The sequence below is a fragment of the Manihot esculenta genome, chromosome 3 (assembly GCF_001659605.2).
Source record: "Manihot esculenta cultivar AM560-2 chromosome 3, M.esculenta_v8, whole genome shotgun sequence".
Lineage (NCBI taxonomy): Eukaryota > Viridiplantae > Streptophyta > Magnoliopsida > Malpighiales > Euphorbiaceae > Manihot > Manihot esculenta.
The window spans coordinates 21,070,305-21,189,426 of NC_035163.2; the positions used below are offsets into that span (position 1 = coordinate 21,070,305).

Here is a 119,122-nt window from a genome sequence, read left to right on the forward strand (position 1 = left end):
TTCCAATGACCCAACTAAACAGTTTTTATTTACCGAGAAACTAAAAAAAAAAAAAAAAAACTCTTTAAACCCAAAACTCTAATACTATGTAATAAGACAAGAAACAATTGGGCAATTTTTATAAACTTCTAAGAATCCTCTATTAATCAATTAGTATTAATTACCTATAATTATGTAATCTCATTTAATTATCTACGGCTTATGTTCACACTTTAACCCTATTTTAAATATTAGAAAATAAAAAATCATATATTATTATTTATTATTATTATTAAAAATATATCTTAATAAAAGGAATATAAGGTGTTATTATATTTTAACTAGTGGTAACAATAAAACCAACTAATTTTATACATTAATCGTTAATAATGCCAAGAATTATTAAAATATATGTAAAAAAATAAGATGCATTAAGTTTAAGCTTGTCATTTGCATAGTTATTGTCTCATAAAATATTACCCAAAAAAAGAAATTCTATAGACTAATTATCTTTCATAAAACAAAGTAAGCCTAACATTGTTCCTACTGAGTACCAAATAATTTGATGCAATAAAGAAATTGCACATATACATGATAAAGAAGCACCTAATGGCTGGAAACCAAGGGAAACGCAAAGGAAAGCAAGGAGGAGATTGTCATGGGAAACCCAAAGATATGCAGCCACATCTTAGCAAGGCTGTTTACTTCTTATAGTCCTGCATTTTCAAGGTATGAAATTAATGATTAAGGAGAGAATAGTGACTTCGAATCAGGAAATTACAAGCATTATATTTATGCCTTCAAACAACAGGATTAAATATCTTGCCTTCCCAATCGAGAGAGCTCAGGCTCCGCCAGTAGCATTTCTTGTAGCGGTTTCATATTCGTCTGGGTCTGGCCTTCCTGACAACTAAGTTAGCAGAAGAAGCAACCATTGACTTGGCATATAATAAGCAACTGACATGCAAGTTATATTACCATCTCAAAAATGCTAACAGCATCTAAAACAATGCTTATCCAAAAGACACTTTTTTGGCCTACAAATCACAAATACCAAACAGAACCATGCATTTCAAAATGCTAGCAAATATCTAAATGAATATGAAAATTCCATTATATGCAATTTTTGGAGTTCTAAAGCCTTTCAAATTGTTAATCTACATGAGATCTAATCATGCAGCACCACCTTTACAATTCATTTCTCTGATATCATCTTCCATCTGCATTTCATCTGAAGGTTTAGTAGTTCATTTTCCATCTAAAACCATTGGGCAAAAGGTTAAACTTACCATTAAATTATATCGTGGGAGCCAAAAATGTCAAATTTCATCTTTTGGTCTAAATTTATCCACAAACTATTATTAAAAGGCCAAATAACTGAGGAGAGCCTAGCTCACACTCTGAAACATAATAAGTATGACTTTATTGGCCTTTTAATGCTAGTTAAGAGGCAAATTTATACTAAAAGATGAAATTTGGTATATTTAGCCCCGTTATATAGTTCAGGATAAATTTAACATTTTAGCCAAAATCACTGTGTCATTCAAAATTTACACTATTAAGGATGTTTCAATTCATTGCATGTCTAACTCTTTTGTAGAGTATTTCCTTCTTGTCAACACTCATTTCTCACTCTCAGATGTTCAACTCTAAACATTTTTACTAATTCAGTAATCATTCTATTATTGCATTCAAACGCTTAGTTGAATTTAACTTTTATTTTCAAGCAGCTGTTTTATGAAATTGACTAGCTATTAGAAAGAAAAGTGCCTTCAAAAAAGCCAAATTATTTTATTGGCATGTGATTTGTCAATTTTGTTAGGAGTGGAATTGGTTCAAATTTGTCGCCGAGAATTCTTCTCCCTTCTTTCTTTTCTCGAATTGGAGATGCTTAATTCTGGTAACTGTAGAGCATTGACATCAGTATGAAATCACATACCAGCCACGGTTTTTCAAATTCTATAGAATTATTTAGTTAGGTTTAATAAAAATAATAGTTGGATTCTTGGTTTGGCTTTTGGGATTTGGAATAAGGATATGAGAACCAAAAGTAGAGAATTTTTCCTCCAGAAAAATGGAGATCCACTAAAAGAACAAACCCAAATGGATTGTCAATAGCGCTTAGCTTTAAAAGGAAGGCGACAAGCAATGAAGTCTATATGCATACATACATTAGAAGATGTGTATGTATTTGTGAATCATTGGTTGCCCTGCTCAAGGTTCCCACACAAGTTCTTGCTAGACCTTTAGAACAAATTAAGAAACATGTTTTGCTGCATTTATTAAAAATCTTCATTCAGCAAACCAAAACTCTTGTCAAAAGGCAATCAGGATCCACGTTTTACAGTTAAGAACCACCCAGAAGTTAAAAAATGAGATCACGATAGAGCATATTATCCTTTTATCTTATTTTTCTTTACTTCATTTCCACAGCCCTTAGAAAATTACCATCACATGGATTTTCATGTTGCTTTTATATAATCAGAAGCAGATTGTTTGCACCCAACCACCATTGAATAATTTTACACCTAAAAGAACAAAAAAGAGAGGAAAAGAAAGGAAGCACGCACCTGTAGATATGATCAAGGCGAAGCAGCCTGTGATGAACAGTGTAATCACTGCCAACATAAGTCACAATTAAGCTACCTGCATCAGGGTGGGGCCAGCTCCTTGAAGTTGGAAACCGCAGTATAAAAGTTCCAGGCTCTTGAAGGCCTCTAGGGCCTTGAAGTGATAATTCTGCTTCTTCCTTTGTAATAAATCCTTCTATCCACTTAGGAGATTTGGAATTCCACATTGTATTTATCCATTCTCTTGACAGCGTAAAAGCAACAGGGTATAACCAACACCACATCTTTTCAAAGTTTTCTTGAGCAATATACTCATGACATCCAGCAATTCTTCTCAAAAGCTCGAAGTCCTGAAACAATTATTGACACAGAAAATAGGCCAAGGCGCCAAGCCTTCCAAAGTTATTTCAATATTCTCAATTAAAGATGATTAATGATATGCTTCACACATCAAAGCTATCCTTGAAGACCATCCATTGAAACTATCAGAAAAAAGCAGAAAGAAGCAACAAGTTTGAGTGTGTTCACATGAATGGTTGAAGAAGATAATGAAAGAAACCTGTTCCATGAGGGATCTGCTACTGCAGCAAGCAATCTTCATGAATTGCTCTTCGATCTCAAAAACCACAGTTTCCCAATGAACAGCATGGTTGTTTTGTGCAATTGAATTCCAGACTTTGGTTCCTTCCATTATCAATCTCTTTGCAATCATTATTTGATGCCTGGAAGAAAAAAAGAAAATCTATATTTATTCACATAAATCATGACAAAGGCACATTGACAGGCACGGGGATTTTGACCACCTGGTGGTCCAATTACAAGCCCTGAGCTTCGAATGGAAAAGTAGAATGTTGGTTTCTTTTCTAACTGTTAGAAAGCAGAGACAAGGAAGAAAGAACACTAAGAATAGCATTAACTTCCCTCTGTTAATTTAGCATAACTCTAACTAAGAAGATTATGGCAGCATATCAAACAGCCAACACTACCATTCTTGCTTGCATTATAGTGAATGTATGATAATATGGTAAAAACCTGCATAATCTTGAAATTGTATTTCGCAAACAACAGAATAAAAGAAAGCACACGCATGCTCAAATCAGCAATAACTGACAGACACCAAAATATGTAGCTATCGTACCAGTACAGGCACTCTCATCATAAACACAACAATGAATCATCATTGTAAATGGCCTTCAACACGCATATACAATCATTAAATATTCAACACAAGTTAAGCAATTGTGCTTTACCTATGGTGGTAGCACCCTGAGTATAGAGAAACCTCATGTGCCAATCTCAAAAGATCTTCTTCAGAGGCAGAGGTTGCAACCTCCTTCAGTAAAAGAGCTCTATCAGTCAAGCCTCCCAAGCAGTACTTAAAGATAGCCAAGTCCGAAATTGAATGGCCGCTGCTTGACACAACCTTGACATCTGAATCTCTTTCCTCAGTACTCTCTGAATCAGATGTTGAGTTGCCTACTTCTTCCAGGTTATCTGAACTCCCCTCCAATTTCGACCTTAGTTCATTCTCAACCTATATTGAAAGCCATGTTGCTGTAAGGTTCACATGAAAGCAACAACAACTGTAATCAAAGTAGGGAAAGAAAAATCTATGGCAACCAGCAAAAGTAAAATGGATGATTTAGGGTTGAAGATTCCAAACAGAAGTTAATTATTTTCAACTTTTCATTGTCCTGGAAGATGTAAAAGTCCAGTTCCCTCTATGACCTAATGGAGGCAACATGTTGTTTTAAGCAGTATCAGCCATATAGATAGCAATTGCAAGCCCTAATATAAAATTAGATATCAAACAAAAATCCCAAAGCAGCCAGCATCTAGTGTGAAGGAAAGAAATAAGTTCTCATAATATGCATTTATGTATAACAGAAAGTGAGAACCATACAAGTGGAACCATTAGATGTTCTTAAATAAATAGTAAAACCAGATGGCATGATTCAAAGAGTATTTGAGAAGATTACAAAATATATCTTCTTGCACAAACTTCATCTCAATACACAGCTATTTTGCTTTCATAAGGAGGCAGTGAAGCACACATGTGATAGCTCACTACATGCTATAAATACTTATCAATAGTTAAGCCTTTGATAAGGAGTTTATATAAAAAGTGGGGAGACATTATGAAATTTGTGGCAGCTTTACAGGAGCATACAACTTCTGCGATGAGCACATGCATCTAATATATAATGTTCAAATCAAATAACAAAGACGCTTGGTTAACTGTTTTTATCTTATAAATGCACATGCCCTGATGAAAGGGATACTTTGCGCAAGGCATAAAGCATCTATTTGCATACTTGAAAAGAGATGGTCATTGATGAAAACATAAAGGCGGATTCATATACTTAAAAAGAGTCACATATGCCCTTGAGGAAGAAAAGTCATGGAATAATGCCGAATGTCTTAACTGATCATAATTCTGTTTCATTTGTGATTAATGTAATATCAATAATCATTTAATAATAGGAATAAAGGGAGGAAAAGTTAATTGAGTATTTTGGGCCAAATAACAATCATAGACTTCAAAAGCCTTACTGCTAGTCCCTAGGTCTCCCTGTCGCATAATTTTTTCTAGGACAAGCAAAAAATAGTAAGATAAGACATGATTACTTGTATCAGAGAGATTTTGCACTTAAATGCTGATCTGGTGCAGGTTACACAAGTACTTATAAGCAACCCCCATTGCACACAATTAATTGCACCAAAGAGACTTAAATTCTTATGTCTTATTGCTACATTATAATAACCCACTTAATTCTCTTGCACCGCAACAACGCCAAGATGATATCATTTCACCACAACATTTCCAGGCTCAAAGTGCAGCAATAACTCTATTACATACGTTAGTTAATGCAACTTAAATAAGTGATAACCTCATATCTCACAAAGTTTATCATTTTGACAGGATTTCCAAAGTTTTTAATATGAGATCTGAATACTTGCACAAGACCCAAGGAAAAGGATCCATTCAGTCAACAAAACGAAAAACACCATTCATCTCCCAAAAATGAATTTGAAAATGTATCTCACTCAAAGTTATAATTTATAAAATTCATGCAACAAACATTTTGCATTGTCTATATTTGGAGAAGGAATAATTGAATTTCCTAAAAATGAAACGTACTTAAAAATATTTTCAAAGTTGTTGTATTCTAAAGATTCTCAAATACAACTACACACCATACTAACACTATTGCCAATGAGCAACATTTGTCATGCATGCAGGTATTGTCTAATTAGCAAAGCTTAGATCACAGTACTGAAGTATGTACTACAAGGGTATTTATCTATATTAGAATAGCAAAAGTAATATGTTTACAATGTGTTAAGAAAAGTCAACTACTGTGTAGTTAGCATAGATTTAGAGATTTCCTATTCCTGATTAGTGCAGGATAACTTGTTTATATTTGTACATTTATCCTTCAAATAATACAAAGAAAATTATTCTTCACACAGACATCTTCACAAAAGCTTCTTACTATATACGTAACATGTTGGGCATAGTTAACATACATGCTACAACTAGAGGGAGAGTTTCAAGGAAAGTCAATTAGTGTATATTTCTCATTATGAAATCATGTATAGTTAGTTAGATTTAGGGATTTTATAATTGGTAAGAGATAACTAGCATGGTTTTGAAAAACGGCCATTACATATGTAATGGGTTTTGAAGGGGCCGTTATCTATTACCCCATTACACAACGGCCATTACCAATAATTGAAATTCTTTTATATCATTCCTCTTCTGCCCCTATTCTCATTTTTAATAGTTTCCACACTTTCCATCAGCTTCAAAGGTAATATTTTTCAAGTTTTCTCTTTCAAATTCCAATATTCCCAACATATTTCTCACACAAACTTAAATCAATCATAAACCATTGCATTTCCAAGCTAATTTCTTCTAAAATATTAGTTAAATTTTATGTATTTTAGTTTTTAATTATTGTTTTTTCCCTTTTTTAAAAATTTTTTTTGTGAATATAAAGTGTTAGTTTTGAATTAAAATTGTACTTTAAACTATTAGTTAATTCGATCTATAAATATTGTGTTGGTTTTTCTTATTTTAATCTATATGATGCTTAATTTAAGTTAAATACTCTATATTTGATGTATTTATATTTATTATGCATTTATATACATTGTTCTGAATTAAATCTAATCAATATCATTTCATTTTATGAACTTTGCAAATTGATTTGAAAAATTTGCATAACGCTAGGCCGTTACCATTACAGGCCTGTTTCCATTACCTGCAACCGCGATTTAAAACTATGATAACTAGTATATCTTTGTACCATTTATTCTTGAAATAATACACATAAAATTATTCTTCACATTGAAATTACAATACCAGGAAAAACAAAAGATAAAAGAGGTCCATGAAGGTAACATGAGTATGCCCACCAAGTTGCAGTGCTAAAGTTTCACACTAAAATTATAATGGCAGGAAAAATAAATAAAAAAGAAAATGTCCATTGCAATGCATGAGTATGCCTAGCAAGTTGTGGTGCTTATGTAGTGTAAGGTACCTTGGCAAGGTAATGACCTTCGCTATGCATTATAAAAAGATACCAACCTCACCGATATTTGGGCTTACTAATTGTTTTGTTTTGAGATTTCTACAATCACAAAGATGAGAATCATGTTGAAAAATAATAAATGTAAGAAACTAAACTCAAAAGACACCTGATTAGCAGTCCAAGCATGCGAATTGCATTCCTCATCTGGTTGTTCCACTGTAGTTTTATTTTCCTGACCCATTTTGACCCGCTTTGATGATGTATTAGGTTTTACTGCATGGACAGAATTGTGCTTAAGTTCGCTTGATCCATTGAGAGAACAACTGGCAGAAGTTGGTCTTTTCCATGTATGGAAGGGTGTTCGAGGGTTACGGCTCCTAGAGATGCAGCGAATTGGATGAGAAAATGCCTGAAGGAATTGAAAGCCCCCAAATTCAGGCATTTCAAATTTAATGCGGAAGAGCCTATTATCGCACTTGGATGAGAGCTGAAAATGAGAATGAAAAGAATCCACTGGCAAATGTTAGAAGTATTGGCAATACAATGTCAAAAGCCTCAATAGACACAAAATTTTTATCTTCATATAATAAGTAAAATCAAATGTCATTCGAATCATTCCTAAGTACAATCTTTCTCTTGCACAGGCAGGCATTCATGGGCACACAAGAAACAGAAGGGTCCCCCATTTTGGCATCTAAATTTCTAGCCTTCAAGACACAAACATGAAGCCAAAAATTAACCTAGACTGATATTCTTTTGGGTCAAATGGTCTTTAAAAGAATAACATAAAAACACAACAAAAATACTAACAGCCTACACAAGAAAATAGCAAAATTTTCAGCAAATATGTCTCTCCAAGACAAAAAAAAAATAAGAAAAAAAAAAGAAATGAGTAAATCCAAAACCAGGAACCAACTATATTATTATTCAAGCATTATGGTAATAAGCATATCAGTCACCAACCATGCCTCAATAGGTTGCTTATCAAAAATAACAAAAAAAAGTTTTCACAAATAGGCCATCATGTGAACATATGTGTAGGTGGTCTAGGGCATAGCATAACCAACTGTATGCACATTATGTATCAAATCTGGGAAATGCTGCAAGGAAAAGAACCACCTGCCAACCACAATTTAGCTTGCATTTATACCATCATCTTGATAGGATATCGTTAACATTTCTAAGTTAGATTTAGAAAATAAAATTTGGGGTTCCCATTATTAACTAAGAACATCCTTTCTGGAAAACAAAAAATAAGGAGGGATGAAGGGTGAGGTTGGGTTTGGGGAATAAGCCAATATGAAATAACTTAACATATGTTTAACTCCTAAGTTCTAACACTATCTATGTAAGTAACCAGAAGCCACTTTTCAAGTGTATCACCACCTGAGATATTTTGAGCTTAAAGGAGGCGCGGCCATGCAATAGTTTACTTGGTCTATCAGAAGCAGCAAATTCAATCCCATCATAGCTTATCAAAAGGGGAGCTTCATCATCAGAAGTCTTCTCAACTGGAAAGCCACTGTCAGCGTATAAAAGTGAAGCAACAACCTATTAAAGCCACAGCAATGTGTGAGTGTAGCTGTAGAAAAGCTGCCAAAGCTGATAAGTAAAAACATGAGCATTTTCCATGGAAAATCCAGGGACCATACCTCCACTTCCTTGTCCATAGCCTGGCTAACTGCATTTGATAAGACAACATCTACAGAAAAAATCCTGCGGCAAGAAGCCTGAAAAACAACAAATGTCTATGAGACCTATAGTAAGAAATGCAATTCATCTACAATTATGTAAGAAGACATTTTAAAACTGAAGCACAAATATTTGAGGATAAGGGCGTCGGGAGGAACAAAAGAAAACCTAATGGCGTGTTTACTTTCACAAACAGGTTTCTGTCTTATGTTTCCAGATTCTATTTTTCATTGGAAAACTAGCAATAAGCTGTGACAATTATGTAATAGCCCATGACAACCACATTTCTGTTATGCACAACTGCAACTCAAGGTCAAGTCAAATAGCATAACAACACAGTTAGCAGTGAAATCAGATGACAAGCGTACTCACATTGCCATGTATGATCTATGTTATAGGAAAAACCGCACAGACCTCTCCTAGGATGATAAATCAATCAAGCCAAAACAAAAAATTTCACATGTTAACCAGATTCTATTCTTGAGAAATCTTATATTAGCACTTACATTGTTTTCTCTAAACAAATATACACAAAAAGAAAATGGAAAAATGAATAGAAAAATGATTAAGAATGCAAGAAAAATAAGCCTGATTGGTGATTATAAAGCAGCAAGTCACATAAATAGCAATGCTAGAGTATATCTGACTTCTGATTGAAGAGCAAACTTATTTACTCTTCTAGCAGTTACTACAGCAATTTATTAATGAGAGAGAAAATGCCAAATTAACATTATCATGCAAACACCATTTATTAACTTTCAACTGTTCTTTTCCCTTCAGCAGCTATTCCAAAGATGCTCAGTTGCTATGCTGTAATTCTATTCAAGTTAAGCAAAGACTGAAAGATAAGCCAATTCAACATTAGGTCCATCCCTATCAGATTAAAGGAACATAATCCAAAAGTATAAAAGTTACAAAGTGTAGAAAATCAACAGTTGCAACAGAAGTCTTTTAATAGCAAAACTGTAGAACTCTTGAATGTCTGACCTTGCCACCAACGATACTCCAAATCCCATCAATTCCTTCTTCGATATCAGATGTAGATGAGTCATCAATGCATAGTTGTAAAGGCGGGTCCTGGCATTGGATGTATACAATTATACATCTAGGTAACTTTACTCTCAAATAAACACATATAGAAATTCAATAAGTAAAATTTCTACGGACCTTAGAATAGTGATCCTTAATAGACGAACTTAAAGTCAAGACTTCTGCATCATATACATAACCCTGCAAACCATCATCTCCACTAGCACCAACTAAGGTTATCTTCCCAAACCCATTTGACATGGAGTCTTTGTTGAATGACGAGAGAGACCATTCTCCCACAATCTCCCCATTAATGTGCAGTCGAAATACATCAGTGAAAACCTGAGTAACAAAAAAAAAAAAAAAAGAAATCATCAGCATTTCATAATCTTAAAGAGCAAGAAAGACACACTAGCAAAATTAAAACAATGACAAATCGAGTAATGGAGGCACAGGGAAACAACTTCTATGCCAGTGAATTTCCTAAAAGACTAATTGCAAGAGTTACATAATTCAAAATCTTACCCCACATCCAACATGAACCCAATTTTCCAGAGGAAACTCATTCTCTATCGATGCATGTGAAGCTTCTGTCAACAAAGTAGAATTACTAGGATCAGGAGCTTCCTTTTGTAGGAGGGACATTGGTGAAAGCGTCATTAACTTATTTTCATTTAGAGCAATAAAAGGAGAACTGCTGGTGGTATTTGAATAAACCTGCAAACCAAAGACAGTTGAAGGCAGCCATTCATCTTGAGGAAAGAAAATAGAGCAAGGGAAGAGAAAAAATGCATACTGCAATATGAAATAAGTATAACTGGTGAATAGTATTGAATAGAGAAGAATGACTAAGCAAAAAATTAATTGAACACACATACAAAATGCCCACTAAACATGCCAATAGACTTATAGAGAGATGCTACCTGCCAGAACAATATCAAAATCCTTTGGAAGACCTAGTGAACACTAAAGGTTGACATATTCTTGACTTAAAAGCATAAAAATCGCATTGATGAACCATCAAAAGCACAAAAAATTCACATAGGGATAACGCTCCAAATTCTAAATTCAGTTCAATTCCCAAACACAGAACAACAAGTATATACGTAGTTAACGAAAGAAGAACAAGAGGGCAGGGCAGTTTTTCAACCTGATTAATGATTGTCGCAGGAAATGCAGTTGTGGAATCAATGAGGTAAACCCAGAAAGAGAAAGAGAAATTCCATGCGTTTAATTCAATCTCCATTCTAAAATCCTCAAGCAAAGTGTAATCTTTAGTGTTTATCACATTAGTACCCATCATTCCTCTTTGGGATTCTTGATCACAGAAGAAAATTTCAAAACCCCAAATATATATATATATCTCTCCTTAAAAAGACAAACCCATTAGTGAAGAAACAAATTTTCTTTATAATCTCTCCCTAGTTTCTCTATTCTTTCCCTCTTCTCCAGTTTACTCTTTCTGAAAGCAGACTCCGGAGTCCGGACACAGTTTTATTTAGCGACTGACGCGACGGCCGTTGTAAATTAACGGTTTGGTCGGTCGTATGTTCTTCAGTTTCAAGTGTTACACTAATGAAAAGAGAAAGACAAAATAAGGCACAAATCAGGTGCTTTGCAGGACAGGTGATGAAAATTACAAACCCAATCATTAGGGTCCATATCAGCCATCTGGAAATTAGAGTATGCTCATTGCATCAATATATATTTTTTAAACTTTAATTTTATTTTAAAAAATTTATTATTTAATACTTAGGAAAATTTTATTAATTAATTTTTTTAATTTTAAAAATATTTTAAAATATTTTGAAATTTTAAAAATTCTATTAATTAATTATTTTATTAATTTTATTCATTAAATATTTTATTCATTTTTATAGTAAAGAAAAATTTATTAATTGATTTTTTAATTTTATTAAATATATTTTAAATATTTTTATAATATTTATTTAACTAAAAAAAACAACGCAAAAGCCCGTTAAAACCAAAAAGCCCTAGACTGGGAAGAAAGAAGCCAATGAAGAATGACATAATTAGGAAAAAAACCACAATCTTAACTCTCATGGTAAGGAAAAGAGGCAGCAGACAGAACTTCAATCAGAGAACCATAAGCAAAAATCTTACTCTCATGTATTCAAAAATAATATATTTTTTCAATTTTTTAAAATTAAAAATAGGAATTAAAACATTTATTTTTAAAAAAATTCAAGCTAAGTATTAAGTATTAATTTTAAGAGTATTTTAATAATTTTTCAAACAATTAACAGAAAAATTAGATATATAAATCTTTAATTTAATAGAGTCAAAATATAAGACTAAATTGTTGAGTTATAAAAATAAATAGACATATATATATATATATTAATTTTGATATAACTCGTAGAAAAAAATTAATTTTCTCTAAATTATTAATTTATAAATACAAAATCATATTTTAAATTTTTTTTATATGAATCTTAACTTCTAATAAAATTTAACAATATAAGGATGTCTCTAACTCAGTGCACTTAGGAGAAAGTATTGGATGTCCTGCATAATAAAGTAAAAGAAGAATTATTATCATCTTCCTAAATTTTCTGAAAGTTTACTGGTCTATTTTATTTTGAAATTATTTATTGGTTATTTGGGATTATTAATTTTGAGAAAATTTGAATTAATTGAATTTTTTATTTTATTTTTTAAAAAATTAATAATAAAATTTTTTTATATAAGAATTAATTTTAAATTAAAAGTAAATCTTATTAAAATTAAAAAGATTTTACAAGAATTCACACAAGACTATGCATATCAAAAAATTAGTTAATTAGTGGTTAAATTTTTTTTTCTTTATCCTTTAGTTTTTTATTTATTTTAACTTTAACTTTAAATTTATTCATACTTGTTAGTTAATAATAGCCTTCCTTTTTAAAAAATTAATTTAATTTAATAATTAATATTGTATTTAACGTATTTATGATTTGATATTAAGAAATTTATTATGCTTTTTTTTTAAATCCATCTTAATTTATATTTTTAATGGTAAAAAATTGTGAATTTTAGGTTTCAAATAATGTTTAGAATATAAATAATAGTTTTTTTAAAAAAAAAATTAATGTGATAAAAATAAGCATTATATATAAAATAAATATTTATATTTAGTTTAGAAATAATAAGTGATTTCTATAACATTTATCTAAAATAGATTATAAGTTATCCCACAAAATAAGAATGAGGTGACAAAAATTTGATAAGTGGGAGATGTGGTCCTGCTGTGAAAAGAAAGATCGGACACTTTAATACTTGGATTATTGTCAAGACTCGCCTTCCTTTGGAGGGCGAGTCTTGACACAGAATTACCATTACTAGATACTTTCCCGCTTCGCTTACGATCGCAGGATCATCAACCCATAAGCTGGCGATATCTATTACTGAACAACAGGTCACATCATCGCTGGATTTCTAGGAAACACTATATTTATTTACATCTTCTTACAGTATAGAAGAAGAACGAATCCAAAGGTAAAGATACGCTATTTTCTAACACTAAAGTTCTAAACAATCCATTACATTCTCTCTACTCGTCACGATACTGACTGGAGCGTTGGATGTCACGTTTTCTCTTTTGCAGGTTCTAGCCAATCACAACATAGTCTTATTCCAGCCATGTTATCAATCTAATCCCAGTAACATCATTTGATTCCGTTACTGAAAAAATCCATTGGATTTTCTTTGTTCATTTAGGTTACGCTAAACTCTTGTTCCCTTTTTATCTCTAAAAAAAAAAATTTTCTTCTCCGCTCTTAGAAATAGCTGAAAGTGTACATGTCATCACTGTAGGACCTGACAAAGGGAAGGGAAAAAATAAGCGAGTAGCAGAGAATGTCCTATCTGTCTATCAAGAGGTAAGGTTTGGTCTCGCGGACAAAGCGATCAGATTCTTTTAAAATGACCCGTTGGTCATTAAAATCCTCTTAAACCGCTATGAGATAAGGAGGGTACTGGTGGATATAGGTAGTTCTGTTAATCTTCCTCTCTTAAATGTTTTCAACAAGTTAGACTTGGATAAGAGTAGCCTTATCAGAGTCTCCTACCCCTTGGTAGGGTTAGGAGATAAGACCGTGACAGTTCTGGGTACCATCAACCTTTCCTTGGTACTTGAGGATGAAAAGTATAGGCGGGAATTGTATACAGACCTCGCGGTAGTAGACACCCCATTTTCATACAATGTTATACTTGATCGTTCGATTCTGAACTGCTATAGTATTGTTGTTAACATAAGTGTTATGTGTCTTAAGCTTTCAGCCTCCGAGGGAATAGTAATAGTTCGAGACAGTTTAAGATCAGTCAAAGAAAATTATGAACACCTTATAAAAAGTCTCGGAAAGGCAGCCATACCCACCGATTTGCTAGAGAAGCTGGAATCTCACATAAAGTCGGAATCCTTTCACTTGGTCACCAAAAGATATAACAGGTGTAGACCCGGCTCTCATTACTCATAAGTTATCTATTAATAAGACCGTCAAACTAATCTAATAAAAGAAAAAGGAAGTTCGCACCAGAGAGGCAGCAAATGATCAAAGAAAAGGTTGATAAGTTTCTAAGTGCATGATTAATAAAGGAAGTCCAGAATTATAATATCCTTAAATAAAAAAGAAAAAAGAGAGAGAAATTAAAAATTAAACCAAGGACATGTGGTTCAATACTAGTCACTTAAACCCAATGACTTTTCTAAGAAAAAAAAAACTCATCTTCTTTATTTTCTTCTTCTTTTTGCCGTGAACAAAGAGAAAGCCTCCCATCTTCTCCATCTTTTTTTTTCTACACTAAAATTTTTTAAATTTCCACCTCCAATCAATTACTCATTTTCTCCCAATACCTTTCCAAGATAGAACTTGAAGAAAAAAAGAGAAATCAAAGAGAAAATTCAAGGTTGAGGGAGAGTGAATAGTAACCAAATATTGGATTTAAAGGTATATTAGGGGTTTTGATGTAGGAATGTTTCTTATCATTTTTATGTGAATATTTATGAGGGATATTGCATTAATATGATTTATTTATTTATTTATATTTCATGAAGAAGAAGTGGAAGGGAATAGTGGAAACTCCAAAGGGAAAGAAAAGAAAAGGAAGAATAGAAAATCTAAGTTTGTGGAAGATTTTGAAAGGTTTAAGATTTGTGCTCAACTTTATTTCAATAAAGTTAAGAATTTGTCAATTATGTTCTATTTGAAAATTTTACTACTTTAGTAGAATTAAATCAAATGAATAATATTTTAGTTATATTGCATTATTAAAATTTGAAGAAATGATAGACTTGATAGATATAAAATTTTAAAATTAATATATAATTTGACCAAAACTCAAGTTATGGACTAAGTGTTAATGTCTCTACTTTCTTTGATAGGAATATAATTTGACTAAGATATAGTAACAAGAAAATTTATTAGACTAAAAATAAAGAGAAAATTTGAAAGAGGAAGATTTATTAGGTAAAAAAAAAGTGTTAAGATTGGACTAAATAAGGAATATTACTTTTTATACATTAAACGTTGTAAATTTGTTAAATTAGGGTTAAAAAAAGTTGTTGAATAAAAATAAAAATGAAAATGAAAGTGTGTGGTGGGTTAGATATTTGGTTGAAAGTATACTAAAGAGTAAATTAGAAATAAGCCCATGTAATTTTAAAAGTTATGAAATTAAAAGTAATTTTTCAAGGACTTGAATGAACATAATTAAATGTTGTAGGAGCTATTGGTTTAATTGTAAAATTAAGATAAAAATAGAAATTAAAAGAAAAAGAAAATTGAGATATGGTGCAATGTGATAAATAGAAAAAGATATTAGATTAGATTGTAAAAATAATAATAATAATAATAATAATAGTTAATTAATTAAGGATTAAATTATAAATTTACAATTTATGTAGTTGAGTTAAATTAATAGATTTACATGATATGACAATATTTAAAAGCAGAATTGTAATATGATAAAATATTATGAATTGAATAATTTAAAATTACACTATATTGAAATTTTTATCATCATGTTTAAATGTATAAATTATTTAAAATTTGCTCTAGTAAATTTGGTGGAAATTGTGAGTTAGTTTAAGAGTGTGGCATGCCATATACAGATCCTGCAATACTACACTACAGTTACACTAATTTTTGGGATACAATGAGGTACCCTACAGGTATGACTGATATACTCTACCGCTACAGTTATAGACTCAGGTTTAGAGCTGTAACGACCCGGAAACCGGACCGCTACCGGCACTAGGATCCAGATCGGCTTAAGGCCGCCGGGACCCGTAGCAAGCCTACTATGCATCCTGTACAGCTGGTATAATCCCATACATGATCAAACATTTCCATAAAATATTTAAAACTTTACCTTTACCAAGCTTGACCTGTGTATGCACTATGACTGAACTCATAAAACCCCTAGGGTTAGCATACCCTATGTCAAACTCGGTCCAACACATATATCAACATAATATAAAACTCATGTACAAAGGGATTATTCAACTCGGGCCAAGCACAATACTATAACTCTGAACACATTACATAATATCATTTTACAATATAACTCTTTTACATCATTACATAACCTTACATTACATCATGTCCACAACTATTCTATTACATATCATAACCATAGCCATATCCTGTTGACTTCCTAAACTATCTTTGACCCTGCAATCCTGGGGTTAGGGGAGAGGGGTGAGCTATAAAGCCCAGTGAGCAGAACGATAATAAAAATCATTTGAACATATGCTTTCATGAAATGCATCACATCACAAACATATCACATCAAGGATGAACTTGTCACTCATAGCCCTCCACAAATCGTAACATGTCCAACTGTGCCAGGGGCGATAAGGCCACGCCTGGTCTTTTCTTACATAACTCATATCATAACATGTCCAACTATGCCAGGGGCGATTAGGCCACACCTGGTCTTTTCTTACATATAATGTATTGCCAGGGGCAGTTAGGCCACACCTGGTCTTTCTATCTCATGTCATACCATGTCATATCATATCATTTCATATCGTACTGAGGGCTAGAGGATCATTCAATATTCATCCACATCATCATCATCGTATTATGCAATGCATCATATTCGTGAATTCTAATGCAAACAACCTATTACATAACATGGTATTCGTGATGCATGAACATGCTTAAATCATTTGGTTTAAATTTAATAAAAATATAAGATTCAGTTCTACTCACCTCTGGCTAGCTTTGGGCTAACTCTGAAGCAGCTAACTCACTGCTGAACACCTCGGTTCCTCGGGTTCGATCCTACACAGGTGGACTCAAATGAGGGACCAAACACACTCTAAACAACTCATAAACAACTCCCCAAAAATCCCCTAAAACATCATCAAAGCATGCATAAAAAACACCCAAGAAAAGGCTGGACAGGGCACTTTCGGCGGCAGGTTCGGCGGCCGAAAGTCCCTCCAGAGCCGAAACTCAGCCACTTTCGGCGGCACCTTCGGCAACCGAAAGTCCTTCCCAGAGACGAAAGTCATGCATGTTCGGCGGCACCTTCGGCGGCCGAATCTCCCCTCCAGAGCCGAAAGTCCAACTTTCGGGGGCAAGGTTCGGCAGCCAAAAGCTGCCTCCACAGGCAGGTTCAGCGGCTGAAAGTCCCTTCGGCTGCTGAACCTGAGTTCATCCAGAACTCAGCCTCATGCACAAACAAGCCTCCAAACATCCTAAACATGCATAACTCCTTAACCATTCATAGAAGAGCTTAACAACTAGATTAAACTCCAAAAACAACATCAAAAAGCATACATAAATAGCTTATGACCCACATAAGCCAAAACCATTAAAACAACCCATAATCTCACTTGCCCTCTCCCAATCATGCATACACTCTCCCACATGCATATAGGGCATAAGCACTAGTCCAAGCCCCCAACAATCAGCACATAAACACACATTAGGCACAAAACCCACATAAGCCTAAACATGCATATCTACCCATACTCAAACATCAAAACCTCTTTAAACTTACTTAAAACTTCATTAAAACACAAGGAAAGCAAGGATCTACACTTACCTCTTGAAGATCGAGGGGTGGTGCGATCCCTAACTCGGAGGTGTGGAGGATCCAAGCTCCAAAACTTCTATTTAAGCTTCAAAACTTCAAAACAATGGTAGAACTCATGAAAACTTGAGGGATGGGTAGAGGAAGCATGAAAACGACCAAAGGAGGACCAAAACTCACCTGAGCTCGAGAATGGAGAGAAAACTCGCCCATTTCCGATCTGAGGGCTCTTTATAGGTGGCCTGGTCAACCACCTTCGGCAGCCTAACGTGCCCCCTAAACTCATGCATGTTCGGCGGCCGAACTTGGTTCGTTCAAACAAAGCTTTCGGAGGCCAAAAGCGCTCCCGAAAACTTCCCATGTTCGGCGGCCGAGCTTCACTTTCGGCGGCCGAACCTGGCAAATGCCTCCTTGGTCTAATCTTTTAAAAACTGATTTCTTTTCTATTAAAAACTATAAAATTATGTGAAAACATTTTAAAAACACACTTTACCCTTCTAGAAGACTCTGGCATCTTCAGAATTCCAGATTCCAACGGAGATTCCGCCGGAAAGTAGGGATTCCGCGGAATCTTGCCGGGTATTACAAGAGCCTTACAGTTATTTGGCACTTTGTGCCCTACAGATATAGCTCTCTTATCTAACTTAATAATCCCATTTAAATTTATAGGGGCCAAAAAAAATAAAATTAATAAATAAATAAAAGTATTAAGAGAAAATAAAACTTTTTACATGATAAAAAAAAGACAATAAAATTAAAATCTGTATATATATATGAAATAATAATATGATTTAAAATTATTTCAAGTTATTTGTTATATAGTTTATTGTCATTTGTTTGATTTATTGTTGATAAATAAATTTTGATTTAAATGTTTTATTTAAAAAAAGTTGAGCACTACTAAGCAATTTGCTTAGCGCGTAGGAATTTATTGTTTCTCGCGCAGGTTGTAGTTCCAAAGAGCAGTTGATCAAAATCTGCATCAATCCAACCAGAATTACATCATTAACTATCTTGAAGTATATTTTGCAAATTTTATATAAAGTTGATTTTGAAAATATGGCATGCATATAAAGTTTTAGATATGAAGTTGTATATGGTTATGAATTAGATGTATTTGAAGATTTTAATTTTGGTGTAAATATTGGTTATTAGTATAAGTTTTTGTGTTGAGATTAATGAGATGGTTTATGAAGTATTTGATTTGAGTTGAAATTGTGTTGATGTTGAAAGAAGTTTGGGGTTAAGGATGAAGTTTATAGAAGTGTGATTTTACTATTCACAGGTAGAATTAAGCCCATATTCCATGGGAAACTCTGTCGGATTTTCAGTAAAAAAAAAGAGGTCATGAATTACATGATATAAATTAAAAGAAAAATAAGAGAACGGTCACAAAATATAATATCTCCGGCTCGACTAATTAAATAACCAGGTAGGGGGTGTTACAAGTATCCTACATGGCTAGCCACTACAGTCCTAATAAAGAAGGCTAACGGAAATTGGAGAATGTGCGTGGACTTCATTGACTTAAATAAAACATATTCGAAAGATCACTACCTGTTACCATCCATTGACAGATTAGTAAACTCGACCTCAGGACATGTAGTAGTCTCCTTAATGCCATTTCAGTATACCACCAAATCATGATGGATTTTGAGGATGTAGAAAAGACTGCATTCATAATAAATGAAGGAGTTTACTGTTACAAAGTAATGTCTTTTGAATTGAAAAATACAAGGGCGACGTACCAAAGGTAGTGTTAGGAATCTTTAAAAAAATAGTAGGATCAACAGTAGAGGTATATGTGGATGACATGGTGGTGAAGAGTCGATCCTTGAAAGACCATCCAGAAGATATCTGAAAAGTTTTTGACATCCTGGAGAAGGTGGATATGAAGTTGAACCCTGAAAAATGTACTTTCGAAGTAAAAGCTGTAAAGTTCCTCAGATATATAATCTCGGAAAGAGGTATAGAGGCAAACCCTGAGAAGATCAGCACCATCCAAAATATGGAAGCACCCAAAACCATTAAAGAGGTACAAAGGATGAATGGGCGAGTCACTGCCTTGAGTCGATTCATATTATGCTCGGCCAGAAGGTGCCTCCCGTTCTTCAAGACTTTGAAAGGCAAAGGCAAGTTTGAATGGGGATAAAAGTGTGCAGAGGCATTTGAAAGTCTAAAAGCCTTCTTATCATCCCCTCCATTGCTAAGCCCGCATGTTGAAGAGGAAGTTTTGTTTCTATATTTGTCTGTGACAAAAGAAACAGTTTGTTCGGTATTTGTTCGTGAAAACAATGGAGAGCAAAGTCTGGTATACTATGCCAGCCAGGTATTGAAGGGGGCAGAGTTGAACGATCCTCCTCTCAAAAAGTTGGCGTTCGCAGTTCTAATGTTAGCCACAAAGCTACGACCTTACTTTGAGTCGCATACCATAGAAGTCAGAATAGATTATCCTTTGTAGAAGGTTCTACACATGCTAAAATTATCAGGACGATTATCCACCTGGACAGTAATATTGTCAGCCTACGATATCAGATATATCCCAAGAAAGGCCATAAAAGCTTAGGTGCTAGCCGACTTTATTGCAGAGATGACTCCACCGTTAAAACCTTCAAGGTCTTCGGAGGAAAGCACAAAGGAATGGAAGGTCTGGGTAGACAAAGCTTGTGGAGCATGGGGTTCAGGAATCGGGATCCTATTACAATTTCAGACAGGGATAAAGCTTCAATATGCGACCAAACTCGCCTTTAATGTCACTAATAATGTAGCCGAATACGAAACTGTAATAATGGCCTTAAGAATCATCAAGGAATTAGGTATAGAAAAATTCATTATTTTTAGTGACTCACAATTGGTTGTTAATCAATACCAAGGACAATTCAGAGTCTAAGAATCGAACCTTATCAAATACGAAGGAAAAGTTCCGTCCCTAATGAATAGAATCAAAGATGGGAGGGGCATCTGTGAACTTTGCCAGGTAGCCAGAGGCAACAACGAAGAGGCAGATCTTCTAGCCAAGATGACAATGGCGGGGAACAGCACTTGACCCAACTATTTCAATTCGAGTAATTGCACACTCTAGTGATGGCAGTGGAAGAGTCCTTCCCCATCGAAGAAGGGGAATCATGGATGACGCTAGTATACAAATTCTTAACATAAGATGACCTCCTAGCCGATGAATTATCAGCTAAATAGGTAATAAGGAAGTCTTCTAAACATGCACAAATTGATGGTTGGTTGTACATGAGGTCCTCGACACATCCATGGCTACGGTGTGTAACCGAAGAAGAAGGCCAAGAAATCTTAAGGGACATCTATGAAGGTTATTGCGGAAGTCATGAAAGAGCCCGAACAATCATTCAGAAAGCATTTAGACAAGGATATTACTGGCCGATGATAATGAAAGACGCGAAGCAGCTTGTCTAAAGGTATCAAAGATGACAAATACATGCAACCATCCAAAGGACTCTAGGAGAAATGCAAGCGGCCATTGGAAGTCCCTAACCTTTTTTTTAGTGGGGGATAGACATCTTTGGCCCATTCCCTAAGGCAACCGGGTCAAGAAAGTTCGTAATTGTGATGGTAGATTATTTTAGCAGGTGAGCAGAGGCTGAGGTGGTACAGTCCATCACCTCCTAAAAAGCGATTTCCTTCATTAGCAAAAACATATCCACTCGATTCGGAATATCAAAGAAAATTACTGATAATAGAACTCGATTTGCAAGTTCCTGGTTTAAAGAGTTCTGCAAGAAATGGGAGATTGGCTTAAGATTCAGCTCAGCCTATCACTCCCAAACCAATGGCATGACTAAGGTGACTAACATGACCATCCTACAAGGTCTAAAGAAAAGACTTGACCAAGCTAAGGGCAACTGACCCGAAGAGTAACCCCATATACTATGGGCATACAGAACCACCCCCAGGACAGCTATAGGAGAAACACCATTTTCTCTTGTATATGGAGCCGAGATAGTCATTCCCAAGGAAATCCAAGTAGGCAGCTTCAGGACACAATACCATGAGATATCAGGGAATCCTAAAGAGATGCATTTCAATTTGGACCAAGCAGAATTCCTGTGGGGAAAGGCTACAATCAGAATGACAATTTACACAAATAAGATGTCTCGAATATTCAACAGTAAAGTTATGTCGCGTGCCTTCAATGTAGGGTATATAGTCCTTAAAAGAACAGATATGACAGGCGGTAATGCAATTGGAAAGGACTGTCAGGGTCTCAATAATTATTCGCTCAAGATTATATAAGCTGGCCAAGTTAAATGGTCAAGTCATTCCCCATTCCTGGAATATCTATAATCTTAAAAGGTTTTATTAATAACAAATTAACAAGATATTTTCACATGTGGTGTTCTTTAGCAATAAGGAACAATGGGATTGCCTTCCTCGAAGAGAGACTAAACAAGGCCATAAGGTAGTTTTCACCAGGCCATTCGGGCGTTGGTCCCACTAAGCAAGGCCACAAGGCAGTTTTTGCTAAGCCATTTGGGCGTTGGTCCCACTAAGTAAGACCATAATGCAGTTTTCGCCAAGCCATTTGGGCATTGGTCCCACTAAGTAAGGCCATAACACATTTTTTGCCAGGCTATCCAGGCAGATTCCACTAAGAAAGACCACAAGGTAGTTTTTGCCAACGCCTAAAAATCAAGACCATAAGACAGTTTTCGCCAGGCTATTTGGGCATTGGTTCCACTAAACAAGGCCATAAGACGTTTTTTGCTAGGCCATCTAGGCAGGTTCCACTGAGAAAGACCATAAGGTAGTTTTTGTCAAACCAGGCCGCACAGGCGTTGATCCTACTAATTAAGGCCATAAAGTAAATATTCACGAGACCAGGGCACAAGATAGTTCCTGTCAGACCACTCGAGCGTTGATCTTATGAATAAAGGTCACACTACAAAAATTTATCGAATTAGTAATGGAAATTTCTGTTACTAATTATTAAAAATCCGTTACTAAAACTATTTTGTAACGGATTTGTAACGGAATTTTTCCGTTACAGTGAACCTCGTTGCTAATGCATTAATAACGGTTTTCTAATCCGTTACTAAATTAGTAACGGATTTGTAACGAAAAATCCGTTACTAAATTTTGTTTCCTATTCGTTGGTTTTAGTAACGGATTTTTTTAGTAACGGATTTTTTTATTACAGAAATCTGTTACTAATTGTGAAAAGGTAATAACAGATTTTTCCGTTACTAATCCGTTACTATTTTTAACAGATCAGTAACAACTTAATCCGTTACTATTTATAAAATTACAATAAAATATTATAAATTATATAATCTAATCAGACAATTTAACTTGTAAATACACTCACATATTACAACTCATCTCAATAACAAAATGTAAAAACCAAATGTCATACATATCATCAATGAACTCAAATCCAATATCATATATTATGTAAATCAAATCAAACATATATCCAAGTATCAAGTTGTGCAATTTTAAACTAAAAAAAGTAACAAATTATTTATTATCCTAGTACATATGTGTAATGAAAAAAGAAACTATAAATGTGTATTGTTCTCGTCATCGTCCTCGTCCTCATCATTAGTTTCATCTGCTTGATCAGGAGGCTATGCAGAAGTTCCCTCACTGAAAGCTGAAGGCTGGCTGCCTTGCCTTTGACTCACAAGCTGCATAAGTAAATCCTTCACCTGTGAGAGCTCAGAGGTAATCCGCACATTTTCCTCACGCAATACTTGTTCATTATCCTCACGCTCCTGTAGGTTGTGTCTGAGATCAGCCATTTCATCTTAAAGATCCTGATTTTGCTGAGCTGATGTGAAGGATGTACTAGCAGAAGTCTTGTTTGGAAAGAAAACTGAAGCCTGTGATCCAAGACCGTACACCCTTCTTTTTTTCTCTCTACCTACTGCCTCAAAGTATAACTGAGCCTCATCAATACGGGATGCCTGACTACTGTCATTATCTATCTGTGATTGATAGCGGTTGTCGAAGCCGTAAAAAATAAACCTATTAGACAATCAACAATTAACTTGCAGATAGTGGCAATAGGGTCGAACCACAGGGATTTGACACCAAGGATCTTCCTAATAATGACTAAGGTAAATAAATAACAAATAAGTAAAAGAGGGGGGGTTTGTTTTGATGATTTAAATCTAAAAAAAAAAAAGCAAGAGAGAGCAATAATTTAAATAAATGAGAATTTCAATGGTAAAGAGATTCTAGTTGAAGTATGAGTCTATTTCAGCTTGTTTAGAATTGATCATTGATTATTTAAGACTCCTATTTTATTTCAATAAATTAGTTTTGGTTGTGGAAGACGCTTCTCATAACCAAATTCCTCCTTAGTTCTAGTTTGATTAGGAAACGTTCGCCAATCAAACACTAATCAACAAGTTGCCAAGGAACGTCCTTAGGGCATTTAGCATCGAACAACTGTTGACTGCATTAAGACTTAGAGAAACCCAATTCTATCATTGCCAACCGCGTGGTCAAGTCTAGAATATGCAACTGATTATATTTGTGTTCAAATAATCTAAGCAATTACGGACCTAAATCATTCAAACAATTTATTACTCAAGCAATTTAAAAGAAATGGGCCCTTATTGATTCTAAAAGCAAAGTAACAATTATAGAAAAGATCAAGTTGCATAAATATTGAAAGCAAATAAGAGTTTAACAATGGAGTTTTAAATCTCCCAATTCATCACAAATCTGAATTTCCTCAACTTCAACTAGAAAAGAATGAATTTAGCCACTCATAGTGGACAAAATACACAAAAGAAAGAAGAAAGGAAGAGAAGAAGAGTCTGCTGTAATTCTGCAGAATTTCCGAGGAGGAGAGGATGATCCTTGCTGGTTTGATTGCTGTCCATTTTATAGGTGGAGAGTCCAAGTTCAATTAGGGTTTGGAATCCCTATTTTGCCTTAGTCTTTGTAGTCTTTAATTCCTCTTTTGTCTTTGAATTTTGTTGTAGATGGAATTCTTTTGGTTGAAAGATCTCCTCGTGGCTCTTGGATTTGAGCTAGCAGTTTTTGAAGTGGTTTTGGGCTTCTCCACTTTCGAATTTGATTTTCTGCACATTTTTCTCGCTTCTGCTGTCTTTCTGTGTCAAAGTGATTTGGGCGGATCGCTTGCCCAAATCACTTCTGAAAATTCACTTCCAGGTTTTTCTGCCTCAGCTCGATTTCTCTGCTTCCTCTGTCTGATTTGGCCAAATTGTTCTGATCCAATCACTTTCCTGTGAGATAGTTCTAGGTCTCTGCTTCAGCTCGATTTGGGCAGTGATTTAGCCAAATCACTTTGACCCAATAACTTTTCCAGCTTTTTCTGCATTTTTTCTCCAATTTTCCATTTTCTTCCTTTTCTGTAAAAACATAACAAAAACATAAATTAAGCTAGAAAAATGTGTAATTAAACAGTAATAAATATAATAAAAATGTGGCTAAGTTATGCTTGATCAAATACCCCCACACCTAGCTTTTTGCTTGTCCTCAAGCAACAAACAACCACTACAACATATTAGATCTCTAGTTACGATACGTAGCTACAAAAAAAATTATTGTGGCTAATATATTTATTTTATTACGGCTAAAAACCTATTGTGGCTAATTTAAACTATTTAGTAACAAAAATGCAACAATTATAACTAATATGTATTTTTTGTTTTATTTTATATATAATGTAACTATTTGTTGACTATTTGCCATAATTAATTTTAGCTACAAAGTAATATCATAGCTAATAGATATAATAGCTATAAATTTAATTTTTTTGTAACAATTACTACCATTGTAGTCACAATACATTAATATTATAGGTAATAATTTTAATAGCCACAAAGCTAATATGATTGTAGTAATAATTATTTTATTAGCTACAGTTTATTAGTCATTACAAAAAATTTGTGGCAGAAACATAAAAATATTAGTCATGTAATTATGTTTGTCATAACTATTACTAAATCATTAGCCACAACATCATAGCTAAATGAATTGTATGAGTACTGTGATATTTTAGTTATAATTATCAAATTAGTCATGGAATTAGCTAAATGAATTGTATGAGTACTATAATATTTTAGTGGAGGGAGAGCAGTTCTGCGTTTTGGGTGACGAAGAGTAGCTAAATAGGAAGACTAAGATTAATAAAAAACCCAGAATTTTGTGTTTTAGACTTAGGTTTAGTAATTGAAAAGAACGGCGACAAAAGTTGTGCTAACTTGGGCACACTTATTGGTACAATGGAAAAAATATTTGGGAACACTTGAAATTTTTTTTTGTTCTTTGCTTAATTGGTCCCACTTTAATTAGAGTCCGCTAATCTAACCTTATTACTATTAGTAATATATTTTACTTAAGATATTCAATATATATAATAGAATAATTAAACTTCATTTTGTAGAAAATATGTTTCATTTTTTATGAAATATAACATTTTGACTATATAATAATAATAATAATAATAATAATAATAATAATAATAAAGCTAACTTTATTAAATACTAATTAAAAATTAAAAGCTTTCATTGAATTTCATTAGGTGGCTGGAAAATTAGCCTCCGTTGAAGCCAATATTGTAGCCATATTCTGGGTAGTGACTTTGTTCAACGACTAGTAGTCGACACAAAGTCCTAGGGATCCATCCTTCATCCTCATAACAACACAGGAACACCCCAAGGTGAAGTGCTCAGTCAGATGGGAACCCTTAACTACCGACTCTTACAACTGATCCTTACAACTCTTTTAACTCTGTTGATACCATCCTGTGGGGAGGGATAGAGATTGGTCCAATTCCATGCATTACTTCTATTTTTAAACTCTATCTCCCTGACAGGTGGTAGTCCTGGGAACTCGTCTGGGGGAAACATCTAAACTCTCTAACCATGGGCACTGAGGCGGGCTCCCTGACCCGACTGCTATACTCTCTCTGAAGAGCTAGAATCCCTGACAACTTTTTCCTGAACAGCCTACGAGCCTATAGGGTTGATACTGAACCTCTAGGTATCCCTATTCTGTCCCCGCTAAGGACTACCTCTGATCCATCCTGACCTCTGAACCTGACTACCTTGTCTCTGCAGACTAGGTAGTACCACTAGTAGAAGAACCAATCCAACCCTAGAATGACGTCAAACAGTCAAATCTAGAACCGCTAGGCCAGCTGGAAGGCATCCACTCACAACACATACTCTGACTATACCGGCAGACTGACTCTGCCACAGGTGGATCACACTTGGGTGCACTGACCCCAAGGGGATACTCTAACCTATAAGCTATCAACCCAACCTCACAAGGGCTCACAAGCAAACAAAGGAAAGAGAAACATCAGGGTTCATGAAACAGACACACCAGAACATACCAGAGTGAGATTACCTGATCCCATCGGGTTTGATGTGTTAGCCTCCTGCTGAGTCATAGCGAAGATCCGCGCTGGAGCTGATGGACCTTCTCCACGGGAACCTGCTGAAGAAGGGGCTGTCCCCCTGTCTCCGCCTCTACCACTGCCCTGAAACATGGATGGAGCTACTGGGTGAGCTACACTGCCCGAAACTGTCTGCTGGGACCGTGCCACCAAGGTCGCGGTGGGACACTCACGTGCCATGTGCCCCTCCTGTCCGCACCTGAAGCATGTTGTTGTCCCAATCAAACAGACTCCCTTGTGCTGCCTACCGCACCGTGTACATCTGGAGTTACCTGAACCAGAGCTCGAACCATCACCTAAACCCAGACCAGACTTTATCTGATCCCAGAACTTGCTCTTCTTCGATCTTCTGAGGCCTCTGCCTCCCTTCTTACTCTTTGTGACAGCCTCGCTTAGAGGGGAGAGATCAACATCACTTGTCCCCGGGATTTTGGAACTCGAAGACTGTGCCACGTACTGTTTAACTGTCCCCTGGACAATGGCACTAGCCTCCATTCTCCGCGCCATATCCACTATAGCATGGAAGCTCTCCCTTTCTGCTGATTGAACCAACGAGGAATACCTGGAGTGAAGCTTCATAACATATCTCCTAGACTTCTTCTGGTCTGTGTCAAGACCTTGTCCTGCAAACGGCAACAGCTCCAGGAACCTGTCCGTAAACTCCTCTACGCTCATCTCTTCCGTCTGCCTTAGCTGCTCAAACTCAATCATCTTCAGTTCTCTGGAACTATCCGGAAAAGCCCATCCTGCAAACTCATTGGCAAACTGCTCCCAGGATAAGCTCTCAGACTTTGGGTCCATATAGTTTTTGAACCACTCCCTTACCTTCTTGCATTTCAATGTGAACCCTGCCATCTGAATGGCTCTACTGTCACTTGCTCCTAGCTCATCTGTTATCATCTTCACCGTTCTGAGGTACTCAAAAGGGTCATCGCCTGCTTCGAACTTGGGGCATCCAACTTGAGGTAATCTGTCATCTTTACTTTACCCCCAACTGATGAACTAGGTTTGGGTATCTGGACATCAGGGACTATTGGTTCTGCTGGTGGTGGAGGAGGTGCAGCATTCCCTGGGTTAGGGTTTGCTGGACCTGGGAAAAAGGGTGAGGATGGAAACATGGGGTACTGTGGGTACGGTGGGTAAAAGGGAGGATAGGGCATAAAGGTGGGATATGGGTTATGGCTACAGAAATCCGATGTACCTCCCATCGGATACCCTGGCCCTTGCGGGTAGGGTGCATACTGTGGTGGAACAAAACCCGAGGCCTGGGTGCCTCCTTGGGACTCTCCCATATCCTCTACTGACATACTCATGCCCAAACTACTATCTCTTCTCTGGTTATCCTCCTCTATTTCCATCACATCCGCTGACATACCTTCATGAACTGATCTCCTCCGACCTGCATCAAAAGACCTTCTAGGGTCCCTTGATGTACTTTCCCTGATCGCCCTACAAGATCTTGCCCTCTGCAGAGCAGGGGAATGGGCATCCATGCCCTCATTCTCTGGCGGAGCTCCAGTCAATCTCGCAGATCGACGAGTTCCTCTCATCTTAACTTCTGAAAGCATAACACAACACATAAACATTAGCATAATATGGTTCATGTGGAAACACATGAACCTACCTCACATACATCACATACATATCATAGCATTAATGCACATGCTCATCATCATGGCATTTCATATCATCATACAAGACAGGACTCCATATCCTATCCTAGTGGACATGATCTTCCTATTGTGCTTGCCCTACTATAACCTCTATGAGCCCGACACACTATAGGTCCGACCATGTGAACCTAGGGCTCTGATACCATTCTGTAACGACCCGGAAATCCGGACCGCTACCGGCGCTAGGATCCAGATCGGCATAAGGCCGCCGAGACCCGTAGCAAGCCTACTATGCATCCTGTACAGCTGGTATAATCCCAAACATGATCAAACATATCCATAAAACAATTAAAAACTTTGCCTTTAACCAGTTTGACCTATGTATGCACTATGACTGAACTCATAGAACCCCTAGGGTCAGCATACCTTATGTCAAACTCGGTTCAATACAAGAAACAACATAAAATAAAACTCATGTACAAAGGGATTATCCAACTCGGGCCAAGCACAATACTATAACTCTGAACATATAACATAAGGTCATATTACAATACAACTCTTTTTACAACAATACATAATCTTATATTACATCATGTCCACTACTATTCTATTACAAAAACACGACCATGGACGTAACCTGCTGATCTCCTGACTATCTCTGACCCTGCAAACCTGGGATTAGGGGAGAGGGGTGAGCTATAAAGCCCAGTGAGCAGAAACCATAAAGAAAACAGTTCATTTTAACATATGCTATCATGGAATGCATCACTTCACAAACATATCACATCAAGGATGAATTTGTCACCCATAGCCCTCTACGTGTCGTAATACGTCCAACTATACCAGGGGCGATGAGGCCACACCTAGTATTCGCTTACTTAACTCATATCATCACATGTCCAACTACACCAGGGGCGATTAGGCCTCACCTAGTGTTCGCTTACATAACATAGTGCCAGGGGCGACCTGGTCTTTCTATCTCATATCATACCATGGCATATCATATCATATCATATCGTATTGAGGGCTAAAGGATCATTCAAGATTCATCCACATCAACAACATATTATGCAATGCATCATATTCGTGAATACTAATGCAACACAACCTATTATATATTTCATGGCATTTTATGATGCATGGATCATGCTAAAACATTCGTTTAATTTTTAAAACATAAGGGTTAGTTCCACTCACCTCTGGCTAGCTCTGGACTAACTCTGAAGCAGCTAACACTGCTAAACACTTCGGTTCCTCAGGTCCGATCCTACACAGGTGGACTCTAGTGAGGTACCAAACATACTCTAAACAACTCATAAACAACTCCCCAAAAACCCCCTAAAACATCATGAAATAATCATAGAAGAACATGCATGAAATGGCTGAACAGGGCACTTTCGGCGGCCGAAAGTCCCTCCAGAGCCGAAAGTCAGGCACTTTCGGCGGCACCTTCGGCGGCCGAAAGTCCCGGACAGATCCGAAAGTCCTCTTTCGGGGGCAAGCTTCGGCAGCCGAATGCTGCCTCCACAAGGGGGTTCGGCGGCCGAAAGTCCCTTCGGCGGCCGAACCTGAGTTTCTCCCGAATGGCAGAAACTCAGCTCTCCTATGCACATTTCGCCTCCCAAGCTCAAATCATGCATACCACTCAACCAAAACATGCATACAAGCTCCTAGGGGCCTCAATCAAACATATACCCCATCTACAACACTTCAAACATACTCAAACATGCCACATTGTTCAAAAATCACATAAAACCTAACATAGCTCAACTAACTCAAACATGCATTTCTACCCCATAAAACTTCATAAAACTTATTTAAAACATACTATGGGCTTAAGATCGGCTCTTACCTCTTGAAGATCGAGAGAGAGACGACCTAAACTCGGAGAACCAAGCAAATGAGCTCCTGAGTTCCCAAAGCTCCAAAACTTGTCTTAAAAACTCAAAACTTGCAATGTGAGGTTAAAACTCAAGAAAAATGGAGGAGATCTGAAGAAAGAACGTAAGATTTGGGGAGAGGGAGGTCGGAAGCTAGCTGTGGCCGAAAATGGGAGAAAGCTCGCCCATTTCGGCTAAGTGCCCCTTTTTATAGGTGGCTGGCCAGGCCACGTTCGGGGGCCGAAAGTGCCTCCGCATGCATGCCATGTTCGGCGGCCGAACTTGACTTTCGGCGGCCGAACCTGGACTTCCCTCGCTCATGCTTTCGGGGGCCTAACGTGCCTCCAAAACGCATGCATGTTCGGCGGCCGAACTTGACTTTCGGCGGCCGAACCTGGGTTTTCCTCCAAAGACTTTTCATGCAAAAACTCATTAAATTTCATACTTAAAACCATTAAAAACGTGAAAACATTTCATAAAAACATGCTTTTACCCTTCTACAGGTTTCCGATATCCAAATCCCACCGGACGGTAGGAATTTCGATGTCGGAGTCTAGCCGGGTATTACAAAATACTAGTCAGAAGACAATGAGGTATCATTATGAATGCCATTTTATATTTTCACCAAATAGAATATATGAAAATGGTAGGTTCATGGAGAAACCTAATTTTGATGTTGATTTCATCTTATTTTTTGATATATTGGATGACTTGAAAAAGGATTGTGGATTTGATGTTATAAAAGGAGATAAATTTTATTACTTGAAGGCTGATAAAGCTTTTAGTGATCTTGATGCATTGATAGAGGTTAAAGATGATACAAATGTGAAAAATATGATGGATAGTTATAAGAAATTCCCTTCGAAACCCATTGATATATACACTCTATTTCGAGATTATGATATTTTACCAAATGGACTTGGTGACGAGCTACCCGCAGTTACCGTTGATCAAACTTTTAATCAACTTCAAAATCCAAATGCAACTGCAGCAACAAGTTTACTCATTTAATTTTATTTAAACAATTGATTATGTTTACTTGTTCTATGTACAAAAATTCTTGTTATTATATGATTATTGTTTTACTTTTGTTTTGAAATAGGTTCCAATACAATTAAAAGAAAAACTAGAGGACCAACACGATGCTTGAAAATTACACAATTGGAGAATGGGCAAAAATTGCCAGTAGAATTTGATGAAGATGATCAAGCTATTGGTGATAATGCTATTGCATTTGTTTGGTTTTTAGGACAAACTATTAGAAGTGTGTCGTGTTGTCCATTGCAAGTGAAACAATGGAATAAGATTACCGATTATAAGCTCGACCACATGTGGTCTACCATATTGGTACGAAAATTTATGTTAAATTACATCCATTATAAAATGATTATAATTTTTTTAGTTCTATTAAGTATCATAATCTTTGTTTCTTACTTCTTTGCTAGAAGGAAAAGTTCACTTTTGAGTGTTCTGATGCAAGAAAGGGAGCAATTTTCGGTCATATGAATGCATTATATAGGTATTATAGGCATAAGTTGAAGAAGAAGTACTTTGATTCAAAGGCAACTTATTCACTTCGTCTCCGAAACAAGCCTAAGGATATTGATGTAAAAGATTGGAAGTATTTGGTTAATCTTTGGACAGAAAATGCATTTCAGGTATTAAAAATTCATATAAAATTTAATAATTTATTTTATATGAATTCAGTTTCTGTTAGCTAACATAAATTCTGAAAATTTTTCATTGTTTTTCTTTAGGAGAGAAGCAACAAAAATAAGACAAATAGATGCAAGCGTTCTATGCCGCCATACAGGGGACAAAAAGCTTTGCTCGGCTGAGAGATCATATGGTATGAGTTTATTTTTATTTTATTAGTATTATAGTGTTTTTTATTAATTAAATGATACATAAATAATCCCTTTTTAGTGCTGTCGTTTTGTGGACTATGGCTAGAAAGAAACAAAATAGTATTTGATAATTCTAGTTTAGAGCTTGAGAAAGTTTATGATTTGATCTTTTATGAATCTTTTGTTTGGTTTAAGATGTGCCTAGCTTTCCTTATTCCTTAATTCAAATTCTTTTTAGTAGCTCAACAATTAAGAACTGGTCAATTTGTAATGGTATAAGCTAGCTGCTTGTTGTTATTTTTTGTATTCTGCTATAACTCTCAAAGTTCTAATAAAAGCTATTTTTATCAAAAAAAAAAATAATAATGCCTTTTGAAGTTCATATGATTGTTAGAACTTTTTGATATGCCATTTACTATTTTTTCTATAAATGCCTAATTAGACTCAGACTGCCATTATTAACCTTCATTTCCTACATCAAAACAAATCTCTTTTTTCTTTATGCTCATTAAAGTTAAACATGGTAATTTTTTAGTAGTATTAGATTAGACAGCAAACACCATTAATAACTCACTCATTTAATGGTGGAATTTGACCATGTTTAATATTCTAAATATAGGAATGAATTATGATTGGTCAACCCTATGAGCATCCAAACTTGTAGAGTAAATAATAATCAAGATGAACCTTATCTATTTGCATCAGTAAGTGATTAAAAACTAAGTCTCATTTTTTTTCTAATATAAGAATTTTTGTAAGCTATATAACTAGTATGTACCTTATCTATTTTATATAATTTTGTTATTAATATTTTCAAATAAAATTTTATACAGCCTATGGAGGATTCCCAAAATGATGAAATTGGAGAATGATTTGCAGTATATTTGAAGTTTTGGATTTTGAAGCAGCCAGCAGCCTTATAATACTACTTTTAGAAAATTTAGATATTAATATTAGTGTTAGTATAGTATTATAATTTCAAGTATTTTTAGTGTGATTGCTTTATGACTTAAATTAGTTTATTTTGGATATTAGTTATTTTGAATTAAATTTATTGTTATTTTATAATTGTCATTCTGATTGAGTCTTAATATTAATATATAATTATTTTATAAATTTAAATTTTAGCTAAATTTTTTATATAAATTTTACCAAAATTATTAATAGATAAATAACATATGTAATAGTAAATTATAATATAATCCCATTAAATAAATATTACATTTTAGCTACAAATAATTAATAGTAGCCGTATGTACTATATTTAGAATAGCTTCTAATTTAATAATTTTGTGACTTTATTCAATAGTTATAAAATAAAATTAAGTGTAACAATTATACTACAACTTGTCACTTTCTTATTTTTGTGGCTATAAATTTTATTCTTGCCTTATAATTATTTAAATGTGGCTAATAGTAAATATTTTTTGTCATACAATTAAGTTTATGGCTAAATTTAGATATATTAGCCATAAAATTAAATTTGTAACTATACGTAAGTTTAAATTGCCACATTATTATTTTTGTAACATAATCATAGCAAAATCACTTACAAAAAAAGTTGCTGTGGCAAAAAGAAAATGTGGTTACAAATATTCCATTCTCGTGGCTAATAACTAGCCACAATATTTATTTTTAATGGCAATATTTTTGCTTCATTTAAATAAAAAGTGTGACTATAAATATTTATTTTAGCCACAACACAGGTAAATCCTGTAACTAAACTTTAGTTACGCCACTTCTAGCTACGGCACGCCACGGGAAAAATATGTTGTGGCAAAAGCATCTAGCCACCAAAATTCTATTTTTAGCTACTATTTATTTTGTGACAAGATATGGATAATGTTGTAGTGAACTTAGTCAATCAAGCCCCTTTTTCTTTTGAGCCTAAGAACCACTTAATCAACCCCCCTTAGACTCCTAGATTGAAGCAACACAGTGTAGAGTACATGCATCAAGGTTGTTCTCTCTTTTCCTTGTTTCCCTTTACCTACTATGGCCAATCTTGCTTATTTTTGTTTGAAGCTCAATGCAACCCCTAAGAGTGACTTGCCCTTCTTTTTTATCACACTTTTTATTCAGCAGCACTTATTTAGTCTTGCCTGAAAAAGTCACCAACCTTTTTACGCGAAGGTGCATATTGGTGATACCCACCCCCGGTTACTCAATTGGTCACTTGTTCAATTGGCTACTAGCTCTGTTCATAGCTCATTTGACCATTGGAACAGGTTTATGATTTGTGCTGGTTTTTCTTTTTCTTTTTCTTTTCATAACAGTTTGGGCAAATCAGCTTTTAGAGAGTTACACCAACTTTTTATTTGCATGTATTTATATTTTTATTTCCCTTGACCACAGCAAATTTAAGGATTCAATTCAAGAAAAGAACTTCCTAAGTGAAGGTAGCACACTGTAAGTGATTCAATTTAGGCTTAAAGGGGTGGCAAATCAATGGGGTCATGGGATAGAAAGCTCTTTTAACCTTGTTATCTATGCTGAGTAGAGCAAAAGCTAAGACAAAAATTCTGTGTATGTGTACAGAAAGTGAGAAATGTAAAAAATGTGTGAAAAAAAATTTGGTGCGTGTCATAGGGCAAAAAAAATGCAAAGAGAAACAAAAGGAAAGCAAAAGATAGTGCAAAAATAAGCAAAAATAATCCAACAGTACCCCCACACCTATCCCAAATATTGTCCTCAATGTTTGAACATATATATAGAAAAAATTAAAAAGGGAAAGGAAAGGGATTTCCTGGCCTATGGGTGATTTGGTCAGGTGATTTGGGCAAATCACTCGGCCAATTCACTGTCTGTGCTGATCTGTGGGCAGAAAATGGTCCACCAGCAGTTGCAATAGGTGCTCTATATGATGCATTCTGTCCTCAATTCTGCTGAGATCAGCCTCTACTGTCTGGTTTGGGGCTACGTCTTCAGGGGCCTGATTTGCTTCCTGCTGGGGTGCCCTTGGAGGTGGTTCATCTGCTGGGGGTGCTTGCTCTGTTTCCCCTGCTGTCCCATCTGCTGGGGCAGGCTGCTGGTATACTGGGGTAAGGGTGGCCTTCTTCTTCCTGAATACACGCTCATGGCGTGGTGTTAGAGGTCCTGCAGGTGAAAGAGAAAAAATATTCCCCACTTTGCAAAGCAACCCCATATCATCTAAAGATTGAAGGTCCAAGGGGGTTGGTTTGTTGGTGGGGGTGAGGTCAGTGTGGTCTGGGTGCAATAATTTCATGTTTACTGCAATGGCAGTGATCAAATGGCCCAGAATCAGGGGGCGGTGGTACTGGATGGTGCTGGATAATTGGGTAGCAACCCAATAACCCAGGTGGATTTTCTGGTGAGTGTGCATGCACCACAGAATGTACAGCTCTATTCTGGTCAGGATGTTGGGTGCATCCTTCCTCCCAAAAAATGTGTAGGCCAAGAATCTGTTAAGGTATTTCAGGCTGGGATTTTTAAGGTACAGGTCCTTGGACTTGGTGGGCGAGTAAGAATCAGGGGGGTTATCACACAACTCCAAATAGGCATTGCTGGGATTGAATTCAGCAGAAAAATCCCAGGTGGAGTCAGGGCATTCACAGCCCATGGCAGTGCCAAACTCCTGCAGGGACAAGCGAAATCGCTGTCCCAATAGCCTGAACCCAATAACATCTGGTGTGTGCAGGTTGTGCATGGCTGGTCTATCAAAGTAGAAAGTGGTGAAGAACTCATGTGTGAGCTCAGTGAAGGATGGAAAATGAAGGAAGAAGAATTTGTCCCAACCAATTGCAGAGATTAGGGAACATACCTGGTCTTGGAGTCTCAGTGCTTCAAGAGTGCCAAGGTATATGTACTTACCTGGATGGTATGGCAGGGAAGAGACTATGTCTAGCCTGGTTCGTTCAGATGCCTTGTTGAATGTCAGGGTCTGAGTGATGTGATCTGGGTGGGTTGGTTTGGGCAATTCGCCTTCTTCGTGGCCTGCGGGAGGCGTGTCCATGGGTGTCTCTGGTTGTCGCTCTGGGCTCAACGGTGGTGGTGGTGAAGGTGTTCTCGGCCGTTTCTGCCCATGGCCGGTGGAAGTGGTGGCTTCTGGAGGCATTTCGCCTTCAGGGGTTCCCATCGCGTCTGTTGGAGAGGAAGGTGGTGCTTCAATCATCATCGCCTTGTTTCACCGGCGATAGGTCTGGACATCTGGTGAGTCGGAGTGCCTGGTCTCTGTTTCGGTGGCCGGTGCTGTGTCGGAGTCGTTGGGAATGGGTGGAGGATTTTCCATTGCCTCTTCATCACTGTCGGTGGGAATGCGTATCGGTCTGGACATCCCGCGCCTCCTCCACATACCGGGGCCGCCGGTGACCATCATCTTGGTTCTGGCCATGGTATTTTGCTGTCGTCGGCGATGTAGTTTCTTGGAGAAGAAGAAGAAGAAGAAACAGAAAGAGATAGCGTGAGAGAGAAGAAATAAAAAATTATTTAAAGTGATTTGGGGTAGTTGAACTGCCCTGATCATTAAATGCTAAGTCTCTGGCTTCTTGACAGGGTGATTTGGCCTGGTGATTTGGGCAAATCACCTCTTCGGTGCAATTGCCTGGTTGATCTTGCTCTTCTGAGATGAACCCTGTCGATTTGGCCTGTCGATTTGGGCATATCACCTGCCCCAATTACTTGTGACTATGGTATATTCAGTCGATTTGTCCCAGTGATTTGGGCAGATCGCTTCAGCTGGGTTGCCTCCCAATAGCGCCCTGTTTTCTGTCTTGGGCTGGACTGCCTTGAGTTGATCAGCAGGTTGTGGAAAGGGGATCCAAGGGAACCTCCTCCACAAGGTGAACAATAAATCCTTCATAAAATTGCTTCAAACGGTGCCCATTAACCTTGAAAACTTTGATGGTTTGTGGACTGCGAATGTCCACGGCTCCATGTGGGTAGATGTGCTCAACCAAGAATGGCCCAATCCACCTAGACCGAAGCTTCCCAGGGAATAATTTGAACCTTGAATCAAAAAGCAAAACCTTATCACCAACCTGGAAGTGTTTTCTGGAGATATTTTGTCATGGAAGGCTTTGGTTTTTGCTTTGTAATCCCATTAAGCTTCATATGCATCACGCCGGATCTCCTCTAGCTCTTGAATTTGCAACTTTCTGTGGGCTCCAGCTTCTTTTTCATCAAGATTACACTTTTTGACAGCCCAATAGGCTTTGTGTTCAAGTTCTACGGGTAGATGGCAAGCTTTCCCATAAATCAGCCTATATGGAGACATCCCAATTGGAGTTTTATATGCTGTTCTATATGCCCACAAGGCATCATTGAGGCGCACGCTCCAATCCTTGCGATTTGGGCAAACTGTTTTCTCAAGGATGGACTTGATCTCCCTATTTGAGACTTCGGCCAGCCCATTTGTTTGAGGATGATAGGCAGTAGAGGTTCTATGGATGACATGGTGCTTTTTTAGGAGAGTTTCTACCACCTTGTTGCAGAAATGGGTGCCTCGATCACTGATTATTGCCTTGGGCAGACCGAACCTGGAGAATATGTGGGATTTTACAAAGTCAACAACCACCTTTGCATCATCAGCTCTTGTCGCTTTGGCCTGTATCCATTTGGACACATAGTCCACAACTAGCAATATGTAGGTGTTGCCAAAGGAAGGTGGGAATGGTCTCATGAAGTCAATGCCCCAAATGTCAAAGATTTCACAAACCATGATGGGTGCTTGTGGCATTTCACTTCGGTTGCCAAGGTTTCCCGTTTGTTGGCATCTTGCACATGACCTACAAAATAAATAAGAGTCTCGAAAGATGTTAGGCCAATATAACCCACTTTCAAGGATTTTCAAGGCTGTCTTGCGTGGCCCAAAATATCCTCCACAGCCATATGAGTGGCAGAAGGCTAGGATAGAATGTGTTTCTTGATCCGGGATGCATCTTCTTATGACTTGGTCTGCACAATGCTTCCATAGGTAAGGCTCATCCCACACATAATACTTTGCATCTTTCTTGATCTTGTCTCTCATGTGTTTAGGCAAATCAGGAGGTAAAGCACCTGTGGCAAGATAATTTACCATATCAGCATACCATGGTTCTTCTTCTTGGATAGCAAAGAGGTGCTCATCAGGGAAATTTTCATTGATGGGGGAGGTCTCCATTTCTGTCAATATTCTGCTGAGGTGATCAGCTATAAGGTTTTCTTTCCCCTTCTTGTCTCGAATCTCCAAATCAAATTCTTGTAACAGCAGTATCCAGCGTACCAGTCTTGGTTTTGCCTCTTTTTTCTTGACCAAGTACCTTAGTGCAGCATGATCTGAGTAGATAATCACTTTTGTCCCAAGTAGATAGGACCGAAACTTCTCCAATGCAAACACAACAGCCAGTAACTCTTTTTTTGTGGTAGAATAATTGCATTGTGCAGCATCCAAGGTGCGTGAGGCATAGTGAATGACATGAGGAGAATTACCTTTACGCTGTCCCAATACTGCACCTACAGCAAAGTTGCTGGCGTCGCACATGATTTCAAATGGAAGGGTCCAATCAGGTGGCTGGATGACTGGGGCAGTGACCAGCAGTGATTTGACCAAATCAAAAGCTGTTCTGCAGTTTTCATCAAAGCTGAATGGTACGTCCTGCTGTAATAACCTGCACAAAGGCTGGGTTATTTTGGAGAAATCTTTAATAAACCTTCTGTAAAAATCAGCATGGCCTAAGAATGAACGAATCTCCCAAATGCTGGTTGGATAGGGCAGCCCTTTGATGGTGTCTATTTTTGCTTTGTCAACCTCTATTCCTTTTGCTGAAACAATGTGGCCTAGAATCAGGCCATGGCTGACCATGAAGTGACACTTCTCATAGTTCAAAACCAGATTTGCCTCCAAGCATCTTTGAAGTATTCTCTCCAAGTTGGCAAGGCATTCATGGAAAGAATTGCCATACACCGTGAAATCATCCATGAAGACTTCAATAATTTTCTCTACATAGTCAGAAAAAATACTCATCATGCATCGTTGGAAGGTGGCTGGTGCATTGCAAAGACCAAATGGCATCCTCCTAAATGCAAAGGTGCCAAATGAGCATGTGAAAGTGGTCTTTTCTTGATCTTCAGGTGCAACTGGGATTTGATAGAATCCCAAGTATCCATCAAGACAGCAGTAGTGGCTTTTTCCTGCAAGTCTTTCAAGCATTTGGTCCATGAAGGGCAAGGGAAAATGGTCCTTCCTTGTGGCTGCATTGAGTTTTTTGTAGTCCATGCAAACTCTCCACCCATTTTGCACACGAGTGGGTACTAGCTCTCCTTCAGAATTAGGGACAATGGTAATCTCAGTCTTCTTTGGTACCACATGGATGGGGCTCACCCATTTGCTATCAGAGATGGGGTAGATCACCCCAATGTCTAAGAGCTTCACTATTTCCTTTTTCACAACCTCCATCATTGGTGGATTCAGCCTTCTTTGAGCCTCACGGACAGGTTTGCACTCCTCTTCCATGAGTATTCGATGCATGCAAGTTGCCCTTTATGTCTTCCAAAGTCCATCCAATTGCTTCTTTGTGCTTCCTCAACACGTCTAAGAGGTTGTCTTCTTCTTGTTGGCTCAATTGGTTGGAGATTATTACTGGAAGTGTTTTTCCAGCCCCCAAATAGGCATATTTGAGGTGTCCGGGCAGAGTCTTCAAGTCTGGTGTGGTTGCTGCCTGTGATTCTACCTGCTGTTTGCCTACTGATTTGGGCAGATTATCTGGTGCTGAGTCTGGTGATCTAGGTAGATCACTTTCTGTTTTGTCTGTCTGTTCCAGTGATTTGGGCAAGTCAGGATCTGCCTGTACTGGTGATTTGGGCAAGTCAGGATCTGCCTGTACTGGTGATTTGGGCAAGTCAGGATCTGTCTGTCCTGGTGATTTGGGCAAATCACCTGCAATCAGCTGTGAACAGTATGTTGTCTGGTCTGTGCCTTTTCCGGCGCTGCTGCTGGTGCTGTCCATTTCTTCAGATTTATATAAATCAGCATTGAGTGAGTCATCTAGATCAAAATCAAAAATTTCTTGACTTAAATCATCGATAACATCAAGGCCATAAACAGGAGAAACATCATTGGGAAATTTCATGGCATCATAAACGTTAAACTTGATAATTTCCCCTTCAAACTCCATGGTTAATGTGCCATCATGCACATCAATTTTTGTTCTGGCTGTACTCAAGAATGGTCTCCCAAGTAGGATGTCAGAGGTGGTGTTGCTCTTATCTTCCTCCATGTCAATGACATAAAAATCTGCTCGGAAGACTAGTTGGTCCACTTGCACCAACACATCTTCAAGCACTCCCTTGGGATAGATAACAGATCAGTCGGCCAATTGGATTACTATGCTGGTGCCCTTGAGTGTACCTGCATTCAACAAGTTAAAAATGGAAAGGGGCATGACATTGATTGAAGCTCCAAGGTCACACATGGCCTTCCTTATCCCCACATTGCCTATTTTGCATGAAACTGCGAACATCCCTCTATCCTTGCATTTGACTGGAAGCTTTCTTTGAATCACAGCTGAGACACACTCCCCCACACTTACTTTTTCACGTTCAGCAAGTTTCCTTCTATTGGTGCATAGCTCTTTGAGAAATTTGGCATACCTTGGTATTTGCTTGACAGCATCAAGTAGAGGTATGTTGATTTCCACCTTGCGGAGTGTTTCAAGTATCTCTTTTTCCTCTTTTTCTTTTTGAGATCTTGCAAATCTTTTGGGAAAGGGAGGAGGTACCTTGAATTTCTCTGCTGGTTGTTGTTTCTGCCTTTGACTGGATTCTGCCTGATCTGTTGATTTGGGCAAATCGAATTCTGCCTTCTCTGGCGATTTGGACAGATCGCTGCTGGGCAGCTCAGTCTGCCTAGCGATTGGGTCAGTGATTTGGGCAGATCGACTGCCCTGATCACTTTCTGGCAGATTTTCTTCCATGGCCTGTTTTTGCAATTTTTCAGCCCTACTGTCTTGCAACTCTTTTCCACTCCTTAATGTGATGGGACTAGCATTTTGCCTTGGATTTATCTCAGTTTGGGAGGGTAGCTTCCCTTGTGACTCCAATTTGCTCATTGAAGTGGCCATTTGGCTCACTTGTTGTTCAAGATTTTGCACAGTATTTGCTAAGGTCTTCACAATCTCTTCAAGGGGTGCATTGGACTTTTGAGGTGCAGCTTGAGCTTGATTCCTCTGCTGATAGCTTGGATATTGATTTCCCCTTGCATAACTAAAATTTGGATGGTCCCTCCAACCTGGATTATAGGTGTTTGCATAGGGATCATACCTTCTTTGCCCATTGAAGCCTCCAGCAGCATTGACTTGCTGGTCTTCTTCTTGAAGGGATGGACATAGATCAGTTGGGTGGTTTATGTTTGCACATACCCCACATGGCCTTGGTTGTTGAATTTGCTGGACTTGTTGGGCTTGACCCACAACAAGGCTACGGACAGCACTGGTGAGATCAGAAATTTGGGATGCCAAAATGGATGTACTCACCTCATTCACTCTTCTTTGTGGCTGTAACGACCCGAAAATCGGACCGCTACCGGCGCTAGGATCCGGGTCGACTTAAGGCCGCCGGGACCCGTAGCAAGCCAAACATACATCCTGGAAACCTGTTTAATCCCATACATGATCAAGAACATACATAAAATTTTAAAACTTTTCTTTCATTCATTTCACATACACCAAACTCAACCTGTGCATGCACTGAACATATACATAATCATCATCATAACCTGACCCCTCTATGGGATCTCATCAATGCCCCAATGGGCGATATACATGCATTGAGTTGGCTAACATCTGTATCATCAAATATCTAAGATCATGCATCAATAAGGGATTACAATACTCATAGGGTCAAGCACATCTATAACCTCAATATACCTCATTACATAACATACTGTAATCTCTTACATTACATTATAGTACAACTGTCATGTCCACCATCTAACTATTACATACACATACTTCAAAACTCTGGCTAACCTCCTGGTCTACCCTGTACCTGCACATCTGGGGTTAGGGGAGAGGGGTGAGCTACAAAGCCCAGTGAGCAGAATAGTGAAAACATACATTAAAATTTCATGCCATTATGTAATGCAACACATCACAACTAATCACATCTCGGATGGTATTGTCACCAATAGTCCTCTACATAGTCCAACAGTGCTGGGACGTAGAATGGGTACAACCGGTCTTTCTCTTATCATAACATATCATAACATACCAATGTGCCAGGGACGTAGAATGGGTACAACCTGGACTTTCTCTTACATCGTGCCAGGGACGTAGAATGGGTACAACCTGGACTTCCATACCATATCATGTCGTAACATCATCATGCCATATGAGGACTAAAGGATCATCCAATAACCAATCCACATCAACATTATAAATGCAATGCAACATATTCGTGAATACTAATGCAAACAACCTAATATATCACATGGCATTCATGATGCATGGATCATGCTCAAAATTCATATTTCATTTATTTTAAAACTTAAGGTTTATTCCACTCACCTCTGGCTAGCTCTGACAAACTTTGTAGCAGCTGGCTCACTGCTGGGGTCCTCGGTTCCTCGGGTCCGAACCTACATAGGTGGACTCCAATGAGGGACCAAACATACATAAACATAACTCTAATATACTCCCCAAAAACCCCCTAAAACATCATAAAATAACTACATAAAAACATGCAAGAAATGGCTGGACAGGGCACTTTCGGCGGCAGGTTCGGCGGCCGAAAGTCCCAGACAAATCCGAAAGTCAGGCACTTTCGGCGGCACCTTCGGCGGCCGAAAGTCCCAGACAGATCCGAAAGTCCTCTTTCGGGGGCAAGCTTCGGCAGTCGAATGCTGCCTCCACAAGGGGGGTTCGGCGGCCGAAACTCCCTTCGGCTGCCGAACCTGGTTTCTCCCAAATGGGCAGAAACTTGGTTCAAACGAACCTCTTGCCTCCCAAAACCTCAAATCATGCATAAACTCAACCAAAACATGCATACAAGCTCCTAGGGGTCTCAAACTACCTTAAACCCCAACTACAACACACATACACAAGCATTTGCAAGCCACATTTGCATAAACTCAAAAATCATCCATAACTCACTAAAAACCTACACATGCATCTCTACCCCAAAGATCTTGCATAAAACTTACTTAAAACATATAATGAGCTTAAGATCGGCTCTTACCTCTTGAAAATCGAGAGAGAGACGACCTAAACTCGGAGATCCAAGCAAAAGAGCTCCTGAGTTCCCAAAGCTCCAAAACTTGTCTTAAATGCTCAAAACTTGCAATGAGAGGTGAAAACTCAAGAAAAATGGAGGAGATTTGAAGAAAGAACACAAGATCTGGGGAGAGGGAGGTCGGAAGCTAGCTATGGCCGAAAATGGGAGAAAGCTCGCCCATTTCGGCTAAGTGACCCTTTTATAGTGGCTGGCCAGGCCACGTTCGGGGGCCGAAAGTGCTTCCGCATGCATGCCATGTTCGGCGGCCGAACTTGACTTTCGGTGGCCGAACCTGGACTTCCCTCACTCATGCTTTCGGGGGCCTAACGTGCCTCCAAAACGCATGCATGTTCGGCGGCCGAACTTGACTTTCGGCGGCCGAACCTGGGTTTTCCTCCAAACACTTTTCATGCAAAAACTCATTAAATCTTCATACTTAAAACCATGAAATACCTTAAAACATTTTATGAAAACATGTTTCTACCCCACTAGAGGCTTCCGACATCCGAGATTCCACCGGACGGTAGGAATTCCGATACCGGAGTCTAGCCGGGTATTACATTCTCCCCCCCTTAAGAACATTCGTCCCCGAATGTACCTCAACTAGCACACATAGCATGGCATAAAACATAACATACATACATAGCACATAAACACAAAGAGATCCAACCTTAAAAGAGATTAGGGTACTGCTGGAGCATAGACTCCCGTGTCTCCCAAGTGCATTCTTCCAAGTTGTGGTGGTTCCACAGGACTTTCACCATCGGGATTTCCTTGTTTCTTAACTTTCTGATCTGGGTGTCTAGGATCCGTATTGGCTGTTCAACATAAGTGAGATCCTCTTGGACCTCCACATCAGGCTCACTAAGAACCTTGCTCGGATCTGACACAAACTTCCTCAACATTGAAACATGGAAAACCGGATGGATTCTTTCCATTGAAGCAGGTAAATCCAGCTTGTACGACACATTCCCAATCTTTTGCAAGATTTCAAAGGGTCCGATGTATCGTGGGGCTAGTTTACCTTTCTTCCCGAAGCGAACCACTCCCTTCATTGGAGACACCTTGAGCAATACCAGATCCCCCTCCTGAAACTCTAACTGTCTCCTGCGGACGTCTGCATAGCTCTTCTGTCTGCTGGCAGCAGTCTTGATTCTCTCTCTGATTATGGGTACCACCCTGCTGGTGATCTCTACTAGCTCAGGCCCTGCTAAGGCCTTTTCTCCAACTTCCTCCCAGCAAACAGGTGATCTGCACTTCCTTCCGTACAAAGCTTCATATGGAGCCATCCCGATGCTAGCATGATGGCTGTTATTGTAGGCAAACTCCACCAAAGGTAGATGCTGCCTCCAAGAACCGCCAAAGTCCAGCACACACATTCTAAGCATATCCTCGATAGTCTGGATGGTCCTTTCGGACTGTCCGTCCGTCTGGGGGTGGAAGGCAGTACTGAAATCCAACCTGGTACCCATGGCATTCTACAGACTCCGCCAAAACCTGGAGGTGAACTGGGGCCCTCTATCTGACACTATCGAAACAGGAACCCCATGCAGCCTGACGATCTCATCCACATACACCTGCACCAACTTGTCCACAGAGTAGCCACTCCTGACAGGGATGAAGTGAGCAGATTTGGTGAGTCTGTCCACAATCACCCATATGGAGTCCACTCTGTTGGACGCCGCCGGTAACCCCACTACGAAGTCCATAGCTATATTTTCCCATTTCCATTCTGGAATCGGTAGCGGGTTAAGCATTCCAGCTGGCTTCTGATGTTCCAGCTTCACCCTCTGACACACTTCGCAGGCTGACACGAACTGTGCCACTTCTTTCTTCATAGCTGGCCACCAATAAACCTTCTTTAGATCTTGATACATCTTGGTGGCCCCGGGGTGAACGCTGTATCTTGAATTATGAGCCTCTTTCATAATGTCTCCTTTTAGCCCTATGTCATCTGGTACACATAGTCTGCTCCCATAGCGGAGGATCCCCTTGCTGTCGAATCTGAACTCACTAACATTGCCTGACTGAACAGTCCTGGCAATCTTCACTAACTCCGGGTCCTCATGCTGTTTCTGAGCCACCTGCTCTAGAAACACGGGTGCTACTCTCATCTGGGCCACCAAGGCACCTGTACCAGACAACTCCATCTGTAGACCTTCCTCAATAAGTTTGTAGAACTCCTTCACCACTGGCCTCCTCTCTGCCGATATGTGGGATAGACTGCCTAGTGACTTCCGGCTTAGGGCGTCTGCCACGACATTCGCCTTACCCGGATGATACTGAATCTTGCAATCATAGTCACTCAGCAGCTCTACCCATCTCCTCTGTCTCAAATTCAAATCTCTTTGACTCAGGATGTACTGCAGGCTCTTATGATCTGTGAAGATCTCACATTTTACCCCATAGAGGTAGTGCCTCCACATCTTGAGTGCAAAGATTACTGCTGCCATCTCAAGGTCATGTGTGGGGTAATTCAACTCATGCTTCTTTAGCTGCCTCGAAGCATAAGCAATCACCCTCTCATTCTGCATCAGTACACAACCCAGTCCCACACGGGACGCATCACAAAAGACTGTAAAGTCCTCATCACTAGATGGCAGAGCTAAAACTGGTGCTGAAGTCAACCTCTTCTTAAGCTCTTCAAAACTCTCTTCGCACTGGTCGGTCCACAAAAACTTCTGATTCTTCCTGGTTAGTCTGGTCAGAGGAGCTGCAACCTTTGAGAAGTCCTGAACGAACCTCCTGTAGTAACCTGCCAAACCCAAGAAATTTCTAACCTCTGTCACTGAAGTGGGTCTAGGCCAGTCAGCCACAGTTTCTGTCTTCTTGGGGTCTACCTCTATCCCATTCTCTGACACTACATGCCCCAAGAACGAAATGCTCCTCAGCCAGAACTCACACTTAGAGAACTTGGCATACAAGCCATGTTCCCTCAAGGTCTGCAAGACCAATCGCAGATGACGGGCATGCTCCTCTGCATTCCTGGAATACACTAAGATATCATCTATGAAGACAATAACGAAGTGATCCAGGTACTGGCTAAACACTCTGTTCATGAGATCCATGAATGCTGCAGGGGCGTTGGTTAACCCGAACGGCATTACAAGGAACTCAAAATGCCCATATCTGGTCCTGAAAGCCGTCTTTGGCACATCCTCATCTCTGATCCTCAGCTGATGGTACCCAGATCTCAGATCTATTTTGGAGAAACAACCTGCTTCGGCTAGCTGGTCAAATAGATCGTCGATCCTTGGCAACGGGTACTTGTTCTTGGTAGTGACTTTGTTCAACTGCCTGTAGTCGATACAAAGCCTGAGGGATCCATCCTTCTTCTTCACAAAAAGCACTGGAGCACCCCAAGGTGAGGTACTCGGTCGAATGAAGCCCTTTTCTACCAACTCTTGCAACTGTTCCTTCAATTCTTTCAACTCGACTGGAGCCATCCTGTAGGGAGGGATAGAGATCGGTCTAGTTCCAGGCACCAACTCTATCTCGAACTCTATCTCCCTAACAGGTGGTAAACCTGGAAGCTCATCCGGAAAAACATCCTGAAACTCTCTGACAACTGGCACCGAGGCCGGCTCCCTGACCTGACTGTCTAGCTCTCTCACATGAGCTAAGTACCCCTGACATCCCTTCCTAAGCAACCTACGAGCCTGAAGAGCTGATATCAGACCTCTAGGCGTGCCCCTCTTGTCTCCTCTGAAGACGACCTCTGACCCGTTCTGATCTCTGAACCTGACTATCTTGTCCCTGCAGTCCAAGGTAGCACCATGGGTAGATAGCCAATCCATCCCTAGAATGACGTCAAAGTCTATCAAATCTAGAACCACAAGGTCGGCGGAGAGGCATCTTCCCTCAATAAAAACTGGACTGTACTGGCAGACTGACACTGCCACTGACGGGTCACACTTGGGTCCACTGACCCATAGGGGACACTCTAACCCAGAGACTATCAGACCCAACCTCTCAACGGCTCTCGGAGCAATAAAAGAATGAGATGCACCCGGGTCCATTAATGCATACACATCAGAACACCCAATGACGAGATTACTTGACACCACGGTGTTAGATGTGTTAGCCTCCTGCTGAGTCATGGTGAAGATCCTGGCTGGAGCTGATGGACCTTCACCTCGGGAACCAGAAGAAGAGGCTGCTCCTCTCCCTCTACCTCTGCCACTGCCCTGAGTTGCGGCTGGAACTGCTGGCTGTGCCACACTACCAGAAGCTGTCTGCTGGGGCTGGCCCATAAAAGGCGCTCTAGGACACTTCCGAGCTATGTGTGTAATACCCGGCTAGACTCCGGTATCGGAATTCCTACCGTCCGGTGGAATCTCGGATGTCGGAAGCCTCTAGTAGGGTAGAAACATGTTTTCATAAAATGTTTTAAGCATTTCATGGTTTTAAGTATGAAAAATTAAATGAGTTTTTGCATGAAAAGTCTTTGGAGGAGAACCCAGGTTCGGCCGCCGAAAGTCAAGTTCGGCCGCCGAACATGCATGCGTTTTGGAGGCACGTTAGGCCCCCGAAAGCATGAGTGAGGGAAGTTCAGGTTCGGCTGCCGAAAGTCGAGTTCGGCCGCCGAACATGACATGCGTGCGGAGGCAAGTTCGGCCCCCGAACGTGGTCTGGCCAGCCACTATAAAAGGGTCACTTAGCCGAAATGGGCGAGCTTTCTCCCATTTTCGGCCACAGCTAGCTTCCGACCTCCCTCTTCCCAATCTAGTGTTTTTCCTTCAAATCCCCACCATTTTTCTTAAGTTTTAAGCTTGCATTGAAGGTTTTGAACTTTTGAAACAAGTTTTGGAGCTTTGGGAACTCAGGAGCTCATTTTCGTGGATCTCCAAGTTTAGGTCGTCTCCCTCTCGATCTTCAAGAGGTAAGAGCCGATCTTAAGCTCCTTATGTGTTTTAAGTAAGTTTTAAGTTGTTTTATGGGGTAGAATGACATGTATGAGTTTTTAAGCAAATGTTAGGTTTTATGTGATTTGTGAATAATGTGGCTTGCTTGTGTGTTGTAGTTGGGGTTTAAGTTAGTTTGAGGCCCCTAGGAGCTTGTATGCTTGAGTATGCATGTTGTAGAATGGGGTTATGCATGGTTGGTTGTGTAGGGGGTTGAGATGGGCATGAAGAACCAAGTTTCTGCCCTTTTGCAGAAACCAGGTTCGGCAGCCGAAGGCACTTTCGGCCGCCGAACCAGCTTGGGAGGCAGCCTTAGGCTGCCGAAGCCTGCCCCCGAAAGTGGGAGTTTCGGCTCTGTCCGAGACTTTCGGCCGCCGAAGGTGCCGCCGAACATGCATGAGTTTCGCCTCTGTCTGGGAGTTTCGGCCGCCGAAGGTGCCGCCGAACTTGCCTGACTTTCGGCTCTGGAGGGACTTCCGGCCGCCGAAGGTGCCGCCGAAAGTGCCCTTCCCAGCCTTTTCTTGCATGTTTTCTAGGGATGTTTTGAGGTGTTTTTAGGAGGTTTTTGGGGGTATGTTTAGAGTTATGTTCTTGTTGTTGGTGCCTCATTTGAGTCCACCTGTGTAGGTTCGGACCCGAGGAACCGAGACCCCCGGTTGTGAGATAGTCGTTCAGAGTCCGTTGTTAAAGCTTCAGTCGCCAGGTGAGTGGAACAACTCCTTAAGTTTAAAGTAAAGTAAATGAACAAATGAATGAATCTGAAAGCATACTCATGCATCATTATGCCATGCAATATTCCAGGATGTTTGCATTAGAAATTCACGAATATGCTGCATTGCATAAATTGTTGTTGATGTGGATGGTTGTTGGGTGATCCATAGTCCTCTGATGTTATGTTATGATGATATGTTATGGAAGACCAGCGAGGCCCATTCTACACCCCTGGCACTATGTAAGAGAAAGACCAGCGAGGCCCATTCTACGCCCCTGGCACTTGGAATGTTATGTTATGTTATGTAAGAGAAAGACCAGTGAGGCCCATTCTACGCCCCTGGCACTTGGAGATGTTGAGGACTAATGGTGACAATACCATCCTTTATGTGATTAGCTGTGATGTGATGCATTTCATGAAAGCATGAATAAGAAAAAGAAAGAAAAAGTTTAATAATAAAATGAATAATAATATACCTAAAAATGGAGGAACTAAAACAAATGTTCTTAATAATAAAATGAATAATAATAAACATAAAAAGGGTGAAACTAAATCACATGTTCTTATCTTTCTGCTCGCTGGGCTTTATAGCTCACCCCCTCTCCCCTAACCCCAGTCTTGCAGGTACAGAGTAGATAGAGAAGTCAGCAAGAGTAAGAGAAGTTTATGTAATAGCCTAGTGGTGGACATGGTTTATTTGTAATATAACGAAAGTTTAGAATGTGCTTGACTGGAGTTTGTTTTAATCCTTTGTGTATATGATCCAAAAAATGTTTTTATGATGTTTATGTTATCTAAGCCTAACATGTTATGTTACCCATTGGGGTATTTGATGAGGACTCCAATGAGGGGTTTATGATGTTATGTATGCACAGGTTAGGCTTGGAAAGAAAAGTTTTAATTTTTATGTTATGTTGTTGATCATGTATGGGATTAAACAGGTTCACAGGATGTATGTTTGGCTTGCTACGGGTTCTGGCGGCCTTAAGCCGACCTGAATCCTAGCGCCGGTAGCGGTCCGGTTTCCGGGGCGTTACAGAGTGGTATCAGAGCCCTAGGTTCATATGGTCGGACCTAGAGTGTCGGGCTCATAGATGTGATAGAAAGGTCAAGCACAATAGGAAATCATGTCCACTAGGATAAGATGTAGAGTCCTGTCTTGCATGAAAGTATGATATGCCATGTTATGAGATATGTATGTGATGAGGGTTCATGTGTTTCCACATGAACCATTTGATGCTAATGTTTTGTTATCTGTGCTGTTTTTCAGTAAACAGAATGCGAGGAACTCGTCGATCGGCTAGATTGACTAGAGTACCACCGGAGGATGAGGGCACGAGCGCCCGTCCTCCAGCATTGCCAAGGGCAATGTCAAGCAGGTCCAACAGGGACAGAGCAGTGAAGGACCCTAGAAGGTCCTTGGATCTGGGTAGAAGCAGATCAGTAAGGGGTACAGTTCAGGAAAGAATGTTAGTTGATGGAGAAGAAGAGATGGATGTGGAGCAGAGGAGGGACGGTAACCTTGGTGTAAGCATGCCAGAAGAGGGCATGGGTGAGTCTCAGGGAGGCACGCAGGCCTCGGGGTTTGTTCCACCACCCCAGTACCCACCTTTTTCACCATACCACGGGTATTCGATGGGAGGTACATCGGATTACCCCAGTTTTAATCCTTACCCTTCTCACATGCCATACCCACCTTTCTACCCACAGTATCCACAGTACCCTATGTACCCACCTCCATCCTTCCATCCAGGCACGGCAAACCCTATCCCAGGGGATGCCGCACCTCCACCACCAGCAGAAGCCGCAGTTACAGAAACCCAAAGACCTCAACCTACCTCATCTGGAGGGAGCAAGGCCAAGATGACTGACTATATGAAGTTGGGTGCTCCCCAGTTTGATACCGGTGATGATCCGTTTGTGTACCTGGAGAAGGTCAAAACAATTACAGATGAGATAGGGGCGGATGACAGTAGAGCCATTCAGATGGCTGGTTTCACTCTGAAATGCAAGAAGGCACGAGAGTGGTTCAAGAACTATGTGAAACCAAGGGTGGACAGTCTTTCATGGGAGGAGTTTGCGAATGAGTTCGCAGGATGGGCTTTCCCTGACAGTTCCAGGGAGCTGAAGGTGATTGAGTTTGAATAGCTGAAGCAGACAGACGAGATGGGTGTCGATGAGTACACCGATAGATTCTTAGAGTTGTTACCGTTTGCTGGGCAACATCTGGACACAGACCCGAAGAAGTCGAGGAGGTATATCATGAGGCTTAATTCCAGGTATTCCTCTTTGATTCAGTCAGCTGATAGAGAAAGTTTCCATGCCATTATAGACATGGCCAGGAGAATGGAGGCTAGTGCCGTAATAGAGGGAAAAGTCAAGCAGTCAGTGGCACAACCTTCTGGTTCTAAGACCCCAGGTGGGGGAAGGATAGACCCTTCATCCTTGAGTTCAGCTAGTAAGAAGTGGGGCAGTACCACTAAGAAACCAAAGAAGAATAAGTTCTGGAGCAAGATCAAATCAGGTCTGGGATTAGGAAGTGGCTCAAGCTCTGGTGCTGATAATGCAGTGTGTGCAAGGTGTGGTAAGCTACACAGAGGGGTATGCCGGTTTGGGACGACAGCCTGCTACAGGTGTGGGCAAGAGGGACACATGTCTTGGGAGTGTCCGAGAGCAGTTCCTACGGCACAGCCCCAGCAGACAGCTTCAGTTAGTGTGGCACAGCCAGCAGCTTCAGCCGCAACACAGGCTAGTGGCAGAGGCCGAGGGAGAGGGTCAGCCTCTTCTTCATCAGTTTACAGAGGGGAAGGTCCGTCAGCTCCAGCACGGATCTTCACAATGACACAGCAGGAGGCAAACGCATCCAACACCGTGGTGTCAGGTAATATCATCATTGGTTGTTCAGATGCTTATGCCTTAATGGACCCGGGTGCATCCCATTCTTTTGTTTCTCCGAGAGCGGTCGAGAGGTTGGGTTTGATGGTCTCTGGGTTAGAGTGTCGCCTATGGGTCAGTGGACCCAAGTGTGACCCGTCAGTGGCAGAGTCAGTCTGCCAGTTCAGTCCAGTTTTCATAGAGGGAAGATGCCTATCCGCCGACCTTGTGGTTCTAGATTTGACAGATTTTGACGTCATTCTAGGGATGGACTGGTTATCTACCCATGGTGCTACCTTGGATTGCAGAGACAAGGTAGTTAAGTTCAGATGTCAGGATGGGTCAGAGGTTGTCTTTAGAGGAGACAGGGGGAGTACACCTAGAGGTTTGATATCAGCCCTACAGGCTCGTAGGCTGCTCAGGAGGGGTTGTCAGGGTTATCTAGCTCATGTGAGAGAGCTAGACAGAGATGTCAGAGAGCCCGCCTCGGTGCCTGTGGTTAGAGAGTTCTTAGATGTTTTCCCAGACGAGCTTCCAGGTTTACCGCCTCCTAGGGAGATAGAGTTCGAGATAGAATTGATGCCAGGAACCAGACCGGTCTCTATCCCTCCCTACAGGATGGCGCCAGCAGAGCTGAAGGAGCTTAAGGAACAGTTACAAGAGCTGGTAGATAAGGGTTTCATCCGACCGAGTACCTCGCCTTGGGGTGCTCCAGTGTTGTTCGTGAAAAAGAAGGATGGATCCCTCAGACTTTGTATCGACTACAGACAGTTGAACAAGGTCACTACCAAGAACAAGTACCCGTTGCCTAGGATCGATGATCTATTCGACCAGCTAGCAGGAGCAGGTTGTTTCTCCAAAATAGATCTGAGATCTGGGTATCATCAGCTGAGGATCAGAGATGAAGACGTGCCGAAGACAGCATTCAGGACCAGATATGGGCATTTTGAGTTCCTAGTGATGCCGTTCGGGTTAACAAACGCCCCTGCAGCATTCATGGATCTCATGAACAGAGTATTTAGCCAATACCTGGATCACTTCGTTATTGTCTTCATAGATGATATCTTAGTGTATTCCAGGAATGCAGAAGAGCATGCCCATCATCTGCGGTTGGTCTTGCAGACTTTGAGGGAACATGGCTTGTATGCCAAGTTCTCTAAATGTGAGTTCTGGCTGAGGAGCATTTCGTTCTTGGGGCATGTAGTGTCAGAGAATGGTATTGAGGTGGACCCCAAGAAGACAGAAACTGTGGCTAACTGGCCTAGACCCACTTCAGTGACAGAGATTAGAAGTTTCTTGGGTTTGGCAGGTTACTACAGGAGGTTCGTTCAGGACTTCTCAAAGATAGCAGCTCCTCTGACCAGGTTAACCAGGAAGAATCAGAAATTTCTGTGGACCGACCAGTGCGAAGAGAGTTTTGAAGAGCTTAAGAAGAGGTTGACTTCAGCACCAGTTTTAGCTCTGCCATCTAGTGATGAGGACTTTACAGTCTTTTGTGATGCGTCCCGTGTGGGACTGGGTTGTGTACTGATGTAGAATGAGAGGGTGATTGCTTATGCTTCTAGGCAGCTGAAGAAGCATGAGTTGAATTACCCCACACATGACCTTGAGATGGCAGCAGTAATCTTTGCACTCAAGATGTGGAGGCATTACCTTTATGGGGTAAAATGTGAGATCTTTACAGATCATAAGAGCCTGCAGTACATCCTGAGTCAGAGAGATTTGAATTTGAGACAGAGGAGATGGGTAGAACTGCTCAGTGACTACGATTGCAAAATCCAGTATCATCCGGGTAAGGCTAATGTTGTAGCTGATGCCTTAAGCCGAAAATCACTCGGCAGTCTATCCCACATCACAACAGAACGAAGACCAGTAGTAAAGGAGTTCTACAAGCTCATCGAAGAAGGGCTACAGTTAGAGTTGTCTGGTACAGGTGCCTTGTTGGCTCAGATGAAAGTGACACCCGTGTTCCTTGAGCAAGTTGCTCAGAAACAGCATGAGGACCCCGAGTTAGTGAAGATTGCCAGGACTGTTCAGTCAGGCAATGATAGTGAGTTCAGATTCGACAGCAAGGGGATCCTCCGCTATGGGAGCAGACTATGTGTACCAGATGACATAGGACTAAAAGGAGACATTATGAGAGAAGCTCATAATGCAAGATACAGCATTCACCCCGGAGCCACCAAGATGTATCAAGATTTGAAGAAAGTTTATTGGTGGCCAGCAATGAAGAAAGAAGTGGCACAGTTCGTGTCAGCCTGCGAAGTGTGTCAGAGGGTGAAGCTGGAACATCAGAAGCCGGCTGGAATGCTTAACCCGCTACCGATTCCACAATGGAAATGGGAAAATATAGCTATGGACTTCGTAGTAGGGTTACCGGCGGCGTCCAACAGAGTGGACTCCATATGGGTGATCGTGGACAGACTCACCAAATCTGCTCACTTCATTCCTGTCAGGAGTGGCTATTCTGTTGACAAGTTGGCGCAGGTATATGTGGACGAGATTGTCAGGCTGCATGGGGTTCCTGTTTCGATAGTGTCAGATAGAGGGCCCCAGTTCACCTCCAGATTTTGGCGGAGTCTGCAGAATGCCATGGGTACTAGGTTGGATTTCAGTACTGCCTTCCACCCCCAGACTGATGGACAGTCAGAAAGGACCATCCAGACTATAGAGGATATGCTCAGGATGTGTGTGCTGGACTTTGGCGGTTCTTGGAGGCAGCATCTACCTTTGGTGGAGTTTGCCTACAACAACAGCCATCATGCTAGCATCGGGATGGCTCCATATGAAGCTTTGTATGGAAGGAAGTGCAGATCACCTGTTTGCTGGGAGGAAGTTGGAGAGAAAGCCTTGGCAGGGCCTGAGCTAGTAGAAATTACCAGCAGGGTGGTACCCATAATCAGAGAGAGAATCAAGACTGCTGCAAGCAGACAGAAGAGTTATGCGGACGTCCGCAGAAGGCAGTTAGAGTTTCAGGAGGGGGATCTAGTATTGCTCAAGGTGTCTCCAATGAAGGGAGTGGTTCGCTTCGGGAAGAAAGGTAAACTAGCCCCACGATACATCGGACCCTTTGAAATCTTGCAAAAGATTGGGAATGTGTCGTACAAGCTGGATTTACCCGCTTCAATGGCAAGAATCCATCCGGTTTTCCATGTTTCGATGTTGAGGAAGTTTGTGTCAGATCCGAGCAAGGTTCTTAGTGAGCCTGATGTGGAGGTCCAAGAGGATCTCACCTATGTTGAACAGCCAGTACGGATCCTAGACACACAGATCAGAAAGTTAAGAAACAAGGAAATTCCGATGGTGAAAGTCCTGTGGAACCACCATAACTTGGAAGACTGCACTTGGGAGACACGGGAGTCTATGCTCCAGCAGTACCCTCATCTCTTTTAAGGTTGGATCCCTAAGTGTTGATGTGCTTAGTATGTATGTTATGTGTTGTTTGGTGAACATTCGGGGACGAATGTTCTTAAGGGGGGAAGAATGTAATACCCGGCTAGACTCCGGTATCGGAATTCCTACCGTCCGGTGGAATCTCGGATGTCGGAAGCCTCTAGTAGGGTAGAAACATGTTTTCATAAAATGTTTTAAGCATTTCATGGTTTTAAGTATGAAAAATTAAATGAGTTTTTGCATGAAAAGTCTTTGGAGGAGAACCCAGGTTCGGCCGCCGAAAGTCAAGTTCGGCCGCCGAACATGCATGCGTTTTGGAGGCACGTTAGGCCCCCGAAAGCATGAGTGAGGGAAGTTCAGGTTCGGCCGCCGAAAGTCGAGTTCGGCCGCCGAACATGATATGCGTGCGGAGGCAAGTTCGGCCCCCGAACGTGGTCTGGCCAGCCACTATAAAAGGGTCACTTAGCCGAAATGGGCGAGCTTTCTCCCATTTTCGGCCACAGCTAGCTTCCGACCTCCCTCTTCCCAATCTAGTGTTTTTCCTTCAAATCCCCACCATTTTTCTTAAGTTTTAAGCTTGCATTGAAGGTTTTGAACTTTTGAAACAAGTTTTGGAGCTTTGGGAACTCAGGAGCTCATTTTCGTGGATCTCCAAGTTTAGGTCGTCTCCCTCTCGATCTTCAAGAGGTAAGAGCCGATCTTAAGCTCCTTATGTGTTTTAAGTAAGTTTTAAGTTGTTTTATGGGGTAGAATGACATGTATGAGTTTTTAAGCAAATGTTAGGTTTTATGTGATTTGTGAATAATGTGGCTTGCTTGTGTGTTGTAGTTGGGGTTTAAGTTAGTTTGAGGCCCCTAGGAGCTTGTATGCTTGAGTATGCATGTTGTAGAATGGGGTTATGCATGGTTGGTTGTGTAGGGGGTTGAGATGGGCATGAAGAACCAAGTTTCTGCCCTTTTGCAGAAACCAGGTTCGGCAGCCGAAGGCACTTTCGGCCGCCGAACCAGCTTGGGAGGCAGCCTTAGGCTGCCGAAGCCTGCCCCCGAAAGTGGGAGTTTCGGCTCTGTCCGAGACTTTCGGCCGCCGAAGGTGCCGCCGAACATGCATGAGTTTCGCCTCTGTCTGGGAGTTTCGGCCGCCGAAGGTGCCGCCGAACTTGCCTGACTTTCGGCTCTGGAGGGACTTCCGGCCGCCGAAGGTGCCGCCGAAAGTGCCCTTCCCAGCCTTTTCTTGCATGTTTTCTAGGGATGTTTTGAGGTGTTTTTAGGAGGTTTTTGGGGGTATGTTTAGAGTTATGTTCTTGTTGTTGGTGCCTCATTTGAGTCCACCTGTGTAGGTTCGGACCCGAGGAACCGAGACCCCCGGTTGTGAGATAGTCGTTCAGAGTCCGTTGTTAAAGCTTCAGTCGCCAGGTGAGTGGAACAACTCCTTAAGTTTAAAGTAAAGTAAATAAACAAATGAATGAATCTGAAAGCATACTCATGCATCATTATGCCATGCAATATTCCAGGATGTTTGCATTAGAAATTCACGAATATGCTGCATTGCATAAATTGTTGTTGATGTGGATGGTTGTTGGGTGATCCATAGTCCTCTGATGTTATGTTATGATGATATGTTATGGAAGACCAGCGAGGCCCATTCTACGCCCCTGGCACTATGTAAGAGAAAGACCAGCGAGGCCCATTCTACGCCCCTGGCACTTGGAATGTTATGTTATGTTATGTAAGAGAAAGACCAGTGAGGCCCATTCTACGCCCCTGGCACTTGGAGATGTTGAGGACTAATGGTGACAATACCATCCTTTATGTGATTAGCTGTGATGTGATGCATTTCATGAAAGCATGAATAAGAAAAAGAAAGAAAAAGTTTAATAATAAAATGAATAATAATATACCTAAAAATGGAGGAACTAAAACAAATGTTCTTAATAATAAAATGAATAATAATAAACATAAAAAGGGTGAAACTAAATCACATGTTCTTATCTTTCTGCTCGCTGGGCTTTATAGCTCACCCCCTCTCCCCTAACCCCAGTCTTGCAGGTACAGAGTAGATAGAGAAGTCAGCAAGAGTAAGAGAAGTTTATGTAATAGCCTAGTGGTGGACATGGTTTATTTGTAATATAACGAAAGTTTAGAATGTGCTTGACTGGAGTTTGTTTTAATCCCTTGTGTATATGATCCAAAAAATGTTTTTATGATGTTTATGTTATCTAAGCCTAACATGTTATGTTACCCATTGGGGTATTTGATGAGGACTCCAATGAGGGGTTTATGATGTTATGTATGCACAGGTTAGGCTTGGAAAGAAAAGTTTTAATTTTTATGTTATGTTGTTGATCATGTATGGGATTAAACAGGTTCACAGGATGTATGTTTGGCTTGCTACGGGTTCTGGCGGCCTTAAGCCGACCTGAATCCTAGCGCCGGTAGCGGTCCGGTTTCCGGGGCGTTACAATGTGTCCCTCCTGTCCACATCTGAAACATGTATTAGTCCCAGCTCGACACACTCCCCTGTGCGGTCTTCCACATCTCTGGCATTCTGTACCATCTGAGCCTGAGCTCGAGCCACCGCCAAATCCCAGACTGGATTTCAACTTGTTCCAAAACTTATTCTTCTTCGGCTTCCTGGTGGTGTTATCCCACCTCTTCTTACCTGAGCTCTGAGAAGAGAAACCTGGTCCTCCTCTGCCTGGGGTCTTAACCTCTGAAGACTGGGTCACTGACTGCTTCACTGACCCCTCAATTATAGCACTTGCTTCCATTCTTCGAGCCATATCCACCACAGTGTGGAAACTTTCCCTCTCAGCTGACTGAATCAACGAGGAGTACCTGGAATGCAGCTTCATAACATACCTCTTGGCTTTCTTCGTATCTGTATCTAGAGCTTGCCCTGAAAAAGGCAATAGCTCTAAGAATTTATCCATGAACTCCTCTACACCCATGTGCTCTGACTGCCTCAGTTGCTCAAACTCAATCATCTTCAGTTCTCTAGAACTGTCTGGAAAAGCCCATCCAGCGAACTCATTCGCAAATTCTTCCCATGTCATACCGTCTAGTCTCGGGTCCACATAACACTTGAACCATTCCCGTGCCTTCTTGCACTTTAAAGTGAACCCTGCCATCTGAATGGCCCTGCTGTCACTTGCCCCTAGCTCATCAGTTATTGTCTTCACCACTCTCAGATATTCAAAGGGGTCATCCCCTGACTTGTATTTGGGAGCATCTAGCTTGAGGTAATCTGTCATCTTTACCTTGCTCCCATCAGCTGAGCTAGGTCTAGGAGGTTGAGTAACTGGGGCTGCTGGTTCTGTAGGTGGTGGAGGTGGAGGTGCAGCATTCCCCGAGGTGGGGTTTGCCGGGTTTGGATAGAAGGGTGAGGGTGGATAAGCTGGGTACTGTGTGTAAGGTGGATAGAAAGGTGGATAAGGCATGTAGGTAGGGTAGGGGTTAAAGCTGGAGTAATCCGATGTACCTCCCATCGGATACCCTGAACCCTGTGGGAAGGGTGGATAATGGGGTGGAAAACCATACCCCGAGGCCTGAACGCCTCCCTGAGACTCCCCTGTCCCTTCTTCCTCCATGCTCACATCCAGGTTCCCATCCCTCCTCTGATCCTCTTCCATAACCTCCCTCACATCTGAAGAACTTCCTCCTCTATCAGTCCCCCTTCTGCTAGCATCAAAAGACCTTCTAGGGTCCCTTGACACTCCTTCTCTGTTGGCTCTACAAGACATTGCCCTAGGCAATGTGGGAGGACGGGCGCTCGTGCCCTCATCCTCAAGTGGCACTCCAGTCAATCGTGCAGATCGACGAGTTCCTCTCATCCTATTTTCTGAAAGACAGTACACATCATACAAACATTAGCATCATATGGTTCATGTGGGCACACATAAACCCTCATCACATACATCACATAGCATAGCATATCATTAATGCACATGCACAAAGTCATGGCAATTCACATCATCATGCAAGACAGGACTCCACATCCTATCCTAGTGGACATGATCTTCCTATTGTGCTTGACCTTCTATAACATCTATGAGCCCGACACTCTAGGTCTGACCATATGAACCTAGGGCTCTGATACCATTCTGTAACGACCCGAAAATCGGACCGCTACCGGCGCTAGGATCCGGGTCGACTTAAGGCCGCCGTGACCCGTAGCAAGCCAAACATACATCCTGGAAACCTGTTTAATCCCATACATGATCAAGAACATACATAAAATTTTAAAACTTTTCTTTCATTCATTTCACATACACCAAACTCAACCTGTGCATGCACTGAACATATACATAATCATCATCATAACCTGACCCCTCTATGGGATCTCATCAATGCCCCAATGGGCGATATACATGCATTGAGTTGGCTAACATCTGTATCATCAAATATCTAAGATCATGCATCAACAAGGGATTACAATACTCATAGGGTCAAGCACATCTATAACCTCAATATACCTCATTACATAACATACTGTAATCTCTTACATTACATTATAGTACAACTGTCATGTCCACCATCTAACTATTACATACACATACTTCAAAACTCTGGCTAACCTCCTGGTCTACCCTGTACCTGCACATCTGGGGTTAGGGGAGAGGGGTGAGCTACAAAGCCCAGTGAGCAGAATAGTGAAAACATACATTAAAATTTCATGCCATTATGTAATGCAACACATCACAACTAATCACATCTCGGATGGTATTGTCACCAATAGTCCTCTACATAGTCCAACAGTGCCGGGACATAGAATGGGTACAACCGGTCTTTCCCTTATCATAACATATCATAACATACCAATGTGTCAGGGACGTAGAATGGGTACAACCTGGACTTTCTCTTACATCGTGCCAGGGACGTAGAATGGGTACAACCTGGACTTCCATACCATATCATGCCGTAACATCATCATGCCATATGAGGACTAAAGGATCATCCAATAACCAATCCACATCAACATTATAAATGCAATGCAACATATTCGTGAATACTAATGCAAACAACCTAATATATCACATGGCATTCATGATGCATGGATCATGCTCAAAATTCATATTTCATTTATTTTAAAACTTAAGGTTTATTCCACTCACCTCTGGCTAGCTCTGACAAACTCTGTAGCAGCTGGCTCACTGCTGGGGTCCTCGGTTCCTCGGGTCCGAACCTACATAGGTGGACTCCAATGAGGGACCAAACATACATAAACATAACTCTAATATACTCCCCAAAAACCCCCTAAAACATCATAAAATAACTACATAAAAACATGCAAGAAATGGCTGGACAGGGCACTTTCGGCGGCAGGTTCGGCGGCCGAAAGTCCCAGACAAATCCGAAAGTCAGGCACTTTCGGCGGAACCTTCGGCGGCCGAATGTCCCAGACAGATCCGAAAGTTTTCTTTCGGGGGCAAGCTTCGGCAGCCGAATGCTGCCTCCACAAGGGGGGTTCGGCGGCCGAAACTCCCTTCGGCTGCCGAACCTGGTTTCTCCCAAATGGGCAGAAACTTGGTTCAAACGAACCTCTTGCCTCCCAAAACCTCAAATCATGCATAAACTCAACCAAAACATGCATACAAGCTCCTAGGGGTCTCAAACTACCTTAAACCCCAACTACAACACACATACACAAGCATTTGCAAGCCACATTTGCATAAACTCAAAAATCATCCATAACTCACTAAAAACCTACACATGCATCTCTACCCCAAAGATCTTGCATAAAACTTACTTAAAACATATAATGAGCTTAAGATCGGCTCTTACCTCTTGAAAATCGAGAGAGAGACGACCTAAACTCGGAGATCCAAGCAAAAGAGCTCCTGAGTTCCCAAAGCTCCAAAACTTGTCTTAAATGCTCAAAACTTGCAATGAGAGGTGAAAACTCAAGAAAAATGGAGGAGATTTGAAGAAAGAACTCAAGATCTGGGGAGAGGGAGGTCGGAAGCTAGCTATGGCCGAAAATGGGAGAAAGCTCGCCCATTTCAGCTAAGTGACCCTTTTATAGTGGCTGGCCAGGCCACGTTCGGGGGCCGAAAGTGCTTCCGCATGCATGCCATGTTCGGCGGCCGAACTTGACTTTAGGCGGCCGAACCTGGACTTCCCTCACTCATGCTTTCGGGGGCCTAACGTGCCTCCAAAACGCATGCATGTTCGGCGGCCGAACCTGGGTTTTCCTCCAAACACTTTTCATGCAAAAACTCATTAAATCTTCATACTTAAAACCATGAAATACCTTAAAACATTTTATGAAAACATGTTTCTACCCCACTAGAGGCTTCCGACATCCGAGATTCCACCGGACGGTAGGAATTCCGATACCGGAGTCTAGCCGGGTATTACAGTGGCTGTTCTTGGTCTCCAAACTGTTGAGAAGCTGCAACCATGGTGGAAATTAAATTCCTCATCTCTCGAGGTGATTTATCTTGAATTAACCCTCCACAAGCTGCATCAATAAACTTCCTTTCCGCAGGTAGTAATCCTCCATAGAAATATTCGATGAGGGATTTGTCAGAAATATCATGCTGAGGGCAGCTTGTGCACAACCTTTTGAACCTCTCCCAGTATTCATACAAGCCTTCAGAGTGTTTTTGCCTTATACCACTTATTTCTCGAAGGATGCCTATGGCTTTTGAGGTAGGAAAGAATTTGCTCAAAAATGCCCTTACCATACCAGCCCATGATGTGATGGAACCGGGTGGCAAGTAAAATAGCCAATCCTTGGCATAGTCTTCAAGCGAGAAAGGAAAAGCTCTAAGTTTGACATGGTCTTCGGAAATTCCTTGAGGTCTCATGGTTGCACACACAATGTGGAATTCCTTCAAGTGCTTGTGAGGGTCCTCATTTTCAAGGCCTCTAAATTTGGGAAGGAGATGGATCAGACCTGTTTTCAATTCAAAAGGTGTTGTTAGTTGGGGATAAGTTATGCATAATGGTGCTTGGCCTTCAGCTGGCATAGCCAGCTCTCGGAGTGTTCTCTTCCATGGCTGTGGTGCTTGGACAGGTAGGTTCCCAGCTTGAATTTCAGGTTCTTCACGTGCAACAGGGGGTTCTGCCATTGCTGGATTTTCTGTAGTAACCTGGAATCCTGTTTCTGGTGCAACTTCAGCAGTGGCAGATGCGGCAGTAGACGAATCTGCTGGTGCAAAAAATTCTGCAGTAGGGGCAGTAGGTGAATTTGCTGGTGCAGTGGCAGATCGGACGACAGGCTCCAAATTAGTTGCTGTTGCTGATGAAGATGCTTTTGAGGCTTGGTTCCTCAAGTTTGCTTGCTTCCTTAAGCTCTTGGCGGTGCGTTCTATCTCCGGATCGTAAAGAAAATTTTCTTTACGGCCAGCCCTGGTCATAAAGGGAAAATACGTTAGTTTAAATCAAATTCCCAGCAACGGCGCCAATTTTTGATAGCGGTTGTCGAAGCCGTCAAAAATAAACCTATTAGACAATCAACAATTAACTTGCAGATAGTGGCAATAGGGTCGAACCACAGGGATTTGACACCAAGGATCTTCCTAATAATGACTAAGGCAAATAAATAACAAATAAGTAAAAGAGGGGGGTTTGTTTTGATGATTTAAATCTAAAAAAAGAAAAGGCAAGAGAGAGCAATAATTTAAATAAATGAGAATTTCAATGGGAAAGAGATTCTAGTTGAAGTATGAGTCTATTTCAGCTTGTTTATAATTGATCATTGATTATTTAAGACTCTTATTTTATTTCAATAAATTAGTTTTGATTGTGGAAGACGCTTCTCACAACTAAATTCCTCCTTAGTTCTAGTTTGATTAGGAAACGTTCGCCAATCAAACACTAATCAACAAGTTGCCAAGGAACATCCTTGGGGCATTTAGCATCGAACAACTGTTGACTGCATTAAGACTTAGAGAAACCCAATTCTATCCTTGCCAACTGCGTGGTCAAGTCTAGATTATGCAACTGATTATATTTGTGTTCAAATAATCTAAGCAATTATGGACCTAAATTATTCAAACAATTTATTACTCAAGCAATTTAAAAGCAATGGGCCCTTATTGATTCTAAAAGCAAAGTAACAATTATAGAAAAGATCAAGTTGCATAAATATTGAAAGCAAATAAGAGTTTAACAATGGAGTTTTAAATCTCTCAATTCATCACAAATCTGAATTTCCTCAACTTCAACTAGAAAAGAATGAATTTAGCCACCATGGTGAACAAAATACACAAAAGAAAAAAGAAAGGAAGAGAAGAAGAGTCTGCTGTAATTCTGTAGAATTTCCGAGGAGGAGAGGATGATCCTTGCTGGTTTGATTGCTGTCCATTTTATAGGTGGAGAGTCCAAGTTCAATTAGGGTTTGGAATCCCTATTTTGACTTGGTCTTTGTAGTCTTTAATTCCTCTTTTGTCTTTGAATTTTGTTGTAGATGGAATTCTTTTGGTTGAAAGATCTCCTCGTGGCTCTTGGATTTGAGCTGGCAGTGTTTGAAGTGGTTTTGGGCTTCTCCACTTTCGAATTTGATTTTTTGCACATTTTTCCCGCTTCTGCTATCTTTCTATGTCAAAGTGATTTGGGCGGATCGCTTGCCTAAATCACTTCTGAAAATTCACTTCCAGGTTTTTCTGCCTCAGCTCGATTTCTCTGCTTCCTCTGTCTGATTTGGCCAAATTGTTCTGACCCAATCACTTTCCTGTGAGATAGTTTCCCGTATCTGCTTCAGCTCGATTTGAGCAGTGATTTGGCCAAATCACTTTGACCCAATCACTTTTTCAGCTTTTTCTGCACTTTTTCTCCAATTTTCCATTTTCTTCCTTTTCTGTAAAAACATAACAAAAACATAAATTAAGCTAGAAAAATGTGTAATTAAACAGTAATAAATATAATAAAAATGTGGCTAAATTATGCTTGATCAGTGATGCTTGATCAGTGATGCTTGATCAGTGATGCTTGCTCTTTCAAAGTCAGAAAGCGGTCCTTCAAAAAAAAATACCATGTGATATAACAGTATAAACTACAAATCAAATAATTTACTATAAATTTATTTAATTTCTCACATGAATGGCCTTTGAGCATGCATCAACAAACTCTGAGGTACCCTTCTTCTTATGAGTAGCCTCAAATAACTCATGAGGTAGAGGATCTCTGCCTAGTCTTTCGCGCTGCAAGTAAAATATAAATAGTAATAACATGCTTCAATATAAATTCACAACAAATTGGATAAAATTTAAAGTGTTTGAAAAAATTTAAGTGAAAATGAATAGTACATACCATCTGTTGTTGATGCCTACACTAAGATATGGATCCTCCGCAATGTCTTGATGGGCCAGCGTCTTGCCCACCTGTTTCACTCTTTCTGTTATTTGAGAATTTTTTGCATTTCTCTTTATACTCAGTTGCTCCCCAAGCAGATTGCCATGCATCTATTACTCCTTCTATCAGTAATAGCCTCTTCTCCTTCCCATTCCTTACACTACACATAAGGCTACGATACCGCTCGGCAGCTTTCTTCCTCCAAGCTATCTTCATAAGTTACTCTATTGCCTCCTCCCATAAGAAGTGTTTCTGTAATTACTCACATAAGAAGTGTTTCTGTATTGTTCTCATCAGCAGGCCCTGGCTGCAATTAGATCCATAACACAATCAAGGAAACAAAAATTCCATCAAAGGCATACTCACACTATCCTCATTAAGGATTGACAGGCAAACAGTTCTAGAAGGGTAGACATTATGATGGAAGAAACCTTGAAGAAATTTACACTTTGGAGGCTTGCTAGGATAATCTTCGCTGAAGTGGAGAGTGAAAAGTAACCACCCTCCCAATCAGTCTACAATATCATATAAGTCACAGTCAATCCATCTAATTTGATATGAAAAATATAATTATTTTGGTAAAAGCTATACTCACTATTTTTATCCTTATTATCCACCTTTACTAATAACTAAACATCATCCAAGAGACAATCAACAAAATACCCAAATAAAATAAACTAAACATGCCTTGAAGATAAATCTTATCATAAATATAATTGAAAGTGAGAAAGGGTGGTAACACAATGGATGCGCAGTCATGTATTATCTTTACAATATATGTGCATACAAGGATACTAAAATACAAGAGAGAAAAAGATAGAAATGGAGGGACAGATCAGAAGTACACAATCAAGTCATGATAGAAACTATTCTTCCAAGTCAAATTTTGAACTTAAAAGTATTGAATCAGTAATAGGGTGCCTACAGAGGGGCACTAACTAAAAAAAATTATTGCACTAAATTATGTATAATTAGCAAATTTTCTTATCAAAGTTATACTAAGAGAGGCAGGTTCATACAGTTCAAATTAATAATTTTGGGAATAGAATTAGCAAAATTAATATTAATAATTTTGGGGGCGAGAGGAAAAAAATTTGGGATATAATCCTCTAAGAGCTCCCTCTTCCAAATTAATAACTTTCGATTTCATTTAGCTTAGTCCTTGTTCATACTGTTCAACATGATGCGAAGCCTAGGTCAAGTTGCTATCCGATAGAAAAGAGCAATTGAAATTTTGTTTGTAAAAATATATAGGAGCAAGAAGGGATGCAGATTTCTTTTGATATCAAATTAAAATTCAACAACCCATTTCAATAATTCACACAAAAAAGAGCACATCTAAAATCACAACATCAAAACCAATTCAAACCTGCAGTGAACGTAGACTAGCAGCAGAGGCGTGATTGAGGACGAGGACCAGCACCGGACGGCAGAAGGACTGGACCAGCGGATGCAGCGACGGAGAAAAGAGAAGAACCAACCACGACCAGCGGACGCAGCAGCGGCGTGATTGAGGATGAGGAGCATCACCGAATGGCGGCAGAAGGACTGGACTGGCGGATGCAGCAACGAGGACCAGAGAGAGCGACGGAGGAAAGAGAAGAATCAACTACCACCAGCGGTGACAGCGTGAAGACAGATTTTAGTAAATTTCGTTCAAATGCCGGGAAAAGAGAAGTAAAATCGTGTAATTGATAAAGGGAAATTTAGAGATTTCATATATTAGGGATTTTAAATTTAGTAACGGACACATCCGTTACTAAATTTAACTTCTGTAACGGATAATATATCCGTTACTAAATAACTGAATAGAAAATAATTTAATAATGGATATGTTAATCTGTTACTAATTTTGGGCGAATTGAACCAATTCTGTAACATATATAAATCCGTTACAGAATTTAGTAATGGATTTGTTACGGATTATTTCATCCGTTACTGTTGTTGTTCTTTAGATAATATCCGTTATTAATCTGTTACTAATCTGTAACAGAAATTTTCCGTTACTAATCCGATAAATTTTTATGGTGTCACAAGGCAAATTTTTACCAGGACATGACACAAATCCATCTAATGTGTTTTACGACAGAAGGATGACAGCCCGCCAAGCTGCAGGCCCAGATATTAATTTTATTTTTTAGTAATTATTTTATGACTAAATGGGTATTAAAGAAGATATGTTTTAACCCCATCGTTTGGCAAAAGTGGTGGCAACAAAAGAAGTACACAAAAGCATATGAAACATATATTTTCATTACAAGAAATTACAAGGAGTCGAGAAAGGGACTTGAATAACGTCTCTATTACATCAAAAAGTCCCTATTATATCAGAATCCTTAAAATCTATGAAAGAAAGTCGTCCGAAAGGCCATGAGAAGAGTTATCTCTCCAACTACTTCCCTGGCCTTGTCTTCGGAATCAATCTTGCACAATCCACCCCCAAGGGTCGCTATGCTGAAAAGCCATTATAATCGAGCTAGTTGCAGTCCTCAGCCAACGCACAGAGCTAAACAGTGTGCTTGCACCCTCAGGAAGACCCGCCTTCAGTTACTCTTCAAAGACCATGATGATATCCTCCAGACAGATTTAGTTACCCTCAAGAAAAGAAGAAGAAACCTCCGCTCCTCTTTCCCACTAGAAACCATTGTGAACCAAAAAGAAGAAAGAAGGGTTCGTATACAGCAAAATAGCCGACAAAGCTTTGAATGCGGCATAGAAGATAAAGTGATCACAGGCAAGCAAAACGGCACTCACAACCAGAATCATGCCACGTGTCCTAAATCGGAAAGGCAAACGGTCACCTTCGAATCTAAAGAGTTGAAGACCGGTGGGGGACCTCTAATGTTACATAACATTCGCTCAAAGTACGCTATGAGTTGTCACCACAAAACAAGGGCCACATGACAGGGATCTGACAAGTGCGAGACATGGTCCCGCTATAGAAAGGGAGATCCAGACTATCATCAAGACTCGCCCTCCCTTGATATGGTCGAGTCTTGGCAGAGGGTTACCGTTACTAGATACTTTCTCGCTTCGCCTATGATCGCGGGATCATCAATCCATTAGTTGGCGATATCTATTACCGAGCAACCGGCTACATCATCGTTGGATTTTTAAGAAACACTATATTTGTCTCTATCTTCTTCCAGTATAAAAGGAGAACGAACCTAGAGGCAAATGTACACTATTCTCTAATATTAAAACTTTAAACAATCCATTGCATTTTCTCTACTCATCACGATATTGACTTGAGTATCAGAGTGGTTGCCGTGGACACCCACCACCGTCTCACATCTTCTCTTTTGTAGGTTCTAGCCACAACATAATCATATTTTGGCCACATCATCTCTAGCAACAATATAGATAGTGACCGAAATAAATTAATTTGAATTTATAATTTATTTAAAATAAAAGAATTCAATTGGATTTTATTATTTTAAAATTTATTTAAAAAATAATTTTTTAATAAAAATAATTAAATTCTATTAATAGCATTCAATTTTTAAAAAAAAAAATGCATTTCAAATATGGTGTTACTTAAAATTTGAATTTTATAAAATCAAAACTTTTAAGTTTTTTTTAAAAATTATTAATCGTTTTATATATTGTATAATTCCTATAATCCCTACAATATTAAACATTTGTATTATTGAATCTCTTTGATTAAGAGTAGAATCAGCTAACAAATTATTTTTATAATATAATGATTTAATTTTATAAAATATAAAAATATTTTAATTTGAAATATTACAAAACAGTGAATTTTTTAAAAAATTAAAAAACCAATAATTATTCTCCTGGCATATACAAATGGAAAGTTAAAATAAAGCATATAAAAAAATATATTATTTAGTAATTATGGCTCGGAGAAACTTATTAATTAATTTATTTATTTTAAAAAAATATATTAAAATATGAAATGAAATTTTAAAAGTTTTATCAATTAGCTCTTTTCTTAATTTTACTCATTAAATATTTTATTATTTAGTGTATATGATATTTAAAATCTCATTAATTTTATAAATATATTTATTAATTAATTTTCTCATATTAAAAATAATTTAAATTTTTTATAATATTTAATGATTAAAATTAATAAAAATATTAATTAATAAATTTTTTAACAATTGAAAAATATTTTATTATATTTTTTAAAATAAAAAAAAACTAATTAACGAGATTTCTTATATGGCGGAAACCAAATCATACTTTCTTGATTAGAAAATTTCACATGTATTTGCAAAATTTGAGGATGATCATCCAATGGATTATATTGTGTCGTATTTGGCGTTTGTGATATATATATCCTTCTCCTTCTCAGCTGCACAAGTAGATCTGTATGTTTGTTTTTTATTCCTCCATACGTTTTTTTTTTCTCATTTTTTCATTTCCTTTCTTTTTGAAATACCATTTTACTATTCATTACATAACAATGTATTCCTAATAATTATTTAACATAAAATAAAACAAATTTATAATAAAAAAGATTTTAGATAACAAATTAATCTAAAAAATAATGATAATATTTACTACATTAATAAAACTAATTTTTAAATTGTTGGTACATTTACCCAATGAAAAATAATATTTTTTATTTGATTTATCAATAAATTTTAAATCCATTAGTATTGGATGAAACAAATAGCAACGGATCAATGTTCATCGGTAATCTACTAGAAATTTAATTACTAAGAAAATTCATATAAAATGCAATATATTAAATTTTAACCAATTTTGTACAGGGAGTAACAATTAACATCCCAATTATCCACTTAAATACCATACATAAGTATTCTGAAGTTTCCTTTTTCCTTGGAATTCAGAATCTCTCAACATCTCCTGTATTCGGCGTTATTTTTCATATCAAATTAATGTTCATAAAAATCCTAACTTGGAGCCAGCGTTCTTGAGGAGCGCTTCCAGTGCAACATCAACGGCGTCTCCGAACCCAACATCGCTAGAATTCGGATGTGCATATGTTATACTCGGCATTATCTCCATTATTTTTCTACGCATTTTCTCTACTCTATCGCTTGATATCTTCGATAGCTCTTCTTCTATGCTCTTCTTCACATTCCCCTTCTCCCCATCTAAATCTATATAAACTGAATAATCACTTCCATTCGCCGGAAAATACCAACTGTACTGCGTGTACGCCGTGTGTGGCGAGAAGAACACCGGTATGCAACCCGCTAGCACAGAGTCGAACGTTGACCTTCTGGTGAATGAGTCACCTGGGGCTTGTAAGCAAAACTGAGACCGACTCAACACTTTAAGCACCTTGAAAGGTTCATGGCATTTACCTCCACCGCCGCCGCATTTCACGAGGAAGCACCGAGTTGACTCCTTGCATTGTCTTATTAGCTCGTCACGCACGGCGGCTTTTTCCACCCCCTTACGTGGTCCTCCAACGAAGGAGAAAAGGTGTTTCCTCTCTGATCGAATCATTTTCTGCTGCCACGTGCGCATCTGAACCACATTTGATGGGTGGAAATAGGAAGGATACGGCACGCCGTATTGATTGACTCCTTGCCATGGGTGTCTCTCTACGGTCAGCACCGACATGTTCTTGACAGGTGGGAGATTAAGGAGGCAGTTGGCTCCGAAGTCGGGCCCACCATTGGTGATCCTCATGAAATCCCATGCGGTTCTCCCCAGGGCTAAAAAATGGTCATACCCATGATGCCTTTGCCACCACGGCTGGATTTTGATATACTCCACTAATCTAACGGCTAATTCATCCCGTGCCGTGTGATTAGCTTCGCGGAACTTGCTGGATGAATGGAGACCGCCATAAAAGGGGACGTAGAAGAGATTGGCAAGGTTAGGATCCCAAGTCCGACATGGGTGGTTCTCGATTCGGGCATGGAAGATCATCTCGGCAAGAAACTGGTGGGTAGCGAACCAGGTGCCGGTGGTTGAAATCGGCTGGCCAAGGCCGTTGTTGGAGACATGGGGACACATGTTTGTGTAAATGTTGAGGTGGGAGCAGTTGCGGAGGAGACCCACGTTGAATTCCGGCGGCAGTTGATATACATAGAGTGAGAGATTTCCAGGGCAAGTAATCGGCGACAATTCTTTTGTAGTTGCATTAGGGAAAGGCAGGTGAGTGTTAGTAGAGGAAAAGAAAAAGCTAATGAGAAAAAGAAACCAGCAGGAAGAAAGCAAGAGCAGAATAAGAAGATTGTATCTGAAGGTTGAGTGAAAAAACTGTGTTTCTTTAGTTTTGGAGGAGTTGTTTCCTTTGTGAAAATGGTGGTGATTTCTCCATGGAATTGGGACCAGAGACAGTTTTCTGAATAACATGGAGACTGGAGAACTTGCAGAGAAAATTAAAACCAAGGGTGATGGGAGAGGAAGATGATGGAGAGAGACTTGATAATTAGTGATTGCACTATTACTAGTTGTAGATATTAAAATAAATAAAATAAAAATGTAAATAATAATTAAGAATATTGCGGAAGTTGTTGAGAGTAATTAATAATTGATAGAATGAAAAATACATGGCCGACAATCATGCATCATAGGTGGTGCAATGACAGGCTGCAGAACTAGTATTATAAGGAAAAGGGAGTGAGGGAGTTCTATTGAGAGGAGCAAATAAGACAGAACGAGCAACTAAGCAAGACGAGCGAGGCAGCAGACAGATTTTGACTACTGAGAATTCCGAAATTATACTATACACCGAAATGAATAAATATTTATGTTTTTAATTTACAATAAATATTAACAAAATTACTAATATGAAAAGTATTAAACAATTATTTTTTAAATAATTATTATAAATATTTTTTTTTAAAGACCATGTATGTGTCTGTCAATTGGATCGATAGTTTCAACTTTCTAGTTGTCAGCCACAATTGTCAGAATTTTTTAAGATTGAATTTATGAACGTGTTACTGAAGATTTAGAAGACCAGATCTAATGATGGTGTGAAAAGTGTTCAAATTTTCACACCTCATTAAAAACATAAAATAATTGAATTAACGTTTTACTTTTTTTCCTTCAAGGAGAATCTGAACGTTTTACTTATAATAAATTTAAATCTCACCGATTGGGCTAATCACCTCAAACAAATTTAAATCTCACCGATTCCTTCAATTTTGATAAAATATATCAAAATTGGCAGTGCCACATCATAATCCTCTATGTGGAATTAACCCGTGAAAAATGGATCTAAATTCCTTATTTAATTCTCACTAATATAATAAAACCTCCAACGTTAATTTTTCACGAAACCATTAATAAAGAATTGTTAAGGCAAAAAAAGATATAATTTATAGGTCAACGTATATTTTCAAGGGAAGAAGTGTGATTGAATTGAGCCACCACATTTGGATCTAGACATTTCCCACATTATTCCTTTATCTCATAGAAATAATGAATTAATTAGCATGATTATTTCATAAAGAAAATAACAGTGCTGAGAGAAAGAAGCACAATATTGAAATCAAAACTTTATTTAATTTATATATAAGGAAGTTTAGATACAAAGAAGATGATTCAGGTAATTAAATAGTCCTGCACCCATCAATGGAGGACCATTTTATTCCTTTAATTTCTAAATTCTATAATTTCCATGTCAAATTCTGAGGGTATCGAGATGAGATTTACTATTGAGCTCACGAGCAAACAGAGTTTGAAAATACTCTTCAACTCCGATTCTGTTAAACAATGGTGGAGTTTGTTTAGTGATTAAGCTAGGAGCTGGTCCTATTTCAGCACCATATCTCGGAGCATAAAATGTTGCAATGGACAACCTTTCCTTCTCCGAGTTCACTGTCGCCCTGTGTTCAATGCTGCGATATATCCCATTGCTTATAATCTGCCATGCACAAGCAATAAACAATATTATATATATAAACCCTCAGTTTTTAGAAAAATTATTGCAGTTTTCTTCTAGGGTTTTGAGGTTATACCTCCAAAATGTCTCCAATGTTTATGATAAAGGCATTTGGTAGAGGCTTAACGGAAACCCATTTGCCATCTTTCTTTATCTGAAGACCTTCAACTTCATTGACTTGGAGGAGGATAGTGAGACCTGTGGCATCTGAATGTGGAGTAAGCCCAATGACTTTGTCTGGTTGAGGACATGGAGGGTAATAATTCATTCTCATTGACTGATGTCCATCTTCAAAAATCTCTGTCATCTCTTCTGCCTCCATCTCTAATGCTTTAGCCATCTGTCCTAGAATAGCCATAGCTAAATTCTTCACTTCTGATGAATACGCATCTATGGTGTCTCTGCAATCACACAAGTACCACTGTATTAGCAAGCCATGTGGACTCGAGACAAAGAGAGAGAGGGAGAGAGAGAGGACCTCAAAGGAAGAGGGAGGTTTGGAAATAAATGGGGTTTCCTTGCACGAAGAGGCTGGGTGACCATGAAGAAAAGATCACCCCAGTCAAGCTTTTGGTTCTCAGATACAACAAAGGCTTGCCCAAAACCCTCAACTTCTCCTGGATATTGCCATAACTTTTTCTTCTCTTCCATTGGAAGATCGAATAAATCTTGGACCTCCTTCTTTATCTTCTCCAAAAGTGATGGCTTCACTGCATGGTTCACCAACTGCAATACTTCAAGTTTAGTATATTCCCCTCTTCCTTTTAATTAGCAAAAAATGCTAATAATTAATTAAAAATACATATGATCAGTTTTAATAAGTATAATAAAATTTAACAACATATTTATATATATAATATATATATATATAATGTAAAAAATTTAAAATACATTGCTAATAAAAATTATAAACCTAATAAATATGATAATTTAACATTTATAAATATAATTTGACGACAAATGTATTTGAATAAATATGTATTTGAATAAATTTGATTTGTTTGATATTCTATTTTTTAATTTTTAATTTTTATTTGAAAAAATGATAATCTAAAATTTTTAATAATACTTTTCCATTAATTTGTTACCCATTATGTATTACATATGCTGTACATATTTTTTTATGTTATATATTATTTTAATTTATTTAAATATGTTATTCTAATTTTTTTATTACTTTAACACTAACATTATGTATTGAAATAAAAATTTATTGAGTTTTTTTTTAGTAATTAAACGGAAGTCAAGGAGCAAATAATAGCCTTTTGCTTTCTACGGTTCTATATGAAATTAGTTGTCTGTCTCTTTCACATAATTAATTCATTGACAAGCAGCTCTGTGACGATACAGACAAATTTTTGGGCTTAATTTAAATTAAATTAATTTAACCTTTTATGTAAATTAACTAAGAAATATCGATTTAAATTCAATTTAGCTCAAAAATCAAAATCAAGAAACATGAAACAAGAGTAAGCTTCTTAATTTTTGATAAATTAATAAATTAATACATTTATCCTAAAAATTATAAAATTGACCTTAATTTTATCTAAATCAGGAAATTCAATACCAAAGTTTTAATTTTTTAGCTAAATTTAATTTAAATTGAAACATTTTTGGCCGAAAAAAAAAATCAATATCTCAATAAAAATAAGTTGAAATCAAAATATTTATCTCAATATTTAAAAAAATAAAAAATTAAAAAAATTATATTCTCTGTGCCTATAATTTTTATCTATTTTATTTTTTCACACATAATTTTTTTGTTTAACATAAATAATTTTACAACAAATAAACTTTTATAAAATTTTTCATGATTTTATCTCTCTTTTAACTTAAAAATTTTTAATTTTTTATATTTCAAATAAAAATTTTACAGAAAAAAATTTAATTGAATTAAATTTTTATAAAATTTTAGATTCCAAACAATGAAATTAAGAAACACAATTTTATTTATTAATTTTCTAATTACACATTCTTAAAGATATAAAATTTTATTAAATATTAAAAATAGTTTGAATATACATTTAAAAAAATAATCATCAATCAGAAATTAGATAAAATTAAATAGAATTATATATTAATTATAAAAAAAGTGAATAATAATTTTAAAATAATAAAAAATAAATAAAAATTATGAAATAAAAGAAATATATATGAAATTTGAATATACTGTTATATATATAAAAAAATCTTAATATAATTGTTATATGTTTAATAATTAGATATTAATTATTGATTATAATAGAAACTACATGAGACGCTTAAGACAAAATATAGTAAGAATAATAATAGCAATATAGTGATTAAAGAGCAAGAACAGTAAAAGTATATAAACAATACCTGAAAGAAACCCCAATCTTTGCAAGCATAATGAAGCTTGGCCAACTCGGAATCCATAGATTCTGGAGAAAGTAACCTCTTCATGTCAACAACAGGAACCTCATGATCTGGTAAAACTCCATTGTGGATGATGGGTTGATCTTTTTCGTAGCGTATGTATCTCTGCGGAACACCATCAATCTGGGATTTTGCTAGTTCTTGAACACAAGGCACTAGCAGAGAACTCCCAAGCTTCACCACCTTTGTTTCCATGGCTTCTGCTTCAGAATCTCTTTGGTTTTATTTTCTGGGTAGAGCTAGCTAGAAGAATAAGCAAATTGCTAGTTTGGGTTAAAATGATGTAACGTGGTTAGTGTTTATATACTAGTTGGAGAGCAACCATCACCATACCTAATTTCAGACCAAACGCATTTTCTAGAAACGAGTACCTATCAAATAGTATGCAAGCTTATGTGAAGGATGATGATGACGACGACGATCATGATGAACAGAAAAAATGTCAAAAGGATAAGATTTTTCAACCTCCAAACCTTTCAGACGTGGTTTGTGATTTCAATTGATGTAGGGTTTATATTTATAAATGTTTTAATTTTGACTATTAGGAGGAGATTCTTTCTTCTTCTTTGTAACAATGTTCTAAAGCTGTACTTTAAGTTTTACCCTTTTTTTTTTTAATGGATTTGAGCCTTCAATGAGTATTTATTTTCTTAATAAAAATTAAAATTTTAATTTTATAAAAAAATATATTAATTTATTAAATTTAAATTAAAGTGATAAAATATTGAACGAAGTATAATAATTAAAAATAAATTAATAATCGTATCAATAATTTGAAAAAAATATTATTTATTATTAATTATATTCTATATTTTGTTATTTAAATTTTAAATTTATAAAATAATAAAATTATCATTAGTAAAATAAGAATTAACTTTACCATTTTTGTTAAAATTAATAATGCAACTGATAAAATTTAGCAATAAATTTGATCATTTCTAACTTTTTATAAGACATTATTAATTTTTTATATTTTTGAGTAGAAGACATTATTAATTTTATTTATTTATTATGGTTTTATAATTAAGTGTTAAATAAATTTTAATTATTTAATGGTTATTTCGCCGACTTTTTTTTTTTTTTATCAGTATTGAGATGTGATGATATCACGTTATCGGTAAACCAATCGAGAGCCTCTTTAACCTTTTGATAGGAACCCCTATATATATATATATATATATTCCTCAAAGGTAGATTTCATTGTTAATAAAAAAAATTACTTGAGAATATCAATGTTAACTATTTTTAGCTTTTAGTCTAATAGCCTAAAAATAAACAAATTTAAGATTTTTTCAAAAAAAATTTAGCAAAAAAATTAAGAAAATTAATTTATAAATGAAAAAAATTAAGAAACTCAGCTCAAATATTTTAATTTTTAACTGAATTAAATTGAAATTGAAATTTTGAGGTTAATTTGAAAAAAGTTTAAAATAATTAAATTAAACATCTTTAATAAATATATTGGTAAAAACTAAATACTTAGCAATAAGCTTAATTTAATGTTACAAATATTTATTAGCTGAATTTTATAAAATATAAGTATTTTTACTTTTATTAATTATTTATTAAATATAACAAATTAATAATTATAATCAATGCATTGATATATTTTTAAAATATTATTAATTTTATAATAAATAATTAAACTAAAATTTAATTATGTTAAATTTTAAATCCTTTATTTCATATTTCTTATCAAATTAATTATTACACCAAATTTTCTATTTTCCTTTTTGAAATAGGCTTAGTCATTTTGTTAAATAGCTAACAGTTATAATAATAGTTAATCAAATATTATAAAAAAAATAATTTTTATAATTCATGACATCGATTTGTAAATATTAATATTTTCACTAAATATAATTTTTAAAATTGTTAACAAACAGAGTCTATATAAAAAAAAATGAAGATATAAAAAAGTATAATGGTTTTTTTTTTTGAAATAGGGGGTGGGGAGTCAAACAAAAAAAAAGTATAATGGTTGAATTTGAGAAAATAATAGAAAATACATAAATTAAAAATACCAAGAAAAAATCATAGATGATATAGATTTGTAAATTGACCAATTGTAATTAATTTCACATTGCATTTTGTCAAAATTGTGATCATATTGACTATTTTCTTCTAGAATTGTATTTGTGTATAAGTCAGAACATTAATTAACAAATGGATTGTGCAAATCATTTAGAAAAATCAAAAGGAAAAATAATAAATAATTAAAAAAATCACAAGCTGTGGACGTGATTTTGCCTCCACTACCACTAGTGCTCAAAATTAAATTTCCAAGTGTCAAACTTAAAAAAAAAAAAAAAAAACTACAATACCGATCAAGCTTCAACTACTACCACCACGGGCAGGAACAGGTCAGATAAGATATTAATGGCTGTTTACTTGAATATTTTTTTTATTTTTAAAAAATTATATTTTTTATTTATATAATAAAAAAATATGAAAAAAAACGTATTGAATAATATTACTAAATTTTTTAAATTTAAAAATAAAAAATTATATATTTATAATTAAAAAATTAATATATATTTTTTAGAATCAATGTCAAAAAATCTGTAGTTTTAATTTTATTATAATTATATTTTATATTTTTTTATCAATTAAAATTTATTTATTTTTAAATATAATGCCGTTAAAGATTAACGGATTTATCGTGTTATTCCTTACATCACCAACTCTCAAAATAAATTTAATAATAATTTAAAATTTTAGGGTAAAATTATAATAAAATTAAAAATATAAATTTTTTTATAATTATTTATTTTATTAATAATTTTTTTAAAAAAATAAAAATAAAAATTAAATTTATAATTTCAAACGAATTATATATTTTTTAAGCTATTAAACTAAGTAAGATTAGATAATAAATATTTAATTTATATATTATTAATTTTTTTAAAATCTATTCTAAATATTATTATAATTTAAAAAAAAGTAAAAATTAGTATTATATTCGAAAATTAAAAGAATAATTTAATGTATTTTAAAAAATTATTTTATTATTTTTAATATTTTTAAATTGAATCATATTAAATATTATTTTAAATTAATTTTTAATGCTTTATATTTAATGTATTTAATAAAATTAATTTTTTAATAATAATTTTAAAAGTAATGTTAAATAGTAAGCATATTATACATATTTAACAAAAATTAATTGATAATAATTTTAGTTAAAATAAAATTAAAATAAATTATTATTATAAAATTATTAATAAATAATAATATAAATAATAATTTTTAAAAATATTGAAGAAAAAATTAATTGATAATAATTTTAGTTAAAATAAGATGAAGATAAATTATTATTATTATAAAATTATTAATAAAAAGTAAAAAATATATATAATAATATAAAAAAAATTTTAAAAATATTTAATAGTAAAAAAAACTTAATAATTTTATAAATTTTCAACTATATCATAGAATGTATTTAATAGATATTAAATGGACAAAGTTTAATTGATAAAAAATAAAAATATATAGTTAAATTGTAAAAAAATAAATTATAATTTTTATTTGCGATTAATTTTAAATTTTATTATCTGATGTGGTAATACGGTATTAATTTTTTAATGTCACAAATAATAATAAATATAATTGATGTACTTTTTAAAAGGGTAAATTTTAATTGATAAAAAATATAAAGTGTATTTACAATAAAATTAAATATAAATTTTTTATTATTATTAAATTTTTTTACTAAAATTATAAAAAATGAAAATAAAATTTTGATATTTTTTAGATTTATTTTAATATATTTATGCAAAGTATAATTTTAAGTATTTTTTATTTAGAAAACACTTAAAAACTAATGCTTTTATAATAAAGAAAAACAATAAAAATAATTTTAAACTGTTTTCAAATCTTAATTAAAATTTAGACTAGTATTTGAAAAATTGACAGACAAAAATCTAGAATTTTATTTTTTTTTATTTTCTAATAAAAAATAAGACAATCCTAAAAGTTCTTTGGAGTGTTGCTTCATCACCCAAAAATAGTAGGTGGAAGTGGATGCAGCTCCTTTTCATGATGCTGATGAATGATGAGATGATGATGACGACTGCTTTTACTTTTATAACACCAATGTTAAAGGTCAAGATCTTTCCTCTTTACCATCAAGGAAAAATGAAAATGTCAATCTGACATATCTATGATTTTCTTTTCTATTAAATTATATATCTCTTTAAAATAAATAAATTTATATTTTTTTTAAATTTATCTATAGAACTTAATTTTTAAGAAAATAGAATTATATATAGTTGTATAATAATTTAATTGAATTTTTTTAAAAATAATTTATACCAAGAGATTACAAACAGTCAAATTCAGTAGAATCCTTTACATAATTAATATTTAGCATCTATTTTTCTTTAAAAAATTATAAATTATAAATTTTATAAAAGTGAAAAAAAATTAAAAAGTGTATAAACCGTACAGCTTAGCTAATGATATTTTCTACATCCGCAAGCTCAGTACATAGGTAATGCATTACTTTCAGAAGTTCAATTTTCCTCCTTTGATTAAAAGTAAATAAAATAAAATAAAAATTAAACAAAGCAAAACCCTCTGTAAACGAAACAGAACAATTCTAGAAATGAAATAAAAATAAAAAAATCACAGTTCTAGAAGTTCACTGTAATTCAGTCACCAAGTTTTTAAATTTATTTAATATTACTGTTTGAACTATTGTTTAAATCAATCACCAAGTTCTTAATAGCAGCTCTAACAGCAATCCCAAGCAAGTCCTATATCAACAATACTTACTGAAGTTAGATCAGCAGAGGCCGCTGCTGCTCTAGCAATATACTTGATTAAACAAAATAATTACTCCAAGTAATCATCAAGTGATAAAAGGGGAATATTAAAAACAAAAAGTAAAAGTAGGGGGAAAATATATTCAGATTTTACTTTTAATTTCTTCGTATATTAATATATAATGAAAAACAGAAAAATATCATTCTCCTTAGACACATCAAGAAAGATCCAAAAAAAACCACCCCTTTAGTTCCATCCTTCTGAACAGTCTGCAGCATTAACAATATCTTGATGATCGTTACTAACATTATAGCTACTTGACAGCTCCAAAAAGATCAAGATACTATTACAGGGTAGTTTACTTTGTTGTTTTTGACAGCATCTGTTTGCATTTCAGATGTTCTCCCAAGCAAATTTTATTTTCTACAAATTTCTGGTAATGCAATTACAGCAGTTGCTTCATTAGCATGAAAATCAGATCAACCAATTTTGTAATATTGTCCATTAACTAATGGATTCACTAGAAGGAAAACGATTGACCTAAACAATTCAAAAAATCCACACAATATATGCTAATTGTCAAGCATGAGAAGTAAGAACCAGACTTTGTATCTGCAATAAACAATATTATCACATAGAGATTTGAACTCTAAACAATTGGAGGAAATGAGCAAACGCTGACTTTTTAACATCTGGAAAGAAAACAAAACTGTGCATGCCTGCATAAAGATGCATATTACAAATAAATACTACAATTAATTTGTCAAGCACATCAGCGCTACAGCCACTAACATATTTGGTCAATGGCCAGCCGTCAAACACAATGTTTGACAGTGCAAGAAAACCATCTAAAGCACCCAAAAATGTACCTTTCAACAGCCTGCATTTGGTATTATGTCATTATTATTTATTTATTGCTGCAGTTCTAGAATCTTGTAAATGGGCTAATTCTAATTATCCATTCCCACACTTTTCAGTTAAATCAGAAAATGGATGGACGTCAACCAATCAAATTTAATTGCTTCAAATAGCTCAGTTGGGACGGCAATATTAGATTACAGGGGAAAGAAAAAAAAAATGAATAAATTCCATTACAATAAACCACGAAAATCTTGAACCTACCACTACACATATCAACTTAACCAGCAAAGCTAGCTATAATAGGATCCATTTTTCATAGATTGTGATTAATGTTTTATCCCAATTAATTTAACACAGTAAAATTCAGAGGCATAAGGCTATCACAGATTGTTAGTAATGCATGTGAGATTAACTTGAGCATTACAAGCATTGACACAATCCTACAATACGCTAAAATCTCTTATACTAATCCAAAGCACAAGACTACAACACTAAAATCTGAAGAAACTATGGCGTTTAAGAAAATCTGTAATTTCCATGTGGGAAGGACTAACCCATTTCCACACCCAGTTAGCGTTTGTTTCAATAATCAATAACATAGAACAGGATCTATTAGCCTACTTCACGTGCTCTTCTCTGGCCACAATCTTGAACTTTCCTGTTCGTTGTTGCTGCAAAGAAGAAATATATTGAATTAACCTCAACCAAAATATTGAATTAGCCAAATAAAGAAAGTCAGCGTAGATGTTTACCTTCTTCCACAATTCAGTGTGGCTTTTGCAGAATCCAGCAACAATTGTTTCTGCCTTCCTTTTCCCTTCTCTATACTCAATGCAAAGATCCTCATTCAACCCACAAGTTACGTGAAATGCCAAAGGACACTTAGGCTCAGAGCATTGAATAACACATCCTTTTCTGCTCTTGCACACATAACATTTACCTTTCCATCGCCTTTTAGGAACCTTTGTGCAGTTAATTCCCTCACGGCCATCTGGGTCCTCAAAGAACACTTCAGGAACCAAAAGTGCACATACAACATGGGCCCAGAAGCCATCTTTGGTGGGTTTCATTGCTCCACCAGTTGTTGGACATAGACAACAAGAGAAAGCCTTATTCTGTTTATCAGATTGAGAAGCCAAACACTGGGTACAAAACCACTCACCTTCAGGTATACCTTTTATCAAAGGATTGCCATAGCAAGTGGTGTGCACCATTAGATCACACCCATCACAAAACACTATGGGATCCGTTGGATCCCCATCTGTGCTTTGACAAATAGCACACAAAATTCCATCATCATCATCTTCTTCTTCTTCTTCTTCTTCTTCATGTTCTATATTTCCATCTTTTTCTTCTTCAACGGGCATTTTAATGAATTGAGATTGAGAGTTATCATTCATAAGTGGGGTTTTCTCATCTTCTTTTTCTTTTGGGTGAGATTCAACAGAATGATCAGTAGCAACATCAAGTGGCATTTTGACATTCACGCCATTCTCATTCGCCTTGACTTCCTCATCAAAATAGGATTTATACTTAACATTGAGATCGAAAGGCGAAAGAGGCTCACCTGATGAAACCAAATCGGGTTGGATTGCCCAAACCCGCTTCTTGGCTGGCAAGCAATAAGTAGCAGCAGAAACCACACCGGTGGGTTCAGGAAGAAGCGAATGACGGGACTCCTTTCGCTTCTTAGCGGGAAGCTGCAATGAGATGGGGTCGTTGTTTTCTTTGTTTTCTTGCAGCTGCTGCAAGAGCCTGAATCTCTTGAGAGGAGGTAAGGTTTGAAATTTGCAGTCCATTATCTGTGCTAATGGGAGAGAAAGAGAGAATGAGAGATTTAGGGATTGATTTGCGAATTAGAAGAGAGGGAAGCGGGAGGTTTTGGGCTTTAGGAATTAGGAGGTTGAAATTTGGGAAATTTGATGCGGCGGGAAAAAACCTAACATTTTGCAATTCTGTGTGGCGGGAACCAAAATAATGTTTTTTTATTAATTTTTAATAGAACCGTACGATTCAAAACCAAAATCAAATTGACCCAACTTCAAATCAGTTTCAACCAAATCAAATTGGCTTATTGGATTAGATTTTAAGATAAAAGTGTGGTTTTTTTTTCCTTTGGAAAAAATTATTAAAAAAATTCCAAGTCGAAAACCTAGTTTCAACCAAAATATCAGCTTAAAAATTTTATATTTTTTATTTATCAACTAAAGTAGTTGCCTTGTCTCTAATAAACTAATTTAATGTTATTATTATTTTTATTTTTTCATATAATAGCGTGCTCTCAAATTAAATAATTCCTTTCTCACACATACATAATTTTCTGTTTTTTTATGGAATATGTGAATTTTTGGATATGCAAAGATTTATTATAAAGTTTGACATTTCTTTTTGCTAACTTTTACCCTACTAATTTTTAAATTTATAGTTTAGGTGAAACGATTATGAGATAATAAATAAATTGAATTTGGTGACGAAAGTAGTAAATGAAAATAATGGAATTGGATAATGTTTTTTGAGAGGTCAAGATTATAAGTGCAGGTGAGCAAGGGATATTTTAAAAGATAAAAAAAGATAATCTTTATTTTCGTCGCTTATAGTTTTATATAGTACGTCTGTTACGGTCTATCATTTCTCAAAAGAAAAATTATATTTTGTATAGACTTTTCAAATGAGTCATTAATGACAAGCAAATAATTAGCTCATTAATGCTTAGCCATATCAAATGATTCATTGGGTTAACCTGAAGCTTATGTGTATCTTTGGATGTAAAGTGGACATGGAAAACTCTATATGAGTGGAAAGATTTTGACCTCTTACAACCTGTAAATACGTGATTATTATAATGATTATGTAATCTGTAACATTAGCTTCCTAATTTTATAACGATTAGAATTTTATAGAAAATAATTTGAATAAAATAATTTATTTTTTACTATTTACTTTTAATTTAAGACTTTATTTATTTTAAAAAATAACTTTTATTTAAAATATATTTTCTGTTTTTCCTAAAAAAATTTATAACAAAGTAATTAAATTTTTATTATTTAATTTCAATTTAAAAATAAAATATATTAATAAATTTATATATAAAAAAAATCTTACTAAAATTCTCAAAATGTAAGAAATAATTTTCTCTTTAAAAATAAGTAGAGAATATTTTTCATTAATGAATTTTTCTGTTCAAACGTTTTATAAAAAATATTTTCGGTGAAATAAATAAAATTTTAATTGCTAATTTAAGGGTGAATGATTGTAGATTTAACTTTCTTTTAAGTCATCCTCCTGCTCCATCTGCTTGTACTCTTTCTTCTCGTGGCACATTAAGTTTAATTGTGATATAGTTTGAGACTCCATTAATTGTTCTGGAGCTATGGTTGTTGTAGTGAGGAATTGCAAGGAAACATAATCTATTGCATTGCTAAATTAATTTTTTGTTCTTCCCCCTTTGTGGGCGAGGACAGAGCTTCTCTAGGAGTCAAGTTAGCAAAGAGTATGGGTTGTCCTGCTTTTGTTGATTCTGATTCTGATTTCTGCAATCAAAGTTGAAAATGCAGATAATGTTCCATGGGAGATCAAGGCTTATGTCCAATCCGTTGTTAAGTTGGCCTCCCATGGTGGGAGCTTTAGCTTTAATTATGAGCCTAGGAATGCTAACAAGACAGCTAATTATATTGCTAAGCTTAGGTTGAGGAAGTGGGTCTGCTCTCCTCCTCAAATAGAGATTATATTGCTAAGCTTAGGTTGAGGAAGCGTCTGCTTGTAATTGGGTCTGCTCTGCTTGTAATTGGGTCTGCTCTCCTCTTTCTCAAATAGAGGAGCTGTGTATATTGGATGCCATTTTAGCTAGGAGTATACGAATCGAATTGAATTTTAGAAAGCTTAAATTTGATTCGTTAAAATTTTTTTAAATTCAAATTCGAATGTATATTGAATGTCATTTTAGTTAGGGGTAAACGAATCAAGTCAAATTTTAAAAAATTCAAACTTGATTCGTTAAAATTTTTTTAAATTCGAGTTGAATTTGAACTTTACTCATTATATATTAAAAAGTTCAAGTTTGATTCATTTAGTAAACGAGTTTAAACGAGTCGAGTTTTTATCTGAGTTTAATTTCGAATAATTCACGAATAGTTCAATTTATTTACATGTATAATGAGTTTTAATTTAAAATTAATAAATTTAAAACTAAAATAATTTTAGTTAAATAAATATATCTGCAAATTAATTCATAAACTTATAAAAATAAATTTTTAAATTTTAATGATTTAAATATATGCAAGTTTAAAAGTGTAACTAAATTATATAGATCTGAATTTTAGAAAATTTAGATTTGACTCATGAAAATATATGTAGGGTTTGAATTTATTTCTTTTATGATAATAATCTAAGTTTACTTATCGAGACTGTTCATGAGTCTATTCGCAAACCTGCTCATGAACTCATAAACGAGTCAAACTCACGAATTTTAACGAATCGAGTACTATGAAATTCAAGTTTGGCTCGTTTAGCAAATAAGCCTAAAAATTAAACTCAAGTTTGACTCATTTAGAAATCGAGTTGAGATCAATCGAATTTTTATTGAACCAAATCTCGAATAGCTCACGAACGATTTGATTCATTTATACCCCTACATGTAATGCATATTTGCAATTCAAAAAAAAAAAAAAAAAACCCATATGGAGGAGAGAGACAAAACATATGCAGGTTTAATTTCAAGTTGGCATAAGCCATGTTATCACCTTATTTGAAAACCAGTATGTACTTTTGTGTTACAAATATTTAAATTGATGTATAAATTAAAATTCATGGATCTTATTGTGACTAAGTTCAAGTATGGATGGTGACATTGAGATAACCTTTTTCACACGCATCAGCAGCACAACATTGTCCATGTAAAACATAACGCATTAGCAAAACCAGAGCATATCAAGTATTAAAATTCTAGAAATCCCATTTGATGTAAAACAGAAGCAAAGAAATAATCTTTTGTCCATATAAAATTTCTGGACGTCATGTCAATCCTTATTTTGAGTTGGTAGACTCTGTCTCCAAATTCCAGCTAGGACACTACCGAAGACTGAGTGACATACACTGGAAACAGCACATGGTACTGCAGCCAGCGGGTTTCCAAAGTGCTGAGATGCTAGAACCACTCCAAGCACCGAGTTCTACCACATAAATGGAAAGTTAAAATGCTGAGCTTTATGAGATGCAATAAATATATTGGATGATACAGAATCATGCACAGCAGGCCACCGAAACAATGCCTCAAAGCTTGGGGCTTTTTTCTTTGAAGGGTTCATGGAGATAAAATTTCCATAGTTGAGGACAGTTTTATTTCCTCAATAGGATAAATTTTATTAAGTTGGAAAAGTTCAGCTCCAAGTCATGAGGTCAAACTAGAGAGTTGGAGCTGATGCGTCCGACAGCCACCAAGCTGAATCACAACTTGACTAAGTTGCAACTCATAATTGCCGAGAAAAAAATTATACAGTAAAGCGGTTGTAACATGTAAGATTGTATACATGGCACAACAAGCCAATAGGACATAGACAACTATACAAAAATAGTTACTTTTCTTGAGAAAAAAAAATTGCTAGTTAGTTATGATATTTTTACGTTCATTTATCCATTACTACGCTATATTTATACAGTTGTCCATCTCTTATTGTCTTGTTGTACCATATAGGCAATCCTACATTATAGATCTAAGGAAGCAATCAATTTGGGACAATGATGTAGTCACGATTATTTGTCACATTTGGCCAAGTCATGAATCATAATTGTGACCAAGCTTGAGAGACTTGCATGGAGACGTTTCCAGCTTGTTCACGATTATGATTCACAACTTGACCTAGTCATCATGACTAATAATTATGCCTACATCATTGTCCCAATATTCCTTGCATCTCCAACGCACACATGAGATTCTGCACCAGACTGATTGACTTCCAAATATGCTATCATGATTAGTCATGATCCATAATCACGACTTGATGGATGTCCCATCCATCAGCTGTGTCACTAGTTTGATCCACAACTTAGAGTTTAACTTTTCCAATTCAGCAAAATTTACCCTTATCTGTGAAATAAAACTTTCACTCAACTCTTCCCCGAACATATATTTTCCATTAACCCCTTAAAAGGGAAAAAAATGTTACCTAAAATGATAATGTCTAGTAATTGCTGAGGAAACCAACTAAAATAATAGTCTACCTGCATCCCAACCTCAATGGAGATGGTCCGTGATGATGCCACATCAACTCCCAGCAATCTTGCAAGCACATATCCAAAGAAAAAACCAGAAGCATGAAGTAGAGATGCAGCAAGCACGACTTGTTTACCAGACATCAGGATTGCTGAAGCACTCTGGGCTATTGCATTTCCGCATAGAACAGCAACAGTTCCCACAGCAATAGGTGGCATCAGCGGTGATACAAATTTAACCAGGCCCTGGAAATATTGATTTAGAAATGCACCAGCCAGCACAGGAAGAAGCACAACCTGTATTCAGAAAGAGAGGAAATGACCAAACAGAAGGTTTTAATAAAATCAAAGCAGCACCACTGGAGGAAAGCTACCTGCATGGTTGATACTAGCAGCGCAGCTGCATCTACTGCAACATATTGTCTAGCCAGTTTGGCTGTAAGAAATGGGGTCATAATCTGCACATAGAAAGTAGGAGGAGACTTTATTTCAGCAACTGATAGGGGCATCAATAATCTGCATACTACTGGAAGTTTGGATATGCACTTTATAGAAACTTATCAAGAAATTGCTTTAGTAATTACAGGCAGACTGAAAAGTGAAAACCCCTTCCTTCTGAATTATACCATGCCTGAAAACAAATGCTGAACAGAACATATTCCACCATCTGAAAATCTTATTCCCCAATAATCTTTAACTCACCAAAGAAAATTAAGTTGAAAGCTATGGACTCTTCTCTAGTATTTAATTTATTTTAGGATTAGATTGCTTTATCCTATTTCAGTAGAATTATGTTAAATAATAACACTATTCCTTATATATATTGCTGGAAAATTAGAAATAAAATAAACAAATTTATTTCATTTAAATTGAGATCTGAACTCTCTCTTAACGAGTTCAAAAGGTCAGAGCTCCCTTTGTTGAGCTCACAACAATAACTAACAATTGGGCGAGAAAAGAATCAAAGAAAACCAACGGCTTCAGTCTTGAACACTAATTTTACTGTAAACAGACTTGTGATGCAATCCGTATCTAGGGGAAATAACAAATTTTATGAGATGATGTCAATGCCATATTTGTTAGAGAAAAATTCCATGCAAGTGTTGTAATTACTAATATTACCTTTAGATTAATGCACAGCAAGTTTTTATCAAGTAAAATAACAAAAAGGAAGAGATATCAAAAGCCAGTTACCGACCACAGCTGCTAAAGTGCTTGCTGCGGTCATCAATACTGAAAGTGCCACATTTCCGCTGGGAGACAAAAGACCATCACAATTTATGGCTGCAGCATAAATAAGAAAAAAGCTCACAAGGAAAAGAAATAATAAGAAAATTAAGAATCTCAAACCGTGCAATGTAAGTCACTATGTTGCTTGCTGTTCCTGAAATCAAAGAATTTAAGAACTATTATATGAGAGACAAGGAAGAAATCAAAATTTCCATTTGTACATGCTAACAGAAGAAGTGATGGACATACCACCAGGGCAGCAACCAACCAATATTAGACCAGCTGCATAATGTGATGGCAGATTTAAGAGCTTGCTCACCAGAAACCCAGATATTGGCATCACCTGCAACCAACAACCAACTCAACTATTAGCATTGACAAAAAGAAAAAGGAAGAGAAAGATAAAAAAAAAAATGAAGAAGAAGATGAAATTGAACATATCTTCCACAACTGGTTGCAGCACTGATGCTGTAGTGCAGACCATTTTCCCACATGTTACTCTTTAACTTTCAATAAAAGGGAACAATATCAACACATTAAAAGTACCATTACTCGTGATAATTTTTGATAAAGTTACTTAGGCTGGACGGAGCATAACTAAGTATGCCCTAACAGTATATGGATTAAAGATGAGCTGATCATTTTCGAAATTGAGAGTTTAGCCTTTAGAAATAAGCATATTAGAACTCTTCAGGCTACAGTTTTAAAAGCTTGAAACTCTACTTTATATCAACAAGATCAAACCCAAATCACATTTCATTGGGTAGAAACATCCCCTTCTGATTCTGAAAGGCAGCCTGCATCAAGAATATCCAGTTATAACTGCCAATATAATGATTGATCCTTAGCATTAACATTACGCGTAAAATTTAAGCAAAACAGATCAGTTTCAACGTAATAGAAAAAAGCTGAAAGCATAAATGAGATGCAGTTAGAAGAAGGGTCCTGTGTTGGGGATAAAACTTAAAAGCAACACACCCAAACAAAACACACACAGAAGAAGAGAACAAACCGAGTACTGAAGCACGAAACCAGAGAGAAGCTCTTTAGGCATAGCGAAAGCGACCCTAAGATCATCGAAGGTAAGTGTCATACCCATGCCAAGCATGGTAAGAGAAATCCCAAAAATGGTCCATTTTGGGGTGACCCAATTGAAAGAACTGGGCTTTACGAGAGCCAACAGGCAACCCAACGACACCCATATAGGAAATGCTGTAGATATTGCCTCGCCAACCACTTCAATCCACTCCCTAAAACTCTTCCCATTACTGGCTTTAAAGTTGTCTGATGAAATGCCACAACGAATAGAAAAGGTTGGTCTTTTGAGTCTGCTAACTGGGCTAAGCGATGGGATCCATTTGGATTGATTAGGTGGATGTGACTGAACTTGAAGTTTACAGAAAGATTTAGCACAAGGGCAACAATGGAGTTGTTTGCTAGGCACATAGCTAGAAGAGAGAACAGTGTTCGGTGAGAAGCTTAAATTATTGATTCCAGTGCGAGGGGACGAAAGCGTTGACAACATCTTTCCTTCTTCAGTCCGCCTAAACTTTGTTCATTGTACTTGCACGCTACCAATTCGTCACTATAAAGTGTCAAGGGTAAATTACAACTTGGTCCCTAAAGTTATGATTTTTTTAGTAGGAAATTCAAAATTGAGTACACTGTAACTATAATGAACAGTAAATATAATGGGAATTTTTTATTAGTATTACTTGATTTTTAATCGTACTTTATTACGATACCTAAGTAAATTTTTTTTGAAAAATAATATTTTATATTATAAATTTATATAAAGTAATTATTTTATGAAAAAGATAGTTAATAAAAATTGATTTTTGAAATATATAAATATATTTTTTTACAAATTAATATAATAAAATTATAATGAATTAATAATATTATTATTAAAAAATAATATTATTATATTATTTACAAAAATAAGTTATTATTTTTCTATTTTAAGAGTGTTAATTCTTTATATTTCTTGAATATGTCATTATTTTTATTAATTTAATATTTTTTCATAAATAATGATTTTACAAAAATATATATGTTATTTTTATAAATTCATAAAAATAAATATGCAAAAATTATAGATTTTAATTTTTAATAAAATGTACAAGTAACATTAATATTTATAAATATTCTTTTGAAAAATTGTCAAATATATAATACAAGTCTTTAATAATAATAGATTTTATTTTATATTAATAATTATAAATATTTTTTAAAAAATATGTTATTAAATTTAAAATAACAGTATATATCAAATATTATATTATTTTATATACACTAAACAGATTAAATAATAATTATTATTATAAAATAAAATCTATCTAGTTGAAATTGCAAATTGCATATTTGACTATTAAATTACTATTATTTTTAGAATTAAATATATTAAATTAATTATAATTAAATATAAATTAATATTATTTTTATATATAAATTAATTTTTATTTAAAAATAATAAAATATTATATGTGGTATATATTATAAGTATTTTAAATTTTAAAAATTAGACAAAATTATTCTAAATGTAAATATCGAGTTATTCATAAAAAATTTAAAGTTACGAATTAAAATATAAAATGATATAAAATGTTAAAGTTTTTTTAAATGAATTGTTTTAATTTTATATATTATTTTTTAATTAATAAAACTTAATTGTTCATTATGATAATAAATTTATAATTTAGTTTATGCTTAATTAATTATGTATTTCCATCAATTAAAATTATTTTTTTCTTTGAAATTTCATTAGAACAAATTAAATTAAATTAATATTATTTTATTTCAATAAATTAAAATCGTTATTTTATTTCAATTAATTAAAATTATTCACATATAAATAAATTATTTTACTAAAAAAATGACTTGAATTCTAATAAAACTAAATAATAAAATATATAATTGTAATAACTTAAGGAATTATGTGAATTTATAATTGAAATATTTTATTTAAATAAACCTTGACAAATTGACTCATAAGATTTTGATTTAAGGTTTTTGAATATAGTTGTAAATTCTATGGAGTGGTTTATAACATATGATACTCATCATAATTAATAAAATTAGTTGATATAAATTTCTTTTATCTTTCATTTCATTTTATTAACATTGCTTATACTTGGGGAATTTATAATGGGATTAACCCTTTCCTTTCAGAATTAATGGATTATCTTCTGCCTTTTAAAATATACTTCAGTTATATAAAAAATGAATTTTATTATTTATTATCAGCTTACTCCTACCATGATTTCGAAGCTTTGAGTTATGGTGAGGTTTTGGCAATTTTGATTTACAAGTTCAAAGAAAGGTTTTAAAGTTTTACTCCAACTATGGTTTTGGAGCTTTGCTTTTTAGTGAGGTTTGTGAGTGGGAGAAAGATGAAGGAAAATGGATAGGTAGGGAAGAATTGAATTGATAAAGGGAAAGTGAAGGGCAAAAGTCTTTTTCTATTTTTAAATTAATTCAAAATATGTTGATTAGGTTTTTAATTAATCAATAAATTAATTGTTACAGGCAAAATAATTTTATGTAACAAGTTGAGGTTTAAAAACGATATTATAATACCTTAAATTGAGAAATGACCAGTAAAATTTAGCCATTTCCATCGACAACAAACTTCACTGTTGCCCTAAAATCAACAACTTCCATTAATAAAAGAAAAGACAACAGAAAAGGCTTAACACAACCATAAATAAGAGAGCCTCTACCTCCCTTCTGAGAATACTGTACTTGCCTCTAAAGCAGGATTGCTTAAAGCAACAATCACATTGATTTTGAAACAACCAATATGAGATTTAACAAAAGTGAACCAGAGGGAAGAGACTTAGAATGAGGTTGTGAAATAGCTAAGTGAACCAATTCCTCACCTTGATTATGGACTATCTACCTTGATTATAGACTATCTCCATAGTAATTAGAGAATATAAGGACTATCTCTAGTAATTAGAGAATTTATACATACTATATTAAATGAAACTAGAAAATTTATACATATTATATTAAATGAAACTTTATCATCGATCTTTCAAATAGAATAAAGATAAGGAAAACTTTATCAGCCGTTAATTATGTATGAAAAGAAGTGTATTAACCAAATAGGACAAAGTTAAAGAAAACATGTGATCATATGAACATTAACTCTTTGACTATTAATTATGCATGGAAAGGATGGAAAGGAGTATATTAACACATTCCCATACATAATAATAATTAAAAAATTTGTGTTCATATAAACAGGTGTTTTTCTTAACCTCTCTTCTAAATATTCTAATAAAAGAAAATCACTAAATATTCTAATAAAAGAAAATCGCTACTTTCATATGATTGGAATGGAACTTCTGTAAGGCGTTCCACTAAGAAGCGAAACTCTGAAATCCTTCCTCAACAGGGGCGAAATCAAGAGAAACCCCAAACCAGGAAGCCTTAGCATGATCAGAAAAGCATAAAAGGTGCCCACAAAATTCTTCCAAAGAACCCCAAATAGGACAAGCTAGCAATGGACAACACTTTATTTTATACAGGTTGGCTTTGGCTGCCAGATTATCCTTGAATCCTTTCCAAATAAAAATATCCATTCCCCAAATTTTCTTCAAGAAATTCTGAGTGAGAGAGAAGAAGAGGGCGTAATTCCAGGGGTTGCCACATCCTGGAGCTTTTCAAGTCTGAAATACACAATACTTCACAGGTGGAATTCCAACTCTCGAAAATTTCCACTCCAGAAGCTTCTCTATGAATTGGCCCTATAGGAATCTTCGTAATTTCCGTGCACTCCTCGGGGGAAAAGCGGCTAAAGTGTAGACTGAAAAAGAAGCCAAAATTAAGCCTAAATGTACATTATATTATTATACTTGCATGATTAATTACATTGTCTTGTATCATGTAATACTAAATGTAGCTTAAAAAAAAGATCCAAGGCACCTATTAATCATAGTATACTAAGGAATGCAATCAACAGGGAGAAAAGGGTACAATTACCACAAGACAAATAAATAACTCATAGTTGCATTTAGAGCTTTAAACCTTATTACAATCATAGAAATGGTCAGGAGTAAAATGTGGTCATGACTCGTGAGAACTAGAACTAATACTAAAGACTTCACAAACATAGAAGTTTGCAACCCGCATTCTGTAGAAACACGTTCAAGCAAAAGACTGCGCCAAGCATTCATCAACCATCGCCACTAGGTTCGGGTTTTCCAAGGCTGCTGCCACTCGCTCTTTATCATTTAGTTGTTTATTAACTGCAAAATCAAAATGATAAATAAGAATATGCAATTATGCATTAGACTCTAAGCTTGTTTGACATTAAGTTTGGAGGCCAGAAAAATATTTTAGAAAAAGCACCATTTTATATACTGTTGGAAAAAACAGTTTGGAAAACATTGTTTTGTTAATTTGGTGTTCTTATGACTAAATCATATAAAAAATAATTTCAAATAATTTTAATTATTTTCTAACTAACATTTTTAAGAAATTGCTTTTCTCAAAAGCAGCTCTAACAGCGATGCCAAACAGGCTCTCTATCAACATAACATGCCACTCAAACCAACTAAGAACGTAAAAGCAAACAAGTAGATATTATTCTAATGGTTCAGGTCTGTTAAGCCATAATGAAGCCAAATGAAATGGGTAAAAATGTGGTAGCTATTTCTGCAAGCCATAAGAATTTTTAGCAAACCAATCAAACCAAACCCACACCCCATCCCTAATGATTGACAAAGTAGTGCCTCGACTCCAAAGCTCACCCAAGCCCAAACTCATGAAGGCTTAATGAATTTATTTCACAAAAATCCCTATAATTGCACTCCCCCCCCCCCCCTCCGCGGGCGGGCAGGTGGTCAAATTGGATGAAAAAGAAGTGTCTTTTATTTTACCTAACCATCATCCATTTAATGTCAAAGAATCATTTCAGATTAAACTCTTCAGCCACATTCTGACCCTGTAATATCTAAAATTCTCACCTCAATACTATGGATGATGTATGATTTGTCTGGAACTGTCAATAGTACACATCCATTTTTGTATTTGACAATACAATTTATTACTGTGCACCTCACAACCGAACTTTGCACCTTGCTCATAGGCCCTAGGTACCATGTGTTGCCTTAATGCACTTAGCACCATTGAGGGGGAAAAAAATGAACCAATTAGGTCAATTTGTTTACCAATTTTAGTAACTTTGCTCTGTAACATAAATCGGTCCTCACTGTTCCAAAATTAGCAATTTCAGTTCTCTCAAGTTTGTTATGTTCTAAACTAATAGAATGATGGGTTTACTCCAAAAACAAAAAATCTAATAGTTCAGTAAATCAAAACATGCACTTGTTACAGAGTCACAAAGAAGAAAGCAATTACCTGCAGCTTCAGTTGCATGGGTTCCGGGTGCCACCCTTATATCCACCTAAGCAATAGAATGATAATTATGAGGAGAGAAACCAGCAAATGGGAAAGCAAAAGGGGGTACAACATTCATAAATGAAAGAACTCAAAGTTCCTCAAGCTCAGCACGATGTCATGTAACCCACCCCTACCATCATCTCTATGCATTCATCCTGAACATTTTTTACATATATATAAAAAAAAATATAAAGAACAAGCTAACTCCATACACAAACACAAACAAGGACAAAAATTAAAGAACAAGCTAAAAGAACATGAGGCCCTCCAAAAAGTTCAAATATTGGATAACACTGTAAAGGCAACCCATATGGAAGCCCAAAAACAGCATCATAACCCACAACAAATTCTATTTTTCAAGGCAGGTGCATTTTTCTACTGAACATGCAAACCAGACACAATCACATAAAACTAGAAAAACATGGAAAAAGTTTAATGTGGTTCAAAAATGTGCCTATGTCTACAAAGCGCAACCAATGTTTTTCCACTATGAAAGATAAAGGTAGAAAATAGGGATAGTTAAAGTTTATTTACAGAAACATCCCCATAACCAGAACCACCCTAGGCTAATAAGTTGTATCGATGGACCTAACTGAAAAATTGGATAGTCTTCACCGTAGTGGGAGGTTATGCATGGAAGGGCATGACTCTCTCTGTAAAACCCTCCCCAAATCTGACTACAGCTTTTAGCTTAAAGTATTTTCTTTGAAAAATGCTATTCAAACTTGAAATTTTATCTAGAGCTGAGTAGATTTCAGTTTAAATCTAAAACCGAACCACCTAATTCGATTTTTGTTGTATCGGCGCAGTTAGTTATTTATTTATAACCGTTTCAGTTTTCAGTTCGAATTTTTTCATTGGAAGCCGAAGGAAAACTGAACCGATCTAAATGTTAAAGCTGCATAATTTTAGGCCATTCATATATAAGCATCACTTTCCAACCCAGCATCCAAGTCCATCATTTTGTTGTTGACCCTAGGGTTGGTAATTTATTTCTTAGAATCTCCTTTACCTCCTCTTCTTCTTCACGAATTATCTTCCCAGTCGTGAACACCAAACAAACAACATTGAGTTTCTTCCTTGTTCAGTTGTTCCTTCTTATCTCAGCATCAATTGACAGCATTCTTCCTCTTCATTTCTTATTCCCTGAAGGGTTGGTAATTGCTTGCTGCTACTGCATGTCTTCATCTGTTCCTTACCTCAATTAGGCCTTTATTTTGATCTTCTTGTAATTTCTTCTGTTTTTCTCTCTTTTTTTTGGCTTGGATTGTAATGTTGCAAATATGGGTTGAAACTTTGAATGAGTAGTAGATTGCCTACTTCTTTTGGCTGGGATTGTAAATTCTTTCGATGATAATTTCTTGTCACGACCTGGGACTGTAATTGTTATATAATTAGCTTGATGAACACTTCACGACCTTGATTGTGAAAAGGGCACTAGGAATTTTGGTATTGTTTGGGGAGTGAGGCTAAACTGGGGAGAGTAAGTGGAAAGGGGGAACTGAATGGCATTATTGAGGCTTGGATTGATAAATTCGGTTTACTCTGACCCACCAAAATGAACCAAACAAATAAAAATCAGTTTGGTTCAATTCAGTTCAATTCTCAATTATTGGTTCAGTTCAGTCTGAGTTTTAAAGTGATTCAGTTTTTCTTGTTCAATTTGGTCTGAAATCAAACTGAATAAATGGTCTGCCCTAATTTTCTCCATACAAAGATTGAATAATGCAATAAAAATAAAAAGCAGCAATTCCAACAACTTCATCTTTCCCGCCGCTGAATCCCGAATCTAAACCAAATAACCAATAAAAATCTCTAAGCTTGTTCAATTGAGTTTCTAGCAATTAAATCCCACAAAGCACAAATACACTTCTTGAATTGTGTGATGCAATTCTAAACTTATCCTAACTTTATAAAGTGCAAGGCTTTCTCAATAGAATTAGTGTGAGGCTTCCTATACAGCTGTGGGATAATCAGTTTTGCCAGTTAATCTTGAACCTAGTTTCTTTAATTGTACCAAAACCTAGCCTTGATACCCAAACAAACAGGATTTTCATATGGCATCCTACTCAACTTTTTGTATGAGAAGACCTAGTTTTGCTATTACATTTTCACGCGGAAGATTCTTTCGGAAGCATAGAAAAAGAAGATGAAGAGAAATATTTACTTGAAAGAAAAAAGGGATTTTGATGAGCTTTATGCTATAGAACAAGGTTAATCAATTTGTAATTGATTACTAGAAACTTTATAGAACTTACAAGTGTTGCATCAAAGAAGAAAGAGAGGTCATTATTTTCCAAATCAAAGAGTGTTGAGACCAGAAATTCAAAATCAATGGTCAAATGTAAGGCTTGAAGATGTAACTGAATGAGCAATTTTTCTTGAGAAATATTTGTGATTCATGGGCCATCTCCTACGGGAAATCAAGACTACATTTGCCAAATAAAAAAGGGTAGTTATGCAACCAGCTATTTGAAAGAAAAAAAAAAGAAAAGAAAAAGAAAAAGAAGAAGAAAATAGAGAAAAGGAGATAGAGCTAGAGAAACCGAAAAAGACCAAGCATTTAAATCAGCCTATTCAACAGCCAGAAAAAGCTATTGCTGCACCTACAAAGGCCTAGAGAATAGATGAAGGAGGTAGAAAAGCCAAATCAGCAACTAAAGCTACAAGACATGTCCTCCAGAGGAAGCCAAACAACAATCTCAAGGATCACAAAATGCAAAATTTCAAAAGGACATTCTGGCCTTCAAGCAGAGAGCAGCAAGCAAATGCACCAAGCTTGTTAAGCACAGAAAATTGACTGGATGAACCAAAAAAAGTTAAAAGGAAAATGCTACTTAATTTTCGTTTGCAATTGTGAATCCAATTGAAGGAAAAACATACACTGATTGCTATTATATTTTCCTAATTTTATGATTGCAATTATGAAGATAATTAGATCTTATATCTTCAGCGCACTGATTTCTTTAATGCTACAAACCACATTCCTACTTTTGAACTGAACCGAACAAGTTCGCCCTTAACGCTTAATTTTCATTTGCAATTGTGAATATAACTAGAGCTGCATCTTAATTTTGAACTGTAATATCACAATTCTATCAAATGCTAATCCTAATTTCAGATTAACCAAGTGTTCCCCTTGGCATCCTACATCAGCAGTGCTCCAGGCAGTTTCTTTCAATTTTTTGAATATTTCTCATAGATATACTCTCCTTTGCTTTTTCATGATGTTAATTTTTGGATGTCCCAAGGCTCATTTCAAGATATGTCACACAACATTTAGAAGTCCAAGTGTACTATCAATTTTCCATAACTACTTTACAGAATGCCTAATGCATATGCACCTTCAATTTGCAAGGTAGTGTTGAATTCTTCTAGCCTCAAAAAAATCCAAGCATAAAACAAGGAAAATGCAACAATGCTGATTGTTAACTAACTTGAGATATTCTCCAGGAATTCATAAGCACTAAGCATTCTTTGCTACTGTCATTGGAATATTACAATGCTCAATTTGATTTCTCTTAGAAATTCAAAGCTATAAGTGAACCTATTATTGTTAGAAATTGAATCGTAAGATTCTCAATTCGATGTCTATCCTAGAGATACGAGTCTATGGGATAAATCACAAAATGTACTTGAATTGCAACCGAGCTGGAAGATTCAATAAATCAGGTGATCAATATAAAAGGTCAATTATTTTCCTAGCAAATCGTTAGATCCTATATCATTAAAAAAGTTAAGATTTTACTCCATTTTTACTATAGAAAGTGCAAATAAAATCATTTCTTAGCTATTTTTCTTCTTCTAGTGATTCTTTTCCCTCTCCCTCTTCTTTTTGTTTTTCATTTATTCCCTTTGATTTACTTATCGAATCATTGTAGTCAAAATTAGGTACTTTATATTAATATATTCTGACTCTTTAATTTAATCCACTAAACTTTTTTATTATTTAATTATTTATCAAATTTAGATGAGTTTCAATATATGCACAATAATAATCATTGTTTGCAATTTAATACTCCAATTTATTAGTAACATAAACTATATAACATAATAAAAATATAGTTCTATTATAAAGCATACTTCCAATCAGCTTTGTGATAAATCTATATTTGAAAATACATCATTGTTAGAATTTTTTCTTTTTTGTAATTTCTTAGATGTGCATTATCGTTAATTCATTTTGAGATTCCTACCAAATTTTACAATTTGATTCGATCTCGATTCATAAAATGAAGATTTTCAGTTCTTGATTCAAATCTCAATTTGACAAATATGCTCTTTCCATTTATTAAGAGGAACAATAAGCAAAAGAAAACATATTTTTCCTTTTCATTCATACAAATTTGAGGCTGGCAGATGAATTTAACACAAGTGTAAAGGAGGCAGCACAAGTGGTTCCTTATTATAGAATAGATGTTTCATATGAAAGAAGTAACATGTGTCATGGAACCAAGAATTACAAAAACTAACAGAATTGTGTTTGGAATATGTGAGAAAGTTACAATCTAAAATCAATTTTGTATTTAATTAATGAAAAAGCTGAAGATAAATTAATACCTTGTAACGAGAAGGCAAGCTTCTCATAAGCTTCACACGCAAGCAAAGACCAATAACTGTTGCCATGCTACAGTGTTCAACCGTTGGAGTAAATGTCACTCTGGATAAAGCAGCATCATTTGTAAATAGAACAGCACGATCATATGTAAATGAAGAAAAAGAATTAAGCCAGATGTTACTACCTAACATAACTATTTTTGTCATCAACTTCAATCGCATCTTCTGTTATCACTTTAAGCTCCTCCAAAGAGTAAGGATGTTCGGGATCTTTTATATCTCTAATATGATTTAAGAATGTTAAGGAAATAAAATCAATAAAGTTCAATTTGCATAGTTCGCCTTGGAACTCCTTAATTCCTGTCTCAAATATTCAGAACACTAATGAAGAAAACTACTAAAGCACACAGATAGTCAATACATCACTATAAACACTACTGCAATATTTAACAGAGAAAAAGAAAGTAAGAAAATTGATCAGATACTGCATGCACTCCCATGTCTGTACATGCACATACATGTACATACAAGTATATTCCAATTAGATACTAATTCATGCAGTCTATTGCATTTATAATTTTAGATACCAATCCATCAATTCCAAATTAAAATCAGCTAGTTGCACTAGGATACTTGTAAAATTTTTTTAAAAAAAATGAATGTGTAATTTAAAAGCAAGAAAAAAAAAATACCCTTGTGACTAATGGTCCAGGTCATTCTGCATGTTGAAACTAGGATTTATTTCATTAGCAGTCGCAAAAGTTACCACCAAATTACTTTATGGTTATCAAATTTTTCTGATCACAAGTAAAACAACTAAAGTTCAAATTGGGAGTCAGTTTTGTTACTTGAACCAAAAATCTGGCAGGCCCAAGGTCCAGCCTTGGAATCTGATGCAGCATCAGAAACAGAATATTTAGACATAAGACATGGTAACTGGGGCCCTCACCCTAATGCTTAGTCCTCCTCACCCTAATGCTTAGTCCTCCTCACACACAACACTAATGAATGAAATGTCCAAACTCCAAAGTTCAACTATACTCAGCATACAACAAGCTATCTAAATAGAGAAAGTTAAAGAAAGCTTTCAAATATCACAAAACCCAAGAACCTGTATGATTCAACCATAATTCCTGCAAGCTCTATGAAACTTTATCAAGACATTAAAAGCAATAAAGACCAATTCAATATCACCCATAATTATTGGGAGATGATAGACAAGCAGTATCTAAATAAGAGTTGCATTTTTTGGAGTAGAAATCATTTTCCTCTATCAATGTCCTCAACATCTTAAAGGTGAATTTAAGATATTACCATCACTTTTATGAGAATCAACAAGAGCTTTCACATTAGAAGACTACATCAACAAAAGCAACTCTAATAACCCTCATATGTGTGATAGTAAATATTCAAAGAATATTCTTAATTTGGAGTTTATTCAGTGTTGCGTAAACATTTTTTGCCCTTGTAAATGTTAGGCGGACCGCCTCCTTGCTTTAGTGAAATCCCCTCTTGAGCATATCATCTTCTCCATTTCTATTACTTTTCTTCTTCCAATTATTATTCTTCTCCTTCTTGGAAGAGTTGGAAAGAAATTGAAGTTTCAACATGTGAGAAAAGAGAGAATCCAATAGAGATCGGATATGCATGTTGGAATTAATCTCATGATGATTCACAATCAAAATAATCCCAATCTCCTGCATTGGTATTTTTTTTTTCAAGACATCTTCAATAAAGCATTTTGTCAAAAGTGATGTAATGAGATTCCAAGCTCTAAGTTAGACATATTCATTGATTTTGAATTTTTGATTTCCAACAAAGTAATCAAGTGTGGTTCTCTTTTTAGTTTTGTAAATAAAACTAGAGAGAAGCAGGTGGGGGGAGGGAAGGGGGGTTGGCAGGGTGGAGATGAAAAGAGAATTAATTACTGGAAATATATTCAACTAGATGGACAGGTGAGAGAGAGGGATGAGTGGCCCAGCTCACTTGTTTTAATTGGAAAAAAAAATTCAATTATGGATGTCACATCAAACCCTTCGACACCAGAAAATTCTACCTTAGTCACCCAATGATACCCATTTGAAAGTTTAACTGTTTAACTATGACCAATTCAAATTGGGTGACCACAAAGTGACTTAACTGATAACTTCAATGACTATTAAATCAATACATAAATTTAATTGAAAATAATACATAAATCAAATAATAGTTTCCTAGTGCATGAATAACAAAAACAAAATATTCCACAAGGGTTATAGAACTATTTAACAATTTATGTCTACTGATGTTCAAAGACCACAGAAAATTATATTGTTTTCTAGGAACAGTTATAAAGAAAATGAAGACTTCAAGAAGGCTATCACTAACATATGCACATCTTATACCTGTTAGTTAACACATACATACACACATATATTTGGAAGTGAAAGGATATCAAAAATTTCCAGTTGATCAATTGGCTCAACAGCATACTCATCAACATTGCTTGGGACACTTCGAACCCTGCACTCTTTCTTTTCATAAACAATTGGATTGGGGTTTATAAGCCCAGAAACCATTTTTGCTGTCCAAAAAAATAGGAGTAAGTGACAAAAAGCATACAGAAATATAATTATGAAACAAATAAGCGATTTAAACTGAAATTTAAAAAAAAAAAAAGAAGAAGAAGCAAAGGGAACTCTTGATTTCTTATTTGCCCAAAAAGGTGCCCCTTTTGAGCCAGAACATTTCCAATAACATTTGTTACCTAAACAAGAATAATTACAGTCAAAGTGAATACTTTTATCTGTTTTTACCAAAATCAAGCCTTGCATTTGGATTAGTGAGTTTGAAATAAGATTCGAAATATATTTCAACAAAGTGACAAGTTCTTTAGACTTTTGATCTTTGTGGTGCTAAATTTTAATTTGTCATGAACATTTATTATTTTGTTATGTCATCCTTAGCTGAATTTAGATAATGATCATCATCATAATAACATTTAGAATTTGTTATGAACATCTAACCTTGATATGAATTTTCTAGCTCTTTCTTTCCCAAGCTTGACCTCTCAAGAACATTGCACCTAGTGCCTAAGCTCTAGGACCCCTTTGCATAACAACTATGAGAATGATCAACCTGCATTTTATAACTAATAAAAACGATTAAAATAGCACTTTGTTTGAACTTCGACAAACTCACCACTATACACTCTATCTGATCAATTTAATTATGAATTGAAGAGGTGTGCGCTAAAATATTATCTTTTAGTATCAAGGAATCATTAGGGTGATATTTAGGGGTTTTAGATATTGTATTAGTAGGTGAACGATTTGATTTCATGCTTATTAGATATGTTAGAATTGATGAGATTCACCTTAAATTAAAATGAAAATTACCCCTTAATTTAAAAATTAATAATCTCCTTAATTTAAGGGATATATCTTCCTAAATTTAAGGATCAATATTTTGGTAATTTCTCATTATAAATATGAACTATGTATTATGTAAGAATGATTGGAAATTGAGTAAAGATATAGCTCTTTTAGTTATTTTCCTTCTCTTCCATTCTTTCTTTCCTTTCTTTCTTTTTCTTATAATAAAAACTTAACAAGATATAGTTGTCAAGCTTATGCAATTTGAAGGTAATCTGAAATTATATGAGATAGATACAAATGGGAAGTTAGTACGAATGGAATTTTGGGTTTTAAAACTCAGGGTGGAATTGAATTGAGATGAGCTTTGTGATGCAGGCTCGTTTGTTAAAAAAATTTGGGAGCAGAAATCAAGATAGAGCTCGAATTTTATATTTAAGAAATAAAATATTTGAAGCACACTTTAATCTCTCATTAGTCATTACTTATGCAAATAACATCTAGAAAATTTCCCATGTAATCAGATTAATGTATTATCACATTAACGTATTATTAACAATCACTAAACTTTCATCAGTATATAACCACTTGAGCCAATGGAAAATTTTCACACGTAATTAGTATGTTTAGTGGGCTATTGGCTCCCCCTTTCTAAGCAAACACTTCAGCATCAAATTCAAGTTTAACATGCAAGTAAATTACTGTTAAAATAGCAGTAATTTCTTGAAGTACCATGTCTATAATTTTCTTGAACTAGGCCCCCAATCACATCATAAAAATTTCAGCCACAATGAAAAGAACACTAGGTTATTTACCGTTGAGTGCAAACAGGGGGAGGTGCAGCGGTGGAAACTAGAGAGGACAGGAGGCAGTCGGCGCTCCAGATGCGGTGGTGCGGCAATGGCAGGAGGCTTCAGATGAAGCGGTGCAGCTGCTCTTTCGCGGCGTGCAGCGCCGGAGAGGACCGAAATAATGCGGCGGTGCGGTGCGGTGCGGTGCGGGCAGAAGGCTACAGATGGCGCAGCGATGCTGCTACTCAGGGGCGCGCGATGGTGCGGCTGCTGGTCGGGGCTCGTATGGCTGGAGAACGCAGAGATGGCTTTACACGAAGGGCAATCCAAAAATTGGGGAAAGAACCTTCTCGGCTTCTTAATAAAACTAAGTAGCTTTTGCTAAAACCGTATAGTTTTAGTTTTATTGTTTTTTTTAGAATTATTATTAATTAAATAATAAAAGGTATTTTAATTAATTAAAAATTATAAAAATTAACTAATAGATTTTTTAATAATTTAGGAATTTAATAGTAATTATGAGGTACAAATATATTTTTTTAATAATTAGAGAATTTAATTAAAACTATATAGTTTTACCAGATGGATTTCAAATATATATTTTTATAATCGAACGATTTAATTAAAAACTACGTTGCTTTCAAAAAAAATTAAAAACTACGTGATTTTGTTTGATGGGTTTGAAATAAAATTTTTATAGTTAAGTTATATAATTTAAAAAATACTATAAATATTTTTTAGATTAAATTATTAATTATTGATTTATATTTAAATTAAATAAGAACTTTGGGTTTTGAAAATAAGAAGGGTATGAAATTTGAGGATAATTTATAAAAGTATAATAATAATGATTAATTAAGTAGAGATTGTGTATTATATTCATAAATAGATTTTTAAATGTATGTTTTATATTTAAATAGTATATTATATTTATAAAAATAAATATTAAAAATTTAAATATAAAAATTTGTAATAAACAAAACTAATATAAATATTTGTGTGAATAACAAATATTGTAATTTCATGATCATATATATCATCTGATAATATTTGAATTTTTGGCTAAAAAAGTATTGAGAATAATATTTATTAATTTATATTAAAAACAAATTTATTATTTATTATACTAAATTTATTTCTAATATAGTCGTATTATTAATTTTATTTTTTTTATTATAAATTTAAACTAAATTATAAATAGTTATATTTTATAAATATAAATTTATGTAGTAATTATACTATAGATTATCTTTAAAAATCAACATTAAAATAAAAATAACTATAAATTTATAAAATATAAAATTATATAAAGATAAATACTATTAATAATCACCTTCCCTTTTTAAGTCATTATCTAACACCCTCTTCTTATTAGTTAAAAAATATAATAATTAATAATTAATTAAAGAGATAAAATAATAATTAATATAATAAATATATTTATCTCATATGGTGGAGAGTGATAGATAACCACTTAAAAAGTAATTGTTGCTAATATTTCTCCTCATATAAATATTTTCTCATAATAGATGATATGGCTCGTTAGACTGAACTTATAAAGGAGTTTATTACTTTCTCAACAAGTCAATTTATAAATTTATTCATAAATTTAAAAATGAGTGGATCTCATAAAATAAAAAAAATATATATTATTAAATTCAAGATTCGTTTATTCATGCAAAAAATCTCAAAATTTAGCCATGCTATCATTTATAAAATAAACCTTTTATTGAACCGAATTTTAAATAACGTACGAATAATTTAGTTTGTTTACTCCATTATTTAAAATTATTATCTCTTTATTTGATTATTTTTCTAATATAAAAAAAATTTAAAATTGACTTAAAAATAAAAGTTTGCATTTGATCGATTTAGTTTAAAATTAAACCTAATCAAATAAATCAAAAACTGAAATTTAAGTGTGAAACTCAAATCAGGACAAAAACTAGATGAGAAATCTAAATTGAATCAATTCGGTTTGATTCAATTCGGTTTTGTTGGTTAAACTTTTTATTTATATCTTATTTTTAGTGTTTTGATGTTGAAGTGAGATATTTTAATTTTGGTTAAGGTATGATATTTTTATATTATCAAAATGATATAATATTGTTAATTAATCGGCGCTTGTCGTTTTTTTATGATAAAAATCAAAATAATTGAATTTTTTAAAATTGAATCTCAATGAATATAAAATCAAATCGAATTTTTGAATGAATTCAATTTAATTAGATATGTTGATTTAAAACAAATACTGCTCACTCTATATATAAGGACAAAAATATTAATAAAAGCAAAAATTAAGAATACCTTAGATTTTTTTAGAGTATATGGACAAACTTATGAATAATGTCAATAATTAAAAATTAAATAATAAATCTTTTTTAATTATTAAAGATGCAATTGAATCTAAAAATTGGCTTAGCTAAAAAAAATTATGCATGCTAAAACTTAGTTGGATTATAATTTATTAAATTTCGAGTTCGATTTAAGCTGACAAGTTTAGCTTAAATTCGATCATATTAATAAATTTAGTTTGAATTCAATCTATTATAAGTTTATTATGTTAATAATACGAACTCGAACTTAACTCTTTGATTATACTCAACAAATTGATTTGTTTAAACTTGAAAATAAGCTCCTTAAAAAGCTAGAGCTCAAACTCAATATTCAATTTAAATGGATAAAATGAATTTATCTCATAAAAAATGCATCATAATTTAAATTTCTTAAAATTATGCTGCATAAATTAGCACCTAAAATTTTTTTCATAACATACAAGTATTTCACAACTAAATTTTCTTTGTTTATGGACAAAGAAACCTTTTTTTTTTTCAATTGATTCAAAAAGTCTAAATTTACATTTTAATTTAAATATTTTAATTTTAATTTAATTGGTCCAACTTTTACATTTTGCTCCAATTTTAGTCAATCTATGAATTTTTAAATTCAATAGTCTATATGACAATTTGATAATTTAGTTAGCATGTCACATATATTATTATTATTTTTTAATTGGTCAATTGGCTGAAAAAAAAACTTAACATTTATATCATTTTACATTTAATATAAACGTTTAAATTTTATTGTTTATATTTAGTATAATTTTAGTCAATTTATAAATAATCTAATTATTAAATATGAAATTCATATTTTGATATTGATAAATTTTATTTTACAGTAATATTAATAAATATTATATAGCAAATATATTATTTAATTTAAAATAACAGTATATATAAAATAATTAAAAATAATATATTTATTATAAAATTTTTATAATTATTAAAATAAAATAAAATCTATTTATTATTAAAGTTAATCGCTGTATATTTAACCGTTAGATTATTGTTATTTTTAAAATTAAATATATATATATTATTTTTTTCAAAAAAAATTAAATATATTATTTAACTATAATTAAATATAAATTAATATTATTTTCATATGTAGAATTAATTTATATTTAAAAAATAATAATATATTATATTTAACATTTTATTTAAACTACTATATTTTAGTTTGAGAAAATTAATTAAAATTACACCTAAAATAAATATTGAATCAATTAATTTAAAATTTAAACATTTAAACTAAAACATTCAACTTTTTTCAATTATTCGATCATTAATTTATATAAAAATAATAATAATATATATAATAATACATGTGATATTTCATCTAAACTATCAAATTGCCATATAGAGCATATTAATTAAATCTACACTAAAATATAAAAATTAAATCAATTAAATTAAAATTAAAATATTTAAATTAAAATACAAATACACATAAATATTAAATTTTTGAATCAATTTTTTTTTTCCATTCTTTAGAAACATTTGTCAAGATCCAAAAACGTAACTCAGTTAAAAAGGAAGAGGGGACAAGACTCAATTCTGTAAGAGCACGCCACTGCCTTAGGCCAGTCAAGCTAGAGTGCCTAGGCAACAAAAAAACCCAACCGGAAATAAAAGAAAGGAGAGCGTGCTGCACTGCTGCTGCGCGCGGGGAAGGGGCAAATTTATGTTTGCATTTTATCAAAACTACGTCGTTTTTTATGCTATATTTTGGGGAAAAAAATAATTAAAGGATATTAATTATGTTAATATATTATTATTGTGGAGTTCATATTTATTTTTAAAAATATTATTTAATTCAAAATATTATTATATATGATATACATACAAATATTGTATGAAAAAAATATATTCAATATTAATGTAATTAACTCAATTATATAATTAATATACATTATATTTAAATTATAAATAAGGAGTTAATATTAATTATTTGAAAATAATCATGATATCTCACACATTATGTATATCTTTTGAAAATTTATGTATAAATAAAGGGGAAAAAATATATGTATAGAAGGACGAACTAAATTTTGACCTTAATATTTAGATTCAAAGTTCAAAGAGAGAATGTGTACATAAAGAGAATTCATTTTTAAGTTATATAAATCTGAGAAGGAAACTTGTAATTTACATAACAACAGTTGCATAAAAAAATGATTCTGAGGGGAACAAATTCTACCAAAATTTAAACTGATTTTCATAATTTCTGGTTTTAGAATTTTTTTTTTCTCGACTCGTATTAAAATACAACAATTTAAGATGGTACCTTTTTCTGTAATGCCCTTTTCTTTTTCTTTTTGGTTCACACATCACAGATGACCAAGGAAGAGAGTAGAGGATCAGAAGCACCAGTAATAACAACACCCTTCCTTCTAACAGCCTTCAAATAATCCAAAGCCCTCTCTGTAATAATCTCACCAGGAATCATTACAGGTATCCCAGGTGGGTACGGACATATAAGCTCACCACAGACCTTCCCAAGGCTCTCTCCAATACTAACTTTCCTTTTATTTGCAAAAAAGGCATCTCTTGGATTCAAGCTCATGCTAATATCAGGGAAGGGTTCATGTCCTCTATCCTTCACCTTTGCTTCTGTTGTTTCAATTTGTAAGGAACATGCTGATAGCTCCTGTAATCCTGACACCAGTCTTTGAACATGCTCTTTACAAGTTCCAAGATTAATTGCAAATGTAATAGATCGCCTTCCAACAAGCTCAGATACAATTCCATGATTCCTATCCAAAATATCATCTGCTTCGTAACCAGATAAACTAAGTTTCCAAGAACCAACTGTGAGGCGCAGAGGATCAATGGCTGGAAATTTGGAGAAGCTTGATAGCTCCAGCAAAGTAATACCTGGAATCTTCTTAATGAGAATTTTTGCTTCAGTCGCCAATTTCATTGCTTCGTTGAAAATTGTTTCTGGGTTTTCACCCAGTTGAGCTCTAGCAGCATCTAATGATGCTAAAAGTAGATAACTGGGGCTTGTGCTTTGAAGGGTTTGAAGGGACCTACATATTCTCTCTCTATCCACAATATCTCCTGACATGTGCAACATTGATGACTGTGTCAAAGAGCATAGGACTTTATGAGTGGATTGTACCACCAGATCAGCACCCAGCTTCAAAGCTGAACGAGGCATTTGGGGATGTAATCCCAAGTGTGCTCCATGAGCCTCATCAACAATCACAGGAATTCCACAAGAATGACAAAGCTTTGAAATCTCACTCAAGTTGCTGCATATGCCATGATAAGTAGGAGAGGTGACAAAAACTGCAGCTGGTTTTTGACCTTCCATCTCCAATTCCTTAATAGCTTTGTTCACCTGAAATAAAAAGAACAAACTAAATGAATAACTGTGCTACTAAAAATGGCAAAAAACTTTCAAATATGCAAACATCGTTAATTGAATATAAGGATACTTGAAGCCAGTATATAGATAAAAGCACTAGTTTGAAGGGATGCATTAACAAATTTTATTGCTTTAATAGCCAAAAAAATAATAATGCAAGATATAAGCAATCTGCAGTAATAGGAACAAGAATCATGGGCTTGAAGCATGCCATAACATTGGGGACTTTCAACAGCTATGATCATGGGTTGATTGTTGCTGAGCACTATCAAGCTTTAAGGGCATTTGAAGCTATTAATTACAATCACCAATCTTGTAAGTTGTAACCAAGAACATTCACGTTTTCTAGACTCACCTGTGATGGAGTGATCCCACCAGCAATGTCCCAATTGCAATTATACTCTGGTATAATGTACTTAGGTATTGCTCCAGATAATACCATTGCAGACATGGCTGATATATGTGAATTGCGAGGGAGAATTATATGTTCTCCAGGGGAGCAAGTGGCCATTATTGCTGCTTGGATCCCACATGTAGTACCACCAACAAGGAACCATGTTTCCTTTGATCCAAACAGTTCAGCAGCTAGCCTTTGTGCCTCTAAAATGGGCCCCTCAGGAGAAAAAAGGTTGTCGAGCTCTGGGAGCTCAGGTAAATCATGAACAAATGGTCTTAGTCCAATGAGCTGTGTTAAAGAAGATGGTGCCGCATGCCCCCTGTTATGGCCAGGGAAGTGAAAACTGGCTACATTTTGAGCAGCTGAAGCTTTCAATGCACTAACCAAAGGAGGGAGCCCATCCTGCTGACTAATATGAGATTTAGAAATGAGAGATTCATCTTTTGCAACTGATCTGGTTTTTCCTATTCCGCTACTACTCTGTTGTCTCCTTTTCGATTCCAAAGTGCTCCCTTCCTGTAAGACATTTACAGAATCTACATAAAGAAGCAACGTAACGGGAAACAAGAAGCATAGAAACTCTGGTTTTCTTATCAATAAAACACTTTTCTCCAGTGAAATAACCAAAAATTTTTCAACAGAAAATCTAAGACATCTCATATCAAAACCATGATTTCCTATGTCTAATTAAAGCTCTATTTGTCATGGAAAATAACTAGTATTCGGAAAATATTTACCATGTGCAAATTAAACAATGAAAAATAAGTTATTTTGTTTATTTTTCAAACAAAATACCTAATTTTCCATTGTTTAATTTTAATTAAAAAAATAAAATATGTTAACAAATTTATATAGAGAGGTGCTAATAAGAATATCAATGTAGAGAAAATGACTCTCTTTTGGTCATTCTCCTTGAAATACTTAATTTTGCCTGGTAGTAGACAGATTTTTTCTGTTGCCCCAAAAGTTAGAACTTTCTGTGAAACAAACGGAGCATAACATTCACTAAAATGAATTAAATAGTGAATTACTTCTTTTATTTGGAATACTGACATTTAGAAGTGCTTGAACTTTAAGCGAATTCCTATAAAAAAAAATTCCAATTTTAATCCATAAAATTGATAATGGAATTGCAAAGAAATCAGAAAATGTAATTGTATTACCATTGTAGTATGATTTTGATCTCATTAAAAAGAGATAATTACCTGAGAAGTACAAATGCAAGTCCCAGTTCTTCTTCTCAAAGACCTCAAAGCCCTTTTGCTGGAAAAACCCAAGTGAAGATTCTGCGAAATAGGAACAAATAAATGAAACAGTAGTTGAAGAGATGGAGAGAGAGAGAGAGAGAGAGAGAGAGAGAGTGACAGAGACAAAGAGAGATACCTGAAGGTCCAGAGATGGCGAAGAGACGGAACTCATTACCGGGTGAGTTCCTCTCGGACGCAGCACAGCATTTAAGGTAAAATCCATATTGAAACTGGTCATTTTGTCGCCTTGTTTTTGCAGATTATTCATATTTTTTAGTCAGATTTACATTTTAATCTCTAAATATTAAAATTATTAATAAATCAATTTTTATATTTTTATAAATTTATTAAAATATCATTAATTTTTTTATTCGATAACAAAATAATCATTCTGTTTAATTTTAATTTTAAATAAAATTTCTCATTTAATTTTTAAATATTACTATTATTAATAAATTAATTTTTATATTTTTAAAAATTTATTAAAATATTATTATTTTTTTTATCAATAAAATAATCTTTCCTCTTTCTCCTTAAAAACAAAAAGAAGGAAAAAAAAGAAGAAAATGATTATGAAGGAGAAGAAGAAAAAGAAAAAAGAAGAAAAGAGGAAAAAAGAGAAAAAGATGATGAAAAAGGAAAAGAAGAAAAATATTTCTTTAGAAAAAAAGAATAAAAAAAGTTGAAGAATAATGAAAAAAGAAGAAAAAAAAAGAACCAAATGAGAAGAAGAAGAGGAGAAATAATCAATGAAGAAAAAGAAAAAGAAAGAAGAATTTAGGAAAAAAACGGGATAATTTAGTGTTTTGCTATATTTTTAACGGCAGAAATAGACGGAATAATTATTTTATTGACGGAGAGAAAAAATAAAAATATTTTAATAAATTTCTACATATTAAATTATAAATTTTTTTATTTTCAATAATATTATTTAATATTTTAATTTAATTTATTTTTAAACACATAATATATGTTTTCAGCGCTTAAAACTTTAAAAACATATCATAATATATTTAAAAGTAAAATTAAAATAATATAATAATCACAATTAACGGATAATATAATTTTTTTTCTAATATTTTTAAATCAATTGTTTAAGTACAAAAAATATAATATGAATTTTAATTTTAAAATTTATATATTATATAAAATTACTACTGTTAAACTATTGATGGTTAATTGCCCATTAAGTATTATAAATATGTTAGAGCGTAGCTAAATTTTATTTTATTTTAATTTTAATTTAAAACTAAGAGTATATACTTTTAATGATGTGTTACCATATGTGTTTTTCCAATTATTAAAAATAAATGATTTGACATATAAATAAAAATTATTAAAACTAAGAGTAAATACTTGTTTTTATTTCTATTATTCTCATTCTCTCATATTCTTTTGATTGAAAATTTTATTGATAATGCTCGGCAACTTGGAAGCACACTTTTTGAAAAAACTTTCTGTTAACTTTAGTGCATTTATTACCATGAGGAGATTATTCTTTAATTTTGTATAATGGAATTCTTTAAAGAACATATGTATTCTTGATTTTTTAAATTATAAATATTTAAAAAATATTAGATGATGAATATTTAACAGAGTTATCATTTACAATTTTGATTTAAGTTTAATTAGTTTAAAATTATAATATGTAGAATTAATTAGAGTGAAATTAAAAGTTGAAGTATTTGATTAGACTAAAAAAATTTTTAAGAATATAATTGACTATTGAATAATAATTAAAGGGTTAAAATGAGCTTTTTATCTAATATATTTAAGGATAAATTTCATTATCAAAATCTATTAGTTTGTCACTAATAATTTTTAGTGATACATAATAATTTTTAATAGCGACAAATTGAAGATATATTTATAATATTATTAAAATTAGTATTATATATAATCTTAATAGTAATTTTAATTTATGAAAAAAATTATTATGATTACCAGTTTGAAAATTTAATAATTTACAATTATAATTTTATAAGTATTATTAATTTATTAGTTATATTCTTTATTCTTTAGTGATTAATATTTTTAATTTTTGTTAATATTTTATTTTATATCTATTAAGCTATTAAGTTTATTTTTACGTGAAAAAACCGTCTGCATATAATTTGATTTTATATTTGAGCACTCGCAATTAATTTATTATATATAAATATTTTAATATCACTTTAAATTCTACCCATATTTATCATTTTATTTTATATATTAAAAATATTAGAAATAAAAATATTGTAATTTAAGAGCAGTGCTTATTTCTGATAATATAAAAAAATATAATTAGTAAATTTAAAAGTATTTAAATTTTAATAATAACAAATATTTACTATTAAATTAACACACTAATTTATACTTTTTAATTTAAAATTTATTCTGCAACATATAAATAAAAGGTTTGCAATTTAACCGTATAGAACATACAAATAGAATTATAGAAATAAACTAATTTTACTCTTAAAAATTAAGATAGAATTACGCAGATTAGAGTTACGATTTTTCTTTTATTTGATTGACTAAAAAATAGAAATTTATATTAATAAAAAAATTTATAATTTGATAGGTTAATTAATTTTTTATTAAATTTAAATTGATTAAGAATTGTTTTAAATTGGTTTTTCTATTGATGGATTTTCACATTTGTCTCTAAGAATATATTTGTGGACAAAAATATGTTACTAATATATATTCATTCATTGCTATTAACTTCTAATGACAAATAAATTGCTATTAATAACTTTTAGCAATGAAAGTTTTTTGATATAAATTATATTTTTTTATAAAAAAATTTCATAATTAAATGAAATTAAAAACAATAACGGACCATCGGTGCCTATGGAAAGATGATTTGTGGCTGCGGGAGCTTAGATCTTATCAGGAGTATTATTCGACTTAAATTAAAAAACTTGATGGAATTGAAATAATTTAAAATTTTAATTTTTTTATTTAATTTAATTATTATTTTAAAAAAAATTATTTATTTTAATTTAGTTCGATTCAATTTTAATAAAAATCAGTTAAATTAATCTGATGAGTGATAATAATTTTTTAAAAAAATAAAATTACTGATTGTATTAATAAAATTTTATCAAATAAAGAGGGATATCATCCCAAATAGAAAAATAATTATGTCTGATAGAATAGTATTACGACGAATCTATCTAACAAAAATATTAGTTATAGACAATAATAAAGATTTACAATCATTAAAAATCAAACCCTTGCATAAGATAATTTGACAAAAATGTTTATCAAGTGCCTGTCTAAACCCCTGTATAACATAATTTGACAAAAATACTTCTCAATTCTTTCTCATCTCTCAAGCATAAATTATTAAAGTATCCCGAACAAAACCACGGAAGAAAGCTTATACGAAATAAAGATTGAATAAGGTTTTAAAACTGATGTCATCGTTGTAATTTTGGAAACCCATAATAATTAGTAAATCTCCATTGAACATTATCTTCTGAAACAATCGAATCAATAAAATTTACAAAAATGTCAAGCACAGAAACAGATATATGATTCTTCCACATTAACGAAATGTCTCCTTCCAATCTTTGTCTATTGACTGAGAAGCAACAATCAAAATGTAAAGAATCACGAAAAAATTCCATACGAGAACTAAGAGTTTTTGTTTCCATAAAAAATAAAATGTTCGGCTTGTAACTAGGATCCAAATCCTTCAATGCAATAACTGTCCGAGAATTGTCGCCATAAATCTGTCATAGAGGTCTGCATATTCTGAAAATTAATTGGATTGTACGTGAGAAACATCCCCACAATACAGAAATTATAAGTGATGATCGGAATATTTTTGAATCTCTTAATTGGGACAATAACATATTTTTTCATCGATAGTCAATTAACGCAGATCGTCTTTCATGGAGAAGGGAAAAGAAGAAGTTAGGTTTAAGAAAAAGGAAAAAACGAGAGAATCGAGTCACAAAAACACCATAGAGGGAAACTTGTATAGAAAATTAAAAGCGTCGTTGTGATGAGTGATAATAATATATTTTTTATAATATAGGGAGATTAAATTATAATCAATGTTTAATTACTTTACATAAATTTTAAAATATTAAAAATAGTGTAAAAAATAAAAATTTATTTAAAAATTCAACCTATTAAATCAAATCAAATTGAATCAAATCAAATTGATTTAGTTGAAATTAATTTCTATTCAAAATTAATTCAATTCAATTTTTATAAATATTAAAATTTTAATTTTTTATTTATTTAATTCAATTTAATTTAATTTTTTAAACTGAATCCACGGATAAAAATTGATAAGGTTTTTTGAGAAGATAAAAAGAGAGATTTTTTGGAGAGAAATTATTATAAAATAAAATTTTGATATTATTTTAATTGCATTGTAATTTATAGTAAAAATTTTATTAGAATTCATAATTTAGAAATTGATATTTTAGGATTTTAATTTTAAAAAGATTATAATTCATTAAAATCATCTGTTACATTTTTTAATACTATATATATTAAATTTAAAAGTATTTATGCTATATCATTTTGATTCAGGTTTAACAATTATATCCTAAATAAAATTTTTTAAGTAATACACTCTAAATTATGTAATTGATTTTATTTGTATCTACGCTAAATTAATTTATGAACAATTATCATTTTTGTCACACAAGTATCCTAGTTAATATTTTAAATTAATATTTTAATATAATCTCTAAATTAATTTTGGATAATAATCAGACAAACCTAAATTTTTGGAATTTTAATAATTATAAACTAAAATATTTTTCAATAAATTTATCCAAAATTATGTCACTCAATTTAATTGTACCGATTATTTATTTATTTTTATTCATTGGATAATCTAACGATTAGTGAAATGTTCATATAATCAAGCTCTACTGATTTTGCTATGTTAAATGATTTTCATGATATAAATATTTATTGCGAGAGGTTACAGTATTTAAATTGGAGGAGGTTATAGTAAATTAGTTTTTAATTTATTTATTAGAAAATTCAAATCTTAACAATTTATCTTTTTCAAGAATATCCCCTTCTCCATAGTTTCTTTTTTTTTTTTTTTTTTTTTTTTTCACACATCACAGATGATTATGGAAGAGAGTAGAGGATCAGAAGCACCAGTAACAACAGCACCTTTCCTTCTAGCATCCAGCAAATAATCCAAAGCCCTCTCCCCAATAATCTCACCAGGAATCATTACAGGGATCCCTGGTGGAAATGGACATATCAGCTCACCACACACTTTCCCAAGGCTCTCTCCAATACTAACTTTCCTTTTATTTGCAAAAAAGGCATCTCTCGGATTCAAGCTCGTGCTAATATCTCTAAAAGGTTCATGTCCTCCATCCTTCACCTTTGTTTCTGTTGTTTCATTTTGTAAGGAACATGCTGATAGCTCCTGTAATCCTGACACTAGTCTCCGAACATGCTCTTTACATGTTCCAAGATTAATTGCAAATGTAATAGATTGTCTTCCAACAAGCTCAGGTACAATTCTATGTTTCCTATACAAAATACCATCTGCTTCACGACCAGATAAACCCAGATGCCAAAAGCCAACCGTGAGGCGCAGAGGATCAATGGCTGGAAATTCAGGGAAGCTTGGCAGCTCAAGCAAAGTAATACCTGAAATCTTTTTAATGAGAAATTTTGCTTCAGTGGCTAACTTCATTGCTCTGTTGAAAATTGTTTCTGGGTTTTGATCAAGTTGAGCTCTAGCAGCATCTAATGATGCTAAAAGTAGATGACTGGGGCTTGTGCTTTGAAGCGTTTGAAGGGACCTACAAATTTTCTCCCTATCCACAAGATTTCCTGACATGTGTAACATTGATGACTGTATGAAAGAGCATAGGACTTTGTGAGTTGATTGTACCACCAGATCAGCACCCTGCTGCAAAGCTGAATGAGGCATTTGGGAATGAAATCCCAAGTGTGCTCCATGAGCCTCGTCAACAATCAATGGAATTCCGCTAGAATGACAAAGCTTTGAAATCTCACTCAAGTTGCTGCATATGCCGTGATAAGTAGGAGAGGTGACAAAAACTGCAGCTGGTTTCTGACCTTCATTCTCCAATTCCTTAATAGCCACGTTCACCTGAAATAAATATAGAAAACAACAAGGAATCAGCAGCAATAAGGATAAGATCATGTCATAGCATTCACATTTTCTAGACTCACCTGTGACGGAGTGATCCCACCAGCAATGTCCCAATGGCAATTATACTCTGGTATGATATACTTGGGTATTGCTCCAGATAATACCATTGCAGATATGGTTGATATATGGGAATTGCGAGGGAGAATCAAATGTTCTCCAGGAGAGCAAGTTGCCATTATTGCTGCTTGGATCCCACAAGTTGTACCACCAACAAGGAACCATGTTTCCTGTGATCCAAACAGTTCAGCAGCTAGCTTTTGTGCCTCTAAAATGGGGCCTTCAGGTGAGAAAAGGGTGCCAAGCTCTGGAAGCCCAGCTAGATCATGAATAAATGGACGTAGTCCTATGAGCTGTGTTAATGAAGACGGTGCAGCATGTCCTCTATTATGGCCAGGGAAGTGAAAACTGGCTACGTTTTGAGCAGCTGCAGCTTTCAATGCACTAACCAATGGAAGGAGCCCATTTTTTCTTACTTCGCTACTTCTCTGTTGTCTTCTTTTCGGTTCCAAAGCGTTCCGTACCTCCAAGACATAGTTTGATTTCAAATCAGCTAACAATGAAATCCTTGTACCCTGGAGTTCAAGTGATCATCTAATTATTTTAGTATTTATAAATAAGACCAAGTAAATTATTACATTCTCTCTATTTAATTTTAAAATTTTATCATTTATTTTTATTTAAATATTTTATATATCACTCTCCGTCCCATAATTTTTATTATTTTTTAATTATTTAAAATTATTATCATTTTTTATATTATAATAATATATAAATTAACTATTATAATCCTATTTTATTTTATTTTATTTTTTAAAATTTTTTTCAAAATATCTCTTAATTTTTAATAAAATTTAATATATTTAAAATTAATATAATTAAAAAATTAATAAAAAATTATAATTTTTAATATGTATGAAAAAATAAAGTAAACAAAAATTATAAAATAAAGTGAATATTTATTATTAAATATGTCAATTATTTATGAGTTACTTATAACTATTTTAACCAAATATATATTATTTAAAATTGTAAACACTTATAAAATTTAAATAGCTTATAAATTAATTTTCATAAGTTAAAAGTCAATTATTCTTTAAGTTATATATATCTCAATTCATTTCACTTTGTTTTATTCAAAACAAAACTCTAACTGATTATAATTTTATTTGAAGTGTTACTTTGTAAATTTTTTTAATAATTAATATAGTTTTATATTTTGTAAAAGATATGAAATTATATCACTATATATAAAATTCTTAATAAATATATTAAAAAGAATTTTGAATAATTATTTTCTATATAAAATGAGATTGCATAGTTTGAAATTTAAAAACATATAGATAAAAATTTGAAATTTAATATGTAAATTAATTTTTTTTTACAAAATAAAAATTAAGATAAAAAATAATTATGCCGTGGGGCGAGCTTTTACTCTTCATTAGTTTTGTAACATTCTTATAAATTATTTTTTTAGATAATATTTTTTGTAAAAAATATTTTTTTAATAAAATAACTTATTTTTTATTATTTAATTTTAATTTAAAAAATAAAATATATTAATAAATTTATATATAGATATTTTAAGAAGATGTGAAAAATAATTTTTTTTAAAAAAAATTTCTGATTTAATTTTTATTTTGATTAGAAAAATATTTTTCATTGAGTGATTCAAATATAAAAGGATATAGAAAATATTTTTTATAAAAATATTTTATGTGAAACAAGGGAGACTTAATACATATATTATCATTTTTATAAATTTATTTTAATTTTGACTAGAAAAATATTTTTTATTAATTAAATTTTTTTAACGCTCAAACATTAAAAAATATAAAAAATATTTTTAAAAAAAATATTTTATCTAAGACATACATTATTTTTTAAAAAATTTATTCTAATTATTAGTATAATTTAGTAAAAGTGTCTAATTGATAAAAAAATAATTTAAAAAAAATATTTCAAAAAAGAAAACTTTATTTTATTATTTTAATATTTTCAAAACTAAATCATATTATTTTAAATTAATTTTAAATATTTTATAACTAATATATTTAATAAAATTATTTTTTTATTGATAAATTTTAAAAAAAATATTAAATAGTAAATATATTAGAACAGAAAAATCAGTTTATAATTATTTCATTCAAAATAAAATAAAAATAAAAATAAAAATAAATTGTTATTCTAAAATTATTATTAAAA

At 35.0% G+C, this 119,122-nt stretch overlaps 8 protein-coding genes across 11 annotated transcripts; all 8 read right to left on the minus strand.

Annotated features, from left to right (window-relative positions):
- Window positions 1–391: 391 nt before the first annotated feature.
- On the minus strand, window positions 392–11,375 carry LOC110612000 (SH2 domain-containing protein A). Of its 2 annotated transcripts, none has more exons than XR_002487413.2 (12): window positions 10,959–11,375; window positions 10,334–10,525; window positions 9,947–10,150; window positions 9,767–9,856; window positions 8,740–8,817; window positions 8,474–8,638; window positions 7,254–7,574; window positions 3,800–4,083; window positions 3,109–3,271; window positions 2,550–2,899; window positions 806–873; window positions 392–695 (listed from the first exon to the last, which is right to left on the minus strand). XR_002487413.2 is itself a non-coding variant. In XM_021752607.2 (12 exons), the coding sequence occupies exons 1-12, from the start codon at window positions 11,109–11,111 to the stop codon at window positions 668–670; spliced, it is 2,112 nt and encodes a 703-aa protein (XP_021608299.1). In that variant the 5' UTR covers window positions 11,112–11,375; the 3' UTR covers window positions 392–667. The 2 variants fall into 2 exon arrangements, 1 of the variants encoding a protein (XP_021608299.1); XM_021752607.2 differs by having other exon boundaries at window positions 806–889.
- Window positions 11,376–69,684: 58,309 nt separating this feature from the next.
- LOC110611256 (probable xyloglucan galactosyltransferase GT17) lies at window positions 69,685–71,474 on the minus strand. The gene has a single exon (XM_021751456.2). The coding sequence runs from the start codon at window positions 71,291–71,293 to the stop codon at window positions 69,863–69,865; it is 1,431 nt and encodes a 476-aa protein (XP_021607148.1). The 5' UTR covers window positions 71,294–71,474; the 3' UTR covers window positions 69,685–69,862.
- A 955-nt stretch (window positions 71,475–72,429) lies between these two features.
- Window positions 72,430–75,648, minus strand: LOC110611259 (protein SRG1). The gene is made up of 4 exons (XM_021751460.2): window positions 75,171–75,648; window positions 73,309–73,556; window positions 72,907–73,231; window positions 72,430–72,812 (listed from the first exon to the last, which is right to left on the minus strand). Exons 1-4 carry the CDS (start codon window positions 75,420–75,422, stop codon window positions 72,570–72,572), a joined length of 1,068 nt encoding a protein of 355 aa, XP_021607152.1. The 5' UTR covers window positions 75,423–75,648; the 3' UTR covers window positions 72,430–72,569.
- A 5,593-nt stretch (window positions 75,649–81,241) lies between these two features.
- Window positions 81,242–82,764, minus strand: LOC110611258 (bromodomain-containing protein 1). The gene is made up of 2 exons (XM_021751459.2): window positions 81,608–82,764; window positions 81,242–81,526 (listed from the first exon to the last, which is right to left on the minus strand). Exons 1-2 carry the CDS (start codon window positions 82,652–82,654, stop codon window positions 81,473–81,475), a joined length of 1,101 nt encoding a protein of 366 aa, XP_021607151.1. The 5' UTR covers window positions 82,655–82,764; the 3' UTR covers window positions 81,242–81,472.
- A 2,875-nt stretch (window positions 82,765–85,639) lies between these two features.
- On the minus strand, window positions 85,640–89,940 carry LOC110611257 (probable sodium/metabolite cotransporter BASS1, chloroplastic). 2 transcript variants are annotated; one of them, XM_021751458.2, is made up of 7 exons: window positions 89,305–89,929; window positions 88,542–88,635; window positions 88,413–88,446; window positions 88,261–88,315; window positions 87,437–87,520; window positions 87,072–87,359; window positions 85,640–86,023 (listed from the first exon to the last, which is right to left on the minus strand). In XM_021751458.2, exons 1-7 carry the CDS (start codon window positions 89,815–89,817, stop codon window positions 85,871–85,873), a joined length of 1,221 nt encoding a protein of 406 aa, XP_021607150.1. In that variant the 5' UTR covers window positions 89,818–89,929; the 3' UTR covers window positions 85,640–85,870. The 2 variants fall into 2 exon arrangements, with proteins under 2 accessions (XP_021607150.1, XP_043810765.1); XM_043954830.1 differs by lacking the exon at window positions 85,640–86,023 and adding an exon at window positions 86,160–86,845 and having other exon boundaries at window positions 87,025–87,359; window positions 89,305–89,940.
- A 3,352-nt stretch (window positions 89,941–93,292) lies between these two features.
- On the minus strand, window positions 93,293–103,778 carry LOC110611831 (protein AE7). 2 transcript variants are annotated; one of them, XM_021752345.2, is made up of 7 exons: window positions 103,429–103,778; window positions 102,266–102,377; window positions 101,695–101,823; window positions 99,446–99,551; window positions 99,264–99,363; window positions 94,662–94,707; window positions 93,293–93,547 (listed from the first exon to the last, which is right to left on the minus strand). In XM_021752345.2, the coding sequence occupies exons 3-7, from the start codon at window positions 101,816–101,818 to the stop codon at window positions 93,447–93,449; spliced, it is 477 nt and encodes a 158-aa protein (XP_021608037.1). In that variant the 5' UTR covers window positions 101,819–101,823; window positions 102,266–102,377; window positions 103,429–103,778; the 3' UTR covers window positions 93,293–93,446. The 2 variants fall into 2 exon arrangements, with proteins under 2 accessions (XP_021608037.1, XP_021608036.1); XM_021752344.2 differs by lacking the exon at window positions 102,266–102,377 and having other exon boundaries at window positions 103,429–103,777.
- A 4,127-nt stretch (window positions 103,779–107,905) lies between these two features.
- LOC110612444 (arginine decarboxylase) lies at window positions 107,906–111,007 on the minus strand. The gene is made up of 4 exons (XM_021753234.2): window positions 110,897–111,007; window positions 110,719–110,799; window positions 109,472–110,029; window positions 107,906–109,089 (listed from the first exon to the last, which is right to left on the minus strand). The coding sequence occupies exons 1-4, from the start codon at window positions 110,996–110,998 to the stop codon at window positions 108,067–108,069; spliced, it is 1,764 nt and encodes a 587-aa protein (XP_021608926.1). The 5' UTR covers window positions 110,999–111,007; the 3' UTR covers window positions 107,906–108,066.
- Window positions 111,008–115,834: 4,827 nt separating this feature from the next.
- Window positions 115,835–118,670, minus strand: LOC110611527 (arginine decarboxylase). Its single transcript, XM_043955075.1, has 3 exons — window positions 118,659–118,670; window positions 116,941–117,492; window positions 115,835–116,857 (listed from the first exon to the last, which is right to left on the minus strand). The coding sequence occupies exons 1-3, from the start codon at window positions 118,668–118,670 to the stop codon at window positions 115,835–115,837; spliced, it is 1,587 nt and encodes a 528-aa protein (XP_043811010.1).
- Window positions 118,671–119,122: the final 452 nt, after the last annotated feature.

Excerpts from the sequence above, each read along its gene's own strand:
- LOC110612000 (XM_021752607.2), bottom strand. The coding sequence starts at position 11,111 with ATGATGGGTACTAATGTGATAAACACTAAAGATTACACTTTGCTTGAG. Across the intron at positions 10,151-10,333 it reads GGGTTCATGTTGGATGTGGG|GTTTTCACTGATGTATTTCG; the intron begins GTAAGATTTTGA and ends TTTGTTACTCAG. Across the intron at positions 8,639-8,739 it reads CTATGGACAAGGAAGTGGAG|GTTGTTGCTTCACTTTTATA; the intron begins GTATGGTCCCTG and ends TGGCTTTAATAG.
- LOC110611256 (XM_021751456.2), bottom strand. The coding sequence starts at position 71,293 with ATGTTATTCAGAAAACTGTCTCTGGTCCCAATTCCATGGAGAAATCAC.
- LOC110611259 (XM_021751460.2), bottom strand. The coding sequence starts at position 75,422 with ATGGAAACAAAGGTGGTGAAGCTTGGGAGTTCTCTGCTAGTGCCTTGT. Across the intron at positions 73,557-75,170 it reads AAGATTGGGGTTTCTTTCAG|TTGGTGAACCATGCAGTGAA; the intron begins GTATTGTTTATA and ends GAAGTATTGCAG. Across the intron at positions 73,232-73,308 it reads AACCTCCCTCTTCCTTTGAG|AGACACCATAGATGCGTATT; the intron begins GTCCTCTCTCTC and ends GTGTGATTGCAG.
- LOC110611258 (XM_021751459.2), bottom strand. The coding sequence starts at position 82,654 with ATGGACTGCAAATTTCAAACCTTACCTCCTCTCAAGAGATTCAGGCTC. Across the intron at positions 81,527-81,607 it reads ACACTGAATTGTGGAAGAAG|CAACAACGAACAGGAAAGTT; the intron begins GTAAACATCTAC and ends TCTTCTTTGCAG.
- LOC110611257 (XM_021751458.2), bottom strand. The coding sequence starts at position 89,817 with ATGTTGTCAACGCTTTCGTCCCCTCGCACTGGAATCAATAATTTAAGC. Across the intron at positions 88,447-88,541 it reads GGTTGGTTGCTGCCCTGGTG|GAACAGCAAGCAACATAGTG; the intron begins GTATGTCCATCA and ends CTTTGATTTCAG. Across the intron at positions 86,024-87,071 it reads CCATTGAGGTTGGGATGCAG|AACTCGGTGCTTGGAGTGGT; the intron begins GTAGACTATTAT and ends TTTATGTGGTAG.
- LOC110611831 (XM_021752345.2), bottom strand. The coding sequence starts at position 101,818 with ATGGTTTCTGGGCTTATAAACCCCAATCCAATTGTTTATGAAAAGAAA. Across the intron at positions 94,708-99,263 it reads GCTTGCCTTCTCGTTACAAG|GTGGATATAAGGGTGGCACC; the intron begins GTATTAATTTAT and ends TCTATTGCTTAG. Across the intron at positions 93,548-94,661 it reads CCATGCAACTGAAGCTGCAG|TTAATAAACAACTAAATGAT; the intron begins GTAATTGCTTTC and ends TTGATTTTGCAG.
- LOC110612444 (XM_021753234.2), bottom strand. The coding sequence starts at position 110,998 with ATGACCAGTTTCAATATGGATTTTACCTTAAATGCTGTGCTGCGTCCG. Across the intron at positions 110,800-110,896 it reads CGCCATCTCTGGACCTTCAG|AATCTTCACTTGGGTTTTTC; the intron begins GTATCTCTCTTT and ends CCTATTTCGCAG. Across the intron at positions 110,030-110,718 it reads CTTGCATTTGTACTTCTCAG|GAAGGGAGCACTTTGGAATC; the intron begins GTAATTATCTCT and ends AATGTCTTACAG.
- LOC110611527 (XM_043955075.1), bottom strand. Across the intron at positions 116,858-116,940 it reads GTGGGATCACTCCGTCACAG|GTGAACGTGGCTATTAAGGA; the intron begins GTGAGTCTAGAA and ends TATTTATTTCAG.